Here is a 124,873-nt window from a genome sequence, read left to right on the forward strand (position 1 = left end):
AACCTCAAAACTTGCTCTAAATACATAGGACAAAAGTAGGAATTTGTAATACATTAATAACTTTTTGTTTATACAGACCTTAATTATTATCTCTCTGCAATACCCTTCCTTGCTATGGTTGATTCTGGCATAATGGGAATATCATCAGACAATGTCACCTTTCTGCCACCATCCAAGGATCAGATGAATTTTTGTTATAATGTTTCTAGCTGTTATTCATCCTTTCCAGATACAATGAAAAAATGGAATAAATTTTACCAGGTTTTGGCGGGGTTTTTTTTAGGGTTTTAAGTAATACTCTTCGAGAGTAGTCAAGTAAATTTTGAATAATATTTAATGTAAGATTTTTTATGCATCGAACAGTATGTTCCTAAGGAATAAAGTTCTAGTATCTAAATCTTTATTAGGATGACAACAATATTCATATGAGCAGATTACTGCATGACATCATATCTCATTAGCACCCACATTAATATGAAGACTGCCCTATCCATTCTTTTCACACCAAACAAATTATATTCAAAACCTGTAGAAATTACGTCTTCATAGTGCATGTTCATCACATTTTCAGGTCAAGTGAGCAGTAAACTCTATAAATACTACTAGGGAATAGATTGCGGTGAATTTGATCAGCTTATTTCAACTCACTTTATAAACCATCACCTGCGCTGACTAAAATGATAATCTGACAATCAGAATCAAATGTTGATGTCCAAAGTGAAGTGTCATGGGTGAGAGAGTAAATGACCAAAGATCAGGTTTCCCTTTAGAGAACTTGTTCATTATGCTGCATATGATTAGGTGAAAATACTCTTATACCTCCTCCCATTTCTGACTTTTAAAACTTTGTGGAAAGTTCATTGCACGGCAAAAGAAAAACAAATAAATGAAATACTACATTATAAAATTCTGAGCATTTCAAAACCATATGGTTTATTTCTTTCAAATGGATTCAGTAATACTAGTAATTATTATAGCTAATATTAAGCTCTTTGGGGAGAATTAAGCATTAAGTTTTTTATACTTTAACTCTTAAATGTTCTCCCCTCGTTTAGAATATTGAAAAATTATATTTATCAATAGAATTGATTTTCAGAAAGAGAGATTGTTATAATTGCGTAAATATTAATAACATTTTCCTTCTTGGATAGCAGGTAAAGTCGTATTCTAGAAACTTTGGTGACCTCTTGAAGTACTTATGGGTTGCACATGTCTCATCCCTGAAGGTTGTTCATGAAAAATTTCACAGTAGGTAAGAATGGATCTAAAGTTATTTTTTTAATCTTACACTATCTTTCTATCTTACACTATCTTTTTCACTGAAATGTTTTTCAATTTACCTATATGTCAACCATCGGGAAGTATTATGATAAAGATAAAACTGATAAGAAAAAATTTTACTGGATAAAACTTGAAAGTATTTTATAAGTAGGTATATTTCCAGACCAGGTGATACAGATAATACAGATATAACATTATTCATTACAAATTAAAAATGAAAATTTCTTTGTCAATAAGAAGAGAAAATGGAACGTAAATTGAAAACAGTATGGAGAGTCCTCAAAATATTAAAAATAGAACTACCATATGATCCAGCAATTTCACTGCTGGGTATTTTTCTGAAAAAAAAAATGAAAACACTAATTTGAAAAAAATATATGCACCCCTCATGTTCATTGCAGCATTATTTACACTAGCCAAGACATGGAAACAAGTGTCCACCGACAGATGAATGGATAAAGAAAATGTGGTATATATACACGGTGGGATATTATTCAGCCATAAAGATGAAGGAAATTTTGCCATTTGCAATAACATGGATGGACTTTGAGGGCATTACTCTAAGTGAAATAAGTCAGACAGAGAAAGACAAATACTGTGTGACCTCACTTATATGTAGAATCGTTAAAACAAAACAAAACAAAAACAAAACCCCCAAAAAACAAAAACCAAGCTCATAGACACAAAGAACAGATTGGTGGTTGCCAGAGGTGGGAGGTAGGTGAAATGCGGGAAAGGGGTCAAAATGTACAAATTCTAGTTATAAAATAAATGTCATGAAGACATAATGTACAGCATGGTGACTATAGTTAATGGTATTGTATTGCATATATGAAAGTTTCTAGGAGAGTAGATATTAAAAGTTCTCATCACAAGAAAAAATTTGTAACTGTGTAGGGTGACTAATGTTAACTAGACTTGTGGTGATCATCTTGCAATATACACAAATATCAAATCATTATGTTGTACAACTAAAAAAAAGAGAAAAATTGTCTGTCTAGTATATATCATTAGGAAAAAATATCAAACTACCTGAAAATCAGGAAAAATTCTCTATAGGTTATTTCATTTTTCAGTGGTTACCTGAAATGAAAATCATGTGTTCTTAAAGAGATATCCAAATCCAGCAGAAATTGAAATTGCTAATCCTCTTTGATTTATATCTTTACATTTTGAAACAATGAGAGTTGGTCACATTCCAGAGTTTATGCAAGTAGAGCATGTTTTATGAAGAAGGCAAAACATTTGACTAAAAGTACATATTTTCTGGGATGATAATTTCTAGATTTAAATTCTAAGAACATCTCTTCAAAGTTTCAAATCTAGGGGCTAAATCAATACCATGTTTTTACAGTCTGTAATCTAAAAAGTAGAATAATGTAGTTTTGAAGAAATTAGCTGTTTTGTAAGTTCAGTTGGCAAAGTTCTGAGTTCACTAATTCTAAATGCATACTCCCCCTCACTTGTCTATTAGGTTACAACATTACTCTAAACAAGAAGCAGAGTTTGAAAGCAGCAGGGCTTTGTTTGTGGATTATTTAGCTCCACCCCTCTTCCCTTCAGCTTTGATTAGAACATATGGACTCCAGAAGGGCCTGCCAACACAAATGCTTGTTAGTGGGAATAAAGCCCCCTTCATCAGTGACTTTACAGGCTTTCAGAACACAGTCCTGCTTGGTGTAAATTTTCTCTACAAAGTGTATAAGTATACAGAGAAGTGACACAAAGACTTTATTTTTTTGTAAGTTCTATATGTTGTGTTGATTTCATAGGTAATGAAATATCATTAGAATCATAATTATGAATCACTACAACAGATCGTCTAAAGAAAGAAATGTTGACTTCCTGTACGTATCTGTTTCAAAGTTTTCACAATAACCTTTGTAGGCTTTTTTTTTTTTAATTTATTCTTGGCTGTGTTGGGTCTTCGTTGCTGCTTGCAGACTTTCTCTAGTTGTGGCGAGAAGGGGCTACTCTTCGTTGCGGTGCACAGGCTTCTCAGTGCGTTGGCTTCTCTTGTTGTGTAGCACGGGCTCTAGGCGCATGGGCTTCAGTAGTTACAGCACGCAGGCTCAGTAGTTGCAGCGCACGGGCTCTAGGGCATGCGGACTTCAGTAGTTGTGGCACGTGGGCTCAGTAGTTGTGGTGCACAGACTTAGTTGCTCCATGGCATGTGGGATCGTCCTGGACCAGGGATCGAACCTGGGTCCCCTGCATTGGCAGGCAGATTCTTAACCACTGAGCCACCAGGGAAGTCCTCTTTGTGGGCTTATGATGGGTTTCATTTAATGGGACATATTATAGGCCCTCCCTTACTTAGCATGTCCTCTCTTCTGGGGTCTTCGCACAAAAACAGCAGATCAGTACCACCACATTTTAGTTTGACAAGGAGATAAGAGAAACCTCTATTTATTTCTTGGATAAGTTTTGCTATTTTATTTTATTTTACTTTGTTTTAAAATGAAAAATATAATAATGATACTTGCCATGACTAACAGAACCATGAAATAATTTTATGTGAACTTTCTTCAGCCAGTTCTACAGATTATAGACATAAAGAAAAAAATCTGATCCCCTAAATTTCTGGTTTTGGAGGAAGTATATTTCTCCAAAATTTCCAAATCCTAGGCTTACTAATAGTGGAAAACAGAAGAAATCACATAATGGTAAATTTGAAAATTACTATATCATTCAATTTCCCAGATACTATTTACCCTTGTTCTGTTGAGGAAAAAAAAATATATTTTTTTATATATTTTTATATATATATATATATATATATATATAATTTCTATTCCCTAAAGCCAAATTCAGAAATAAGATATGAGTCAAAATAAAAATGAATGCATTGTAAATTTAAAATTGTGTATGCCTTACTTAGGGTAACACGATATTTGAATAAATAAACTTTGAATTATAATGGCAAAACTCAATAGGATTCTATTTCTCCCTCGCATAATGATTCAGGATGTTTACTCAATTGAAAGGAGGCTTTCTTCCATGGTAATTCAGGGACTTAGGATCCTTCAATCTGTGGCTCCAGTCAATCTTTACAGCTTCACCATTGTATGCTCAGTACAAAAATCAAAAGAATTAGAGAGCTTAAACAGAGACCCCCTTTTAAAGGCCTAGGAATAGAAGAGATAAGCATAACTTTATCTCACATAACTTTGGCAAAAATACAGCCCCACTGGATGGAGGATGGGAGGGACTTGGGAAAGTTCATTCTTATCTGAGCCCCACTGATAGGGGAATCACAAAATCTGTTGAATTGCCAGTCATCTTTGTCACATTGTCAGATACAGAAAGTAAAATCTAGGCCAAGATGATTTAACAAACTTGAACTTCCCAGTATGTAAAGAATGAGGGATGAGATGAATGGTTAGAGTTTATTTCATTTAAAAATTATAAAATTTCTAAATTTTTGTAAGCTCTACTTTTACTAAAATTAGCTTTGGATTTAGTAAGGGGTTTTGAATTCACTGTAGGCTACAATAAAAAAGAAAAAGATGCAGAAAAGAAACGGTGAATTGGAACATAGTTAAACGAGTTACCTAGCTTCCTCACTTCCTCTAGTGATTGCGTACCCCCACTGATGCTCAGAATTCAGAAACCGTGCTGAAAACCTTGGCAGGTGTTTTTAGTTAATTCAAGTATAGACAAAATAATAATAATAAACAGAATATTATTAATCAAAATATTTTTACAGTTGAACATGTCTGGTTCATAGTTAACATATATTAAACTTTTTAACGTAATATTCAACTACATTTTTGATATAAAAAAATTTAAGATTTTTCTTTACACTAGCAACTGCACTAAATTTTCTTGTATTTTAGCCTTTATGCCATGATATTTTTGTGACTTCAAGTCTCCATTAATTTGGCATTTAAAAAAATTATTTATTTATCTTAATCAAACTTGGGAAAAGTCATGCAAGGGAAAGTATAGTCTGCAGATTATACCACTTGCTTGTGTGGCTGCCCTGCCTCACTTTTAGTGTGGAAAAATACAGGGAAAAGAGTGATTCCTGACTCCTGAGACTTTGATGTGTAAGTTCTAACCAATCCCAGTCAAGGACCTCCTGTAGAAGAATTAGGGGTAGAGCAAGAGTCCAGGGATGTTAATGGAAATAACTGCTCATAAAATAAAGTAATGGGAAATAAATATGATTTTCCCAGCAGAGAACTAGTAGAAGAAAAAAGGGCAGTAGCTCAAGCCCAAGTCTTCTGTATCCTCTTTCTTGTTCATTAACTGATCAATCCATTCTGACGTATTTGGTCCACCCAAAATTCACAACCGTTACTACTTTTTTTCTATTTCCTAATAACATTTCATTTTATGACTATTATTTTCCTTATTTTTAAAATATATTCAACATGTCTGTTATTTAAAATTCAAACACTACAGAAAGTTATTAAATGCAAATAAAACTTACCTTCTCCATCATCATCACTTAACCTCCATACCATGATTTCTTGCCTGATATATATACTTACATATATTTAAGTTTTGGGCCCACTTCTACAAAAATAATTATATGAACTAGTGAATATAAATAAATGAATAAATTATTTGATAAAAACTCTGTATTTGCATAAAAGAGATTATATGAATGGAACTGTTCTATGCTGTATATTTTTAACTAATCATGTATATTTTAGATATTAGCAAGTTAACAAATATTAACAGACATCATTCTCTTTAAATAATACATAACTTTCCACTGAATGGATTTATATTCTTTCCAGTTTTAAGCAATGCAAAGTGACATTTGATGTCTACTTTCATTAATTTAATTTGTTGGAATGGTGACAGATTAAATTGCTGGGAATGAATGTATGATCAGGTATTGCCAAATGGCAGTGAAAGAGTGTGGTATAGATTATGTTCTTATCAAAATAAAGACACACACACAAAAAAACCCCACACAAACTGTTTATTAAGATTCATAATTCTGCATAGACACCAAAAATGAGTATTAGCAAACTTTAAAATTTGCAATAGTCTAATATGCAAAAAATATCACTTCACTTTTTATGGGTCTTATTCTTTTAATCACTGCTGCATCCACTATTCTCTTCAGTTACTTACGTATCTTATAAATTTGAATATGAAGGCATAACATAATTTTAAAGAGCAAAACATGTTTTATTTTAAAATGTATATGAAAACATGCTAATTTTATACTAATTGAAATTAATTTTGTTAAATTGAATTTTGTTTTAAATAATTTCATCTTTTGGGATCAAAGTTAAAATTTTACCTACAACTTTTAAATGTCTTTAAATTTTCTAGGAAAACTGTCTCTCGTTATATGGGAAAATTTAATGAAGTTACAAGAAAACTGTTTCTAGAGATTTTGGAATTCATTCTTCATTGTTTTAACTAAATACTCCTGGAAATGTATAATAAAATAAAAATCCACAATGATAAATTTTCAAGGAACAGTGTTCTCCAATAATAACTAAAATGTTAACTGTCCAGTATAGATTCAGTTGAATAACTGGCAAATGCTGGTAAGTTAATAAAGGTAATAAAACGCTGATTGGACTTTTGGGATATTATTCTACTTAAATTAATTTCATGAAATTTAGAGGAACAGATTTTCATGGACAGTAGTCAAGAGGCAGAATATTTTAAATGAAAATCTGAATAGTGAATTTGAATTTCTAAAATGCTTAAAAATGAACTATTGGTTTAGAATGTATTACCTGATTTAGCAATGTTCTCTCTGAAAAAATTTAAAAATTATGTTCAGAAATTTTTAGTTCATATTTTATGGGATACTTCATTTTTATGGAATACTTCAGGGTCACAGAGGGCAACATTTCTCTCCTTTAAGAAGAGATAGAGCTTCCCTGGTGGTGCAGTGGTTGAGAGTCCGCCTGCCAATGCAGGGGACACAGGTTCGTGCCCCAGTCCGGGAAGATCCTACATGCTGCGGAGCGGCTAGGCCCGTGAGCTATGGCCGCTGGGCCTGCGTGTCCGGAGCCTGTGCTCCGCAACGGGAGAGGCCACAACAGTGAGAGGCCCGCGTACCGAAAAAAAAAAAAAAAAAAAAAAGAATGAGGAAGAAGGTGGTCTTTTTCCCCTCCCCGCTTTTCCTTTGATTATAGAAGTGTAGCCCACTAAGTTCTCAGGGCACAGCACCCTTTTGCTAGCCTGCGTGAAAGCCTCAGAAGTGTCCTATTCTAATAAATCACTTCTTATTTATCACTTTGCCTCTCACCGAATTCTTTCTTCGCTGAGCCATAAAGAACTGGAGCTCCTTGGAGCCCCCTGAAACTGACCTAGTTTGTTCCTTTACTCTGTCCCTATCACTGGGAAAACCTTTATATGAAAGCTTCATGGGGCTCTACAAGTCACCACCTCCTAGCCAGTGGATACTGTCTTATGAGAGCAACCTTGAGAAATTTGATCCTTAAGCATTCATTATCAATTGTGGACCAAAGGAGGGGAAACTTACCTAATTGCTGTACACTTGTTGTCAGTGAAAACACACACAAAAAAACCCTGACAAACTAATTATATATTCTATTTGCCAGGTCAGTTTTATGAGTTTTAAAACTTTAATTGAATGTCAGTACTTCATTTTAAAATGTTCTGGACTTTGGTTATAAATCAGCAAGACATTGCTCTAAATTTCATGAAATCGGGTTACATAGGATAACAACAGAAGAGCCATACAAGTTTATTGTCTGTTTATTAATTTCTTAGTGATTTGTGATAGCTTAATACAATTTTCTTTAGATCCTAAACATTTTAAGCATTAATGAATTCAAAAATCAAGAATTATTAATTGAGCAAAATAATCATTGCATTAAGTTGAATTTAAAGTTAGGAATGCATGGACAAAATCCTAACAAATGAGCATAAGTCAAAAACACCAAAAACAAGAAAACTGTATGATTATGATTGTGTTAAATTTTGAAATTACTGTTGTTCAATTTGTTAGAATTGTTCATTTTAATTCATTAATCATTTCCAGAAACGTTGGATTAAAGATTGCAAGGATTGCTTCAGAAATCTCTTGAGCTAGCTTCTTTGCAACCTGTGTCTTCATTAAAATTTTCCATATAGTCAAAGATAGTGAATCTGGGAAAAATATAAAATAATTACATGTAAATTTAAATGTATATGCATTTGCTAAAATGTTTATTTTTTTTTAATTCTATGTATTTTGGATACAAATATATATGTACATTACATGATAATTATACAGATAAAGTTTTTTAATTTAAAATTAATTGACCAGATCGTCATACAAAAATCAGTAAGAAATATAAGCAATTAACCAGAAAACTGGGAAAAGCACACAAACACAGTCAAAGAATTGTAAATTCATATGAGTGAAGTAGCACTTTCTACATTACACACAAATTATAGAAATTGCTATATGATAGTAGGTTGGAGAAAATAAGAACCTTAATTCATAGTTTTATAACAAAAATGTAAACTCCTGAAAATTTTTTTGAATACCATTTGGCAATACATGACCCATCAACTTGAATAGTTCCTTTCTACACATTTATTGGTAAAATAATAAATTATGACAAGAAATGTATACATAAAATGCCATTGTTACATTATTGCTACCAGCTTATAACAGAAAATAATGTCCACAGTTATGGTATATTCATTAAATGAAACACTACATATCATTTAAACAGAGTGGGTTGGATCAATATGTCCTGATACAGAAAAAGCTCCATGAAGATTTTTTAGTAAAAAGTATAGTGCAGAGCAGTGAGTATAATTTCACTTGTACAGACAACATAGGTTTTATTTATTCATTTATTTGCACTGTTTTAAGTATTTTTTAAAATTCAATAAATTTGCACCAAGGACTGATTTTTTAAAATTAGGTGGAAGACCAAGAGATACAAGTGAAGAAAGATGGTAAAGAAGACTTTGTTTTCATTTGATGTGTCACTTAGACTTTTTAAGTTTTAATATATTACATATACTTAAAAATAAATCAGTAAAATGTACAGCAATTAAAGTGCATTTTAACTAAAGAGAAAATAAGTTAGAGTTTTAAAAACAGTTTTTGAAAAGAAGAAATATTTTAGGTTAGATCTGTTACTGTATAAGAGGTAACAGTTTGGCAGTATCCAGAATACTTGGTCCCAGGTATACTTCTTTTTTTTCCTAGGCTCTTTGGGGATAGGAGGATAATGCTTAATTTCCATTAAGAGCTATTTTCATGAACATCCTTTGCTCCTTTCCATGGAGATAAAGCATGTTACCTGATTAATGGGTGTGAGCCTTCAGTTCATGCTTTTCGATTGGCTAGAGCTAATCTACTAAAGTCCTAAGATCCAGGAATAGCTCTTTTTCTCTTTTTCCTATCTAGACTAGTGAGGAAGTGATACTAGGATACTGACCTATTCTGCAAACTTTCCTTTGGGTGTCCTTTCCCAGGTCTAGATTAAGGGTATGTAGTAGGAAGAACATTGTTGCTGCATGCCTAAATCATATTCTTCAATTGTTTTCCAGCATTAAAGCTGAGGTTCCATTCACTCATTCCTTTGCTTGTCTCAACCGGTTTTGATTTTGCATAGGGGCAAAAAAAATGTGATCTATTGATACTGCACAATTACCAGTACTCATTCCTTGAGGGATTTAACTCATATATATAACACTAGTCATTACTTATATTGGAGGCTGCAAAAGCTAATGTCCACAGAGACTAGGAAGGTAACATAAATGTTTGAGATTAGATAAATATAGAAAATTAGTAGTGGGAGTTGTGCACCGTGCAACTGTGCACCCAAGGATTGCAGTGTCCATGTTCACTGGGGCCAGATGTTTGCAGACCTAGCCATGTGAAAACCCATGGAGGGAATTCAGGGATCCTGGAATTTCACCTTAAGATAAATCTGGGGTGGAAATAAAGAGGGAGAATAATAAAGAGAAAATAATAAAGAAAATTAGTAGTGATGGTAGCTATAAAAACTATTTCAAGGAGAGGCAGTTCCTACTCAACTTCAGGAACTTGGTGACATGCAGAAATATGGGCCCACCATACCCTGCATTATAATGTTTTTAGGAGAGTCTCAGAAATTTAGATTCTTTTCATGAAATTTATCATTATTATATTTTCACAAATAATTTGATATTTTAAATATTTATATTTGTAGACCAAACGAAAATGCCTTGATCCATTATTGGGCCAGTGGTTTGCAAACTCTAATAATCGCCAAAATACTCTTCAATCCTAGATGTTTCCTTATTTATTTTCTCCCTGGATGATCTATCTATTGATATGTTGAAGTCCCCTAGTATTATTTTTTTGCTATTTATTTCTCCCTTCAGATCTGTTAATACGTGCTTTATATATTTAGGTCCTCCTATGTTGGGTGCATAAATATTTACAAATGTTGTTATCCTCCTGTGGAATTGAACCTTTATTATTATATACTGATCCTCTTTGTCTCTTCTTACAATGTTTTTCTTAAAGTCTATTTTTTCTGATATAAGTATAGCTACCTGAGCTTTCTTTTGGTTTCCATTTGCATGGGATATCTTTTTCCAACCCTTCACTTTCAGTCTGAGTTTCCTTAAAGCTGAGGTGAGTCTCTTGTAGGCAGCATGCAGTTGGGTCTTACCTTTTATCCACTCAGCCATTCTATGTCTTTTGATTGGAGAATTTAGTCCATTGACAGTTAAAGTAATTATTGATAGGTATGGACTTATTGCCATTTTGTTCGTTGTTTCTGGTTGTTTTATAATTCCTTTGTGCTTTTCTTCTTTTCTTGCTCTCTTTCTATGTGACTGATGACTTTCTGTAGGATATGCTTAGATTCCTTTCTCTTTACCTTTTTTTGTATCTACTATAGAGTTTTGCTTTGTGGTTACCATGAGACTTAACATAAAATATGTTATATTTATAACAGTCTACTTTAAGCCTACAACTTAAGTTTGAAGACATTCTAAAGTTCTGCATTTTTACTCTCACGCCCCATCCCCCAAGTTTTATGTTCTCAGTGTCACAATTGACATCTCTTGTCTTATGTACCCATTAACAAGTAATTGTAGTTATAGTTATTTTTACTCTTTAGTCTTTTAATTTTCATACTAGATTCATAAATGATTAACCCACCACCATTACAACATTAGATTATTCTGAATTTAACTGTATTTTACCTTTATCAATAAAGTCAATTTTATATGTTTTCCTGCTACTAATTAGCACCCTTTTGTTTCAGCTTTAAAAAGTCCCTTTAACATTTCTTATAAGGCTGCTTCATGGTGATGAACTCCAGCTTTTGCTTTTCTTCAAAAAGCTACCTTCAATTCTGACAAACAGCTTTGCCAGGTAGAGCACTCTTGTTTGGCAGGGTTTTCTTTTAAGTGCTTTGAATATATTGTGCCACTCCCTCTGGCCTGCAAAGCTCCTGCTGAAAAACCTGCTGACAGTCTTATGGATGTTCCCTTCTACATAATAAGTTGTTTTTCTTCTGTTATTTTTAAGAGTCTCTCCTTGTCTTTAACTTTTGAATAATTTAATTATAATGTGTCTTGGTGTGGGTCTCCTTAGGTTCATTTTATTTGGAACTTAAGCTATCTTTACTCTGTTTAATTTTTTTTTTTTTTTTCTGTGCTTTTTTGGTCACACTGGGATCTTAGTTCTCCGACCAGGCGTCGAATCCATGCCCCCAGCAGTTCAGTGGAAGCACAGAGTCCTAACCACTGGACCACCAGGGAATTCCATGCTTCTTTAGTTGGATGAATTTCACGGCCTTGTCTTTGAGTTCGTTGATCCTTTCTTCCACTTCAACAGTCTGTGGTTGAGCCCCTCTATTGAATTTTTTAGTTCAGCTATTGTATTCTTCAGCTCTGCGATTTCTATCTGGTATCTTCTCTGCGTCAAATTTTTTTACTTTTACTTTTTTACTTTACAATGTTCATGCATTGTTCTCTTGACCCCAGTGAGCATTTCATGACCCATATTTTGAACTCTTTATCAGGTAATCACTTATCTCTGTTTCATTAGGGTTTTCTTCTGAGGTGTTATCTTGTTCTTTCATTTGGAACATATTCCTTTTTTCTTCACATTTCTTGACTTTCTGTTTTGATTTCTATGCATTGTATCAAACAGCCATCCCTCCCTGTCTTGAAGGAGTGGCCTTGTATAGGACATGAAATTTATCATTTAACCCTGACCCAGTTCTTGGTTGTTTCTCAATCTTTGTGATTGTCTAAGCAGTTTTTTTTTGTGTGCTTAGTGTCTTCCAGTAATTGAGGGTGTGCCAAGACCTGTCAGTGTCCCAAAGGGGAGGATCTCAGGGAGCACCTAGATGTAGGCTGATTGTAAGCTGGATCCTCAGGCAATAGCTTTTGTTTGTTACAGTCCTGTGGAACCCATGAACTTAAACTCTGCTGGAGACTGCAGCCAGGCACTCAAGGGGTATCTCCTAGCATGGCAGCTGTAAAAAAAGTGGGGCACCAAATGTGTGCACAATTTCCTTTCCAGGATATATCAGCAATCTGGAGAGAGACAGAGGAAGAGCGTGAATATGGCACCAATGGGATTCCAGTCTCTGGAGAATATTGTAGCCAGCCCCTTGATGTGCATTAAATTACAAGACTGCCGTTCAGTCTGCAGCTATTAAGATAAGCAAATAGGCCTCTTTCATGGAAAGACTGGGCCCATTTCAGTCTGCTGCCTCTGCTTTGGGCTCTGAGGGGCTTGCCACAGTGAGTTTGCACAAGCCCTTTGAGAAGTATCTCTCATTTACTTTAGCCTCCTGGGTCTCATGGATGCCATCCCTGTTGCCTTTCAAAGCTAGATGTTTTGGCGGCCCGTCTCTCAGGTGGAAGTCTTAAAAGCTGAGATGGCAGATCCAAACCCTTCACTACTCAGGGAGAATCTGGGAGTTGTAAGATCCCTCCGAGGCATGTGTCACTGTGCCGGGGTGGGGGTGGGGGGTTTATAGCACAGATCCTCCTTCCTGTTTCAATGTGGGATTTTTTTTCTCATTCGCCTGATGTGTAGGAGTCACTCAGCTAGTTTCTGGATTCTTTCCAGAAGGAATTGTTTTGTATGTAGCCCTAGATTAGGTGTGTCTATTGAAAGAGGTAAGCTCAGGAGCCTCCTATGTTGCTATCTGAATCGAAGCTTTTGAGATGCCCAAGCTCATTTTCTCCCACTTCTTCACGCATCACACTTCAGCAAACAGTTGTCCCCATTCAAAGAAAGGAGGATGAGGCAATGACCTTCTTGGTCAGGATGGGGGCAGTGAAGGGGTCAGCTGGCCTCAGCCTTGAAACGTAAAGTTTAATACGTTTTTAAAGCACTTTGAATTTCATTACCTTGAATCTAGCTTCTGACAGTTTTGAACCTTCACTCAGTCTTCATTGTTTATTTTCAATATCACCCATGAAAAAAACAAAAAACCTATGCAAGCTTTCTTTTCTTACTACTTATTTATTACCTAATATTATTTCTTAGCTTTAATATGAGTTCTCTAGTGTTAGAATATGTGTAGTCAAGGATTAAAAGCTGTTGCCACTGAAGATGGAGAGGTTGTTGAGAATTTTACATAATTAGAAATAAAAAAACTCCTCCATGCCAATTCTTATCATCAGTGAAAATGTTAAAGAGCTAACTTGAGGCCTGAAAGTTTGATTTTACTTATTTATTCAAATGAATTTAACTCAGGTTCCTTGTGAAGAACATCATAAAATACTTCTGGAGACTAAAAAGTGTTAAATGATACTTTGAAAGTATTTTTGTGAATGTAAATGTGTATTTCTATTGAATTAATTTAAAATGTTCATTTTTAAATGGCACTATTTGTATTTTAATTATGCTTTGCTTTTAATATATGTTTTCCCTATCCTCTGCTTATTTGGAAATTCCAAGGCCTTTGGCACTGTTCCTGAAGTCTGAGTGTCAGTGGGAATGTGGAGAGTGGTTGGCCATGAGAATAATGGATAGATAATAGTAAATGCCTTATTATGTGATATCTAAACAATTATGCTATCAAGTTTTTTTTTAAATCATTAGTTTTCAATATTTAATCACCAATTTTTTTCTTGTGAGAGTAACTCAAAACCACATATTAAATCCAAAGCTAAATTTCAATAAAATTGAATCTTGTAATAAAATATTGTAGTATGGGCCTTCCAAGCTTTCAAGGACTTTCAACTCTTGACTTATTTCTTTACCCTTTACATGTTAACAGGTAAGAGCCAGCTTATACCATCCAGGCCTAGAATGCAATTATACTATGTAATAATTTGGCAGAGATGGCTAGGCGACTCCTAAAATTCATGCATCTCCTTTCATGGTGTAGATTTGTCACACAACAGTGGTTCCTGGGCAACAATTTAATTCCTTAGCCCCCTCTGTGTCCAGATATGGGACAATGTGACTATTTCATACCAATAGTGTATGAGATGATGTGAGAGAAATATCCAGGCTTTCTCCAACACTATAGTGTCTTTCTGCTGGTGAAATGTGAATAATGTAGAGGCCAGGGGCTGGAAGAACCACAGATGTAAGGATGTTCAGTCTGCTACTCATTGTGTGAAGGAAAGCTGCCACGGACTGAGAACACTGCCCTGGAACCATTACTGGAGCAAGAAAAGACTTCAGTTGTGTGAAGCCCCTAAGACATTTGGGTTTTTTACTCTACTTAATGCAAATAAGAGTTCAAAAACGTATAGTTTAATGTTTTCTTTGCTTTTATGTCTTTTAAATCTTTCAGATTCATTTTTTTGTTTTGAAAATACTAATATTTTAATTATGTTTTAAGTTTGGTTCACTGCATAAGAGCATGTCTGGAAAATTAGGATGATGTAGTGAGTCAAACTTGCAATTAAAGATTTCTTCTGGTTTTCACTCTGCGAGGAAACCCTACAATTGAGGGGCTGAAGCAGAATACTTCTGCCATGACTAGTAAGGCTGGATGGAGGGAACTCATGTAAGTCAGTTTGCTAGTTTTCTCATTAATCACGGCAGGTTTTCTTTTTTTTTTTTTTTCTAAATCTGAGAGTGATATTAAGGATTTTCTTTAAAAAAAATACTATAACAACAACAACAAAAAAGAATATATCTGTGTTTGTAGATGAATAAAGTACACGAAGTAGTCTGGTAGCTTCATGGGTAAATAAGGACCTGTATGGTCAGGCCCCATAAGATGGCTGCTCTCTTGCTGTCTGTATATGCCTTACTCCACCCGGCACTGCCTTACCCTTAATTTATGTGCATGATTGCCTCCCCCTCCTAAGCTGAAACTTTAATCAGTAGCTACCTTCGTGATCAGCTCAACCCTCAGCTAATGACTGTTCTAGTTCTCGGACCAGAACGGCTCCAGTATGTTGGGTACTCAACAGGAAACAGTGGCCCATGCAAGTTTCTAACCCAAAGAGCTGAGGGCAGGCATATTCCAACAATCCCCCTGGAAACCAAGGAGCCCTTCTGATGTCACGTCCCTTATAACTGATAGCCTCCTCCTCCCCTGTGTAGCGAAGGTTGTTACTGTGTCCTGCCGGCTATTGGCTGTACCACCGTGGGGTGTCGCTCCAGGCCCTTTGCCTCTGACTTTGTAAGATTTCCTGTCCGGTAAATGGCTGAAGTCTCTGTAGCTGACATGGCTGGGCTGTTGCAAGGATTGCAGGACTGTGGGGTGCAGTCTAACAGGACCAATAAGAAAGGACAAGCCATGAATGCAAGGACCAAAATGTGTGTAATGGATACCCTTAAGAAACCATGACTTTCTTTCAGAGTATGTGCTTTAACAACATATATCTCTGATAATCATTATTTCTTCCTTTATCTATTCAACACAATATTGATTTTCTTTAAGGTATTGTTTATAAGGCCTTTACCTGTAGCGTTATCCACTTGGTGAAGAAGATTTAGAACAAGCAGGACTGTGTTCTGAAAGTCAGTAAAGTCACTGATGAAGGGGGCTTTATCCCCATCAACGAGCACTCGTGGTGGCAGGCCCTTCTGGAACCCAGATACTTGAATAAAGGTTGTAGGAAAGCTGGCTGCAGCTAAATAGTCCAAAGCCACACACCAATCTCTTCCAAAATCTGCTTCTGGTTTAGAATAATATTCTAACCTAAAAGACAAGTGGAAACATGTACAATTATAATTACTCCACTCAGAATTTCAGCCTCGTCATTTTCTAGGAAAGATCACCTTCTGCCAACAAACTAAGAATATAGTTTTTGGTTTTAGAATTGATGGCTTGAGTGCCTGCCTTTGAAGATATAACTAGTTAAAATTTTAAATTTGGAAAGGACCATCCCATCAGTTGTTTATATTTTATTTTGAGTTTTTTATCTCTATTAACCAGATAGCTTATACCTTGGGAATCATATAACCAGGTGTTAGACTATGACTAAATAGTAGAAATGTGCAGATAAAAATAAAAGTTTCCAAGGTAAAATCTCTGCTAGACTCAGACAGCCTTAGTAAAACTGTTGATTTCCTAGCGTCAGGAGACCCCTAAAACACTGAGCACCCTAGAGAGACAGATGTCTGATTTTCTGGTCTGATTCTCTGAATACATGGGTTTTATTCTAGTGGAGGAAATCTTCTGGGAAACCAAACTCTCACCTATTTGGGGAACAAGTTATTACAGTGGAAAGGTTAGGGTGTAGTAATTAGTTTTATAACTATATAATTCATGGCTCCTGTCCCCACCCACTGCTGAACAACTTGCAGGTTTTGAACGAAGTTGGTCCCCCTGAAACACTGTCTACTCCCTGCTTTGCTCACCAGCTACATTCTCTTTTAAGTCTCATCATAGGTGTCCCCTCCTTCACAAAGTTTGCCATCCCACCTGAGGTGGAATCAACTATTTCCTACTCCACTATATTCCCAAAGCACTATACTACTCATATATTTAAAAGTTTGTTTTCTCGTTAGATTATATTCAGTTTTCTAGTAATTAGGTTATATCCTAATTTTTCTGTTTCCAAAGTACATATGTAGGGTCTATTAAACAGAAAACATTTGCATCATGTTTGTCCATGTTAAGCAAATCATGACATAGCCCAGAGAAGAAACCTTGCTGTGTTTCATTCACATGCACACAGGCTCCTCCCTGCCTCTAACACCCAGAAGTGGAAGACTGCATACAGTGGACTCTTAATGAGAGAAGAGTTTGGTTTGGATTCACAGTTGACTATTTTTAGTCACATCACAGCTGATTATGAAGTAAGGATTAAAGGAAATGTGAATTCATACGGATTTTGACCAATAGCCACATGTCCCTAGTAACAATGGGTTAAACAAATTGCAGGGGAGTCAGCAACACTAGGAAAGGGGGAAAGGGATGTGGGCACCAGATCAAGACACAGAGGCCATAGGAGCACAAGTGAAATTCAATGGAAGCCTTTCACATTATTCTATTGAATGTGCTATTGAACAACTGAACCAATAAGTCAGTTAAAATATGTCCAAGCAAAAAGAAAAATACACCTTAAAAGGCTCATTTTAATTTAAAATATATTTTAAAACATAAAATATATACATGTACCAGCCAATCTGCGGATCCAGGACCACCGTTTTATTTAAGTATATGTAGACTACACAGGGTTCAGTATTGTCTCATGTAAAGAAACAACTAGTATTTATTTTTACCTAAAGAAAGTAACTCATGAGGTTTTAAGGAAGTTCCCAGGCTGTACAGATTGTAAACATGGCCTCAATTCTTCAATACTCTCTATGTCCCTGTTTTTTGGCTTGTCATTTTCCAGTGCCCCTTCCCCAGATACACACTACCATGTATAAAATAGATAAATAAGGATTTACTGTATAGCACAGGGGACTATATTCAATATCTTGTAATAAACTATAATGGAAAAGAATAAAAAATATTATAGATACATATGTATGTATATGTACATATACATGTATATAAATATATATTTATGTACATATACATGTATATAAATATATATATTTATATACATATATTATAAAACCAAATTACCTTGCTGTATACCTAAAACTAACGCAATATTGTCAATCAACTATACTTCAATTAAAAATTAAATATTAGCCCACTTGACACAGCATAAGCTTAAAATGCATTTTCACACTTGGTTTCTCTCTCTTGCTATTCTGTCATCACAGTGAAGAACACCCAGGCTTGCCTGATGGAGAACGAGAGACAAGTGGAGCAGAGCTGAGCTTTCCCACTCGCCCCTGTGGGGCCGGTAAAAATCAGCCAACATGACATGAGCCCAGGAAAGATCCGCAGAGCTGCCCGGCTAAACCTCAGGCACGTGAGCAATCAACACTTACTGTCATGTGACGCTGAGAGTTAATGGCTGTTGATTGTGCCTCACATTCGTGTGAGAAAAACTGGACGCAATACAGGGCCTCACATCTAATTAATTGCAGAGTCAGGACTGAAACCCTAGCAACTTGGCTTTAAAGTTCATGTTCTTTACAACTGCCCTCTACTGCCTCTTGTGATGATGATAGTTAAGCATGATGCATAGATAGATTTAATCCCCAAAATTACCCTGTGTAGTATGTACTGTTATTATTACAAGTTCAAAGTTGAGAAAACTGAGTTTATCACTGTTTGGATTGCCCAATTTAATACCTAGTTGTTGAAACCAATAGGTAAAGAAGGACATATGCTGTGAATCTGCTAATCGGGTGATTTATTTACCTTACTGGATGATGGAGTTCATGAGACAGACAACAACCAGTGGAATATGAGGTACCCAACATTCTTGCGTGGATTTACAAATTTGCTTGTATAATGCCAATGAGCCCTGATTTTGGTTGTTGTTGTTGTTCCTGTTTTATACTATACCCAGATTTCTAGCCCATACTTCACTCTTGGGGATTGACTCCACCCCCTAAGTAGTGTCTGTAATCATTGATTTCATGCACCAACTTGACTGGGCCACAGGGTGCCCAGATATTTGGTCAAACATTATTTTGGGTATTTCTGTGAGGGGAGTTTTGGAAGATATTACCATATAAATCTGTAGACAGAGTAAAGCAACTTGCCCTCTATAATGTGGATAAGCTTCCTCCAGTTGAAAGCCTGACTAGAACAAAAATTAATCTTTCAGTGAGTAAGAGAGAATTCTCTTGGCTGATGGCCTTCAAACTGAGACATAGGCTCTTCCTGGTTCTATAGCAGCTGCAGCCTTTTTACTTGAACTGGACGTTGGCTTTGCAAATTATAGATTTGCCGCCCTCCATAGTCATAGGAGCCAGTTCCTTACAAAAAATCTATATCTATCTATCATCTATCTATAAATCTATCATCTCCTATTGGGTCTGTCTCTGTGGAAAACACTAACTAATACAGTGCTATTCACATCTTAACACAAATCATTCTTATGCTCTCAAATCTAGGTGTATAATACTTCTAAGTGTACCTGTGGAGTGGCTTGATAATCTTCTAGGCTATTTAGTATGCAAACCCTGATGCTGCTGAATTTTCTTCCCCAAGTATGTAGCTACCATATTATGTGCCTATGATTAAAAAAAACAGTGATAATTTCTTTTCTTTTTTTTTTAATAGAGAGAAATTTGTTGTATGTTTTTTTGGTTGGTTGGTTGGTTAGCTGGTGGTTGGTTGGTTGGTTGGTACAAGATTTTTTTTCTCAAATTTTTGCCCCTTCTTCATAAAACAATTTTTAAGCCTGATCATAGTAAAATAATCACACATCATCATTAAAATCCCCAATGATTAAATATAACATTTCATAGGAAGATTTATATTAGAAAATGAATAAAAAGGCATAAATAAGACAAAAAATTATTTGCCGTATTAAGTAGAAATAACTTGGGATCCATTCTTACCTATCTTCAAAAATTTTGTAAGCATCTTTCAAGGATGAGAGATGTGCATCCCACAAGTACTTCAACAAGTCATCAAAGCTACTAGAAGGTGACTGCAAACGCTATAGTAAAGAGAAGAAATTTATTCATATTTGAGCAACTATAACAATTCTCTACAATTTAATTTTGTTCACATTTACAATTTAGCAATATTCTACATGACAGGAAAATTTTGTTTCTATGGATTAATTTGTGTAAGCCATTAGTGACTAACACTCTGTAAAGACTATAATAATTATCTATTATTAGTAGTAATATTGAGTGATGAACTGCATGTGTTTCCCTGAAAGTCAGCATTTTATACTGACCTAGAGAACTTTACTTTTTGATTAGCAGTTGTTTTTCTGCTACCATAGTTGAAATCACCACAAAAGTTTAACATTAAGAAAAGGGGGAAGTTACCAGAATATTTAATTTAATCACATCTTTAAAAATGAACTAATAATCTATAGAACTAGTAAATCTATCTTTTAGCATTGATTTTGGTTCATGAGTGTGCTTAACCAACGTATTTTATTTTGGTCACTGAATATTTGGTTTTGATTGCCACGTAATTGTTTAGATATACCTATTTGTGACCGCTGATCAAATCACTTGAAATAAGTTAATTGACTATTCTAAAACCAACTCCATAATCATATTTCTCCCAAGTGTTATTGCTCAGTTGACTTGAAGGTTCAATTTACCAGAATAATCCTTTCATTCAGTGAGATATCCTATGTACTCTCACATTTATGTATGGCTTATTTAGTGTGAGAAAGTGGATAGATTTTCTGTTAATGCTGCATTGGTTCAGAGGGTGTAAATGACATGTAATGACCTGCTGTAATGTAATGACATTAATATAGCTGGCATAAAATTTTACATTTTTATAGCATATAAGGCACACAAAAACCTAAACAGAAAGCATTATACAAAAAAAAAGAAAAGAAATTACCTTACCACCTCCTAAGAGAATAAATTATAAAACTTAATAAAGGCACCTTGTAAAGGGCATTCCACTTCTTCATCGTCTTAGGAAAGGATGACTGACAACTAGAAATATTAAGACAAAACTTTGTCTGGTCCTTGGGTGGTGGCAAAAGCAGGACTTGATCTGATGATATCCCCATTATGCCAGAATCAACCGCAGCAAGGAAGGGTAGTGCACATAGAAAGTAATTTATATCTGTAATTGCAAAGTACTTGTTATTACCACAAGCACTAATAAATGTGATAGAGGATATTTTAAAGTAATCTGTAAACCATTAAGCAAAAACTCACAGATCCAGGAACATGAAAAAAAGTCACTGCAAAATATTGAAAATCTCCCTCAGGATCCTATACATAACTTTAACATGTTTCTGTTAATAACCCTACAATTAGAAATGAATATGGGTTAAAATAGTTGACTACAATATTTTAAAACAAAAAGTAATTTTCATGAATTTGGTACCATTCATTTTTCAAAGCATTATGTAAAAATGAAAGAAAGATATCTACTTGTGCAAAGAATGATACAACACCTCTAGCTGGGGTTTTACCATGAAATGTGACTTTTTTCTAAATTATCTTAATATGGTTATAGTATTGATATTTTGTATTTTATTTAACCAAGTTTAATGTGCAGCCATGACATCACAAAGTCTTTGTCTTACATTAGGTCTTTAAAGCAAAAATGTTGGGTAAGTGTTGGCAATAGATCTTTGGATAATTAAATTAACACTGAATTAAGATTTTTTAAATTTCTCTCTAAATGGAACCTATTCCAGCAAATTTAGACATCATGATATAGTTGACTGTAAAGCTTGTTGTACTGATTCCCACTGGTGATGCAGAACATTTTTCATCATAGACATGTATTTTGAATGCAGTTCTACGCCCCAGGGTAGCAGGCTTATACTCCAAACTATGGAGTCCATGTGAGACAAAAGAAGCCTGAATTCTAGATCTCTAGTCATGACTATTTGTGAATCTTTGAAAAGACTCCATTGGTATCCTATGAGAAAAATAGGTAAAGGTGTATATGATGTGTGTCACTGCAAGAAAGTGAAATTTAATGTGACCTTGTTTCTAATTATTGGGAAATATCTCTAAGAAAGTGAGTGTAAATTAATTTCACTACTAAAATACAAAATAAAGCTAAAGAATTAGAAACTACCTTCTAATTATTTTAGTATTAAATATCCGACAGAGGCCTTAGATTACTGATTGATAGAACAATTTGTGGTAGATTAATCTCTGACATTTTTATGAGTTTCAAAGTTAAACACAGTTTATCTGAGCAAAATGAGAAGAAAGCATTATTTTCTTGTCCTCTCCTTTCTCATCCTTCCTCGTCCTTGGAGACCCTCTGGCTAGTGGGACCTCCCATCTAATTGCCAATGCTGGTCGTTCAAAGGCCATCGTCCTTTGCTGTTCCTCAGTTCAGTCCCCATGTGAAATATGTCCTAAGGAATCATTATTAAAATTGTGGCCATAAATCCTAGAATGTGACATAAAGGCCACAAGGGACATGATGAAGTAAATTCCTTTTTACAGAGGAATAGTGCTGTTTTTGTTTTGTCTCTGTCCCTCAGATTTTAGGTTGAATATTTTCTTTGCGGGAAGGTTATTACCTATTTTTCTATTAAATGAACATACCAGCCCACCAGCTGTCCACAGAGATGCACAAACGATCTCCATATTCATAGCCACAGTCTGTCCTTCGGCTGGGATCAACTAATCTTCCTAGAAGAGAGAGGATGCACGGATTATTTATTATGCACATTTTGAAGCTGGTAATAATTGTTTCTTACCTAGGCGCAGTTTGTTTGCAAAGATGCACAAACATTTCTCTTTTGATGACTTGTGTTTATCTTCCTATCACTCTTTACCCTTCATTTCCCATCTCAGAACCAATTTCTATTCCTTGATCTAACATCACCACAGTATTCCACTTTTGGATTATCTGTTTTGAATATTATTTGCTTTTGTAATTATTCTCCTTTTCCTAACGTAATCCTTCTCAAAGCAATGATTGATAAAGAACTTGTTAATGCTGTTAACCTGCATGAATATTACAAGTGTGAGTTTTCCTAATTGATTATTCCTCAGACTGCACACGCACGTGAGCGTGCACACACACCTGCACTCAGTCATGTATACCTATGCCATGCTATTTCCAGGCTCTGTTCTGTAGCTTAATTTTCCATATTATTAAATCAGAATAGAATTTCTGGTGGTGGACCTAGGCATTGATATTTTTAAAAACTACGTATTTGTTTTCAACGTGCAGCTACACACGAGAACCTCTGCTTTTGTTCATTCTTTTATTCCCTCGTAGATTTTGTTTCTTTTTCCACAGTGAAATTCTGTCCACATTTCAAATCTCAGTTCAAATGCATTTTTTTCTTCTGATTACTCCAGCTGACTCCACTGTGTCCCTTGTTTTGCACTTTAATTTTTAACAAAGAGTTGTTGTTTATTGTTCTCTGTTTAATTTCTAATACCTTTCCTGTTTCAATTGTGTTGTAAGGTCTTTGACGGCAGGGAAACTGTCTGCAATACTTACTTACCTGCACCCCACAGCTGCTTTTAGAAAATGCTGGAGACATATAAGCCCATCATTGGATGAGTTTAGTCAGGCTTGATCATAATATGTGAATGTAATGAAAGAATAAGAAAAGCACTCAGCCTCCATCTACCGCTGGCCCCCAAGGCCCCGGAGTCTGGCATGCCTCCCATGGTGGACTACGTGCTAATAATTTCTCCTGGATCTCTATCTTTTGGACTCTGAGGAAAGCCAGATAAATAGGAGTTGGTTTGAGTCTCAAGACATCACCTGACAAAGGTGCATGAATTGCCAGCTTCGGTAGCTCCTGTATGTGACTCCTCCTCAGATCTTAGATAAACCTTAATCTTCTCTCTATATTTTTTCCATCAGAACAGAACAAATTTCCTTATTGGTGGTGTTATCAGTATGGAGTGAAGGAAGCACCCACTCTGTTTCATGAGCTTCTCCGTCAGCCAAAATATCTTATCATTTGTGAGTCTTTGGCCCAAACATATCTTCTAACTAAACACTAGAATGTATTTTATGTTTGAAAGGAATCAATCTTTTGCAGAGAAACATCCTCATGAACAAGGTGCCACTCCTGTTCTCTCCATCTCCATATATAGGTTATCATAGTTAGAACTTTACGAAATTCAAACTAATTTGACATCACCTTCTGCTTTTAGTCCATATCTCCTTGACTGTTTTGTTCATCCCAGTGCTTAGAATAGAGTCTGGCACCTAGTAGGACTTCAATAAATATTTGTAGAATGGCCAATAGGTTGGATATGAAGTCTTTTTGTGTTTGGCAACTACGCCATATGCCCCATTGCAGTTTCTAGTCAAATCAGGCAACACAGAAAGATTGATGGAGGAGAAGGAGAAGCAGTAGAAAAATAATGGTTATGAGGGGAAAAGAGGAAAAAGAAAAGAATCAATTTTCAAAGACATGCTTTGGTGTATACAGAGTTCCACTTCCCAATTACAACATGGTTAGATTGGTAGATCATTAGAATAAAAACAAGGGTCATTCTTACCTGTAGTATATTGCCAGCCATGCTGTAAAGGCAATCCCCATAAAAAATTTTGTTCATTATCTGGTGCAAATTTTTCAAAATAACTGGCTGTTTTGTTCATGAGGATTTTATACATCCCCATTCTCTTAGAGTAAACCCAGGGATCAATAACATACTTTCCATTCTCCACCCTGTAGTCACTGAACTGACCAGGACTCTCATTCCACAGGGGGGGATACAGATCTGAGAGACTGAAAGCTCCTGCTAAAGAAACAGAAATGCAACCAACTAGTGCACAGGCCCAAGGAGGAAGGAAAGCCATCACTCCCGAGCTGGGGGTGGAGATTGTGGCAGAGCTTTTATTGGGAAGTGGAGGAAGGAGTCATGGTATTTGCTTACATCCTAGCATATCAAATCTCTGTTCTTTTTCCCAGAGATCACAGTCCTTCCCTGGGAAAGTCTTACCAGTGAAAACAGGTTGCTTCCCCAGGTAAAGAGAACAAACTAGATGATACCAGAAGAGAGAGGGAAGGGAAGGGGGGCAGTTGGAGGTAGGGAATTAAGAGATACTATGTATAAAATAAATAATCAACAAGATCATATTATACAACACAATATACATATAACTATTATTTTGTAATAAATTTAAATTGAGTATAATGTATAAAAATGTTGAATCACTATGGTGTATACCTGAAACTAATATAACATTGTACATCAACTATACTTCAATTTAAAAAAAGGAAATGAAACAAATCGGGGGCTTCCCTTGTTTAATAACATCATCAATATATTATTCACATGACAGTTGAAAAAAGCTGTTGAAAATTTTAATGTTGAATGAGTCAATATTTTAAACACTTTTAGGAAACTGCTACTATATTTACATTGCCCTTTAACGCCTATGAAGTTAAGCACACTCCTACACATCTGTCTTGACCTTATTCATCTGGAAATATAAAGACATGGAATTTACTTATCTTTGCAGAAAAGAGTTTACATAGCAAACCTGAGATTGCTATTATAAGAAAAACCTGCTGGCAAGGTTGACCTTGGCTGGCATTTGTGTACTTAGCTCTCAATGTTCCCAATCTACAGCTAAGTGACAAGCTGATTAACTCTACCTAGACTGTGCAAACAATAAGGTATGTGTGAAACACCTGCTTCCTAGTAGAGTCTGGAATTTTCATATGTGACCAGCCCCCTAGTAAACCAGAGGATGCCTATGTGACTAGCCCCCCATAAACATCTTGGGCACTGAGCTTTTAATGGGCATCCCTGGGTGGAAACATCACACATATGTTGCTGCACGTTTGTTGCTGTGGGGAAAGTGTGCCCTGTGTGACTTCTCACGGGAGGGAGAGAGCATATCTGGAAACCTACACATGCATTCCTCTAGACTCTGCCTGCGTCTTTTCCCTTAGGGTTCAGCTGCATATCCTACTACATCACTGTAGAGAATCTTATCTATGAGTATAACTACATGCTGAGTCCTGTGAGTACTTCTAGAGAATGTTTGATTATAGGTCCCTGATGGAAAACCTTCAGATGCCCATTAGTTTATCTCTCACCAAAGACTAAGAAAAAACTTTTTATACATTTAGTTAGTATATTTATTGAATATGAAAACTACTAGCTCCCATACTGAATCACATATCTCTAGATTCCAGAGGGAAAGAAAAAGTCTGACCAATTCTAATTTCAGGTGTAATTTTCAACTAATATAAAAAAAAATTCCTGGTGACTACAATTTCATTATAAAGGAATGGAATCCTCTAAAAGGGCTGAGTTTTCTCCATGCAAAAGCTATTCAACTAGTGTTTGCCGGGGGCGGGAGCGGGGGTAAAGTACGTGAAATTGATATATTGGCTAACATATAAAATAGTTGAATTTTGGAACTCCTGCATCAGAACCTAAAGAATAGCTTAGGTTAGGATGGCCTATAATATTATAGATAAAGCTACAGACACCTTCCAGGAGTTCCCAAGCCTAAATTATGATTTAAAAATATATCACATATGATATTAGAGTACTTCCTTCTCAAAAAAAAAAGCTTTAATATATTGCACAGTAAATATGAATGTTGATATATTAGAATTTATGAAAAATATATGAAAGATCCACTTAATAGAAGTTTCTGTTGCAAGGGAGAAGCTGGAAGTGTGCCTGTGTATCCAACAGACCAAGCCAGTTTGTTGGTAAAAATTCCTAGTTAATTTCCAATTTTCCTCTTCCTTAGAATTTTAGTTAGGAACATGGACAACCAGAATTAAGACTACATTTCCAGTATCCCTGGCCCAAGCAACCACGTTACTAATTGCTGGCCACTGGAACATAAATGGAAATGGTGCCCATATGTCCCTTACAAGAAGAGGACATGCCACTTCCTTATCCCTTCATCTGTGTTGTGGTTTGGATTGTGAAAGTGATGGCTAAAATTCCATCTCGACGCTTAAGGACAATGATACTATCTTGGGAATGGTAGAATGCAAAGCTAGATGCCAGAGAACTATGGAGCCATACTTTCATCCTTCTTCTATTCCCCACCCTTGGTCGAAGAGTAAAAAGATTTAGAGATTTTTGTATGCAAAGCACATAGCTTTATGCTCACAAATGAAGAGTCCTAGTAATCAATAAAATTTTTTGAGCTGTCAGAAACAGAAGGTATAGTCAAGGTTTCTAAAATAAACTATCCCTACTCCAATAAAAATTAATTTTAAAAAACAAATAAAATAAGGTATCCCTAAATATTTAACTGGTTTATACTTAAGAGCATGTAAAATACTTTTATAGTTAATATTTTAATTACAGGTGATATATTTATACAAGTGTAATAGTATAGCAGATAGGCTATATTTTTCCTGATTAAATATTCCTTGGTTATACTTTTTGTCTGAAATGGATTATTATTAACTCCTTTGTAAAATTATCTTTATTCCCTCTACTATGGAATGAAATATAAAGGGAAAAAAGCAAAAACCAAAACCAAAATAAAAAAAAAAAAAAACACCAAAACTGCATCTTCATTGGAACAAGGACATGGATATACTTGAAAATTATACACTAGAAACATATTTAAAACAAAGATGTACCCTGAACTCCTTGACCTGGTATGCAGGTTAAACATTAACTTCTTGTGAGATCTAGAGCCACAAGAGGAGAATGTCACTAGACACCCTGTTTGAAACCCCAGAAGAGAAGAAAGTGCGAGATAAATCACATCTACACATGATTTTGATTACCTAACTCAATCATCTCAAGTTCTATTCTCACAAATCTTCCATGATTCAGCAACTTGCTTTGCATGCAATAGATACACTTTCAGTGGACTTAATTTCATTTGCCTTTAAGAAATGAGATGTATTCTGAATATATTCTGAATAGGCCAATGTAAAAAGAGTTCAGTTACTCTGAAGAGTACAGTACGAAATGTTTCTTTTTTTCCTCTGGATACTTTCAGGAGTTTTCTTTGTTTTCAGCTGTTTGCATATAATATGCTAATTATTTTTTTAAATTTATGCATCCTGTTTGGTGTTTTCTGTACTTCATGGGTTTGTAGTTTTATGTGTGTCATTAATTTTGGAAAATTCTGAGTCATTAATATTTCAAATATTTCTTCTGCCCATTCTCTTTTTTCTTTTCTATTTTTCCCTATCTTTTATTCATTTATGTTTTGGTAATTTCTATTCACCTATTTTCAAGTTCACCAATATTTTTTTGCCTCAGCAAGGTATATTAATGAGATATTGATATACCTTTCATAGACATTCCTCATCTCTGTTAACATTTCCATTTCTTATTTCTTAAGGTTTCTATCCCTTTGCTGAAATTAGCTGTATGATCTTGTATGTTGACCACCTCTTCCATTAGGGACTTTAACATATCAGTCTTCGATATCTGAGTCTGGTGCTAATTTCTTTCCAGCTTGGAAGTACATTCATTTCTTTGACTTCATATGCTTCAAAAAAATTTTTGAACATGGCAACGTACCAAAGAGGAATAATAAATATTAATTTATTTTTGTACAAAGACAGGCTACATTGAATTCTGAGCTATTGGAACTTAGGTCATCTAGGTGGAAAAGTGCTATTCACCCTTCTCTCGTTCTAGTTTTAGGCCTTCTGCCATGTATTCCCCTTTCCCCATGTTTACACAGTTTATATCTTACCTTCTCCCAGTGTTCTTAGAGTGACAGTTTGTTGACATATTATTCCCACACACAGAGATTAGGGCTTTTGTTCCATGAAATAATAAGAGAGAAGGGGCCAAAAGGAGTTTTTTTGTCCCTTCTCCAGAAGCAGCTACTCCCCCTCTCTGTTTGCACATGGAGGAACCTTTCTCAAGACTCTCTGTGGTCTTCCTTGTAAGAAATAATATTGTTTTTTGCTGAAGTGCATGGGATGTGAAAGGAAAGAGGAATCTGAAAGGTGACTCCCAGATATTTGGCTTGGCCCGAGACACATATGGGTAGAATCCCCAAGGCCACTGTATATCCATCCAGTCTTAGGCGAGAGGTTTAACTCTTTCCAGACTCACCCTTGGAATGGAATACTTGAATTTAAGTCTTTTTCCAGCTTCAGTGTGTTCTTGCCTTGAGATTACCTAAACCACAATAATTCAGAATTCAATGCAACTCATCTTTGTACAAAGATAGATTAATATTTATTATTCCTTTTTGATATGTTGCCAGTTCTAAGTTGCCAGGTCATTGAGTTGATTTATTTATGTACAGTGAGGCTTTCACTGTCCTTTCTTTATTATCCAAATAAAAATTTTTCCCAAGGCCTTCACATCCTTTGTTGATCACAATCAACAGCTAGAGACATGTCATTCTGTCAGAAAAATGAGATTTTGGGGGGATAGCTGTAGCAAATATTCTCAAGCACAAATAGTTTCCTTCAAAATACTTGAACCTAGGCTCACCTTTCTTTTGCTACACTGAATCCTCTTTGAGCTTTTTCCATTGTGTCCTCTGCTCCATTTTATTTTATTTTATTTATTTATTTTTTAATATCTTTATTGGAGTATAATTGCTTTACATTGTTGTATTAGTTTCTGCTGTATAACAAAGTGAACCAGCTATAGGTATACAAATGTCCCCATATCCCCTCCCTCTTGCATCTCCCTCCCACCCTCCCTATCCCACCCCTCTAGGTGGTCACAAAGCACCAAGCTGATCTCCCTGTGCTATGCAGCTGCTTCCCACTAGCTATCTATTTTACATTTGGTAGTTGCTCCATTTTAAATAATTGACAAATATAATCCTCACTCCCTTCATAGACATTCCCTCCATTTCCATTGCTTTGTCTTTACTGGCACTTGTCTTTCCTTCAACACTTGTCTTCCATGGAGAATAGTTCCTGGGCATCCTTATTCACTTACAGCTTGTAACTACCAGGCAGACTCACCAAGATGGAAACTACCCTACTGAACACCATACGGACACATTCCTATAACATCATCATTTCATTTACTTTCACTTCCATTTCTCCATTCTTTTGGTGATTGCTGTGGACTTTTAACAATAATTCTTCCTTGTTTAAATGTTCTATTTAAAACCTTACCTGTTGTGTTTCTCCTTATTTTCTATCATTCATTATGTCAAAATGAATTCTCAGAGTTAGACACTCCAGTAGAAACAGGAATATATTCCTTGATAGTTTTGACACTCACCCTCTTGTGATAAAGTAGGCCCATAATCCTGTATGGATAGTATCACTGTGTTAGATATAATGGCCACAAAATCTGTGCAGTTCCACCCATGAAGGGATAGAGTGTATTTCTCCACTTCAACTGAGATGATTGGTGATTTGCTTTGCCCATAGAATGCAGTGAAAGTGATGCTGAGCAACTTGCCAGCCTAGACGTTAAGATGCCTTGCTGTTTCTGCTCTTGCCCTTTTGGTAATTTTTTTTTTTCGGTACGCGGGCCTCTCACTGCTGTGGCCCCTCCCGCCGCGGAGCCAGGCTCCGGACGCGCAGGCTCAGCGGCCATGACACGCGCCCAGCCGCTCCGCGGCATGTGGGATCTTCCCGGACCGGGGCACGAACCCGTGTCCCCCGCATCGGCAGGTGGACTCTCAACCACTGCGCCACCAGGGAAGCCCTTGCCCTTTTAGAAAGCACACACCATGTGAACAAGCTCCATCTAGCTTGCTGAAGAGGTACATGGTGGAGAATCAGATGACAGGAAGCCAATCACCAAAGTTGAGGTTGTTCTATATCATACAGCTTCAATCCAGCCCCGAGATTACTAAAAAATCACATTAGTGAGCCAAGGCAAGAGCAACAGAAAATCTGCCAGCAGAGCCTAACCCAAATTGCTGACCCACAGACGGTGAGTTCATGCATGAATGTTGTTATAAGCTGCTAAGTTTGGGGGTGATTTGTAGCATAGCAAATAGACAACTGATACAAATACACTAGTAATTTAGAATGCAAAAGTTTTTCAGGTTTTAGAAAGGTAAGTAAGTTTGAGAATATAAAAAATCATGATACATTCTAAAAACTTGCAGAGAGAAACATAATAATCAAATGACTTAGATATTCCACCAGTAACTGCAAAAAGACAATGGAGTAGAATTTTCAAAGCATTGAAGGAAAAAAACCTTAGATCCGAGGATTTTATATCCTATCAAACTGTCATTTACGTTTCAGGACATAAGAAAATATATGCATTAAATAACCTCAAGTAGAGTCTGAACCAAATCCCATAATCAAACACATTAAAGTTTATTCACTGCAACCTGAGGCCTTAGATTTCAGAAGACTGAATGAGTTTTGAATGAAGTATTCTAAACAAGAGAAAGAAGTCTACGAGATCTTGCAAGAGATCTATGAAGTTTATGCAGTCAAATGAATAAAACTAAACACCTTGATAAAATTTCTTTTCGTCTTAGAAAAATACCAAATGTAAAGTACATGTATTGTAAAATCGAGGGTAGTCATCAGTTAGATCCATTCAACTATGACTTGCTTAATAGATAATGAACTGTAACTTGCTTTCATTGATCAAGCTCACTCTTATTGTTTTTACAAAAACTTAGATGTCCTCCAAGCATCACACAGCCTAAACAATAAGATGTTTATCTGAGCTGTTTTTCAGGAACTTGGAATCAGCTGTGTCCAGTTTGAGCTTGAGTAGGTTAAGACTGGTTGGGACACCAACCTTCCAAATGGGCAATTGTAGTTCATCAACCCTGGTAGTTTGGAAGAGGAAAGGTGAGGATGTGACTTCCAGAAGTTAATTCATCTCCTGTTTTCCTTAGCTACTTCTAAACAGGGGTCTTTTATACTGCCCTGATTTTCTTCCTTTAAAAGCAGCAGGAAATGCGGTCGTTTTATTTATTTATTTTTTTCTCACTGCCTGGCTGCATCCTGTTCCAGGTGAAAGCCACCACCATCTTCACACAGTCACTTCAGGGATTTCTGTAATTTTCTGTTTTTTTTCTTGGTACTTTTCCTATGGGCTAATCTTGGAGGAGGGAATCAGGAATTATTCTAAATTGGCATTTTGATAGAAAGAGGAAACAAAACTGAAATCCAATTGGAATTTTCTCCAGTTTTCCTCCATGTCCTTCTATATTACCACTCTTGCTCAATTATGTTTCTTAAATATATTTTTATAATTGGGATTTCTGAACCCAAGGATATGAACATTTTTAAGACTTTTGATACATACTGCCAAATTGCGATGAAAAATTTACAATAATTTATGATATAGCTGCTAATGAGAGTCTATTTTCCGTCCAGGGCTAACACTGGACTGATAGTATCTACATTTTTTTTTTCTGATTTGATAAGTCATAGTTTTAATTTTAAGCTTTATCTTTGTGATGATAAATATTTTTATAAATTTATTAGCCATCTGTATTTCTTTATTATTGCATTTTCCCATCACATCTTTTGCCCACTTTTTCTTTGGGTGTATTACCTTTTTCTTATTGAATTAATAGTATTAATTTATGAATTAATTAATATTAATTTCTAATTAATAAATTTAAAAGTAGTAATATTACTTGATAATTTCTCTGCTTCTTCAGATTTATCTCTACAACTCTCTAGCAGCAAAATACATATGGCAACATCGAGAATGTCTAATACTTTGAAATGTCCTTCATCTTAAATAGAAACATATTTTTTAATGTTTTTTTAATATTTTCTCTTTTTAAAACATTTGTTTATGTTCTATAAATAGATTTTACCAGATACCCTATTAAGTCTTAATTTATAAAAAATATATGAATTGACCCGTTGGAAATATTCTCTGCTTGACTTTGAAATTGAGCATAGATTTTTTTTCTCTTGCTTAAGTTAATTGTAACTTTACCTTACATTATTATGTTCTATCATTTTCTATACACCCTACTGCCCAGGCAACAGTGCCTCATTGTATTTTGCCCTATTTTCCTTGTGTCACAGGAAATGCTTCCATGGCCTGTTGTAGTGTTCACAGTTTCATAGCCTGCACTACCTGAAATATCTTGTTGATGTGAGGAACTATTATATGGAGAACAATTTATTCTGCTTGTTTACTGATGCCTCAAGCATGGGGTAGTGATGGTACATTTTCAGACCAGGACTATTTAAATGTTATGACAAACTTTTCAGATCTTTCACTGATTACACCCAGGCTGCTATGTTACTCTGAGTCCTTATCCTTTGTGCATCCTCAGACCCCCACTTTGTATCACCTCTGATTATCAGCTGTCCTCTCTCAGCTGTACTGTATTTATTATTTTTAATTTTTTTCTCACTTCTACTATAAGCTGGCACTACACTTAAACTCTCATTTTAAAATATACCACTCTATGTTTGTTTCTTTATTGTATTGATGGTTTCCTTTTTTAAAGTCATCCCACCTGTTCTTCAGCTTCAGTGGGGCTCAGTTTTTATATAAAATCTGGCAAAAAGAGCCATCTTTGTTTCTGGTTCAGTAACTTCTCTACAGCCTTTGGTTTATTTTCTCATTTTTCCTACTGTCATTACTGCTCAAACTCAGAAGACTATATTGTGGGTCATAAATAATATTGAGAGCACAATGTCATTGATATCTGGTAGAGGTCTGAATATGTGCCTGAGCTTATTTTAGAAGTGATTATTTTTCAGCTTATGCATCAGTAAAAGAGTGTGCTATTTGCTCTGAATTACCCAAGATCTCAAAATAGTTTCAAATTACTCCATCTGTAGAGGGTACTTATTTCAACTAAATCCTGCCCAAAATGCCTTTTTCATGCATAAGGCCTAAGTAAGAATGCCTTTATTTTAAAATTATTACAGCTGTGAGACATTTTTTTGGACCTTACTACACCTACCTATGAGTCAGAAAATAAAGTATTTTGTAGAGAAATAAGCTGTTAGCATCTATTTGAAATTACACTTTTCTTTCTTGAAAGAAGTAGGATGGCAAAGGGTCCTCACCTCCCTACTTGCCCAGAGATAGTCATTGGTTCTGCCAGAGTAGCCAGCAGGCCTTCCTTTCCATATCAGTGAATGCCAGGAAGCTGTCTGACCTTTAGGAGTTACGTAATTCCATACTATGGATGATTTATCTTATTGCTGGATGTCTCCTCATCCAGTAATCGTTCTTTCTGTTCCCAGTGGGAAGCATGACTGCTGCCTCAGGCTCATGTCTTTAGCCTCGTTCACACCACACCATGTTGGAAGGGCCCTTGATGAGGTTTCCTCCAGAACTTGCAGTCAGTTTTCCTGAAGTGTTAGAGAGGGCTCTCCTTCTGAGTTTCTTTGGTTGCCCAGGTCTACTGAATATTTCAATAGACCTTAAAAACATAAAAGTTAGGGAAAACAAGAATTAGGGCATATGACTTCCTATTGCTATGCTTTTCTTTTCCAAACACACATTGGGGTAAGTTAAAAAAAAGCCTACGGGATTTTTACTTTTTCTACATTGTGTGCTGTTATATCCTAGATAACATGGCAAAAGAGGTGTCCTTTCTACACTACTTAGCAACTCAATGAACAGAGGTGATCAAGGCACTTCGTATATAAAAATGAAGGAGTTCTGCTTAAGCAGAAGCCGTGGGAGAATATCACTCTCATACTGAGAAAAAAAAAGTCATGTAATATTCAAAATCATAAATTTATTTCAGCCCGTGGAGAAATGCAATCAAAGGCAAAAAGGTGAGCTGAATTCTAGAGAACATCAAGCCCTTCCAAGAGAGATGAGCCCTAAGAAGTTTTGCTTCTGGCAAAGCACAGGGAAAGAGGTGGCAGCCATAATATGGGTAAGAGGAAAGCAACTGAAATTCTAACAAATTCTTAAAAGCTGTGTGTGGGCTAATATGACAGTTTAGAATCCCTGGGATCCCAAGACATAATAGGAATACAGATTTACTTAGCAGCTCTTCTTCCTGAGCTGCATCATACGGCTCATGAAAAAGATTTGGTACAGGTCAGGAGACCTGCAGGAGTTCCCTCCATAGATGATTGCTGCTAAGAGACAGGTGCAATATTTGGACCATTCTCTCATATGAAACAAAAAGCTCTCTGATGCTTCAGGAGGACAGAAAACCCTGTTGTTTCCTGGTCCCAGGAAAAGGTTACTTGCTGCTGAGGGAGAAACAGAAGTAAAGGACATCTGCTACTGCAAGGGGCAGAAGCCTCCTCATATCCAAGATGCTGTACTGATACCAAGGAAAGGACCACTGCTGCTGGAGAGAGGCAGTAAACTCACTCCCATATGAGACACCCACCAGAATGTAAGTGGTGCAGCCACTATGGAAAACGATATGGAGTTTCTTCAAAATGTTACAATAGACTTACCATATGATCCAGGCAATGGAGGCAAGAATACGGAATGGAGAAAAAGTATTCTCTTCAACAAGTGGTGTTGGGAAAACTGGACACATGTAAAAGAATGAAATTAGAACATTCTCTAACACCATATACAAAAATAAATTCAAAATGGATTGCAGACCTAAATGTAAGACCAGATACTATTAAACTCCTAGAGGAAAACATAGGCAGAACACTCTTGGACATAAATTGCAGCAGAAATGTTTTAGATCTGTCTCCTAGAGTAATGGAAATAAAAATAAACAAATGGGACCTAATTAAACTTAAAAGCTTTTGCACAGCAAAGGAAACCATAAACAAAATGAAAAGACAGCCTACAGAATGGGAGAAAATATTTGCAAACAATGCTACCAACAAGGGATTAATTTCCAAAATATACAAACAGCACATACAGCTCAACATCAAAAAAACAAACAACAAATTTAAAACAAAATGGGCAGAAGATCTAAATAGACATTTCTCCAAAGAAGCATACAGATGGCCAACGGGCACATGAAAAGATGCTCAACATTGCTAATTATTAGAGAAATGCAAATCAAAGCTACATTGAGGTATCACCTCATACCAGTCAGAATGGCCATCTTCAAAAAGTCTACAAGTAATAAATGCTGGAAAGGGTGTGGAGAAAAAGGAACCCTCCTACACTCTTGGTGGGAGTGTAAATTGGTACAACCATTATGGAGAACAGTATGGAGGGTCCTTAAAAAGCTAAAAATAGAGTACCATATGGTCCAGCGATCCCACTTCTGGGTATATATCCAGAGAAAACTATAATTCAAAAAGGTACATGCACCTCAATGTTTATGGAAGCATACTTACAATAGTCAAGACATGGAAGCAACCTAAGTGTCCATCAACAGGTGAATGAATAAAGAAGATGTGGTGTATATACACAATGGAATATTACTCAGCCATAAAAAAGAATGGAATAATGACGTTTGCAGCAACATGGATGGACCTAGAGATTATCATACTAAGAGAAGTAAGTCAGACAAAGACAAATATTATATGATGTCACTTATATGTGGAATCTAAAAAAATGATATAAATGAACTTATTTAAAAAACAGAAATAGACTCACAGACATAGGAAACAAACTTATGGTTACCAAAGGGGAAAGGGAATGGGGGAGGGATAAATTAGGAGTTTGGGATTAATATATACACACTACTATATATAAAATAGATAACCAACAAGGACCTACTGTATAGCACAGGAAACTATACTTACAATATCTTGTAATAACCTATAATGGAAAAGACTCTAAAAAACTATATATATATGTATATGTACAGCTGAATCACTTTGCTGTACACCTGAAACTAACACAACATTGTAAATCAACTATATTTCAATAAAAAAATATTTTTAAAGTATACCTGCAGTAGGAAACCTTTTCCTGTAGGTCAAAATATACATAAATTTAAATTTTGAAAGATGTTATCATATGGAACTTCAGGAAGGATATATAATATTGATTTACACTATTAATCTTATTAATGTGCACATCCCAACAACTCTCAGCAATGCTATTATAAATTGCTGTAATTTTTGCCAATATAACTGATAAAATAAAATTTTAATTCTTTTCTTTTTCTTTTTGTAAGATCAAGAACCTTTGCAAATAATTTTTAACCAGTTCCTCCTTCTTGAATTAATTGCCTCATCACTTTCTTATCTGTTTTTGTGTTGGGATATTTCTTTTTCTTAATGATTTATATAATCTAATTATATAATATGGACTGGATATTAATTTTTTTTCTGTAATGTGAGGCATATATTCCAACTCTGATTATGTTGGCTTAAATAAATACAAAGATTATTAATTTTTCTGAAACAATTATGTCTTTATTGGATCTAATATATGAGTTGAGTGTGTAAAGAGTTTCTTTTAGAATTAAGATGGTCAGAAAATAACAGAATAATTGCTATTTTTAACATATTAAAAAAGAATTACAAGAATCAACCCCAGCTATTACAATTCAATTTCCTTGAACATATATGTTTATATGTTTGTAATCCTAAGATTTTGCTGAAGTAATGTTAGCCTTTGATGGTCAGCTGTCTATAAAAATATAACTTTATGTCTGTAAAACTGTAACCTAAAAACAATAACATTATGTTAGCATTATTGTAAAACTCTGATAAAATCCAGAAGATAGTATCAACCCAGTCTAAGGTTCTAAGTATTTATCAAATTTTAGGATATTACTTGAACTATTTTTACATTTTATCTCATTTACTTTTACATTGTTTAAAAACCTATAGTTCTGTTATATATCAATTTGTGTTATAAATTCTTATATAGTAACATTGTAAGCATGGCCATTAACTTGATTCAAAGTTAAAGTCCTTTTATTTGTATGATAAATTATAGCAGTAAAGCTTTTTCTTAAGGAATCGACATTTTAAAATTGGGAATAATATTTTCTCTAGAAATCCTTCAATTGCCCTTTTTTTCAAAATGATTTTAGCAATGCCTTAGTCATTATGTATCAATCAGCACAGAAATTAAAATTACAATACATATTGCTCTTAGGAACTGGGATTTCCTTCAAGGGATTGTTGACTCTCAAACTCAGGGAACCCCTGTTTAACAGAATCAAGAGGAGAGTAGCAAAATATAACAAAGGTAATATACAAGGAATGACACAGGGCAACAGAGTTTTGGTCGATGTTTTGGCTAATGATGGTCTATATGGTGAAGGAGATAGGGAGAAGATACAAAGAGCAAATAGACGAGGCACTAATGATGTATTCCAAATCCTGGTGACAAACACTTCTCTTTGTAGAAATTTAATGGACAAACAGACCATAAACCAACGATGGGTGTTCCATCAACAAACTCTAAAGTCACAACATAGTGACATTATGTGCCACTCACAGAAGATTGCTGGCCAGGACACAAACCAAAAATCAGTAAGAGCATTAAATACTGTGCTGTCATAGTTACTCTCCACTGTGTTCCCCAGGAACATAGACTCAAGAGATCCGATCACGAGCGCTTCAGGCCCTGTGTTGATCTAAACCAGTGGTTCTCAACTGGGTGCGATTTTGCCAACTGGGGGACATTTGGCACTGTCTGGAAACATTTTTGGTTGTCATACCTGGAAGAGAGCATGCTACTGACATCTAGTGGGCAGAGGCCAGACATGCTGCTACGAATCCCACAACGCACATGCCAGCCACTTCAATAATTATGTGGCCAGAAATGTAAATTAATGCCAAGGTTGAGAAACCCTGATCTAGATGAAGGAAAGCCAACAGGTTCACTGGTAACTCCAGGCCTTGTTCCCATGCAGGATCAATAAGAAGACGATGGTCCTACGGTTCAAACGTGCTAACCACCGTCCAGAATCTGATGTTAGGAAACACGCATAGATCGTGTATCATTTCTCTTAGGGAAATTTATCATTTGGGTTTGATTAATAAAATCCTCTTGAAGGAAGGATGGATCTCTATTTTAACTTTTAACTACGATGTGGCGATAAATTATAAGGTCTATAGAAGAGAAAAATAAAACACATGTATGGGCTAGGATTTAATTTCCTAGCAGTTTTGAGTTAACAGTTACCATACCTGCCTCATTCTCCCTCTCAGGAGCCAGTGGACCGTGATAGTAAGTAATAAATAAGTAGGGGTGGCACCTTGAGATGAGTGAGAGTTTTAAACTTTAGAACAGGAAGAAACATGAAAAATCATATAATCCAAAACACTCATTTTATGTCCTAAGGAACTGAGGTCCAGTCCAGAGACATTGATTTGTCCCAAATCACGTATTGCATCAGGAATAGAAACAGGCCTACAACGCAGCTATTACGATTCTTCCATCTGGCACATTTATTTGCAAGAGGTGTGCCCTACATTTCGAAGGTTGTAACAATGGACCAGTCAAGAGAGCGAGCTGGAGATGATTCTGGCCACATGGAAGAACAAACAGTTCTTGGGAACAGGGGAGCGTTTCCGCAGGGTTGCCATACCAATGAGACAGCTTGCCAGCAAGGGGCACACGGCCACCTTCTTGAAAAAAATTTCAATCCTCCTAAGACGTTACCAAGAAGATAAATCTTACCATCCACAGTTTGTGTCATTGAAGACAACTTGTTTCGGGACTTTGTAGAATTTTGAGATGTTAACTTACGTCAATCTGACAGCTATGGAAGAGCGAGATGACATTTTTTTTAAGGACACCTTAGTTGTGGATCAGCTTCAGTATGATTGAGAGCATGGGAATTATTGTAAATATCCAGGCTGAGGGCAGAGAGTTGTCAAGCCAAGTATTCAGTCCCTGAAAAAAATAACACAAGCCATTGGTCCTATGGTATCTTTAATAGAGTCACAATAATGAGTTAATATGAGATTACATCTTAGAGAAAATGAAGACAACTACGGCTAGATTTAGAATTAGTTTGACAGATCAGCCAGCGAACTGGATTATAGACGTCAGAGATCTAGTTGAGTTAAATTAAGAAACAGAAGAGATCCCAAGCATGGAGTGCGGACAGAGAGAACAGGTTTGATTTGGGACCAAAGTGCTGTTTTCCACTGAAGAAATAAAATGAGGATGTAAATTGTCTGAAGATGTCTGGGTATGAGAATGAAGGTGAGGTACAGTGGCATAGACTGGAGGCGGCACTAACACTCATTCTGAATTGTGAACTAAGTTTAAAAGCATACAAACAACTGAGAAAAGAGCTTTGTCGTTAAGTGGCATCCCTTTGTTGCAAGAAACTAATTTTTTAAATCAAGCATCACAGAAGTTTTTTTTTTTAATTGAAGTATAGGTGATTTACAATGTTGTGTTAATTTCTGCTGTACAGCAAAGTGGTTCAGTTACACATGTATACTCTTTATCATATTTTTTTCCATTGTGGTTTAGCCCAGGATATTGAATATAGTTCCCTGTGCTATACAGTAGGACTTTGTTTTCTATCCATTCTCTATATAATAGTTTGCATCTGTTAATCCCAAACTTCCAGTCTTTCCCTACCCCACCCCCCTCCCCCTTGACAACCACAATTCTGTTCTCTACGTCTGTGAGTCCGTTTTCGTTTTGTAGATAGGTTCATTTGTGTTGTAGTTTAGATTCCACACATAAGTGATATCCTATGGTATTTGTCTTTCTCCTTCTGACTTACTTCCCTTAGTATGATAATCTCTAGGTCCATCAATGTTGCTGCAAATGGCATTCTTTCATTCTTTTTTTATGGCTGAATTATCTTCCATTGTGTATATATATATACCACAGAAGGTTTTTTTCCCCATGGACTGTAACAGAACACCATCCTGCCAAAAAGTGTGATTCAAACAATGACAACATTTCACTGTGAAAGACGCAATAAAACCTACCACTGCAAAAAACATCGATCAACTGATTGGAGTAGTAAGTCTTTTGAAAAATCAGGCATTGATATGCTCAAACCTATAGTGGCCCCACTGGAAAAATACTTGTTATTCAGAGAGAATAATAAGAGAGTAGTTTTTTTTTCCCCTGATTAGTACACAGTGTTGATCTAAAATTCAGCCTTATTTCCTATGAAGGTTCTTTGCCAATATAAAAAAGGAAAATATTTCATAGAATAATTTAAATAAAAAACATGTTTTCAACACATGTGCTTAGTTTTCACTTCTTTTGGAAAGAGACACCTATTTATATTCATATTTTCACTTTGGAACCACAGTTCTTAATGCAGTGTTAATTAAGTTAATCAGGATAACACTTTTTATTTTATTATTATTATTATTATTTTGCGGTACACAGGCTTCTCACTGTTGTGGCCTCTCCCGTTGCGGAGCACAGGCTCCAGACGCGCAGGCTCAGCGGCCATGGCTCACGGGCCCAGCCGCTCCGCGGCATGTGGGATCTTCCCGGATCGGGGCACGAACCTGTGTTCCCTGCCTCGGCAGGCGGACTCTCAACCACTGCGCCACCAGGGAAGCCCAGGATAACAATTTTTAGACAGCTACCACCACTGGTGTATGGTTGGAGCTGAGTTTTAATATATTATTTCCATCCGTCTTTAATACTTAAAGGAAGATTCACTTACATTTTGACACTTAAGAATTGAAAATAGTAGATTTTATTTTTGAAAGAGCCATTTACCATTTCAAGTTTGTTGGCTGAGCTGATTTATTTACATTATACCCATTGACATTGTAAAGAAATTTTTTTTTTAATTAACAGCAATCAGAGTAAAATAACTTCCAGCAATTTCTGGAAGACATGATGACAGTGAGATTGAACTTGGTGAAGACAAACCACCCAGCAGTTCTCTAGCTTACCTGGAGAGTCGATGGACAGTTTTCAGAAAGATCTGAAAACACAATCAGGAAGGAAGGAGGAAGGGAGAAAGAAAGGAAGGACAGAAAAGAAGGAAGAAGGAAATAAAAGAAGGAAAAAGGGAGGAGGGGGGATCCTTTTGCTCTCACCTAGGTTCATGCCTCTTCTCTTCATCCTGCCCTGGTACAGGTTGTCACGTGCTCCGTTTCATCCATTTCTAAGGACCTGGAGTAATGAGTGGAGCAGTGGGAAGCATTTAAGAACCAAGAAGGGCCCCTTCCTTGCATGTCTCCTTAGGATTATTTTGCTGAATTTGTCTCTCCCCCTTCCCTTACTTTACATTGCATTTGCAAAAAGTGACTTTGTATCCAAGATTTGCCTCATACTTTGTCCTGGAAAGAAGGGTAGGTATAGGAACCATGGTCGCCAACTGTTGCAAAAGCCCCAATCTCAGGCTCAGGGAGTGAGAACAACAGTCTAATAGAGGGCTGGTCTCTCTATTGCACACCCCCTGGGTGAGGAAAAGTTTCCCACCCCTTGGTAAATGGTACGCTTAGAAAGGCAACCAGGTGCCTAATATGAGGGAAGAGGGGAAATGAGTAGTGAGGTGGGATAGAAAATTGTGGGCCTGCAGGAATCATGGCGGATGTAGGCAAAAGAATATTTGCAAGTTCTCCTGGGGGTTTTGGACCTGTGAGTTTCCAGCAGGAAACTGAGAACTGAGGAAAATGTGGGAAATATTTGTAGAGAACATAGCAATTTGGAGTTGATTCTCATTCAAGGCCCACGGAAGGAAGGGGAAGGATTTCATCAATATTAGGGCCCTCATCGGAAGGGACCCATTTTGAGAATCAGCTCGCTTGGGATGGTCCTACCTGGAGAGGCTAAAAAGACCACATGGAACCAGAGACTTGGTCACAAAATCAATTAAAGCACACCTTCTTTGGAGCCCCGTTCCCCCTCTTTGAATTATCCTTCAGAGGCTCCAGGGAAGAGACTTCTTTTTTCATCTGGTTTCCATCATAAACCAACTCAGCTAAAGCCTGAAGTCCTGTCAGCATTAGTGATGGGCCCAACGAACCTCTCCTTTTAAAGATTGACCTTAGGGGCTTCCCTGGTGGCGCAGTGGTTGAGAGTCTGCCTGCTAATGCAGGGGACACGGGTTCGAGCCCTGGTCTGGGAAGATCCCACATGCCGTGGAGCAACTAGGCCTGTGAGCCACAACTATCGAGCCTGCGCGTCTGGAGCCTGTGCCCCACAAGAGAGGCCGCGATAGTGAGAGGCCCGCGCACCGCGATGAAGAGTGGCCCCCACTTGCCATAACTAGAGAAAGCCGTCACACAGAAACGAAGACCCAACACAGCAAAATAAATAAATTAATTAATTAATAAACTCCTACCCCCAACATCTTCTTAAAAAAAAAAAAAAGATTGACCTTAGGAAGAGTCATGGAGGCAGTTGTGCTTCTAAATCCTTAGGTCAGGTTAGAGGCAAGGCCAGGCACAGCTGACCCAGGCAAGGACAAGTCCACTGCACTAGGCCTTGGAGAAGGACCTCCGACAGTGTGCTGAAGATGCGCAGACACTCCCTAGCCCTTAAACACACCTGCCTGGATCCCATTCTAGCCACACCTGAGCTGACTTGTCTCTTAGTGTCACTGAATAATTTGCAAAACTGTTCCTGGTCACTGCCAAGAACAGGCTAAGTTATGTCTTATCATGGAGAATTGGTGATTAATAGCGTTCGCTTCGTTTTAATGTGCAGGGCTGTGGACCATGCCTAGAGGATGGCCAGGAATCCTGCATCCTGCTTGGATACAGAAATGCTCTCCAGTACACTTTACCAGTCTGGGGAACATGACCGAATGCCGATCCCCGAGGTTCTGAGCCCTGAGTGTGTATACCAGTGTTGATTCCGGAGGAATCCCAGGCAATTCCTATGTCACCTCCAAATTTCTCTACAAGGAAGGAATGAGGTAGAGGGGGAGCTACTGCAGGACATGCTGCTTTCTATAGCTTTGTAAAACATTTTTTTTAAATTGTGGTTAACATGATACTTAAAATAACTACTAGGAATCCAGATGGTTTCAATAAATATTCCAGATATACTTAGTAAAATATATTATCCCCGGGCTTCCCTGGTGGCGCAGTGGTTGAGAGTCCGCCTGCCGATGCAGGGGACACGGGTTCGTGCCCCGGTCCCGGAAGGTCCCACATGCCGCGGAGTGGCTGGGCCCGTGAGCCATGGCCGCTGAGCCTGCGCGTCCGGAGCCTGTGCTCCGCAACGGGAGAGGCCACAACAGTGAGAGGCCCGCGTACAGCAAAAAAAAAAAAAAAAAAAAAAAAAAATTACCCACTCATTAATTCCAAATAAAATATAGTAATGACTACAGATATATTTTTTATTATTTTAAGACTCCGTTAAAAAGGAAAGACAACTTTGCTTCTACATAAAAGAGATCTATATGCAAAACGTATTTAGTTTTATATCTTACTCCTCAATTCCTTGCATTTGCCCAAACCTTAGTATACCAGGGCCCTGGAAACTGCTCCCATGATGGCAGTAGATACAGAAATTGAAAATTAGACTAATTAACAAGCTGGAATGGCAGCTCTTTTTTTACCTAAGGGAAGGGTGGAGTGATGTTTCCACACATCATGAAATCTAGTTGCCTCAAGGGAAGAAAATATCACGTTCAAGTTACCTCTTACTCATGACTTTTTCTTTTCCCTTTATGGATCATATCATAATTTGAACGACCTCATCAAATAACTGGGGGGTTATAAACATTAGCCTGATTCCAGTCTTATAGAGCATGGTATGGTGAATCTTCTAAAGATATATAAAATCTCTTATTACACATCTAGTGCTCCAGGAACAAATTTATTGATCACATGTACTATTGTTGCAGCAAAAATAGAAATGAAGTTTTCCATCCCCTGAGAACAAGGAAAATAAAGGGAACAGTGAACAGGCTAGAGAAGAAACATAACCTGGCCTGAAAGAGTTAATCACTCCTTGTTTTACTTTAACTGTCACTAATTTGTAGTAACTAGATTTGTACTTTACAAAGCTAACCTTACTATGTAAATTATTCCGTAAATTACACTATGTAATTTACATTCGGCACCTATCACCCCTAACTCTGTGTGAGTTATGTCCGGTGTCTCTCACTCCGGAAACCTTATTATGTCCCGGCACTTACATTCTATATGCCCCTCCTAACAAATCACCCCCTATAGCTTTTGCATTTCAGAAACAAATAAACCAGAGGCAAACGGATGCAATTACCAGACTGCAGGACCCCAACTACCAGGTGGCCTGACGCCAGCGATGACTGTTTTGAAATAATGCAAAGGAAAGGAAGAATGCAAGACCTTCACTGCTTTGATCATTATCATATAGCCCACCCGGACTGCGGTCCCCACATATAAAATCTTCTGTGATTTCCAAGGTGGGAGGGCACAGTTCTTGAGGTGCTAGCCTGCTGTGTCTTCCCTTCTGCCTAGCAGAAAAATAAAGCCATCTCTCTCTTCCTCCAAAATCCCTGTCTCCGTATTTCTGTTTGGCCTTGGTGCACAGGAAAGCTGGTATTTCGGCAACACTATGAAATATCATTTCTGCAATAGAAATGTGAGTTTATACTAAAAAATTATCAAATGATGTTGAATTAAATGTAACCTTAAAAATATTCGGTCAAGTTGTCAGTTTTTTTGTGTAAGGAAATCACTTTTCCCTTACCTGAAAATTGTGCTGTACTATGTAGAAATGATAAATGCTAGAATCCTGCTCTTGTAAATCACACGTTTGGTTGCACCAGAGTGGATACATGGATTCAGAACCTGGCTGACTGGCCAGCTCAGCACCCTGCAGCTCCTTCTCTCCTATCCTAGCAGCAAACTGTAGAGCAGGGCCAGTGCTCGCTTCTAGGATAAGCAGGCACATCTCCGGAAAGGCCTCTAGCACTTACTTTTTAACTTCATTCATAGTAGCAACTGTTTGTTTCCCAGAAAGAAGACTATCTGTTTTACTAGACTGTTGGTTGCCAGCCTTTAAATCTGACTCATTTTAGACTGCATTTGATAACAAATGACTATTTTCTGAAAGAGAATTCATTCTAATTTTTTTTCAATTCAAAGTTATTGTTAACATCAGCATTACAAGACTGGTTTCTTAAATATCAATTGGAATGATCCTTTAACTGTGCACTGTTTTATGACTAGGCCCATAAAGTATGTAAAGTTGTGAATGTAAATATATTTCTAATTTATTATCCCTTTTTAAAGATGACAGTAAACAAAACTTCCTCAGTTATTACAGTGAAATGTGAATGAAATTCTCTGGATAACCACTAGATGGTGCTATATAACCTATTAAATGTAGCCTACCACCTTGTTTTCACCGTTCTCTGTTTTAGGCTCCTTCCAGATGGCTTTTTAATGATTGCAAGTCCAATTTTAACTAATATTTATTTAACGACTTCTATAGATAGTGATCAAATGGCATTGTACTAGTTGAATGACCTTGGACAAGTCAGTTATCCTCCCTGTGCCTCAGTTTCCTCATCCATGAAATGGGCAGAAGAGTCTTTCCACGTGCAGGACCCCACGTCATGGACTCTTGGTCGTGGCAGAATACACCAAGGGTGAGCCTATGACCTAAAAAGAGTGATTCAGAATCCTTCCCTGGGTTTTTTTCAAACTAGAATTAGGAAAAGCCAGCCAGTGCCTCCTTGGAAGTTTGATTTGGGTTATCATCACTTTAGCCAGAGGAATTCTTACTAATCCAGGTGGTCACTCATTCTGTTCATTAAAAAGTATAGCGAGGGCTTCCCTGGTGGCGCAGTGGTTGAGAGTCCGCCTGCCGATGCAGGGGACACGGGTTCGTGCCCCGGTCCGGGAAGATCCCACATGCCGCGGAGCGGCTGGGCCCGTGAGCCATGGCCGCTGAGCCTACGCGTCCGGACCCTGTGCTCTGCAACGGGAGAGGCCACAGCAGTGAGAGGCCCGCGTACCGCAGGAAAAAAAAAAAAAAGTATAGCGAGCAGTTTAAGTCCTTAAGAACCCCATAATCTGTTCAAGTCTAACTCCCATCGTATTTAATAATACCAAAAGAGAAAAAGTGCAAAGACGTCAAAAGGCAAAATAAGGAGAATAAGTTCCAAGCTTGTGACCCATTAGATATGAGTAGAACCTTGAAAGGAAGTGCCTCCCCAGAAATACCAAGCACTTTGCAAATGGATGTTAACTCTTACAACCATCACTTCAGTCCTAAAAGCCTGGATGGCTCAGCTTTCCCAAATATTCTGCTACTGGGAGGATCAATAGTTTTGGAGGGTAGGTAAGTGGCATAACTTTATTCTGTTAACTTATAGTGGTCCTGATTCTACTCTTAAAAACTAATGGAATAAATATATATTTCGCAGTACTTACATTCTCAGACATTCAAGACTAAAGGAAATAGTAAAAGATACTAGGGTTCTGGTGCATAACCTCAAAGCAATAAACCAATGTAGATCTCTCTCTCTTTCTCTTTCTCTCTTTCCTCTCCCTCTCCCTTTTTCTCCAGCTCTCTCTGTCTCGGCAGAAGAATGTAGTATCTTGCGATCTATTAATGTCTTTGAAAGCAGAGTCTTAAGATGGGGACACTGCTGGGGGACAGGATCAGAAAGAACCTGGGGACTCATCTATTGTTTCATGCCTTTTTCAGACCCAGCAGGAACATACCCTAAATTAACTTGGAGCAGTACAGAATCACTCCTCTGTTGATTAGTATGCAGGTCAAATACAGCTGTCTGATGTATGGAGGAGCAATGTAAAACATAAAAAGTAAAAGCATGCTTTTAAAAAAGTGTTTTATGACTTTAAAAAGTTTGTTTTCATTCATCCTCTACATCATTGCAATAAAGAACACTGTGGGTTCAAAACGATTTAAAAAAAAAACTCAATAAACCATCACTCTTCCTCTGTAACAGCAGTGTCATTCTTCCAAACCTTCCCACCTTCTTTCTTGTTGAAAGTGGCCCAACAGTTTCCAGCTCTTGAAGATCGCAGTATTATTAAGAATATCTGTGAAATGCCACTTCCCTCCACCCACTGTAGTTATTTCAACCAGTTCACTTCTTGTCCCTTTTGAATTCATTACTTTTGCTCCAGTTCTATAACCATTCCTAAACCACATTCCAGCGATCTCAGATTGGATTACAGTAATCTCTTCCTTACTCTCTTTGTCTTCCTGAGATTTATTCTCTCTCTGACTGCAAGTAATCTTTAATCTTTTCTTCTAGTATCCATAGTATATCTCTGTTTCTTTGTATATCAAAGCAAAACTCTGTTTTGACATTTGAAACCTCCATGAATTCTTATTTACTTACGCACTGACTTTGTATTTATTCGTTCATTTGTTCAAATAAATAAAAACATTTTTGAGTGCTTACTAATGTCCTGTGTTTGGGGTCCTAGAGATAGAGCAGTGAAAGAAACCAAAGCTCTACCATCTTGTAGCTCCCGTTTTAGACAGGAAAAATCAATTACTATAGAGTATGTTAAATGCAGATAAGTGCTATGAAGGGGGAAAAAAGCATGGTAAGAAAGATAGAGATTGTTGAATGGGCACAAGTTTGTACAAAGAAATTACGATATTGGGACAGTCAGAGAAGGCGACATTTGAAAAGAGACCAGAGGAGGTGTGGAGGTGAGGCAAGTGACTATTTTAGAGAAGAACATTCTTAACGGAAGGGAAACAATGCTTCAAAAATCCTGAGTCATGAGTGTGCATGTAGTGTTTGAGGAAAAAGCAAGGAGTCCAGTGTGAAAGGGGAGAGTGGGACAGGACCAGGGCAGAGAGAGTGAGGGAGCCAGACCCCCTGGCCTCCGTGAACAATACGTGTACCGTAGGTTTTGCCCTGGGAGAGATGGCAAGTCGTTTTAAGGTTTGAGCAGAAGAGCAACATGTTCTGACATGCAGTTGAAAATATCATTCTGGTCACCCTGTGGACATTACTTACATAGGAAAGAGAGCAAGTGTAGAAGCAGGGAGATGCTCTTAGGGAAGTGATCATTTTCCTTTGGACCGTGGTGGTAGCAGTGAGAATAGTGAGAAATGAGACTATATGGAAATTATTTTGTATTTACAGCTGACGAGACTACCTGATTGCTTAAGGGGTTGTGTAGGGAAGAAGAAAGGAGTCAAGAATTTTGAATTAAATAACTGGAAAGGTGGAGTTATTACTGTTGTTGGAAAACTGCTGAAGATACCTGAGTAGTCATTAACAGAAAGATTCTACGTCTTTCACTTTGGCCTCCTTCCTTGCCTTAGTCTATATGTTTCATTTCCTTTGCTTAGATTCCTCTTCCCTTTCGCAACATTCCCATTCAATTGAGAATATTTATGAAGCACTCATAATTGGCAAAACCCTGGTCTAAAAGCTGGGAAGGGTATAAAATATGTAAGATGTGGCTTCACACATCCCAATCTATATGAGAGGAATATTACATGCATTTGTGATAATACAGCAATATCATTCAAATATTCACATTTTTATGGATAAATAAACTTTTGTGAGCAAAGAACAGTGAATAGGTACATATGCAGTAGGGATGTAACTATGAGCAAGACATGGCCCCCGTTTTCAAGAAGCTTATAACATATGCTGAAAGTTCAGTGAAAGTTCAATGAAAAATATGGAAAGAATGAAACAGAATTAAGGCAGAAATAGATCACTGTCAGCCAGGGGAATTCAGTAAATGGGTCAAACCTGCAGTTCTCTCAAGGCCAGCTTGAGTTTTATCCTTCCATGAGGTTTTCCCTAACTAAATGTCTCTCCAATAAGTTTCCTGAACACCTACATAAAATCAGCACTCATCGATTTTCACTTAGGTTTATATTTTCTTAGAAGCATCCATAAGTTATACTCTTGAATGTAAACATGAAAGCAGGAACTTCATCTTATTTAGTTTCCTTTGAAATTTGTGAACACTAAATATTGTAAAAACATTACAAAATATACCTGAATATTATAAAATGTCTTATATTGCTTTAAAATGCTTTTGGAAAAGGAATGTGGAAGGGTAGGAGAGTCTTCCCAAAAGTCCAGAAAACTTCCACCTTTTGAATATGTATATATATATATTTGCCTATATATACAAATATATATATATCATCCCAAACAGGAATCCACTAAATGTTGAAAGACTTAGTACAATACTTGTTCCCTAATTTTAGTTCTTAGACTTTAAATCAAGCAACTGCACTATTTCCACATATTCCGTACAATTGCTATCAATCATGAGATGTGTGATTTAAAGGTACTTTTCATCAGGCATTGCATGTTACTTTAACTTCCTATGAAATATTTCTGATTTAAAGCACTATTACTTTGTGATAAAGATTAAAAGAAATAATGTATGGAAACACTATAGAGTTTGAAGCATTCTGTAAAGGTAGCATATTTTTCTAAACTACTAAAACCTGCTATTATGCTAGTTCTGTCCATCTTTGGCAAGATGCTTTTGGTCAAAATGGGGAGTTTCATCTAGAATGGTTGACACTAGTTTGTTGCGTTGATGATTTTTTTTACACTTCAGAGGTGTATACTTTTATGTGGTGTGTGTGTGTGTGTTTGTTCTTTAAACAAATTTTCTTCAGGTTGTCTCAGACCATCAATGACCTTCATAGTATGAAGTTTTTGCCTTTTAAAAGTGCTGAGATTGACAAAACGTAGTGAAAGAAATCACTGCACAATACTGACCTTTTCACTTTGTCAGGCACTCTGTAGTTGGTTAAGCAAGATTTGAGATTATCTTAATAATGTAAACAGGCATATCATTTTTTCTTAGACTTCTTTATGCAAAAGAAAAACCAAAAGTGAAAAAAAAAGACAGCAAAGAAAAAATCATTCAAGTGAAGAAAATTTGTTCACACGCACATCGACTAGCTCAAAATCCATAAAATTTACTGACTTTTAGTGGGTAGATTCAGGGAATGTTTATTCGTTTGTGTAACGATTTTACATTCTTCATTTCTAAAGGCAATTCAAAAGGATTTCATATTCTTCATTTCTACAAAACATTTAAAATAGTGAATGAAAAACGAAATTTACAACATCATTCAGCTACATGGCAGAGACAAAAATCAACTAATTATAGTTTTCATACATAGCAACAAATAATTGGAAAATATAGTTGAGAAATATCCTGTTTACAATTGAAACAGATATTTTGGAATACCTGAAAATAAGGCCAATACATAAGTGCAAGACTATATAACAGCGACAAAAAAGAAACATTATTAAGGACCACTTAAAATAATCAAAATCAACAGGTAGATTATGTTCCTAGCAAAAATACTCTAATATTATACAGACATGAATTTTCCCAAGTAAATGTATAAAGCTAGATAATCACAGCAGGATTTCCATAAAACTTGATAAGCTAATTCTAAAGTTCACATGAGAGAGAAAATGGAAATAAGGAAACAAGAAAAGATTTAAACGAATAAGAGGGGACAAGCCCCACCAGAAAGCAACATGGTTTATGAATTTATTATAATTAAAGTAGCATATATCAGCATAGGAATAGATCAATGAACAGACTGGGTATGCAGAAAAGACAACATTATTATCGGAATATAGAATATTATAAAAATAGTATGATAATTAACAGCATGCATTCTGGATCTAGCATGGCTGGTTTCAAGTCTGAGTCTGACACTAAACTGTGACCTTGGGAAAATTATTTAATCTCACTGAACCTTGATATCCTAATGTATAAAATGGGGGTAGTATCAGTACCTATGTATTTTTAAGATTAAATTGATAAATCATATAAAATACTTGAAAGGTTGGACTACCCTCATCAGCAATCAAAAGATGTTATTTATAACATTCATCATCACAGTAAGACAAAGAACAACAACAACTAGTACGATTATCAGTGGAGAAAGGATAACTGATTATTCGTTTACTTAAACCAGACTTAAATTACTATATCACATCATTCACAAAAATAATTTCCAGATTTATTTGAAACAACTAATTTTTAAAATTTTTAAAATGATATCTGAATTAAAGCTATGCATAAAATATAATTATAATTTTGTAATGGGAAGACCTTTCTAAGCTAGATATAAAGACTAACAGCTATAAATATAATGATTGAAAAATGTATCCACATATTAATTAAGAATTTTGTGCAAAACACCATAAAGTCAAAAGACAAAAGACATTCTGGAGACAATATTTACAAATAGAATATAGAAAAAGTTGTACTCAGATTTCCCAGTGAAGTATAGAGTAACTTAGGATGGCTACTATACTCATATTAGGGAAATTTAATTATTGATGAAGGAGGATTTAGGGTAAGAAGATAAAAATTTATTAAAGCACTGCTATATGAAATTTGACAGTTCTGAGCTATTAAACTAGTAGAATTAGGGGAAATTTAATAACAAACTTAAATGTGTATAACATTTACATAATAACTACTAGACTTGTTAAAAATCTCCAGTAAGATTAAGACTGAATATGGAATGGGATTGAAATCAGATGCCTGATAATATTTTGGCTATAATGACATTAAATTGAATTAGCAAGCGTTGATATTCATGAGCATTTATAGAAGTAATGCAACAGAACGTTGGCTATGCAATACCCAACTGCAAACTTCCACAACAGCAAAAGCAAGAGTGAATAAAACATCTGTGGTAGAGTAGCAATTTCTGCCATTCACAAGTAGCAATCTTAATCCAGTATACGAATTAAACCATAGGTTTTTGGTCCTAATGTTAAATTAAAATATGTGTACATTTAGTCCAAGAGATTGTAGAACAGACTTTATTGAGAGGGCTGAAATTAGGCTAAACCCAAAGTATTATATGGTGTGGGTAGCCTGCTTAGAGATAAAAAGATAAATCATGGTGTTTACAACCCAAAGAGTCTATGATTCTTAAATTATTATCTAAAATGTAATCCAGATAACAAATGTGGTAGGTGGCTGCATACCTATGTCAGTAAAGGTCAAGACAATGGCACATATCCAAGCTAAATTACTCTCCAAAAACAGAGGATGGATCTGAAAATATCAGCTTTTCTCCGTCACTAGAAATTTACCAACCAATCCAATCTCTATACTAACCAGCCTCAATGTGCCCAGCTCTCTGCTGAAGACAATGAGGGAAACAAGAGTATAATTTTAAGATATTTACTATCTGAGTGGACAATTATAAAATAATCCAAGATTAACCAAGCGTTTCTAACAGTGTCACACTGTTTATTAGTTCTGTGGAAATTCAAGAATAGTAGAATTTGGTATAATATAATTATATTCCTAAAGTATTAATTGACAATAATAGCTAACATTTATTGATAGCTTACAGTGCCAGGCACATAGTAATTATCACTGATCATTAGCTATAATTAGTGCATGTTTCATGCACTGCGATATGAATTACTTTCACCATTGTATTAATTATCACATAAATTAGGTCTATTAAAATAAATTCAATAATATATGTTAAATTTATAAATAGATGAATGAATGAGTTAGTGTGAAAAAAACTGAGGTTCAGAAATTTTAAATAACTTGCCTAAATTCATATGAAAGAAGGATTTGAAACTTAAACTAAACCTTAAAACATGGGTAACTTTTGGACAGGAAAGGAAGACAGACATACCAAGTATGGAAAATGACAAGAGGAAAAGTACACAAGCAAAACAAGACCACATACTTATGGGGAAAAGAGACTATAAGTCTAAGAAGACAGAGAATATGTATTAGGGAATACATTTTGGCATAGGATGGGGACAGTGCAGCCCCTTAAAGTCTAAGAAGAAGAGTTTGAACATGACGCAGTGACTATAAGAGTGACATGAGGAAAATTTTGTTTAATAAAGGTGTAAACTGGCAGCATTGGACAGTGTGGATTTAGCAGAAAGAATCTATCTAGGGCTTCCCTGGTGGCGCAGAGGTTGAGAGTCCGCCTGCCGATACAGGGGACACGGGTTCGTGCCCCGGTCCGGGAAGATCCCACATGCCGCGGAGCAGCTGGGCCCGTGAGCCGTGGCCGCAGAGCCTGCGCGTCCGGAGCCTGTGCTCCGCAACGGGAGAGGCCACAACAGTGAGAGGCCCGCGTACCGGAAAAAAAAAAAAAAAAAAAAGAATCTATCTAATATAGAAAGTATTTGCAGTAGTTTAGGATCTGGGTTTTGATAGTGATTGCACAGGAAGTTTAATTAAAAAGATAAGCCTAGGAAATAGTTTGAAAGAAAAAAATGGATATAGAAGCAAAGGAAAAATATTAAGCAATGAAGAACTCAGTGTTTAGTGGGAAAGTATATAAAATGATGATTTCACTAAAAGAAAAAAGATATAGAATACAGTTTTTCTCAACTAAAAGAAAAATAGAATAGAAATCGATGCTAGTTAGGGGAAAGAGGAAAAATTCACATGACATTTGAGGTGATAGTATTATTTCCACATGTAGAGAGCCTGTGCATATGTGAAAAGATCAGACTAGGATACCGGTGAAAAATCAGGCTTAGAGATTAAGATTTTTAAGTTATGGTATGAAAAACATGTGGGAAAAATATGAAAAAGGAGACAATGGAAGAGGACCTAAGTTCAAGTTCTGATTGTGAAACTGAACTTGAGTAAGTCACTTAACATCACTGAAACTCAGTTACTCCACATTTTAAATGGAGAAAATAGTATTTACTTCACAGTATTTTGAGCATACAAAGTGAAATGCCCTTGCAAACTGTAAAGCTATGTAGGTAAAGAGCTGTTACATAGTTAAAGTCATGAGAATCAAAAGGTAGATATTTTAAGCTACGTATTTCTTAAGGGCTTCGAAGTTGAGACCTTGGCCTTCCCTTGATCAAAGATCCACATTACTGTGCTACAGAGTGGATGATTTATTATTACACACATTAAAAGGTCAGTTGGCCAGCCTGCTTCTGAAACACAGTAAAAATAATACCTAAGCCTTTCTAAATTCTGACAAAATCTTTGAATAATCATCTTTGGTGCTTACTTAATTGGAGAAATATAATTTTAACTAGAAAATAAAATAAATCAGAGAAATTTCCAATTCAAAAGTTCTTCTTATGGCATATTTACATGAGTAAAGAAGCATCCTAAATATTGCTCATACTTAATCTTTATTATTAAAAAGTTTTAAACCTTGAAATTGCATAATATTATATTATAAAATGACACACTTAAGCACATGATAATGTGCTTAAGAATGTGCTTAAGAATGCATGATAATGAATTCTTGATTTTTATTAGACTTAAAGTTACTAATTGCATTGAAATAAATAATACTGCCTTAGGAAAAATTGAAACATAGATGCCTGAACAGAGTACAAGTTCTTAAAGAAGCAGGACCAGGTAGGTTTTCTGTCCACAGACTATGTTTATAATATTATTTGATTTGTAAAGATTAACCTGAAAAATTTTTTATCCATTTTGGTTAAATGAATCTTAGTATTTCTTAAGGAAATCGCAACTCAAATTTGAGTACATAATGACAATTTATTATTTAGCGTAAATTGTGATTACATTTTACTTTGCCTTTTTCTCTGTATTTTTGGTATGCTAGCCAAAGTCTGAGCTATTCATTATAGAGTCACAGACATCACATTTCCACCTTCCAAAAGTATTTAAAGGATTATATGGAAATTATCCCAATTCTCATCAATATGCTTAAGCCTTCCCAGACAGGAACTATTTCTTATCTTTGCATACCCAGGACCTTGGACAGTGCCAGGCATAAACTAGGCATTTATCTATTTGGGAGCATATGAGTACGTGAATGATTTTGTCCTGCTGCTATATTTGTCTTATATATTGCTGGAGATACTAATCACCAGGGCTTGAACATCTTTTTATTTTGCTGTAATGATATTGTTTGAATGCAAAACACTCCTAAATTGTGTTATTTCATTTTTAATGCAAGATATTACACTTGGAAAATAAAATCTGTTACACTAAAATTCATATTAATATAAAAAATTATTCAAGATATTGACCTCATTTTACATACAAAACCACAATATTAATGTAAGAGAAATTTAAAATAAATAAAATGCCCTTTCTAAAACAGTGTTTATTTTCATTCTTGTCTTCAAGTTCACCAAGGAATTCTTAAAGGTAAGAAGAACTTCATGCTTTCCTCCACACCACTCCCCCTCCCATCACCACCAAAAAATAAAAATAAACAAAACTAGAAGGGAAAAGAGAATTTTCCGGTCATTTAAAAATACTATTACTGGGAAGTATTATGGATTCTTGTACATCGTAAAGGCACATATTCTGAATTCCCTTTTCCCCCTGAATTTCCTTTAAATGCCTATCTTATAATAAATATATTAGATGATTCCTGTTACCCGCATGCACTACTATAAAGATTATGGATCCTGGTAATTGTTCCTTGTATTCACAGTGGAAACTGGAACTTAATAAAGGAGAGAAGAAAATGTACCGAAGGCAAACCCATCTGTAAAGGATCGCTGTAAACCGGTATTTATTCGGTTTGTACTAAATTAGTCGTGGCATGACAAGAACCCTTTGTCTGTGGGACCGTTGGTCTGGCAACCATCATCTACCCGTGGAAAAGACGTCTGAAGACTCCGCCCGGGCTGGGGGTGGGGAAGGCGCGCCGCGTGGAGAGCTCGACTGAGAATTAAAGGGAGCGAACAAAGAGAACTCCCAGCAGCCGCCCGCCAGCGCCTTGCCGCTGCATCAGGAGACGTCAGTCAAGCCCGGAAGGCTGTTGGAATCCGCCTCCCTGCGAAAAGCTCAAGTAAATAATTGATGGCGATTGACGCGGTCCAGGACAAAGCTTTGAGGAAAGCCAGTGCATCCGATTTCGAGCGGTTTGGGAATCTTCCGCCGAGTAAGGGGTATGCGAGTGCAGCGAGGACTGTGAGCTTGGCTACCGGTCTTCCATCGCGGGCGTGGCTCTGGCCTTTTTGTCTTCTTGCCGCCCGCCCCTCCGCCTCCGCACTCCGCCTTCTTCTCTTCCCTTTTGAAAGTAGCCTCTCTTTGGTTACTTCTACGCAGTCCTCCCTTGCAATCCCGCCCCCTCCCCTGCCCAGTCCGGTGAGGCCAGCTCACGAATATCAGTGCACTTCCCGGGGAGCGTCTGGCACGGCTTGGTACCTTGCGTGTTCGCCTGCTCAGAGCCGCATCTCCAGCCCAGCCGCGGGCCGCCAAGGAGTAATCCGTTCTTCCGGCCGTTGAGCCTCCACGTTAACGCCATTGTTTGGAGAAACAGAGTGGGTGTGGAACTGGGGCGAACCGGTCCAAAGTCAAAAGTGCTCAGCCAGATAGTCGCATATATAAAACTACGAAGTTAAACTCTCCTCGTCTCCGAAAAGACACAGTAAGAACCCTGAGGTCCCCGGAAGATCAGAAGGAAAGCGCTGTTGATTTGCTCCAGCCTCAAAACATCGCCTCTGCCAAGAAGTGAGCAGTTCTGGATTTTCTAAAGGGATGGGGAGGGTGAGTGGGCAGATAAAACTTGAGATTAAAATTGTTGGTTTACGCCGTGCTGGGGTTGCTGGGTTGGCGAATTTCATAGGAGAAGCCTCAAAGAGACACAGCATCCTGGTACTTTGTGAGAACCACGTGACAGCAGCCAGGTACCTTTGATTGTGGGAGCCGAGTTCCTGGAACTCGAGCTTTCTCTTGCGATAGAGCTGTATGGGGGCCGAATTAAGTGTTCTCTGGTGGCTCTCAGCTTCAGAGTGGTTCTGCCTAATTCGAAACAAAAATAAGTTTGCATTGGCAATATAACTTATTTGGGTGATCCCGGTTAGTGTGATCTGCTAGTGAACTAGACCAGATATTCTAGGAGCATGTTGCTCTGGGAGAACACGTAGAAAATAAGTTGATGGATGACTCCTCCCTCTCCCTCCCCATGTCTTCTTTGTTCACTGTTATTTTCCAAATTGAGTTGGAAGGAGATCCCAGAAAGAGAAAGGGAGATGGAGGAGCCTTCCAGTAATATTTCTTTATAAAATGAGGGGTTACTACACATTGACTAAGCTATGATACTTAGACAATAACAGGACTAATGCTAGTAAAGTAACTAGCAAGTATCTCCTCCCCTAATAGGAGGATTTTTTTTTTTAAGCAGAACTTTCTGCCTAGTCATGCCCTTTTCAGTCATGCCCTTTAGAGAGAAATTATATTTCTAAGGAAAACGCACCTAACTGACTAGCTAAGCAGCTGGATCACTAGGGAGAAAAAACCAGGAGGCAGTGGGTTTTGAGTTGCTATTTTCCAGATTTTAAAAGCCAGTGATGGATTTATCTTGGAAAAAATACAAAACAGAAGTTGATCTTACCACCGTGAGTGAGGATGCACCAGCCTTCTTGGGTGCAGGGTCATTCTGTTTTAGCATTTGGCTTCATGGAAAGGACTGGGCACTTTAAAAGTACACCTTTGCCTGTTATGTAGCATCTGAGAAGGTGCTTAATAAATGAAAATACTTTGTTTAGCAATTACACTTAAAACTAAAGCAATTCACAAGAACATTGAAATTTAGATAAGTGTAGAAAAAGTTATCACCTGTAATTTAAGAAATTGTGCAGAGCCACCAATAAATTTTTCCAAATGATTTTTAATTTATTTCTCAAAACTAAAAAATAAATAAATTAAAAGAAAAATCCCTTCAGCGCTGCTAATGACTAAACCACATAGATGATTTTTAATGCCATATTTTCTTGAAACTGAAGTTGGCTTAAAGTCATTCATTATTTATATTTTCTTTTAATTCTAGTCTAAAGGAAATTGGGTGTATTTCTCTCACAAAATGCAACGTTAAGGGCTAGAGCTGTTTGAGAAAAATATCATTTATCCATAACACGTGTTCTCTAAGAAAAACCCTTTCATAACTCTTTTCATCTAATTGACACTTGGGAATATCAATTAAAACTTTCTCCATGAAATTAGGCTTTGAAACGCAGATTTGATAGTGAGGAAACCAAAGCTGAAAAATCAGGGTATTGACAGTTCTAGCCTTTGGACTTCTTTTCCTTCTGAAGCTTCTTGCCCTTATCTTCTTAAACAAACAAACAAACAAAAAACTCCCTTCCCATCAGTTCCTTTCTGATTCCATCCTTGCCATAACCTGCTACCGTGAGAATGGGAGGTTCAGCGGCTTTCAGATCTTCATTTTACTGAGGTGGCGTGAGATGGAGATAGCGCCTCCCTGGGCAAAACGAGAATTGACAATTCTACATCCTAGTTCTAAAGTCTAGTCTTCTATTAAGCGCCGTCCAAATCTCATTTTCTAGGGCTTCTCTTGTTACGGAAAATCACTCTTTGCTCTGTAACAATGCAGACACGCTGTGTGCTTTCCTTCTTTTGTTTCTGTCCCAGATTAGAAAGGAAGGTTGCTGGCAGTGAGGAGGGAAGAGAGTGATCTGGTGATAGACTATTGTAAATCGCCTCTGATAGATTCTTCCTAGACCGCAATGAGTCAGCCACCGACGGGGGGCGCTGCCCCTGCCACAGCCGCAGCTTCTGCCGCCACAGCTGCCACTGAGGCTCGCTTGCACCCGGAGGGCAGCAGCAGAAAGCAGCAGCGTGCTCAGTCACCCGCTAGACCGAGAGACAATTCGGTCCGACAGACCACCGCGGCCACCCGGTCCCCGGTAGGGGCTGGCACTAAACTCAATTCTATTCGACAGCAGCAGCTGCAGCAGCAGCAGGGCAACAAGACCGGGAGCCGCACGGCGCCTCCGGCCAGCGCCCGAGGAAGCGGAGGAGGGGCGGAGAAGGCCGCGCCCCTGGCGCCCAAGGGGGCCGCGCCGGGAGCTGTCCAGTCCTTGGCTGGTGCTGAAGTGGCCCCCGTGGCGACCCTGGCCCCGGTGGGTGTCAGGAGGCCTGGCGCGTCGGAGGAGCCGCCCCGGGAGCTAGAACCCGCGTCCTCTAAACTCGGGGAACCCCCTCCTCTCGGAGAAGGAGGAGGAGGGGGTGGGGAAGGAGGAGGAGCCGGCAGCGGCTCTGGGGAAAGGGAGGGGGGCGCTCCGCAGCCGCCGCCGCCGCCCAGGGGCTGGCGAGGGAAAAGCGTACGCGCTCAGCCGAGGGGCGGCAGCGGCGCGGAGGGGGCCTCCCCCTCGCCATCCACCTCCTCTGCGGGCAAAACCCCAGGCTCCGGCAGCAGAAACTCTGGGATTGGCGTTGTGGGGCCTGGCAGCGGTGGCGGAGGGAGCTACTGGAAGGAAGGATGTCTGCAGTCTGAGCTCATCCAGTTCCATCTCAAGAAAGAGCGGGCGGCGGCGGCGGCGGCCGCGGCTCAGATGCACAGTAAGAACGGCGGCGGCGGCAGCAACCGCAGCTCTCCGGTCGCTGGCGCCCCTGCCATTTGTGAGCCCCTCGCAGTCCCTCCCACCTCCCCAATGGCGGCGGCAGCAGAGGGCCCCCAACAGGGCGCAGAGGGCAGCGCGAGCGGCGGCGGCGGCATGCAGGCAGCGGCGCCTCCTTCGTCGCAGCCGCACCCGCAGCAGCTCCAGGAGCAGGAGGAAATGCAGGAGGAGATGGAGAAGCTGCGGGAGGAAAACGAGACTCTCAAGGTGAGGAGAGTGTGGGGGACGGGTTGGAGGAGGGGAGGTGTGGGCCTCGGAGCATTAGGGCGTGTCCTGGCGGGAGTGAGAGGCTGCTAACCTGTTAGGGAGCCTTCAAGAGGGAGGGGAACAGGAAATGAGGGGAGGGGGTCCCTAGGCCCTTTCCGGATCTAAAAGGGCTTTGCGATCAGCAGCGTTAGGTTTTTATTTAGATCCAAATCTGGGCCTTCGTTTCTCCGATTATTATGGTTTGGCTCACTTTTTCACGGACAGAGCTGGAGTAGGAGAGCGAGGGAAGGCCTAAAGAGGGCCCGTTTTTTCTAGTTTCTTCTTGTTCATTCAGCTCCGGGTCATTCCTGTCTCATGGAGAGGGAGCAGTAAAGCTGAGAATTTGGAGCTGGGATGGGGTGTAGACGGTGTATGTCCGAGGGGTGGGAGGCGAAGCTAATTTTGACCCGCGGCCTGTCACCGCCTCAGAACGAGATCGATGAACTGAGGACCGAGATGGACGAGATGAGGGACACTTTCTTCGAGGAGGATGCCTGCCAACTGCAGGAAATGCGCCACGAGTTGGAGAGAGCCAACAAAAACTGCCGGATCCTGCAGTACCGCCTCCGCAAAGCCGAGCGCAAAAGGCTCCGCTACGCGCAGACCGGGGAGATCGACGGGGAGCTGTTGCGCAGCCTGGAGCAGGACCTCAAGGTCTGCGGCGCCGGGGCCTGGGGGGCGCGCGGCAGGGGCGGTGGGTGGGGACTCAGGTCACGGGCGCTTTGCGTTGAAAGGCCTTCAGTGGTGATTGGCAAAGAGCTCTAGGGACACGGAGTTTCGCAGCGCCAACCACAGAATGTCAAGGTCCCGGAAAGGGAAGAGGAAAAACGGACAGGTGGGTCTGAAGAGTCCTGTGTGGGGGGAGGGTCTTGCAGAGAGCGAGCTCTGCGGGCTGCCCTGGGAGCCACGGTGACGATTACAAAGGTGGTGGGAGGAGGGCGCCTCCTTCCGCGGCGGAAACGGCGTGGCCGAGCGCAGGCCTTGATCTGACTTCCAGAGACTGTCCTCCAAGCGCAGGCCAGATGGAGTCAGGCCCTCTGGAGCAGCGCGGTGAAGACTCCTTCAGTGGAGTTGAAGCCCAGAATAGGAACAGCACTGGAAAGATATTAGAGTTAAGATTTCTCTCTGAAAGCCGCCCCCGTCCCCAACGCCTTCTTCCAGAACTCCTTCCTTTCTGTAATTACCACTTAGATAACTCCCAGAAAGGAAAACTGTCCAGCTTGTGGTCCCTTTTGGAAAAGTAAAGGGAGAGTGCGCTAAATGAAAGAACCATGTTCTTAGGGAGGTTGCTTCTTCAGAGTCTCCCCCAGTGGAGAAATTTCAACTTTGAAGTGCGTTTTTTAGATAGGTGTGGTCTGTTCGTTCGGTTTTACTGTAGGCAGATTCACTGACAACGCAAATCAGATGTTATCTTCATGGTCTGGGACAGCAAACGAAATATAATTTAATTGTATTAATTTCATGAAGATTTAAAAGCCGAGTGTAATTATCTTGTATTTTTTTAAAAAGAAAGCCATGGGAAAACATTTTATGAAAGCCGTTGTATCATTTCTCTTTTTTTCCTTTTTCTGACATTTGTCAAGTGTTGACTAGGCACCAGGCACTGTGGCAACCATTGTTACTCATGTTATTATTTCATTTAGGTCTCAAGGAGAAAAACCTGTAAGGAAGGGATTATGAATAGCATCATTTTACAGGTGCCCACAATGAACCTTTTATGAAAGTTAAGTGCCCAGCCCCTAGCCCTAGAACTTGGCTAGTAGTTGGTCAGGCTGGCTCCCCACTCAGTCCAAAACCACAGCCTGTGTCCTGAGATACAGCACCAGACTGCCCCACTTTTCTTCCAAACCCTAAAATTTCTGAGGTAATCTTAAAACAGGAGGCAAAAATGCACACACTAATTTAAACAAACAAACAACATTCTCAAAGACTAAAATATTTCTTAAAACTAAGCACCTGGAATGTTAGGATCAAAATTCAAGCCCCAGACCCTACCTGGGAATATTTTATTTTCTAGTCTTTAAAATAAGTGATAATGGAGGCATCTACCTCATAGTTTTGTTGTGGAATTAGAGACTTGTGAAATCTCTACACATGATAAAACACAATTGAACATTTATAACCATGATGTCATGTAGACATTAAGGGAACAGAGTGGAGAGCCAGACTACCTGGCCACCTTGTTAGCTGTGTCACCTTGAGCATATTACTTTACCTCCATGAGACTCAGTTTTCCTCATCTATAAAACAGGAATAATAATAGGATCTATTTCATGGGATTGTTGAGAGAGTTAAATGGTTTATGTATGTGAAATGGCTTATATGTAATGCATCTGGAATGATGTCTGGCATATGGTAGACACTATATACATATTGGTTCTAGTACTTTTAATATAACTTTAGCCCATTTGTTGTATTGTCTTTAATTACATTTTATTGTTAAAAACACTTTAATTTAGGTAGCAAAGGATGTATCTGTGAGACTTCACCATGAATTGGAAAATGTGGAAGAAAAGCGAACAACAACAGAAGATGAAAATGAGAAACTGAGGCAACAGCTTATAGAAGTTGAGATAGCAAAGCAAGCTCTGCAGAATGAACTGGAAAAAATGAAGGAGGTTAGTAATCAGTTATCTCATGGCGTGCTGTATATATTTAGCTCTTCATAGAGCGTACCAAAGACTAATATGACTGTTAAAATAATTAAATTTTTTATGATTATAGGACAGTTTGTTGTTCTCACCCAATATAGTAACAGATACATGATTTCATAGTAATAAATAAGTAGCAAAGAAGAAATTCTGACCTCTACCCTGCCTCTGACTTGACATATATGAGCTGTGACGGATGCTTCGTGTGTGATATCTAAATGGATGTTAATTAAATAAATTACACAGCTATACCAAACACAAAGGATATCAAGAATATGAAGGAATAAGCCTTCTGTTAGTTGAGGGGAAGTGCTAATCCTGTGAGATTACTACTGAGTTCATAGAAGCACAGACTTTTAGGATGAAAAAGACCATAAAGGCCATTCAATCTAATCTAATCATTGCTTGATTCCTTCTTATAACAAAGCCCCCCCAAATGGTCTAATACTTAGAACTTCACCAGTGACTAGCCCTTAAGATCGTCTCCAGTAGCCAATTTTATCACAGCATAGCTCTGTTTAAGGTTTTCTTTGTTTTGAGTTGAAATCTATCTACTTGTAACTTTAATAAATTCATCTCAGTCCTACCCTTTCGGGTACAAGAGTCAGAGTTCTCTTCCACATTAGCTATTAGAAAATTCCTACCATGTTTCCCCTGAATCTTCTCAAAGCACAAAATCAGTATCAAAGAAAATAACGAGAATAAAAGAAACAGAAAGATGTATCAAGAAATAATTAGAACTAACACACCATTGTAGAGCAATTATACTCCAATAAAGACGTTTAAAAAAAAAAAAGAAATAGTTTTGTGATAAGTAACAGTTTGAATTGAAATAATATTCTTCCTTGAAAACTGCCTGAAAATGTACAGAGCAACTTGTGAAAACCATTATTGAGAATTAGCAAATACACACGTGGTCCTCTGAACACTTCCTCTGCTTAAATATGCAGAATTTAAATGAAAATCCTAATCTTCCCGTAGACTAACTGAGATATTGGCACGTTCCACTGCTGTGTTTATCTCGAAATGGTAAAAAAATATAACTACCGTGTAACAGTGATCAGTTGTCAATTAAGAATGTGTGGCAGGAATTTGTAGAACACTGTTTCAGTGGGGTAACCTGTTTTGTGATCTAAGTTTCTGCTTATATTATCCTGAATTTAAACATTTTTAACATGACAAATTAGGGCAGAATCATTGTACTGGGGCTTCCCTGGTGGTGCAGTGGTTGGGAGTCCGCCTGCCTATGCTGGGGACACGGGTTCGTGCCCCGGTCTGGGAAGATCCCACATGCCGCGGAGCGGCTGGGCCCACGAGCCATGGCCGCTGGGCCTTCGCGTCCGGAGCCTGTGCTCTGCAACAGGAGAGGGCCACAGCAGTGAGAGGCCCGCGTACCACCAAAAAAAAAAAAAAAAAAAAATCATTGTACTGATATGTGACTCTTAGCTAATACCTAAGGGTGGCTGTGTGCTACAGCAGAAAAACATGGCGACTGGGAGCCGTGGGACTATCTTCACCAGTAACTAATCGGCTGACTTAAAAGTCCTCTAACTTCTGCTTGCCTCAGTGTATTCAGTTATAAAATGTTATTTTCAATGAAACTCTGTACGTCTTGCAGCTATCATGACTTTTATCATGAAGTCCAGGACACTACCATTAAAGAACAGCATAGATTTTATTCTAAAGTTGAGAGATCAAATATTAAATTAATATCAATATAAGGATAGGTTTCTTCGATAATAATGTACAGTTGAAGTTTGTGAAAAATTGGAAGTTTGAAAAAATTAAGTAGGTAGCTGTTATTTGATGGGGCTGTCATAAGAAAGTACTACAAACTGAGTGGCTTAAACAATAGAAGTTTATTTTCTCACAGTTCTGGAGGCTAAAAGTCCAAAATCAAGGTGTTGGCAGGGTTGGTTTCTTCTGAGGGCTGTGAAGGAAGGATCTATTCCAGGCCTCTCTCCTTGGCTTATATGTATATGCATCTTCACACTCACATGGCGTTCTCCCCATAGCTGTCTATGACCAAATTTCCCCTTCTTGTAAGACACCAGTCAAATTAGATTAGGACCTGCTGTAATGGCTTTATTGTAGCTTGATTGTCTCAGTAAAGACCCTCTCTCCAAATAAGGTCACATTCTGAGGTACTTGCTTGGTGTTAGGACTTCAACATGTAAATTGGGGCAGGGGCACAATTCAACCTATAAGAATAGCTCTTAAATACCTTCTTATGGACAAGCAAAAAGAAAGCTCATTGTCAGTTCCATAAGGCTCCATTCCATATTCAGACCTCACTTGCCTTCTTCCATACTCTTTGTTTATCCAATTAAAAATATTCAGGGTTTCCCTGGTGGCGCGGTGGTTGAGAGTCCGCCTGCCGATGCAGGGGACGCGGGTTCGTGCCCCAGTCTGGGAAGATCCCACATGCCGCGGAGCGGCTGGACCCGTGAACCATGGCCGCTGAGCCTGCACGTCCGGAGCTTGTACTCCGCAACTGGGGAGGCCACAGCGGTGAGAGGCCCGCGCACCGCAAAAAAAAAAAAAAAAAAATTCAAGTAAAAACAAACTTCACTGATTATAAGGGATAAAAAAATGCCTCGTGATTTGGCATTATATCAATGTTTTTCAAGTGGATATCTGGAAAGTTGGATTGGCATAAGAGCTTTCTGATTTTCATCCTGTGTCCAGGAAAGGGGGAAATTCCTATAGACCGCTGTCCATTAGCCAGAGAGATGAGACTTTTCCCATCTTAAAATAAAAGCCAAGATAATCTGGCTACTAGAAAAAAATGACTGGAATCTGGGGATGTCCTCAGGAGAATCATTGTAAAAATGCTTTTCCATTTGTTTTCCACAATTTTTCTTATAACTGTTTCCCCCATCAGGGTTCTAACTCTGAATTAGGAAGATACTCTTGCTGCATTAGGCAGTGTGGGTATGTGTTCATGCCAAAGAAGAAATTCTCATCCTCCTTGGACTTACAAAAGCCAAACTCCAATCCCTAATTAGAGACTACAACAATAAAAGTGTAAAAAATTTAGGAGCAGGTATGCAGGACATTGGCTTTTAAAGTGACCTTTTATTTTTAAAATGGACTCTAAAATAGCATTCACAGTTTGAGTAGGTGAGTGGTGATAGGGAAAAGAAATGGAAATAGAGAAGAAGGGAGAGAAAGCAGAAGTTAAATATCTGAAGGATTCTAAATGGTACAATAAAAAGAAAATGAAATATATTCTGGGAGAAAAGTTCCATAATCATTCACTAGAGGTTGACCTTCATAGTGTTCAGAAGAGTGTCAGAAATAGAAAAAGTAGTTTAAAAGTAGTTTAGAAATCAGAAATGTTTCATTAAAATTAAGATTTTTGTAATGGTGATTTTGTTATTCTCCAAAAAAATAAATATAAAAACTGAATTGCAATCATAACTGGCTTACTTTGTGCAGTAGAGGTTGTGAGTTTGAAGCCTGACTTGTCCCCATCTAACTTCAACAACTTCAGTTAATCATCTGCTTTCTTGTTTGTAAAATGAAAATATATTCAAGTCCTTGGTGAGTGTTAACCACACAACTTTTATCACTTTGAGGCGTTCCACCAGTGGAGAAAACATAACCAGGCCAAGCTTTCCATTATGAAGAAAATGCACTAGTTATGGAGTCAAGTCATAAAATGCCCAATAGAATACACTACAGAGAAGCAATCCTCCAACTCGCAGATTTTAGTTTCCTATATGGAGTCATATAGATGTAGAACAGCACAGCTGGGAACAGTAGGCCATCTGCTGGAGTTTGGAAACATTTTCTAAGAGTTTAACTGGCTTCAAGGGTGTTGCCCAATTGCTCTCAGGGCTGGTGGCTGCACAAGGTCCTGTGCACCTGCTCACATCCATCTGCTTATCTTCTCCCCCTGAGAGTAGGGGGTCGGTACTGGGGGAAAGAAGAGTTGAGCAGAGGCAGGATGGAGGTAATTAGTTGACTCTACTACTACTCATTGCTTGTGTTGAACAGCTGATGTTCTGCCACCTGTAAACAAGAGGGATCTCTTAGGATGCTTCCTTAGAATCTTAATGGCATTCTCATCCCACTTATAAAACATTGATTACTACTGGCATTACGCTTTCTTGCAGTAGAAAAATGCCTTTACCTTTATGTAACCTGGGAAAAATGCTTTTCTATCTTTCAGCATCACAAACAGTGAGACAGAGGTTTTTGTAAAAGTTATTTTATGGAAACTACAACTAGTTCTTTGAATGCCAGGATGGGTTAATGCACACATAGTGAGAATATAGAGTAGGCTATATACAGTATGGAGGAGGTTCTATGAGGGGTGAGTCTCTGCTACAGTTAATTGAGGATCACTGCCCTTTCTGAAGTCCTACTGCTGTGGGAACAACCTTTATTTTCAAAGCTTTGAAAGCCCTGTGCTCTTCAGGAGGAAGGTGTCTTCTCATGTCACCTTTAAAGTCTGGTACTTGGAGAAGCACTGCTGACAGATATTTGAGAAAAGAATGAACCAACAGAGGGTCTTTAAAGATGGAAAAGGAAAAAAGAGTAACAGTAACTGAGATGATGATGATGAGAACTCTTTGTTAGATCTTTTTCAGTTCAGAATCTCTTTGTGTCGTCTCATCCCTCACCCCGACCCAAGAATCTTAAAAGAAAATAATTTTCTTAGCTTTTACTGGCCTCTGCTCTAGGGGGCTGTTAACTGGCCTACTGCAATAGCACCATCTATCTTGGGACTTCTATTTTCTGTGCACTTGGTTAATATATCCTATCTATTACAATGAACTTTCATTCTAGAACACAAAAATAATTAGTACTATAAATTTCAACAGTAGTGCCTCTGTTTTTTAAAAAAAATTTATCGAGTACATAGAGAATATATCTGTTTACTCAGACTCTGTACAGGCAGAACACTTTAATAAACAAATGCTTGTCCTGACTGTTTACAACTACCTACTTATTTTCTTTTCTTTTTTTTTTTTAACATCTTTATTGGGGTATAATTGCTTTACAATGGTGTGTTAGTTTCTGCTTTATAACAAAGTGAATCAGTTACACATATACATATGTTCCCATATCTCTTCCCTCTTACGTCTCCCTCCCTCCCACCCTACTTATTTTCTTATATAAAATAAAGAACTGATTGTAACCATACTTGGTTTTTTTTTTTTTTTTTTTTTTTTTTTCTGTACGTGGGCCTCTCACTGTTGTGGCCTCCCCGGTTGCGGAGCACAGGCTCCGGACGTGCAGGCTCTGCGGCCATGGCTCACGGGCCCAGCCGCTCCGCGGCACGCGGGATCCTCCCGGACCGGGGCACGAACCCGCGTCCCCTGCATCGGCAGGCAGACTCTCAACCACTGCGCCACCAGGGAAGCCCCATACTTGGTTTTGATAGGGCATGTTTAAGTTATAAAGTGCAAAAAGAAATACTGAGTGATAAATCAGCAAAGAAGCAGCCCAAAAGACAGTTTAAATGGGGAATTTCTTTGGCATTCAAGTATTTTCCCCTGGTTCTGGTAGTTAACTTATAATTTGAAAAAATGGAACAGTAATCATTGATATTTTTGATGAAATTACTGTAAATATTCTGAAATGCATCAATTAAACACTATGACTTTAGTCACATCTTCTCAGAGGCAGTAGTTTGTTGAATAACATAGGCAGGAATAAAAGAAACTAAATTAAAAGCAAAGAATAATGTGCCAGGTAAGCATAGAAAAGCTTGTCTTCCAGGTTTTACCGATTGTTGCATTTTTAAAGATATATTGATTTTGGAATTATAAACCTTATTGGATTTTTTAAACGAAATTACATATGCAATTATATGCACTTTGAAGTGAGTCCCAAGACTCATTTGGGTAAATGGCACTTTTCTTTTACCCTGATGCCGAGTTCTCAGTAAAAGTGAAGTAGTGCACAGACCAGAAAATCCCTGTTGGTGGCTTATTTTGTGAAAAATATTGATTTTTTTATTATAAACCTCAAATTTCTGGGTTTTGTTTTACATAAAAGTACACATCAGCATTACACACCCTGTACAATGGATCAGATTTCAGTTCTTTTCTTGGCTGGAATTTCAAACTTTACATTCTTGAAATAGTAAGGCGCTGTACAAATGATGAACTCTTACAATAATGGACTAAGCACTTCCCATTGAGTACACATGCAGTTCCCATGGCTTCATAGAAATTGTTTAATAAATGATAAATGTATTTTGAAATGGTTGTTGCACTTGCTGATAAACCATATCCATGGGCGCTAAGTCTCTCACCCTGGACTCTGCTGGTTTAACAGAGGACCTGGGGCTTTAGGCCGAACTTTGAGTGATCTGCCTCTGAAAACTGAGCAGCTGACCTGTGTTTCGGTATCTTCGTGGAAGCATGTTGCCACATAGTTATTGAAGAGTTGTTTACTTCTCTGACTTCTCTATCCAACCTACTTTATTTATTTATTTATTTTTGCGGTACGCGGGCCTCTCCCTGTTGTGGCTTGCGGTATGCGGGACTCTCCCTGTTGTGGCCTCTCCCGTTGCGGAGCACAGCCTCCGGACGCGCAGGCTCAGCGGCCATGGCTCACGGGCCCAGCCGCTCCGCGGCATGTGGGATCTTCCCGGACCGGGGCACGAACCCGTGTCCTCTGCATCGGCAGGTGGACTCTCACTGTGCCACCAGGGAAGCCCTCCAACCTACTTTAAAAAGGGGTTTGAAATGGTTCTTAGTAAATCATAACCATTGAAATAAGGGTTTAAAACTTTGGTCACAGAAGAATTCTGGGAACATGAAGGAAAACTTAGTCCAGGGGATGTACACTGTTAATCCAAGTTTAGTAGCAGTCAAGTCAGGGAGAGAAATATTGAATGAAATTCTTACCTAGCTGTGACCTAATATGGAGGTAACACCAGGTTTCATGAGAGGTCTCCAGAATAACCGTGAAGAAAATCAATTACAGTACAGCAGAATGTTGACAATTATAAACAGACTTTATGTGATGATGGATGGCAACCAATGGATGGATGAGCCTTTGTAAAAATTGTCAGTTCTCACCTATACACTTAATAAATTAGGAATTCAAATTTTGCAGAAAATAAAGTTAAGACATTTTGTCATTAGCTGTGAATTGAGGGTGACATTAAAAATCACATATGTCATGGAGTCTAGAAACTGGCTTTGAAGTCTCACCTCTCATTCCCTGTTATGTTGAGCAATTTGAAATTTTTAGGCCTCAGTTTCTTTATCCATAAATGCAGAAGTTAAACTGAATGCTCTCAAAGGTCTCTATGAAAATGTCATTTTTGACATTATCAGTTATCCATCTCTGTGCTTCCTGAAAGTTCTGTTCATAGTCAGGATGCCACTTCATATCACTACTATTATTTTATTACTGTAATTTTTTGTATATTCAATCAACAGGTATTTATTGAACAGTAATTTATTATCTGCTAGAATGTGGCCATATGGATACCATGGAGGCTACAAATATACAGATATCAGGGGATTTCCTTGGTGGTCCAGTGGTTAAGACTCTGTGCTTCCACTGCAGTGGAATATATACACTGGGCAGAATACATACACTGGGCAGTATATAGACACATACACACACACACACACACACACACACACACAGATATCAGAATGTTGCATTAAACTGAGAGTTTGCACTCACTGAGGGCTCTGCTGAAGGGTTTTCAACCACAGAGACCAAGACCTACAACACTCTCTCTGGTTGTTGCTACTATTCAGCATTCAAGGACCTGGTTTAGTGTCGAAATCAGAACTGAAGACCCGATGTACAGGGCTGAGAAGAAGTGAAGCTTTCTGAATAATCTGAGCCCCACTTTGTATGTAGTCTTAGTTCTCCAACCCAGGAGGCCAATAAGACATCATGATGACCAAAGAATTCACCATCTTTTCCAATAAGAAATAAACCAGAGTATTGAATGATGGTACCTAGACATTCTAAGTTGTGCGGAAAGTCTCTGAGGTGAGTTCTTTAAACGTATAATTCTCTGCAGTGAAATCTGCCACCGGAAGGCTGCCAGGTTCTCACCCTATGGTGTGTGGCACGAGTTAATGAGTGCTGGTCATCAGTTAAACATACAAACATTTGTCTTTAGCTATTATTAAAATAATATGAGACTTCTCTGATGTTTTTTGAAGGTGAAAGTCTTTATGTTTCCAAGAGCATAATAAGAATCTTTTTGAGGTCCTTTGGCCTTTGTTGTGTGTATGACAGACAAAAACCTCATGTAGAACCAGCCCCCATTAAACAACCTAGTCCCTTCCTTACTCAGGGGTGTAGTTGTGACCTAACTTGTCCCTGTGGTGCTTTTAGGCTTTGGGACAGTAATTATCAACACTGTTCTCTACCACTGCCCTCTACCCACGGCCACCCTTGGCTGCCTGAGAACGGCCCTGCCTCTAGCAGTGGCAGAAAATAGCATCTACTCTCTGTCTCAGCCTTTTCCATGAGGCTAAAATCCCAAGACTTTGATCTGACTTTAGTTTAGCAAATATTTTTAAACAAACATTTACTGAGTATGTGTATAGTGTGTATAAGGGAATAACAGTTAATGTCGCCATGAGAGTAGTAGTCTTTCCTATCAGAAATTTAATTACTTTCTGATAGAAAAGACAACCTTGTAGAGATTGTATTTGACAGCAAAGTATTTGCTGAATACTGAGTACTGAATACTTTGATGTTCATTGTCTCAGTGTGGTGAACACTATGAAGACAGGGCCCTACCTATTTTGATCACTGTGGCACCTTCAGCGTCCAGTTCAGTGCCTGGCTTGTAGTCAGTTAGACCATATATTCTGTAATATTATAACAACTTCTATTTCATATTGAATTTGTCTAGAACTTTTTCCTGCACTAGAGTGTAAATTCCCTGAGGTTAAGGACTAAATCTGTCTTATTCATCATTGTATCCACAACAACCAGAAGTTCTTGACAAAATTTGACAAACAATAAATAATTCTGAATGAGAGAGTGAGTGGAAATTAGGAGAGGTGTTTCAGGCCCTATTTTGCAGAGAGAACAAAAAATGTGACTCAGAATCAGGGTTCTTTCCATGGTGCTGAGGCTATACAATAAGATGAGAAGGAAGCAGATGACTAACTCCAGCCTCACCCCACTTCCAGAATTAGAGGTCTCTTGAGATTTTTGCTACCTCCTAGAAATTTCCAGGCTTCTACCTTGCTTCTCGCAAACCCCAGTTATTCTCCAGAAGCAGCAACTCTTCCCTGAAACAAGATCTCATAGGCTTCTTGGGAGGGGGAATGAAGACGGGAGTTCAAAAACAAGAGGACGACTCTGATATCTGGGGTATCAGTTCTGCAGTTTAACTTCTGTGTTCTCTGGTGAGAAAGTGTGAACTGCATGTTTAGAGAATGGGAGAAGGCTGCAGATCCTTTCACTCCCAAAAACTGTCTAAATTTGCTTTCAATTTTCAATGTTTGGGACAGTCAATTCAGCAGTTAATTTGGCTGGGGAGATGTGGAAAATTACCCCAGGGCTGCAGTTGTTCAATAGCTACCAGTGTTGAGTACTAATTATAAGCCAGTCACTTTATGTATCATTGTGTTGTTAATAGTTTCATTTTAGAGCTGAACACTCAATGCTCAGAAAGCAGGCCAGGTCCACACTAGTCCATCTGCCTCCAAGCCCATGGTCTCCACTAGCCAGCTTGGCCTCACTGCAGGGAGTCAGGCTGCCCCTTCCGTCTTCTTCCTGACCCACACATGACCTGCCCTCGGTAGGGACCTCAGTACTCCTAGAATCTTTAAGTTCTGTACCCGTAGCACACATTTAGGGATTGCTCTGGGCAGGCTTTGAGAGAATACTTCCAAGGTGTGTCTATAGGAAAAATCTATTTTATCTCACAAAAAGGGAGTCTTTGGAGGAAAAAAAAACAAAAACAAATAACTAAGAACATAAAGCTAGAAAAATGTTTTCAGGTCTGTTGATCCTGGCTCTTCTTTTTACAGATTGAATACCTGTGTTACTTCAGATAGGTTATTTAATGGCTGATTCTCAATTTAATCACCTCTTAAAGGAAAATAAATATTTTCCCTATCCAGTCTATTCACAAGGATAACAGGAGGTAACATGGGTGAAAGTGCTTGAAAAACTGTAAGGTATGATATAGACATTAGATTGTGTTGTTGTTAGTATAAGAATATAATATGTGTTAATAATGTTATTATTATCACACAGCTCTAGATTAGCTGATTAAGACAGCTCCTAGAAAGAAATTTTAAGTCCATGACGTTGAAACTTTAGATCTATCTAGGGTGCTTATTCTTTTATACAGGCCTTTGAAACACTTTTGCTTTCTCTTTTCCCGTGAATGTCTGCTACTTTCTGAAGTTCCCCCTTACATCTAGCTTCACTATGGAACCATTCTAACTTCTGTCTGTCCTGAGGTATGAGGCATGGGGCATGTCCTGAGTCCTTGCTGCTTCACCATCCATTAGCTCACATTTGCAATGGTTTTGGGGACATGCTTACAACAAGGCTGCACTGTCTGCCCCTGCATCCATCAAAGGGGCTCACAGCACTAATTTGTCTGGATAAATGTTTCTCTCCTACCTTTGCTGCCCTATAAACATTCTTCTTAAAAAGAAACATCTTAGCAGGGAGTAGAGGGCTCTTGTATTCAAGCACAAGATACTTTAGATTGTTTTGTAGCTTTTGTTGACTCCACAGCTAAATTCTATGCTCTCTGAATTTAAGAACCATATTTCATTTAATTCACACACACACACACCGTTAAACATACAAAAGCTATCAATAAATGCACAGGCAAGAGAAGCAGTGTTTCAGAAGACATGATTGCTGTCAGAAGAGCCCAGCTTTAGCTCCTAAAGTTAGAATTTACTTGGTTCCTCTGTTTTCCAATACTTGTGTTACGTTTGAGTAAATATAACATGCAATTTCACTGTATATTAGGAAGTATTTTCCAAATTTAAAATTCAGTCATGTATTGAGTATTTTATACTTGATTGCATTTTAATGGAAATACAGTCACTTATTTGATGTCTGTTCTGATTCTGATTTTTACATTTCAGGGTCAGTTAAAGTGATCTTTATCCAGATGGTAAATGACATTTGAAGATGACATTTAAAGATGTCATTTAGCTGCTCTCCTGACATTTTCCATTTTATACTTATATATTTTACTTAATGGAGCCATCCATATTCAGCATGACAACTCAGAAGCGCTTAAAATTAAAAATTCAAAGTGTTCTATATTCATCTTCTGGCTAGCTCAGTTATTTCTAATTTGTCTAGCCCATCAATCATAGTGGTAAATAAAATTAAGTACATTATTTTTTCTTTCCTTCACAAAGTAAGCATTCTTACATTGGCCAAGAGCCTTGAATAATAGTAGAAATAATTAGACAACCCAACTGATTATTGCATTCAAGTGCATAATGAGTGACTAATATGTTGGTATGTGATTATATCCACTGCCTCCTTGCACATGGAAAAAGGGTTTTCATAGAACTTTATGAAACGGTAGCCATCTGTTTGTATTTAGGAGGATCTGTTATATGGAAAGTATTGTCCTTCAAGGATAAAATGCAATTATCAAATTCATTGACTTAGAGATAAGGCTAAATTAGAATAATTATGTTCTACAGTGATTCAGAAGATAAATTTTTAAAAAGTTTTAAAGACATTTTTAATTCTACTAGTGTTAACTTTGAGTTTTGTTTTTTGTTTTTTAATACATAGCAAACAGCTTTAATACAACCAGTTAGCATTTGGTTGACTTCACATAGGAACGCAGAATGAAATTTTTGAGTCAAAGTTTTTTCTTCTCATATTATATGTATTTTTTCCATTAGCTTCTGGCATTTGTTTTGCAGTGGAGAAGCGTGTGATTGGTCTGACTTTGAGTCCTTTGTATATCAAATTATTTTCTCTCTGCATGTTTATTTTTCTTTACCCTTTGTATAAATCAGTGTCCTTCAGTAGGAAGTAAAATTCACCCTAGATGGCTCAAATGAATAGGATTATTCACAGTGGTGTAGGTAGGATTAAGGGAACAAACTCTTAATTTGAGCTGATGAGGCATTCAGAGAAGACTAGCAACAACACTTGGAAGCCATCAGTACCTCTAGAGATGAGGACATTGCTGAGGAAATAGTGTTACAGGGGCCAGTGAAAGCTGGAACTGTGGAGAGGATCCACCTAGTGGGAGCTGTCATCTGGAGGGGTCTTATCTACCACTAAGATGTGGTGTTGAAAAAAGTGAGGGAGCAAGGAGAATCCCCCTGAACTCTCTCTCTTCCTGCCCTCTATCCCTCAGCATTTCTGCCAGTGCCTTCAATTGGCCAAACCCAAATAGAAGGTAATTGATAGGGGAGGGAGCCTGAGTAAAATGGTCTGCAAAGGTCAACTTCTCAAAGTACAGAGCAGGGCAGAGAAGGGGCAAGAATGAATCTGGACAGCTGAAGGAGAATAACCAGTTTAAAAACACTGCCAGGGCATATATCTAGGTGATGGTCTTTGTAATATACCCAAAATGTATAGACCCTTTAATTGGAAAATTAACATCTACTTATTAATTATTTCAGAGGAACTTTCTTGTAGTCTAGGCTTGATAATCACATATGCTCTATTTTTTCCCTAGGATTTTCTTCACTTTGTACTTCTTATACCTATTTTTCTCATCCTTTCACCTTTTTTATCCTTTTCACCTGTGTTGGATGATTTCTCAAGTTTGTTCTTAATATCACTGAGTTAATTGCTGTGTTCGTCACGTCATGCTCTTTAAAGATTCCAGTGCAAAATTTAATTTTTGCATTGAATTTTAGTGTCCTTTGTGAATTTTCTTATTCCCAACAGTTCCCTATTTCAGAGATTAATCTCTTCTATGACGTTCTATTTTTGGTTCATAGAGGCCATATTTATTATCTTATTAAGAGTAAGATTATTAAGAATTTATTATCATATTAAGCAGTTTTCAAAGCTGCTTTCTGTACTTTGAAAATTATTTCAAAATAATATTCAGACCTTTTTTTTGTTTTTTTCCTTTCTTTTTACCTGAACTTTTTTCTTTTCTTTTCTTTTCTTTCTTTCTTTCTTTCTTTTTGGCCATGCCGCATGGCTTCCAGGATCTTAGTTCCCCACCAGGGATGGAACCCAGGCCCATAGCAGTGAAAGCACTGAGTCTTAACCACTGGACTGCCAGGGAATTCCCTGAATAGTTGTTTAAAATTGACCCAATACATTTTATTTTAACAGCTTTATTAAGGTGTAATTTACATATCATAAATTCGCTTGTTTTAAGTGTACAATTTAATGTTTTTTAGTAAATGTGCAGAATTGTGCAACCATCTCCTTAATCAATTTTTGAATATTTCTATCACTGCACAGAGATTCCTAGTGGCCATTTGCAGTCACCTTCTCTTCTCACCCCTGACCTCAGTCGAGCACTAATACGTTTTCTACATCTATAGCTTTGTATTTTCTGAATATTTCATATAATTGTAATCATACCATATGTGGCCTTTTGCATCTGGCTCCTTTCACTTAGCCTAATGTTTTGATTTGTTTTATTTTTTATTAAAGTATAGTTTATTTACAATGTGTTAGTTTCTGCTGTACAGCAAAGTGGTTCAGTTATACATATATATACATATTCTTTTCCATTGTGGTTTATTACAGGATATTGAATATAGTTCCCTGTGCAATACAGTAGGACCTTGTTTATCTATAGTAGTTTGTATCTGCTAATCCCAAACTCCTAATTTATCCCTCCTCCACCCCTTTTCTCTTTGGTAACCCTAAGTCTGTTTCTGTTTCTTAAATAGTTCATTTGTGTCATATCTTATATTCCACATATAAGTGATATCATATGGCATTTGTCTTTGTCTTTCTGACTGACTTCACATAGTATGCTAATCTCTAGGTCCATCCATGTTGCTGCAAATTAGCCTAATGTTTTTGAGCTTGATTCTTGTTGTAGCGTGTATCAATACTTCATTCCTTTTTATTTCCAAATAATACTCAATTTTGTGTGTGTGTGTATATACATATATATATATATATATATGTATATACACATCACATTGTTTACCCATTCATTAGTTGATGGACATTGGATTTTTTTCCATTTTTATTAATAACGCTGCTATGAGCCTTCACATATAAGTTTTTGTGTGGACCTGCGTTTCAATATCTTTAAATAGATATCTAAGAGTAGAATTTATGGGTCATATGATGTATTTATGTTTAACTTTTTAGAGAAGCTGCCAAACTTCTTTTCAAAGTGTCTGTACCAACCACTTTACATTCTCACCGGCAATGGAGAGGAGGGTTCCAATTTATCAACATCCTTGTCAACACTTATTACCCACCTTTTTTTTTTTTTTTTTTTTTTTTTTTTTTGCGGTGTGCGGGCCTCTCACTGTTGTGGCCTCTCCCGTTGCGGGGCACAGGCTCCAGACGCGCAGGCTCAGCGGCCATGGCTCACGTGCCCAGCCGCTCCGCGGCATGTGGGATCCTCCCGGACCGGGGCACGAACCTGCGTCCCCTGCATCGGCAGGCAGACTCTCAACCACTGCGCCACCAGGGAAGCCCTACCTACCTTTTTTATTATAGCTATTTTATTGAACGTTGAGCGGGATACCTTTGTGGTTTAAATTTGTGTTTCCCCAATGATGCTGAACATCTTTTCATGTGCTTATTTTCCATTCATATATCTTTTGTGCAATGTCTATTCAGTTTTCTGCTTATTTTGAATTGGATTATTAGTCTACATATTCTTCAGTTCGAATTTAAGCTCTTTATATATTCTGGATACAAGCCTTTTATCAGATGTATGATTTGCAATGTTTTCTTCTGTGGATTGTCTTCACTTTTTTAATGGTGCTTTTTAAAATGCAAAAGTTTTACATTTTGATGAAGTCCGATTTATAAAAGTATTTTCTTTTATCACTTGTGCTTTTGGTGTCACATCTAAGACATCTTCACCTAACCCACCGGAAAATCATTCTGGTTTTGTTTTTTTTTTTCTAAGAGTTTCCTAGTTTTAGAAATTACACTCAGGTCTACGATCAGTTTTGAATTAACTTATGTGTATGGTGTGAGTTAGGTTTCTAAATTCATCTTTTTCCATGTGGAGTTCCAGTTGCCCCAGCACCATTTGGGGAAAAGACTATCCTTTCCCTATTGAAGTGTCTTTGTCCAATGCACTTTCGTCTCTTTTTCTAATTTTTGTTTCTTTTTAGAAACTGTTATCATTGAATGTCAGATTTTCTTTTTAAATTCAGTCTTGGCTCAAGACACTCACTGTGTAACTTTTTCTTAGTCCCCCTTGGTGCCTGTTCTCAGATCCAAAGCTGTGGTGCAACTTGATATGCACAACTCCAACCCAATTTCTGTTGGCTAGTAGACATTCATCTTTTTGGCCTATTCTGAAAGAACATAGGAAAGTCTACTACTGCAGCACTCAGGCACACTGACCATGAGGAAAATTTGAATCTTAGAAACATTTGAAGCAGCTCGTAGTTGTTCTTTGCCTACTTTAGTATAAGAAAAACAATAAACCCCAATATAGGTGCCCCCAAGGCTTTTCTGTCTATGCATCTACCAATGATGCCCTGGATAAGGAAAGAGTATATCTCTTGATTCATTGCACAATTAATTATCTAACTCCTTCCCTACTTGGTTCCTACTTGTTTTGGAGTTTTAATAACCAGAGAGCTGCTGATCGCAAAGGGGCCAGGCCATTTCTCCAGATACGTGGTAAAGTAGAGCTTGTGCAATATTTTTGCATGTATTGGGGAAAGTAGGGATGTAGAAGTGTTGGCTGCCTAGTTGTTTGGGATTTTTTAATAACTTTATTGAGGTATGTTTTATATATCGTATAGTTCAGTGGTCCCCAACCTTTTTGGCACCAGGGACCGGTTTCGTGGAAGACAATTTTTCCATGGACCAGGGTAGGGGGGGGATGGTTTTGGGATGATTCAAGCACATTACATTTATTGTGCACTTTATTTCTATTATTATTACCTTGTAATATATAATGAAATAATTATATAACTCATCATAATGCAGAATCAGTGGGAGCCCTGAGCTTGTTTTCCTGCAACTAGATGGTCCCATCTGGGGGTGATGCGAGACAGTGACATCCAAAGCATGTTGCTTATGTCCAGTCTACTCCGTAAGATGCAGCTTCATTGTCACTTGCCACTCACTGTTAGGGCTTTGATATGATTCTGCAAACAGCTGATTTATTATGGTCTCTGTGCAGTCAAACCTCTCTGCTAATGATAACCTGTATTTGCATCTGCTCCCCAGTGCTAGCGTCACTGCCTCAGCTCCACCTCAGATCATCAGGCATTAGAGTCTCTTAAGGAGCGTGCAACCTAGATCCCTCGCATGCACAGTTTGCAGTAGGGTTCGCGCCCCTATGAGAATCTAATGCCCCCACTGTTCTGACAGGAGGTGGAGCTCAGGCGGTAATGAGAGCGATGGGGAGCGGCTGTAAATACAGATGAAGCTTTGCTTGCTCGTCTGCTGCCCACCTCCTGCTGTGCAGCCCGGTTCCTAACAGGCTACAGACTTGTATCAGTCTGTGGCCCGGGTATTGGGGACCCCAATATAATTAACCCATTACAGCTGTACAATTCAATGTTTTTTTCTTTAGCAAATTTTTCAAGTTGTACAATTATTACAATAAATCGGTGTTAGAACAGTTTTATCACCTCGGTAAGATCCCACATGCCCATTTACTGTTAATCCCCAACCACTAAACTACTTTCTATATCTATTGATTTCCCTTTTCTAGACATTTCAGATAAACAAAATCATACAGTGTATGATTTCTGCCTGGCTTCTTTCACTTAACATAATGTTTTTGAGGCTCATCTGTGTCATATCATGTATCAGTAGTTCATTTTTTATTGCTGAATAGTATTCTATTACATGGATACTACACTTTATGTATCTACTCATCAGTAGGTGGACATCTAGGTTGTCCCCATTTGAGCTATTATGAATAATGCTTAACAATATTCTTGTGCAAGTCCTTGGTGAATATAAGTTTTCATTTTTCTTGGATATATACTTAAGAGTGGAATTGCTGAGCCATCTGGCAAATTTGTGTTTAACTTTTAAGAAACAGGGATGTCTAGTCCTGATTCATTTGCAGCTCCAATTCTTTTGTTTCAGACCATAAAGGCTACATATAAGATACAGTATTTCTTTGTTGAATTCCACTGATGCTATCACTGAAGGAAAATTTTCTCAGATTCTGACAAATGCTTGACCATTAATCTTAGTTTCCAGTCTTACTGCATGTACATTTTAATCTTTGCCTTCAAGTATATTTTAATAGGAAGAAAGAGATAGCTTCGTGTCATGTTATCCCAAATTCTTTTAATTAGAGTAACAGTGTGAACAGGGTAGATTTTCTTTAAAAAATAATAAGTTAGGAAATGAATCTGGTTCATCTGTGATTACTTTCCATAACTTCCTTAATATATGGAATATTTTCTTCCTATTCCGGTGATAGCTCGTGCTCTATGTTCATGCATGTATCTTCCAGGTACTTATTTATTATTTATAAAGGGACTAATGTATGTGTAGCTGTTAAGTTGCTCTCATGTCTAAAGAAGATGTGTGTGAATATGTGTGCATTCTTTAACGTTGTATTAAGGAATTAAGTAAATTTATTTAGCCTAAAATATGGTACTTGTTTTTGTTCAAATTAAAATTTCAGAAATTTAGTGATTTTCCATTTATTCCAAAGTAACTTTGAAATGAGCTGATTTGATCAAAAACAGTACACTTCCAAAGGATATCAAGATATCCCTTAATATAAAGTAAAATAAGATTATAACTTATTTCAGTGAGCGTGTGTTCTCATATCTCTAATAGACTTCAAACTATGTGTTTGGTATATGGATAGAGGTTACAGAGATTCTGACTATCTTTGTGTTTTAGAATTCACTGAGCAATTTTTAAGATGTGTAGAAATTCTTTCCAGGACCTAAAACACATACATGTGTACACATGCACATACTCTCACATGATCCGATGCATACACACACATATTTACATATGCATGTATGCACGTAGACATACACTCATACTCACTTGCTCTATGAATGTGCATATATACATGCAAACAAAACACAGTCTGTGGATGTATTATTTGCTTTTAAAAGTTTGGATTTAGTTCTTTGTGCTTTTAAATATACTCTGTGAATTTTTTTAAAACCAATTACTTCTGCCTTTACTTTCTCTATCTTTAAAAATGGTAAAAGGCCAGTTTCCCAGGAATAAGTTGATTATCATTGAATTAAACCATGGAAACAAGATTTTTTTCCAATCCATTTAAGAGTTGTGGAGAAAACATTCTATGATTATACTTTATTCATGATTTCTACTTGATGCATGTATTGAGGTTACAGAGATTTTGATTGGCATGCTGTATTTATAAATGTTTTCATGTTATTTCAACTACATGTCTAGTACATACCTATTATACTCTAATAAAAGAATATGTAGGCAGAATCTTCTTGTAGCAATCAAGAAAAATACAGGCAAGGACAGAACAAAAAAAATTGTTAGCATACTAGACCAGTAAACCCAAATTAATAATGAAATTTAATATGAATAAATGTGATGTCTTACAATTTAATTTTTTAAAATTTACAGAAATACAAAAAGGAGAGAAATATATTCATAGCTATTTACACAAAATAGGCTTAGGGAGTTAAGCTGACTGTAAGCTAGACATGAAACCATGTCACATGATGAATGCTTAAAAGTACTGGGTATTATATACAGTACTGGGTATTATATACAGATGTGATCACTCCCTTCTAAATGAAAGGATTTAATATAGAAGATAAAGTAGATTTATTCTTTGAATCACTTTAAGTGATTTCTACTTTAAGTGGATTTGAGATGAAAATAAAGACATCTTATCCATTAGAGCCATTTGTAAAGGGATTGTATTGCCTGCCTCCTATTGAAGCAAGCTCCTGGAAGAGCACGGGCAGGGTCTAGGTGGTATAGAAAGCATTCCTGTAAGGTACTGAATGGAAGATTGAGTTTCCTGGGCTCCTTCCACATATGTGACCTTAGCAGTCCAGAGCAGAGTTTGATCATTCTGCTGTCACTCAGGGGTCAAACAGGTTATATGAATGAGTGAGGCTATCTGTGTTGAGTGATGGGGCTAAGTGGATATGGTGTATGTCTCAGTAGTCAGTTCCAATCTAAGGTTGCCACGCCATAATCAGGACCCAACTTTACCAGGTCTTCCAGTTTTTCAACTGAAACTAGAAATCTTAATTTTTAAAATGTAAACTGTCCACATTTTAAAATTTAGCAACTAGTTCCAAAATTTTTAAAGCACAATTATGGGCTATCACTTTTTAACTTAGTTTAAGAATTATCCCAGAAACTTGCTTCTACTCCCCCGCCTCCGAAGTGCATTTTGGGAATTACTGAATACTCTGACCTTTGAAATTTTATCATGAAATATCTAAATGTGTGACTGTGTAAAGAATAATTTTAAAGCACCTGTAATACCCACCCCTTAGCATCCTGTCATCTTTAATGGCACTTCAAACCTATTTCTTACAAGATTCTAAAGTTGATACAAAAATGATGTTAATATCACTGCATTAATTAAGTAGAAGCTGGTCGATACACAATATAAAAACTGGACAAATCATTATTTTAACGTACAAATGCTGGCCGCGATTGTTTTCTTTGCCTTATTATAGAGAAAAGCCATAAGAAACTGCTTTCACTGCCCAGCCATAATTTTCTAAATGCATTTTAATTTCTAAATGCATTTTAATTACTAAATGCAGTGGTGCTTAGAACTCAATTCATTAACTAGAGCAAATTAGAAGGGAATGTAAATCTCCGCATTTGCCGATGACATTCATCGCTTAGTAAGCATACATTTACTGTGGATCAAGTATCTAAGACATAAAATAATTTTTTAATGATTATTACTTCAAAAGTCATTAACCAGGCTCTCAGGTTTAAAAAAAATAGTCTCAACTGAGAAAGCTTCCAGTCCTGTATCTATTCATTTGTGTGGGACTTTCTGAGGCCTTTTCAGGATATACCTATCCAAGTGTAATATGTGATATGAATATCAGAGAAGCACTCTTATCATGTTGCCTTTGGTTTTTTAAAGCAAGGTGGTCTTTTTGGGGATCAGTTTATTATTGATAATTTGGAAGACCTTCTAACAACCTACACCCTACTCCAATAGAGGATTTCTAAAATGATGTAAGAGATTCTTGTATCAGAAACTCTCTCACCAGTAGCCTTGAACCCTTTGAATATCTTCAAGTAGCTTAGAGAATACAGAGACTAATTCTGTCTAAGGAACAGGAGGTGTTTGGTCGTATAGTATAAGGCACACAATGGAAGGCAGGGAATTATTGGGTCCAAACCTAACTTTTAAAAGGGATGTTTTTTACAAAGATTTTATAAGCCCCAACTATTATAGTATTATCTCCAGTTTCCTCCCAATTTCATTTCCTCTAGTTCTATAGCAACCACATCCCATTAATGGGAGAAACCTTCATTTTTTTCCCTTCTGACATCACATGGTCCTTCAGACCTTTTGGATTTTCTGGAGTTAAGTTCAGTATTTTGCTTTTCAAGTTTCTGGCTTACCTAAATTTCACTGTACTAATTATGGAAAATGAGTTCCAATCTAACAACATTTAAGCACTAGTAACAAGTAATATTCTAGGAAGAGAGCAGAAGAGATCTAAAATAATGACTGGCACCAAAGAATGACTTTTAAAAAGGAAAGACACTATGCAACTCTAGAGCCATTCAAAGCCATGTGGCCCTGAGGAGATAATCCTGACTCCCACATAGGCAAAAGTTCTAATGTTTTCTCTTTCATTGGTGGTTTGGTTTGATAGCATGCTCTACAGAATCCACACATTAATATTCTTTAGCAATAAAGAATTTATACAACTCTATATTCAGTCTGACCTCTGCTGTGGATATCTACATCAGCACAAAGGGAGAAGGATGAAGGAACCAAGAAAAGGAAAATTCATAGGATTCTTTTATTTTAAAAAAACCCTTTAAATAACAAAGAATATGATCCCAGCTATTTCAATTTGGCATTGGTTCGAAGTAGAGCAGAAATCTAGCTTTTCCAGCTTTTAAAAGTGTTTACTTAGGCATTCACTGTAGGTAAGAAAAAATAAGTTTTGAAGCCTCATAACTCAGAAGGGGCCTGGGCTTATGGGACAGAAGGAGAAGATAACCTTCTGGCAGAAGAGGGTTGATTTATTCTTGCAGATGTGGGTCTCCACCTCCATGACACACACTCTGTATGCCAGATACACCTCTCCGTGTGTGACATGTACCTCCGTGATAATATTCAGAAGGGGATCCCCATCCTCCCCAAGAGTGAAAAATGCAGTTTTTAAAATAAATACTAGTACTAATAAATATTAGTATTTTCTGGGAACAAATCCCAGATTTAAATTGTTGATTAATTTTCTTCCCCAAATCTTCCAAAGTTGTTTCTTGGAATAGATTTATTAATGACAACTTTCTTTTCCTCTCTTCTCTATAATATCCTTTTCTAAATTCTGGCCTTTTAAACTAACAATCAGTAGGAGTTTGGGAAATCTAGTCCTTAAAATGCAATTGAGAATTTTCTCAATACAGCTTTCTTTGAATTTTTTATGTTTCAACTCTGTAAATTGACTTAATTAGGAAGTTTTGTAAAATTATTTTTCTTCCCTTCCCTAAGAAAACTATAGAAACAAAAGGACAAATAAAATGGACAGATATAAATTAGAAACCTAGATCGAGGGAAGCACTGTAAAGATGTATACATCACTTCTTCTGAAAAGGGAAGAATAAAAGCTAAGTTCAAATAGTAGTACTTCAAAAATGTGCTGAGCCAGACCCTGTATTAAGCTTGACTGTTAGGATGAACTTTATTAGCATTTAACTTGTATCACGCCTTCGGTGCTAATTAAACACCTTCTTCTATTAAAAGAAGTATCTTAAGAGAAGCATCTACCTTTTAGAACTGAAAGGTAAGCTTTTGTGATAACTTATTTAAAGCTCAGTTTTATTAAAAAAATATTTTATGGAATCAAAATATTGACAAAAGTAGGGGAAAAATAAAAACAAAGAAAGTACATTGATTTTCTTTTTTTCCTATGTTTTTTGATCCTCCCTTCAGCTCTTCTACTAGCCTTTTATGTATGTCTTTTGTTTTTCTGGGATTTGAATAAAGGATTTTTTTAAATAAATATCAACTGAATATTTTTCAAACTCAATGATGAAAAATATTTGGTAAATGTAATAGCTGTTTATGTGCAACAAACTATCACAAAACTTAGTGGCATTAAACTATCATTTATTTGCCTAATTCTTTTGCCCTCTGTATGGATTATTCTGGTCTCAGTTGGGTCCCCGAATATATTTGTGGTCAGCTGACAGTCAGTTGGGAAGCTCTACTTCTGGGAGTTGGCTGGCTGTTGGCTAGGACAATGGGAATAACTAGGCCATGTGACTCTTTTCATCAAGCAGGCTATCCCAGACTTGTCACACGGGGCAGCATGTTTCCAAGAGGGAATGAGCAGAAATCTGCACAATCTCTTGAGGATAGAGTCAGAACTAGCATGTCATCTTTCCTACCACATTTTACTCCTACTGTATTTTATTGGTCAAAGCGGGTCAGAAGGCCAGCCCAGTTTGAAGAGGTGCAGAAAAAGACTCTGCCTCTTAATGGGGCACATTGTAAATGGACTATTTACTGGGGGGGGGGGGGAATACAGCCAGTTTTGTAAACAGTTTTACTGTGGAAAGCCTTTATCACTAATAAAGTCTTAAGTCTAATGTATAAGAGACACTGGACTAATTCTGTCTAAGGAACAGGAGGTGTTTGGTCATATAGTATATGGTTATGGTTAGGTTCCTTTATGCCCATAATTTCCAGATTATGTTTTGTTCCTTTATGCCCATAATTTCCAGATTATGTTAGGTTCCTTTATGCCCATAATTTCCAGATTATGTTTTGTAAATCCTTGGTGAATTATATTACATGGAAAGTAACTTAGTTCACATAAGAATTATCACATTGATGTTTCTTCAAGGCTAGGGAAAGTGAAAGAGTATGGAGAGTCATTGACTTGGTTCCTTCCACGACTGAGAGCTAAGAAGAGGTCACTTAAGAATGCACTTTGGTGTAGAGTGTCTTGATCCGGGCTTGAGGGCAGGAAGAGAAGCAGAGACTCTGTAGACTTCCAGGGCCAGGGGCAGAAGAGAAACTGTTGTAGAGGTGCTGATGAGAAGAAGCCACAAAGGCAGATAGGCCATCAAAGAGTGTTGGTACCAAATATCCTTTACAAAATGATTTTGAGACCTAGAATCTTATCACACTGGGAAAGTGAATTTGTAAAAATCAAAAAAAGTATTAGAACAGAACAAAGGTGTATCATATGTCCCATTTTAAATACTTTTCAGCTCATACATTTTTTACTCTTTAGTCTTTTTGTTGAAAAGGTTGAGACACTTTGTTTTTCTAAGCTTTAAATGGAACTTTTAAAATGGACTTATTTGTTTGTTTTAACCTACCAATTTCTTGGATTAGGATGCTTCAAAAACAAAGCTACGTAAAAAATAAGGTCGAAGTAGCTATTTTCTCATTCAACTGACATTGTCTGAGCAACTACTTTGTGCCAGGTATATTTCTAAGAGCCAGAGCTATCACAGAACATTACAAAGGCCCTGCATGGGTAGAACTCACATCCCAGAATGAGACAGACATGAAACAGATACACACGTCAGAGGGTGAGAGGAGGTCTGGAGAAAAATAAAGCGGAGTTAGGAAGACAAGGAATGTGTGGAGAAGAGAGTAGAGGAGGTATTTTATAGGGGCTTCCCTGTTTTTTTATACCAAGTGGTCTGGGAAGGCCTCTCTAATTAGGGACCCTGAATGAGCTATGGGAGTGGGTGGTGAGAGTGTATGAAGGAAGAGTGTTGCAGGCAGAGGAAAGGCCCGACCTGGAGCATGCTTGGCATGTTTGAGGAACCACAGGGATGTTGGTGACACTGGAGCCGGGAAAGCAGAGGAGGAGTGAGGTGGGGTTGAGGTTGGAGAGCTTGTTTGGGGTGGGGGGCAGGGCTGACCACATAGCGCAGGGTTGTGGTTCAGAGCCAGCTGTACATTTTACTCACTGTGGGAGCTTGAAAGAAATTCCTGAGCCCAACCCCAGAATCTGTTGAAATTTGTCTGGGTTGAAGCCTGGTCATGTCTTTTAAAAATGTTACCAGGACAAATCCAGTGTGTAGTCAAGGTCTCCTGTGCCTTAGTAAAGCATGGCTCTGACTGAGCGAGCTGGAAAACCACTGGAAGATTTGCCAGAGAAGAGTAACAAGACCTGATCATCCTAGCATGCCTCCTTCACCCACATTCCCTTTGCTTCTCAAGATCATGTCTTGTATAAAGCTTGGGACCCCGCCTCATACGTTGAGGGGAGAAAGTGGAGAATGTGGTTGTGGCAAGATCTCTGGGTGCTCTTACCTGCCCCTCCTCTGCCAGGTGTCAAGGATATAACACACAAGGCAAGGAGGAGGACTTCTAGGGACAAGAGCCTCTCCTGTTCCCTTTCAAACTCGGTTGCTATAACAAAATCCCACCGACTGGTTGGCTTATAAACAACAGAAATTTATTTCTCACAGTTTGGGAAGTCCCAGCTCAGCATGCCAGCATGGCCAAGTGAGAGCCCTCTTCCAGGTCACGAACTTGTATACTTATATGGCAGAAGAGGCTCAAGAGCTCCGTGGGGTCTCTTTTAAAAGGACGCTAATCCCATTGTTGAGGGCTCCACTCTCATGATCTCAGCACCTCCCAAAGGTCCTACCTCCTGTTACCACCATCTTAGGCATTAGGATTTCAACATATGAACTTTGAGGAGACACAAACATTCAGACAGTAGCAGAGCCAGAGTTCCTGGCTCTTTCAGTTTTCCTCCAGCCTTCAGTCAGAAATCCCCATGCGTCACTTCCGATGTCACCCTGAAGTCACAAGCATTCACAGGATGACTGTGAGAACCAGTGAGTGTATATGTCACTTCTGCTGACTTCTCTGTTGACAATAGAAAAATACATTGCTCATGTGTAATATATGTAAACTAGTGCCTCAAACCCATGCAGCTATGAGGTAATAGCATACAGAAGGATATGCCCAGAAATAATATAACCCTCTACTTTACTTCATTTGGAGTAGCAGTGGGATGTAATTGTTCAGAGCAAAAGCTGTGAAGCTGGATGACTTACATCCTGACTCTAACACTTGCTAGCTAAGTGGTTTATCCTTTGTGTGCTTTGGATAATGGTGGCAAACTCCTAAGACTGGTAAGATGAAATGAATGGATACATATTAAGTACTTAGGGAAGTACATGGCACACATTTAGTGCTCCATAAATCCTATATTAATACAGTTATAGTTTCCTACTTGACTTAATCACCGTACAAATGGATCCCTCTTTAATTTTATTAAAAACATAGGAGATTTTTGTACAAATAATATGTATAAAAATAACATTTTAGACAGGTTCTTCTCTGTTGTTTAATTGCTAAAAACACAAAGAGATCACATATTAAGAAGTGTACCAAATTTTAATCGAGGAAGAAAGTCAGTCTCAAAACATTTTAGAACACAAATCCAATTTATATAATTGCTGTGCAAACAATTTTTGGTAAAACTTTCTAATTCCTGGCCTTCACGTGGATAAAAAGAGCAGCAGTCTCTTTTGGATAGCTGAGGATGGAAATGCAAAGGATTAAGATGTGGACAAGACAGGTTTTCAACATATTTATCTAGAGAGCCACCTGAAGCGCCTACTTTGAGAACAAAGATGAAAATGTGAGACTTAGTTCTAGCCTCCTAAACTGGTCCCCTTATAGAGGTTCTTAGATTTAGTGCATGAATGTGGGATGGTATGATTGGGGGGGCGGTGACAAAATGTTATCCTCATGGGAAAGAGAGACTGTTTAGACTTACCTTATTTCTCCAGCTTTCTCTTCCCAAATGAATCTCTCATCTTTGTTTCATTGGGGTCAGAAAGTTAATAAAAACTTACAGGAATACGAAAAGATGATTAAATATTTATTGAAAATTTAAATGTGATACCTAAAGGTACAGGTAGTCCTGGGGGTTCCTTAAAGGCAATATATTTTTATTTAGGGGGAAACCTTCTCTCAGAGCTTTATTTGAGTTTGACCCACCACTTAAGTGATGTTTAAATAAAAGTAAAATAGAAAATACCTCTTAAGAAAGGATGGCCTAGTTTCAGCATTTCTCCTGTATTAATTTAGAGGACTCATTTTTACATTGCCCACAGGATAAAATCTAAATTTCTCATCTCCACAAGCTGACCTCAGTCCCTGAAGCATCTTCTTCTATCTCGTCTCTATAGTGTCTCTGTCTCCATTCATCTGTAAGCCATGCTTCTTCCTCCACACCTTTGCCCTTGCTGTTGACTTGGTTTTATTTCTGTTGAAATGTTGCACGTCCTTCAAAGGTCAGCGCTCTTGGGTGATTTTCTCTGATTTCCCCACATCTGGAACCATAGCTGTTTCTTTGCTCTCTCAATCGTTTGTTTGTTCTTTATTCATAAATGCAGTTAATTCTGTCTACTCTTTTAACTAATTATCTGCATTCTTTTTACCATCATAAACAGTTATCTCTTTGGGAGGAGAGTAAAATATTTCTCATATTTGTATAACCATACTGTACCGTATATATGCCAGAACTCAACAAATATATGTGGAATGAATGAAAAACAACCCCCCCCAAAAAGTTCTCAGAACCAGAGCACACTTTCCCTCATTTCACTTGCATGTCATCCCTTTACCTCATGGTCATTTGGACTGCAACCTTTGTGTCTTTGTATTTCTTCTATGGCAATCTGATTATGGATACTCCTTTAATAATAACTTAATAATTAAATTTAACTAATCTAATAATGTAATTTAATCATTATGATTTAATTATTTAATTCTAATTAATTGGATAATTAAATTTAGTAAATTAATAATTTAGTAATTAAACCTCTTAATACTTCTAATTGACCTTAGGACAATAATTTGACTTGATGAGGTAAAAATCCAAACTTTATTCAATGTCCTTCAAGATCTGATAGTAAATCCCATGTCACCCTCTCCTCACACTTTGTTACAGCCATCCCAAATTTCTTTGTGTTCCAGAAATGGTCTTTCTACATGGAATGCTTTGTTCTTCCCTTCGCCCTCCTCTCCATCTTTAGCTGGGTTAGTCCTCGTCTACCAGATTCAAGATAAGCTGTTACTTCTTTCTGGAAATCATCTCTAGTTCCCCATACCATCTCCAGCCCTAGACTGGATTAAGCCTTTCTTCTTTGTGATCTAGTAAATAATAAAGATCAGAAAGCCTTGGGTCAAGATCTGACTTTGCTACTTACCAAGCAGTGACTTTAGACCAGTGCTTCTCACAGTTTATCATGCATCAGAATCACCTGGAGAGCTGGTTAAATTGTGGCTCACTAGGCCCCATCTCCAGAGTTTCTGATTCAGTAGTTCTGGGATGGGTCCCGAGAATTTGCATGTATCACAAGTTACCAAGTGACACTGATGATGTTGTTCTGGGGATCATACTTTGAGAACCACTGATTTAAATAATCTAGTTAACCTCTCTAAGCTTTAGTGTTACCATCTGCAAAAGGAGCCTAAAGGGGTGTTTTAAGAATTAGTTGGGGTAATGTATATAAAGTGTTTGACATGAATTAGTCCTCAATCAATGCCAGTTAGTATTGCTTCTGCATTATCATTGCTTTCATCGCACTGTATTAAATTGCCCACTGAAGTGACCATTTGCCAAGTAAATCAGGAACCTCATAATGAGCAGAGACTGCGCTGTTTTTATTATGGTACCTTATGAAGTGCATTAGTAGGTGCTAAATAAACATATAATGGAGTAAATTCAAAGTAAGAGCATTCCATAAATATTTAACAAAATAAACTTAGGTGATTCTTTGTAGGTAGCCCCTATACAGAATGTTCCAGGATTCCCTAGTTCAGCTCTCACTATATTCTTGGTTTTCTTGAGACTGTTTTTGCTGCTTGGTTCCTAAATCACTTTTGGTTATGGTGAATCAGTCCCCACAGCTTCTGTTTCTAAGAAAATTATACAAGCAACATGGAGAATGTCTGTGAACTAGAAATAAATAACCACGTAGACTATTCATTTGGCTCTGTAGTTTCCTTTTTATGCTGAATGAAAGCAGTTGCAGCACGAACGTATGCCAGCCTTTAACACTGGAACTGGGTTAGAAATTAACATGTGAAGAATTTAATTTGCAGTTCTTGGCAAATTCATGAAGCCTGCTCTTCAGAGAAACCGTGCCTCCTTTTCCTGTCAGCCTGTACCGCCGTCCTCCTCTTTGACCTCAGAATCTCATATTTCATATTCACTCATTAGTTCAGCAAATATTGTTTTCAACGTCTGCTGTGTGGCAGCTCTTACTCTCATGGTGGTGATGCAACACTAGGACAAAGTCGCTTCTTTACAGAACCTAAAGCACAGCATTTGCCAACTTGTACTTTGTTTGCATCCCTGTCTCCCACGCTAAATTGTGAGCTTACTAATGGTAGGTACATTATTTAATTGTGTATCCAGCTCAGTATTTGGTACATGGTAGATACTCATACATACAGTTACTGTTCATACAGAGGAACTTTATTTTAACGGTGGTGAGAAATGGAACTGAGCACCAGAGATCAATACTGCTGGTCCATGAAAGGATTTGACACTAGATGTGTATTTTTTGACCTACAAAGTGTTATTTGTTTGAATTTCAATTAGAGCCAGCCAATAAAATGGGGGAGATTTTACATAAAAATCCAGATCTCCGGCTTCTTTTGAAAAAGCCTACATTCCTAATTCCCTCTCAGCCGGCTCCTTTAGATGGAGCATGCCATCTCCATTTTACTATAACCCCTACTATTCCCTACTGTATTACATGTGTGTGGAAGAGTGTATATGAACATGTGTATCATGTTTGTCTACATGCATATGTGGTGAGGAAATTCTTCGAATTCTACATAAATCCACTGAAAGTTTGTCTTTATAAGCTTATAACAACCTAAGTCCAACTGCAAATAATACCGTATTCCTTTCTTTTCTTTAATGATGTAGAATGCTAACAAGGATTTCTTTCATTTGAATAATATAATATATTGAGTTATCGATCTAAATTTTCTCCAAATTGCTTTTCTGCGTTTTTATAGTAGGTTTCCTGTATTTCTCAAATCACCTTGACAATTGCCAGCTACTCTTCTATTGTGATATGTATCCCCATCCAAAGTAAAATATATCTAAATCTATCTGGTTTGGTTTTTTTTTTCCCTCCCTTATGGCTATTAAACTAACACTTTTCATTTGGCTTGGTTTTATCGTAGGAAATTAGGATACTTAAAAATATAAAATTGAATTAAAATTGTAGTTTACCAAACTAAATCTATTCATGCTTTATTTCAGCTATCTTTAAAGAGAAGAGGAAGCAAAGATTTGCCAAAATCTGAAAAGAAGGCTCAACAGACTCCCACAGAGGTATGTGAAAATAAAATTTCAGCTAGTACATCAAACATCTCTAAATGTATATAATAATAAGCTACATCTATAAGTAGACATAGTAACCAGATACACTCATGTAAAACAGAGTTAAATTATGCATATCAATTATGTAGCTGTAGATGCAGGAGACAATATAAAGCATTCAGTATCTTTTCTTTAAAAGCTAGCGCTAACATCCCTGTTGTTATTGCTTTTGCATTGTAAGCACACAGCAGAATGTCATTAGTACTTTATGTGTTGCTACATTTAAGAACTGTACCCATGGTGCTGATCTTGTTCACTCATAATTAATAAGGACAATAGAATAGCTATTCCTATAGTATCAGGAGAGAGTAAAGAAAGGAATGTTGTAGGAAGGGTGGCAGAGGGGAGAGAGAGACTCCTGATGGCTTTGGAGAGTCCTAGAATGAAGTAGTTCTCTCTACCAATGACTGGGGAAGCAAAAGAAAGGAAATTAAGGAATAAAAATAAAACTTAAAACATGTCTTCAACATGGGCTTGTTAAGAGACTTAGAAACACAGCCACAGTAAAGACTAGGTCTACTTTTAGGGTGAGCAGAGGTGCTGGTGGATGTAATAAAGGAGATTTTAAAACAGAAGAGGAAATATTTAGGGACAGCTATGATATCATGGCTCGTTAAAAATACTTGGCTAGGGCTTCCCTGGTGGCACAGTGGTTGAGAGTCCGCCTGCCGATGCAGGGGACACGGGTTCGTGCCCCGGTCCGGGAAGATCCCACATGCTGTGGAGCGGCTGGGCCCGTGAGCCATGGCCGCTGAGCCTGCGCGTCCGGAGCCTGTGTTCCGCAACGGGAGAGGCCACAACAGTGAGAGGCCCACGTACCACAAAAAAAAAAAAAAATACTTGGCTAGATATTGATTTTTAAATGTGTAAGTTGGGATCTATAGGACTGTAGCATATGTACTTTTTTTTATTCTTACAAGGGGTTTTCTCATTAGATAATAATTTTAACTAAAGCAATACTTAAATATTCAAAATTTGAAAAAGTTGATCTCACTCATTTTTTTAAAAGCATAACATATTAATTGTTCATTTTCCTTTTCCTCCTCTCCCTGCTCTGTCCTTGGTTAATTTTTCCCCTGGTGCTGGACATGAACATTTATAGGCCTCAGCAGTTCTAGAATCCCAGAGTCTCCTACCAAAATCATCTCCTTTTTGCACCTTTCCCATCATCCCCTTAATAAGTTCATATATGCTCTGTCACCACAACTCTCCCACTGTGTCTTTGCCATAATGTTATGCATCAGTTCTCTTCCCCACCTCACTGAGGGAGAGGTGCTATATGCTCCCTGTTCTAAAAATCTTAAGTCAGCTTTAATCAACAGTTTATTTTTTTTAACTCATGTTTGTCCTATTCTTATACTTCCCATGGTAAAGCTTATTTATTTTTTTCAACAACATTCTCTAATCCAGGAATTCTTAACTGTTTGTTCCTGGCTCTGTGGACCCCCACTCCGTGTGTACAGGGGCACTTTTCTGCAAAAGACATATGCAGCTTTCATCAACTTCTCAGTGGGACCTGGGGCCTTAAAACAGTCAAGACATGTTGCAATCCACCAGTTTTTATTTCATGCACATAAATGTCCTGGGAAATTTACAAGGACGCTGTTATGGCCTTTGAAGTCCCTGCTATCATTTTCAATTCATTTATTTTCAGAGGTTATTAGCTGTCTTTTTTCAAAAACCCACCCCAGAAGATTGATTGGACTGTCTCAGATGGGAGATCTCAATTATAAAATAGTCCATAGTTGATTCTATTGCTCAGTCAAGGTTGAGGACCGTTGAGTCACATACTTACGTTAGGGCAAGCATCCTATATTGCTGTAATTCATATTTACATATTCATCTCCCGTGCTTAGCCAGGGCATATTGTAGGCAGGGGCCATCTTATCCAGCTTGCACTCATCAGTGTCTAGTGTCTGGCAGTCTGCAGCGGGATTAATATGCACTTTCGAATACTCCCATGTCCCCCTTTTCTAGATGAGCCACATGAAATTGCCAACATGCTGTTGTTCTGACCTGCACGAATGGCAATTTCATATGGTTCAACCTGCTATTATTTATATAGCTTTTTATTTCATGTTGTTCAGTTTCTTCTATGTATTCCTCACATGTTCCTCCAGCAGCACAGTGACTTTATATACTGAGAAATGGTATTGCATAGCAGTTAAAAACAGTAACTTTAGGGTCAGGTTGCCTACATGGAAATCTCTGCCACATGCCAGCTGCATGGCCTTAGACAAGCTGTTTCCTCATCCTTAAAATGGGGTCATAATAGAGAGTTGTACAGATTAAATGAGTTAGTATATGTAATTTATCAGAGTGCAACTTAGCTTCCAGTAGTGGCTAGGTTAAAGCCAAGCTCAGTTCACTTCTTTGGGCCCTCATCATCTTTATGTTCCCCTTCCTCTTACGTCATCTGTATCTTCTCAAGACTGAGTCTTTAACATACACAAAAATAAGAGACAGCTTGCTTCACATCTCAAAGCTTTGTTATGTTTCTTGACTGGCATTCACTGTGAAAACAGGAGCAAGCGTTTCTGATCAGTTACATTTCAACCAGGCACTTTCCATACAATCTCTGATTTTAATGATTTCACATTTATATATGGGATTTCCCTGCCCAGTTCCAAACGGAACCTACAATAGTTAGGTTATAGGATGAGGATGCAAGGCACATTGGCATACAGGATTCTTAAACCTTGGTCATTGCAGAAACTACCATATGTGGTACCTTGAAAAGACTTCTCTTAAAATAAATAAAATAATCATCATGCCCATCATTCTCCTTCCTTCTTTATCATGACTTTGTTACATGCAATATAGGTCCAACTCTTAAAATACTTTTCATGTTTTCATCCCTTTGGGCAGGAGAGCTTACACATACACAAATCAAATATCCTCCTCTTTTATATTTGCTTCACATAGTCCAGCGAAGTGTTATTCTGTTCCAGTCTGTGATTTATATCACATCCATTGCCGTTTGGGTTAGATTCAAAGTGCAGTATTATAACATTTTTTCTTCTTACTAGCAAATAAAGGCCTTGCCTTGCGATCAAGGACTTTGATAGAACATGCAGCCCAGCTAGCTTCCCAGTCTCACCTGCTCTTACTTCCCAACAGAGCCTAGTCTAGATAAAAGCATATTTGATATGCATATTGTTGGTCAACTTTCTATTCAAGCATTATTTCTAATTCTGGCTTTAGTGACCTTTGACTCTCCTGCTCTGTGCTCCAACTTTTAATCATTTCTTCTCAGTCTCCCTTTCTTTTTTTCTCCTCTTTGATTGCCTCTGAAGCCATTGCAATAGCTTCAATCATCACCTCTATGCATCTCATCCTCATGTCCTCCCCTCTGGGCCTGAGCTGTCCTCTAGGTCCAGCGCTGTAATCTTGGTAATCTTGGGCAATCTTGGGCCTGAGATTCCACATGCCTGTTGATAGATGTTTCCACTGGGTATCCCTCCACCGACACACCTCAAAGGCAGCATTTTAATGTACTTAAATCCATATTCTTCCCATAAAACTTGATCCTCTTTGTTCGGTCTCTGTCCCTGTTATTGGCAACACATCCATCAAGACACCCAAGCTCAAAACATTGGGGTTATCTTTGACTCTTCTGCTGATGTGATATTAGACATTGTAATACGTCCTTGGTTTCATCCTCACAGAATTAGTTCAGGCACCCGAACACATAGTCTCTTGCAGGGCAGCTTCTTTCTTTGCTTGTGAAACGGATTCTCACATCGAATCTATCTGTGACATATATTCTTATCCTTTTTCACTATGCTCCTGGAGTTCTCTCAGTTCTCTGTGCTTCTCTCTTTTCTTCTAAACCCCTTCTAAAGGGAAGCATACAAGCCAGCACATCTGATTTTGTTACTTTACCTCATTGCCCTACTTTTTTCCTCTCATGCATCTTTTCATGCAACATGTGCAGTGGAAAAAATATGATTTTTGGAATCAGTCTGAATACAGATGTGCTCTGTCACATTAATTTGCGCTCTACCATGTAGCTGCCTTATCTGCAAAGTAGACATAGTATATCATCTTCCTCGTGGGGCTCATGTGAGGATATAATGATATAAGGAATGTGATATTCAGGCTCTGCACACTCAGCAACTCTCATACTAATTCTTATTAGTGGATGGGAGCATAGGAGCCCAGTGCCCTGCTCTCCATCTCTTCTCTCGCAAAAGCTCTGGGCCACATTTATTGAGCATCTCTGGCAGGAGCTCATTATTCTCCTCACCTTCACCATCAGTGGTTGCTACTTTTTTACCAGAATTCATCTCAAACACAGCTGACTCAGTGCTGGAAAAGAAAGGCATTTTTATTCCTTCCCATTTTTTAAAATGAGGAAACCAAAGTCCACAGAAGTTACATGGTGTGCCCAAAGTGCATACTTAAAAGAGAGTTTTGGGAAATTGTCTTTGGGAAATATGTCCTTGGATATAATAATGTGTTTTTATATTAGCTCTCTGAGAAAGAGTTGATTTCCATTTTTCTGTTTGTAGTTTTCCATTTAGTTAATGATTAGGGTTTGAAGGTTGTCCTAAGAATGTGTGAGAAGAACTCCTACAGGGTCTACGCCATCATCATTTTACCAGGCAGAACCAGTTCTATCCATTTCAGACTGATGGAAATAAATCCAATTTTAAAAGTGATCTAGATGGAACACTTACCAATTTCTTCTTGGATGGACCATTCCAGTGTTAAACTTTCCCTACTTTAAAGCCCTTTAAAAACAATTCTCCCTTGAATAAAGATGGGGGACAGATTACTTGCTGCATGGCCGAGTGATCATGTACCAAACTAAGCTTTAGTGTCAGAACCGAATTCCAGTTTCATCTTTGTCCTTTGCCACTTATGAGCTATGTAACCTTGAACAAGCTATCGAACATCTTTAAACCAGGAATTTTAATACCTACTCATAAGCTTACTCTGCACGTTAAATTAGGTCATACATGTGAAGAACTTTACAGTATCTGGCTGAGAGTCAGAGCTCAATAAATGGCAGTGAGTACATATTAAGCCACATGCTCCTTCCAGGGAAGAGGTTTCATATTTACTATAGTCAGGGGAACTCAAACCATGAGAAAAACAAAACAAACAAAATGCACATTGTTGAAAATGACAGCCAAACAGTTGTATGCAGTGAGAACGTATAATTCTCTGAATAGTGATGACCACAGTTTTTCTTTTTATATTCCCTTCTCTTTTGGTTTCCAGGATGTAATATTGTCCTAGTCTTTTCTCTGCCAAAGAATTTAAATGATTTGGGAAAAATGTACAGCATCTACTTCTCTGTCTCATTAAATCTTATTTACAAGAAAAAGGAGTTATTTTTGCAGGTGTCCCTTTTTGGTTGTTTTATTTACATAAAAATGATCTCCTGTCCGCTTCCTTTTTTTTTTTCCCCAAATGAGGAGGACAATGAAGATCTGAAATGCCAGCTGCAGTTCGTGAAGGAAGAAGCTGCTTTGATGAGAAAGAAAATGGCCAAGATTGATAAAGAAAAGGACAGATTTGAACATGAGCTCCAGAAGTACAGATCCTTTTATGGGGATCTGGACAGTCCTTTGCCTAAAGGAGAAGCCGGGGGGCCTCCCAGCACCAGAGAGGCTGAGCTCAAGCTGCGGCTGAGGCTGGTGGAGGAAGAAGCCAACATCCTCGGCAGAAAAATCGTCGAACTGGAGGTGGAGAACAGAGGCCTGAAGGCGGAACTGGATGACCTGAAGGGTGACGACTTTAACGGCTCGGCCAACCCCCTCCTGCGGGAGCAGAGCGAATCCCTGTCGGAGCTGCGGCAGCACCTGCAGCTGGTGGAAGACGAGACGGAGCTGCTGCGGAGGAACGTGGCCGACCTGGAGGAGCAGAACAAGCGCATCACGGCGGAGCTCAACAAGTACAAGTACAAGTCGGGCGGCCACGAGAGCGCGCGGCACCACGACAGCGCCAAGACCGAGGCCCTGCAGGAGGAGCTGAAGGCGGCTCGCCTGCAGATCAACGAGCTCAGCGGCAAGGTCATGCAGCTGCAGTACGAGAACCGCGTGCTCATGTCCAACATGCAGCGCTACGACCTGGCCTCGCACCTGGGTATCCGCGGCAGCCCCCGCGACAGCGACGCCGAGAGCGATGCGGGCAAGAAGGAGAGCGACGACGACTCGCGGCCGCCACACCGCAAGCGCGAAGGGCCCATCGGCGGCGAGAGCGACTCGGAGGAGGTGCGCAACATCCGCTGCCTCACGCCCACCCGCTCCTTCTACCCCGCGCCAGGGCCCTGGCCCAAGAGCTTCTCAGACCGGCAGCAGATGAAGGACATCCGCTCGGAGGCCGAGCGCCTGGGCAAGACCATCGACCGACTTATCGCTGACACCAGCACCATCATCACCGAGGCGCGCATCTACGTGGCCAATGGGGACCTGTTCGGACTGATGGACGAGGAGGACGATGGCAGCCGCATCCGCGAGCACGAGCTGCTCTACCGCATCAACGCGCAGATGAAGGCCTTCCGCAAGGAGCTGCAGACCTTCATCGACCGCCTCGAGGTGCCCAAGTCCACGGACGACGCCGGCGCCGAGGAGCCCATATCCGTGAGTCAGGTACAGTTCTGCCTATTGCGAGCCACGGCGATGGCGAGGCTGGTCCGCGGAGCCGCGGTCCCTGGAGGGGCGACTCCGCGCACCGACCTCCAAGCCCCGCTTTAGGGAGGTCCCAGCTCAGAGCCTCTCTGGGCTTGGAAGCCCCATGGCGCACTTGTTCTTTCACACTGTCCTTCTTCAGGCCTGAGGTTTTCGTAATCCAATCACTTAGCAACTATTCTCCCTGTGTTTTGCTTAAAAGGGAAATTTACCCGTCTCCCCCTCTCTCCACCCCCCACCCCCAGTTTCTGTGTAAAGATGAAAGGATTTCTAAAATATGTGATTATTGAAGGTCGACATTTTCAATATTACTCTACTGATTCTAATAGATTGAGCTGCAAGAAGATTCCGAATAGAAATCTTCAATTGCTCAAGTGTGGTTTTCGAGCCGAGATTCAAATTAAGCTTAAAATATTTTCAAATCACTAAATGATCAGGATTGATGCATAACTCCTGGAAAGAATGTAGGAACCAGAGGTAAAGAGAGATGATATTGTGTCTGGATCCCTACCAAGAGGAGCAGATAGAAGCCGCTGATGTACCTACCACACGTCGAAGTAACATGATCTTTATTTCTAGAGAAAATCACTGTCGGCTCTATAACGGAGAATCTCAGGACTGGGGAAGGAGTGTTATACCTTAGCTTTAAGGCAACACTAATTCAGAGAAATAGTAATAACTATTCCCGAACAGGGAAAACCAGCATTTTTCCTTCATCCTAATTGTAGAGGCACACCCGATGAGTTGGACTGATCTGCTCTAGCCAGGTATGGTGGCCAAAGACTGATGCATTTTGTCAGGGTTAAGCACGGAAGGGAGTTTATAAAACAAACAGGCAGTGCTACTCCTCTAGCAAGGCTGGTATCTTGTATCCGTTGGAGAACCCACGGAAGAACAACAGCATGCATGGCTTTTAAGACACGCAAGAGGGTTACACTTAAAAATCAGTTTATACACAGAAGCATGATATTAGATTAACTGCCTGTTAGTCACAACTAGAAAAATTGCAACCCTATCACTTATTTATCTCGCATGCTGCTTTGCTTTGCTATTTAAAAAAAAAAAAACAAACTTTTATAATAAAACTTGTTGAATTTCAAAATATTAAAGATTTTTTTCCTCTATGTATTATATCACATAGCTGGTTTTTAATTTCCTAGTTTCAGATTTTTGAATACTTTGAGTATGTGGCTTTTCAATTATACTCTCAGGGTGAAGAGATAGAGATCAGAGTGAGAGAAAGTACTGTACATAATAGTAGGTTTTCAGACTTTGTAAATGTATATAAGGGAGGGTTTTCTATTGTAAGTTGAATGAATGCTTAGATTAGTTGATATAAACTTAAGTTTTAAAAATTATTATTAATGAATTCTTCTTTTTGTCTTTGCATTTACCTTCCCAGATGTTCCAGCCTATCATTTTACTTATTCTCATTCTTGTATTATTTTCATCACTTTCTTACACAACAATATTTAAACTTGTCTTCCTTTTTACACTGTTTTTTGTACTGTAAATCTCTCATCATTTACCATTCATTGTAGTATTTTCAGTTTGTTTGTTTTGTTCACCCTTCAAGACAAGAAGTAAAAGAAGTATAATTTCTGTAGTAACCAATGCTGTAAAAACACTGAAGACTGCTTATTTCTTTAAAAAGACACATCTTACCACTACTAAATTCAATAAGAAGCCTGAGCATTAAATGTTTCAGGTAAGGGAGTAAGTATGACTTCTCTTTTTATAAATCATTTTAATTTTTACTTCTTTCTTTTACATCTTGATTTGCACTCTTCTTAAATCACTGTAAGAATGACTGTAAAAATTGCCTAGGTCTCTCAATTATTTCTCAGTATTTGACTACTATGATAATTCAAAAGCTGGACATTCACAAGTTGGTCACATCTTAGAAAATATATAGACTTATAAAGTACTTTTGCTAGGTTGCAACAGACTAACAACATAATTTTGATAACCAATAAATACCAATGAAAATTATGGTGAACAAATGAAATGTGACCATCATGGGAACTAAACTATTTATTGTGATACTGATGGTGTTCTGTCTAAAAAGATGTGTTTGGAAGCATGAGAGTGGATTAGGCCTTAGTCCATTGAGAAAGTAATTATCTTTATCCTGCTACATTTGACCAGCTTCAACCATTCCAACCAAAGCAACCACTTCTGCGTTTACCTGTTATACCTGGAGCCATATATCACCAATCAAGTTTTTGCCTGGAGTCCTGTCCTCTATAATAGGTTACCACACAGAACTGCTTCTGGGGCAGGAAATATGCTAGAAATACAGTATATTAAATATTTTGAGTAGGGAAAAGAATAGTCATTCTGTAGAATTTCATTAAATCACAGTCCAAAGCCAGTAGCATAGTTCCAGTGGGAGTTGCTCTCTAGACAAACTTACTTTGGTGAACCTCAACATTACCCTTTCTCCTCCTACCTAAAGTGGCCTGGATAGGTTTCCTGTACCCAGAAGGTCCTATTCTGTCAACTCATTGGCAATTTACAGAGTGGAAAGCTGGACTGCACTACTGTCACCAAGATTCAGAAATACTAGCACTCGTTGACGTCACAGACGTAGAGATACTTGTATGTTGGTTGGTGGATATGAAAATCTGTAGTAAAGTGAAGTATCTTGCCCTCAGCATAAAAAATAATATATGGAAAATCTTTGCTCTAATACAAAATTTGGTACTGGCAACAGTCTTTTGAGTCCTCATCCCCCAGCACGTCAGTTTCCCTTTGAGTATTAATTTAATGAAAAGAAAAACTACGTAATAGTTTAAAATTTAGTTTATAATACCTGCTCTTAATCTCCATGGTTTTCAGTTTAATTTTGGTTTTCATTTTGTTTTGTTTTGAGGGGAGGAGAGACCAGGAGTGAGGAGTGGTTGACCAACAGTTCAAATCTGTCACTACATACTTGCAGCTTTTTGTCTTAGAGATTCAAATGGCTAGATAGAACGTCATGACAAGAACAAATGAAATAACATAAATGCTATACTTAATTATCCAAGCGTTACATTTTAAAAATTTTCATCTTAGGAAAAGCAACCACTTTAAAAATCAAAATTTGTCTGGTAGATCCTTGGTCAACCCCTAGACCACCATCTCAGAGGAACCATTTTGGCAATGGAAGTGGAACTGAAGGTAAATGTTTGAGGCTGAAATTTATCTGAAGTATTGATTGCCTTGGGAGCCAGATACAGCTAGCTAAGCGATGACTCTCAGCTACCTATGGAGCATTTGGTAGCTTATGGAGGTGTTGCCAGTTCCAGTCACAATGACTGGAATCTCATTGGCATTTAGAGGAAAGGGGTCAGAATTTCAAATAATTGTCCTGCCCAGATTCCTAACATTACCCCTGTGGGGAAGCATGGCATGCGGTGTGCTTGTTCACTTCAGAAGGATCGTGGCTATTCAGTACCCTGTGTGGCTTTAAGAAACTGGCTTTAGAATTGAAACTTTCTTTACCACAAGGAGAATCAAGAACTAAATATCTAGATCAGTGGTTTTCAACCTTAGCCATGCATCAGAATTCCTGGCATGCTTTTAGAATTGAGACCCTACTTCACACTCATTGAAACTGAATGTATGAGGCCAAGCATTTATATATATATATTTTTTAACTCCCAAGAACTAATTCTTAAGATGTTTGAATTATCAAAAATGTGTAGATACAGCTTATACCAAGGTTATATAGTAAACCATGTGATAATAGCTGTATAGAATCATCAGTCGTCTAGGTTTTAGTAGACCTTAAAGTTCCAGGCATTCATTGGATATCCACATCCTCTCTAGGGCATTTCCACCTTTGTCATATGGCCTTTGCCACAAATCCTCTAATGACAAAGCAGTTCTCTTTCCACACTGGTGACAGTGTTAGAAAACTCCCCTTTAATTCATACAGGTGTTTAAAGCAAACAATATCAGAGAAGACGAATAGGAATAATACATGACAGAAAGGAGAACCGAGGTCAGTATTGTGTATGTGCAGGGTCACACACACACTTGGAGATACTGACACATGTGAATGCTGAATTAAAGCCTCAAGATGATCTCACACACACCCTAACAAACCACCACTTTGTCATTATACAGTCATCTCTGCTACAAAGCTTCCCCATGTGATCCACAGAGAGGATATGGTGTCCCAGCAAGAATGATGGATGCCAACTGATTCTGCCCTCCAAACCCAGACGAGAAAGCATACACAAAGAGATGTGAGAACGGAGCAAAAAGATAGAGCATGGATCCTTTGTCTACTTAACAAACATTTTTTTTTTTTTTGCGGTATGCGGGCCCCTCACTGTTATGGCCTCTCCCCTTGCAGAACACAGGCTCTGGATGCGCAGGCTCAGCGGCCATGGCTCACGGGCCCAGCCGCTCCGCAGCATGTGGGATCTTCCTGGACCGGGGCACGAACCCACGTCCCCTGCATCGGCAGGCGGACTCTCAACCACTGCGCCACCAGGAAAGCCCCTACTTAACAAACATTTTGAAGTGTCCCTATGTTAGGTATAGAGGAAATTGAGGTTCAGTTTCTACTTTTTCACAGCTTTCAATTGATTGATTGACCAGGACAGACATGTAAACAGCTAACTCTGACAGGTACTATTATTGAAGTGCAAGAAAAGGTTTGTGGTTGCAATTTATTGTTCATTGCATACCTGAGAGCATGTTAGATTTCCCTAAGAGAGCACAATAAAATCCCTAGGCATTCTTGGATGGAATAATACCATAAATCAATGCAGGGCTGGTACATATACCTCAACAATATCTTGTGACCTGGACAAGAAAGGAGATGCTAACCGAGGGATGGCTGGGCTAACCAAAACACCAGCCTTGCCCTCAGATCTCTTGTGAGGAACTAAAGTCATCCTGGCAACAAGGGTATTAATCTTACCTATGGCTTCCTAAGGCATTGACTTTATAGAAGAATTTCATGACAATTTTGAATTCCATCCAGGCTCTTCATATATGCAACCCCAGTAAGATAATGATGAGGGGAAACAGGACAGACTTGGAGGCTCTTTCCAACTGTGCTCTACCCACTGCATAGCCGGCTTCTCAGTTTGTGCCTGTGTGTGTGCGCACACCTCTACACACGGTGATGTACAATAGGAAATGCACCTAGTGTCAGAGAATTCAGACCTGCATCTATCTTAGGGGCCTGCTGGGGGCCGGTAGTTGGAAGGTGGTCTCAGCAGACTGCCAGCGGGCACAAGGTGACCTTGTCCCTTGCTTTCTTCTCCCTGGCACTTCAGGCTGTTGTGTGAGCACCAAGGATCTAGGGTGCATCTCTCCCTTACACCACAGGGCATAGTCACGGGAAGAAAAGTTAACAAAGATGGCACCCAAGAACTCAGAAAGAGAGTCCCCAATATCTCCTTCCCCTCCCCTTTGATCCTGTTCCTTGCATTATCTTTGTTGTATACAGCTAGCTCTAAAAGAGGAACACCCAGGCTTCTTTGTTCATGAAGAAAACAAAATCCTCCAATTATTGAGACAAGGAATCTTCTCATATTTGCAGCTTTGAATCTGTGCTATTTAAACATCACACTGAAAATAAGTTCAAACAAACAAAAAATTCCTTTGTGTGCACATTCTTGGGTGTAGGAAGGAGTGTCTTTGGTAATTTGGCCTAGATTTAAGAAAAAAAAATTCAGTTGGCTACTTTTAAGCAGAACAGGCTCAAACTCATAAAACAAGGGAAAATCCAGTGCTCAGCCTGGAATGTGTATTGGCTTGCATTCTCCAGCCTTCATTTCAATCTGTGTGGTAGAGTGGGATGCGGTTATTTCATCAGTTGCCGTTGAAGTTTGGAATGTCAGTTTGGTAGCTAAGCCTTAACTCTAAATATTCATGCAGTGTTGGTAGCTATGTTCTTATAGAACCACAGCCCACTTTCCTCTGGTAGAGTCATGCTTTGGGTGAGGTGCTCTAATTGAATATAAGGGTTGAAGAGAAAGTGGTAGAGGGTAATATCAGAAAGTGGGAAAAGTTGACAGCACTTTTAGGAACAATTTTCAAGTAGAGTGCTGTTATCATCTCGCTTGATCAGAGAACAGGAGCAGCAAAGGCAACACTTGCCTGTTAAAAATAAGGAAAAATCTCCACCTTTCACTTTCCACTGTCAGACCAGGCTGTGATGTCTCAAAGAACCTCATCTTATCTTATGACTCAGATGTTTATGTTTACTAAGCTTAAATGTGACATTTCTTGATTATTCAATTTCATTGTTACAATTATAAAAGGTTTTTTTAGTTCATAGTTATCTGAGTTTTCCTATAGCTAAATCAAATACCATGAAAATCCAACATCTGAAGATAAAATTGTAAGATTTTATAAATTCATAAAATTTACTATAAGAGTATATAATCAGTGGTGTTCAGCAGTTTTTCAGCCTTTCAAAAAATATTCATGTAACTGTTTTGACTTGTGGACGAGAATATTTCTTTGAATGTTGTCTAAACCAAAATTTCTGTTTAGGGTATTTCAAATTCAGTTCATAATATTTTGCTTTTGTTTTGATTCTTTTTCTTTTAAATTATCAGAACATTTTTAGGCATATTAGGTAAATAATTTAAAAGTTTTATCTTGTACCAAGATAGATATTAAATAAACAGTATGTTGGAGGATTGCACTAATTGAAAAACTAGAGCCTTTCAGAAACGTTTAGAAGAGTTACTCATTTCACAAAATGGGAAGGGACCCTGAAGTATTGAGGAATTATATGACTATTTCAGGAGCTTTGTTATACTGCCGACTCCAAAGATGGAACTCTGGAAATCATTGATTCTGAAAAAGTGTCTTTACATGTTTTTTTTCTGTAGTCTCTTCTGAGTGTTTTGGGTTGAGCTGCTTATAAAATCTGTGTTAACAAGCAAGAGGCATGAGTGATCATTGAAGGCTGACAAACATTTGTTCCTTTCTGAGATTCTTCATAATGTACCTGTGAAGTCAGCAAGTCAGCTCTTTGAGTCCATGTTGAAAGTTCCTGCCTTAACCTACGTGTTTGAAAATTTAAAGAGACTGAGGGGCAGAGAGAAGCTCATCAGTTTGTCCACTTGCCTCAAATGGCTTAGTAAGGAAAGAGAATTTAAGAGCTTTTTAAAAAAAAATAGTGTCTTTTATTTGTTAATGTCAGAAAACTCAGTTTAGCATCTAGTTTGTAATTCCCTTCTTTTTCATGAACATGTGCGATTTTTGTACAATCCATTCCCTTTGTCATTCCCTCTGTATTATTAACTCCAGGACAGATAAAACAGACTTAGACTATTTAAATAGACATCCTATGTGTCAGCCTAGATCAGTTGTTTAGAACTTTGAAGGGGGGAGGGGATGGTGATTAACATAATGAGTCAGCAAAATTAATTTATTCTAGATTTTGGAATCTGAGCTCCTTTACCTGAAAGGAAATGTGTATCTGCAGAAGCACCAGAACCACTGTATGGAAGGTCTTAGCATTATTCTACCTGCTTAGACTCCATGTAGTGGAAAAAGCCCCAGGAAAGCAGCCAGAGGAGGTAGTTGAAGGAAAATGAGGATCCCCCAGCAATGGACCTTCAAATCTTGGAGTGAGAAAGCTCTCCAGGAAGAGAAACTCATGCCTCTGGTCACACTTGTCACTTTCGAGGGAATGTGATTTATTCCCAAGTAGCTATTTGTTTGAAGGACTCATATTTGTGGAAAGTAGATGGATTAAAAACAGTAGGGTAGATGCAAAATAATTGGAAAAGAAAGAATGAAAGAATCTTACTGTGCAAAATATTTCAGTGGCAACGACAACAAAAGAATATAGTGTAAGGGCCAAGCATAGGCGTCAGGGCATTGTTAGAGTTTCTGTGGACTTAACTAAGAGATCTTGGTGTAGAGAGTGGGTCCAGCTGTCTCTGCAGAAGTCCTCTGATTGGAGTGGACCCAAGGCTACACTGAAGTGTGACTGTGGGCCTCCCTTCCTGGACCCTCATCTCCAGATCCTTTACCGTAGCCTTCTCACATCATGATGCCATATTCCTTTGCACCTGGGCACCAAGACCTCTCACATTAGCCCCTCAAAATCTAGCACCACTCATACAGTTCCTCTTTTTGATCTTCCGTCTCTCTCCCTGCTCCACGGCCCACCGGGCTCCGCCGATCAAAGCTTACCTATATTGACTGTTCCTTCCAGCCCTTTTGTGTGTTAGCTGTTCCTTTTTTTCTTTTAGATGGGTTTGTAATCACAGCAACTGAGTTATCTAAACTTTAATTGGTTCCTCTTTAGAGTTTCTAGTTCCTCGTTACACTGCTCTGCACTTCTATCAATCATCTTTCTTACTCCTTTAGCATTTTTATTACCTCCTCTTTGAACTAGGGGTCTAGTAGTCTGGAGAGATGTTTCACTGTTTGTTCTTTCAGGGGATTTCTCTTGTTCTTTTAATTGGGAGTAGCAGCTCTCCTTTTCTGAGCAAAGTTGTGACTAGCCAGTAATCGCTTCCTTTGTCAATGGCATTTGATTAGACAATTACTAAAAATGAAATGCTGTCTCCTATTTCTGGTAGAAGATATAGGTGGGGTAGCAACACCCTGGGATGGGGCAGGATGGGGAGAATACAGATCAGTTCCTTTGTCCTTCAAATTATACTCCCTAAATGGCCTCTCTCAGCCCTGCTTTCCTGCTAGAACTTCCTAACAGAAGTGACTCAGGGTGGCCCTCTTGTGGTGGAAAGGCATTCCCAAGGCCCTTTTCTGGAATGAAATGAGAGGTAGCCCTAGAACAGTTCCTGTATCACTTAGCTTTTGTTGTCATCATTATCAATATCTCCCAAGTAAAGAATCTGGAAATAATATAGTGAGATGCTAAAAACAAATTTGAAAACTGTAAGGAAGATCTGTCTCTAGTCTTAAATAGCTCACGTTTAAAAAATGTTTTATTGTTTTTGTTTCTTCAAAATATAGACCAGTACTTTAAAAAATAAAATAAAACAGATAGTTTGAAACTGTTTCTTTTGAATATTTCTGTCATCTGGAAATGCCTGTACATAATCCCCATGACAGATTTGCTTGGCTAAAAAATCTGTTGACATGTCACCATCCCTCAGAATAGGAGAGACAGCCAGCATCCCGTGATTCTAGGGAAAAACATTCAGCACTGGGAAAATAGCACGTTAGCTGAAACACAACAACCTAAGCATGTAACTTCCATGGATAATAAATACTTTGTGTGTGACTCTCATCATTTTATAATCTAAAACAGATTCTGATAAGTGTCAACCTATTTCTTTTACTAACACAGAGTCCGAACTCTGTCATTCTAGGGCTCAAATAACACAGGACCAAGTTTCACAGACTCAGCTGTAGAACTTTATAAAAATTAAGAAAACTGGGCCTCACCCCTGGATGGTCTAGTTCAGAAAGTGGAGGAAAGTTCCAGCTTTAGGAACTTTTAAATAATTCTTTGAGCGATTGCAGGGTGCAGCAAGGCCTGAGAGTAACACAACACGGAACTGTGGTCCCGTTGGTGGAACGCTATGGAGATGACCAGGAGAAGCACCCCACATTTGCTTATAAATTTGTTTCAAGGAATACTCAGGAAGTGGACAGTCATGCTGCAGGTCACATTTCAGGGATCTTCAGAGTTGATGGAGCTTGTTGAGATCAAAGATTTGTCTTATTCTTCTAACAGTCCTCAGGATCTAACGCTACAGCTGGCCCAGAGCTGGTGCTCACAAATATTTGTTAAGTGGAATGTTAATTGGAATGCCCAAGACCTCTCCCTAAGAATGGAAGATCGTTTAATGTTCAAGAGAGTTCTGCTAAACAACTGAGATGTAGCGTAAAGCGCTTTGAAAATTGTAAATGCCACATGTAATAGCTTCTTTTTTTTGACTGTGTTGGGTCTTCGTTGCTGCACGGGCTTTCTCTAGTTGCAGCGAGCAGGGGCTACCCTTTGTTGCGGTGCGCGGGCTTCTCTGCAGTGGCTTCTCGTTGCGGAGCACGGGCCCTAGAATGCACGGGCGTAGTAGTTGTGGCACACGGACTTAGCTGCTCCGCGGCATGTGGGATCTTCCCGGACCAGGGACCAAACCCGTGTCCCCTGCAGTGGCAGGCGATTCTTAACCACTGCGCCACCAGCGAAGTCCCCTAGCTTCTAAATTATAATATGCTATAAGAATGAGTTCCGTTGTTCAAAGTAATCTCTTTTCCAATTTTTTCCATATCGTTTACAATGAAAATAGAAATACAATACCCCTTTGACTGGTAAATATGTTTAAAGAGTAAAAGAAGAAGGGGCTGAAAAACTATACAAGCAAGAAATCAGAAGCCACCCAGTGTAAAGAGATTAAATAAATAACTGCTTCGTGGTGCTTCAAGATCATCCTTCAGACAGAAAACTGTAAATTAAATGTGCAGTGGGATACTAAAGGCAAAGTTGGTGCATTTATCCCTAGATTTTCTTCCATCACTAATTTAAAATTCTTTTGTCTTCGTATTCTGACCGAGGATTTACATTTTTGAGGGATACAAACCTCTTTAAATAAATGGCCATGAAGATAAATACTCTGTTATATGACTCCTATGTTATACTTGGAAGATGAAGTATTAGCTCCCTCATTTGGGACTTAGAAGAGAACTGAATTTAAGATTTAATAAAGCCAGAAATAAATGTCTCACGCCCCAAACTCTTATCCCTGGGTTCTATTCCCTTCTTTGAGCTCCTTGGAATTTTAAACTTTAAGGCACTCCTCCAAGAATTAGAAGATCTGGATTCTATTCCTGACATTGCTAGTTAGTGCCTTTGTGACCTTGAGCAAATGGCTTAACATCAGGGCCTCTTTCCTCAGCTGTAAAATTAGAAGCGTGGCTAGATGATTTCAGGCGTTCTTTCTGGCTCTAAAATTCTGTAAGTCTGGAAACACCTGCTAGTGACATTTATGCACTCATTGCTCTTTCCCCCTTTCCAAAATGTTTTAGTTTGTGGCTTAATAGCATCATTTATATAGATCTTTTCAAACCCTTTCCAGGATTTTCTTTTTTTGTTTCTTGATAGCAGCTCGTGTTTCTACATTTACTTTACATTAAGAATTGTTACATGCATTTCTTTACATATTTGTTATACACTGAAATAGGATTAGTATGACATCAGATATGAATGATTCCTCCAAATTCTCTCTAATATATAGAGCAATAATTTGAGTCACTTTCATATTTGAAGGTTTGAATATTTAGATGGATTAAAAGTGACCTGGATTGTGCAACAAATTGCATTTTTTTCCATAAAGCTTTCAGCCATTTGACACCTGCTTGAAAATGTCAGGCGCTTCAAGATGTCTGAATATCACTATAGGACTGGGTATACCAGCATCTGTTTTCAAAATCCATTCGTTTTATGTACATAACAGCAGGAACTTTTTAAAACAAAGCTTTCTTAGAAGTTTTTAGTGGAAAGGTTCAGAAATACCTGAGCTGAGTATTTATTGCCTTTGTATGCAGTCATCTAATTGCATTGCTTTATTTCTCTGGGGTATGAAATATAGCATGGAAATTTTAGCTAATATACATAAAAATTATTCAACAGAAAGGGTTGGTAACTACGGTTAATGGTAGACTTGGGAGAAATTCTGTCAAAGTTTTTTGTGCCTAGTTTTTTACTCTATTTTTGATATAATTTGAGGTCAACTTTACCATGACAAGAAGCAGATGAAGCACCTGCAATAAATAATTACTGGGACATCCATGAAAAAGGGCATTGAAACAGGTACTATTGAGGGATAGTATAGAGGATAGCACAGCATAATTCCTCCTGTAATTAGCTACAGATTATCTGAAGTTCTGATGGGGTGTAGAAAACAGTCTTAATTTGATTTACCAATAACACATGGAAATTAAGAGGTCTGGAGCGGAAGAGAGGTCCAGAGTGTCCTGATAAGGGCAAAGGCAGAATGAACTAACATTTCTTAAGTGCCTGGCACTGTAAGTACCCCCTCATACTCTTACAACATCCTTACAAAGTAAATATAACTATCCCCTTACAGAAGTAACAAACCCGAAGTTCACACTGATCAGTAGTGGCAGTAATTTGAAATCAATATCTCTGTGACAAAATTCCAGGGTCTTCAGTTAGAGAAACCGGTTCCAAGACCTACTTCTCTGCGTGGTCAAGTTTCTGTGAATTTTGGCAAGATACTCTGCCTCTTTGAACCTTGGTTTTATCAGTAAACTTGGGTTAATATCTACAGACACATTTTCTGTGAGAGTGAGCTAAGATAAAGATACGTTAGGTATTAGAAGTACTTAGCACAGAGCCTTGCAGAGAGCTGTCTCTCCATGAGTCATCACTAATTATTTAACTATTGTTGTTATTGCTTTTGAGATTTGGGGACGGGGGGGGGGGGGTTTTTTTTTTTTTTTTTTGCTTTTGATGCCAGGCTTTCAAAGCACAGAGTATGATTTCATTCAATTGTCCTACATGTACTAAAGTCCTACTATGAGCAGGTTATTCTTAGTAAACTTTTTAACTCCCCATGAAATATTTATCTGGAATCTGGAAGCAGGCAAAAATAATGTGACAGGGATTATTAAATGCTTTAATGACCACACAGACTTTAGACTTGAGGATAAGCCCTTATTATTTAAACTTTTATGTAGCTTATTTGCTGAATTAGGTTGCAGTACACCTTCATTGAAAACAAGTACATGGGTATCTCATTGGTTTTTTCCTTACCACAATACGTATCATCCTTTCCCACGGGCTCTGATTTCCACTAGCAGAAAGACATCACCATCACTATAGATACAAGCAGCAAACTGCCACAGAATCACAAAGAACTAGAAGGCTGGTCTTCGTATTTGCCATTTCTACTTTATTTCAAGACAGAAGTTTGATACCTTTTCACAAATCTTCTGCGATTATATACGTAAAATTTCTACACATATTCTGCCACATCCAGAGACCAACTTCCAAAGGCACCGCAAAGTACATTTTGAAAAGGGGAAAGAGAGAGGTAGGCAAAGAGATGATTCTTGCCTGTAAAAAAGGAGTTAACTTTTCCAAATAAATGGAATGTAAAATTGGCCATTGTCATTGTGTGATATTAACACCAGCCCTTTTGGCAAGTTTGGAAATACTGGGCTCCCTTATAAAAGTTAAAAATGTCCTGGACCTGGAGTTGTTTACCCAGAGTGGGAGCTGCTCTAAAGTTACAGAGCTCTGGTTGGAAGAGATGGCTTGAAGGCCGCCTCCGAGAAACTGACGTCACAGTAGCCTCAGCTGCTGCTGTGACATTAGCTGAGCAGCTTTTTGATCTGTGAGATGGTGGAGGTTTCAAAGGGACTTGTCAGTATCTCTCTGTTGAATGGTTGGACTCATTTTGCATCCCCATTTTGTGCAAAGAAGCAAGAGTCACCGTGCTGAGACTTTTCTCTTTTAAAACAACCGGCTGTCCTCCCATTGCTAGATTGACCAGTGGTCGGACATCCATAGGATTTCTCCCCGGAGCAAAAAGGTATGTTTCTTTCTGGCAGTTTGAAAGCAAGTGACTAATTGTGGCAAAATATAGAGGGGCCGCTGTTGACATATTTGAAACTGTAGATACTTGTTTAAGTGGAGGATGATTTCAACATCTGCCTGATTCAGTGTCTGTGTCTTGGCTTAAAAACAGTGGGGCAGGGTGTGTAACGGATTTTACTGACTCCCAGGGAAGAGAAGGTCCAGCTGCTGTGAGTGGATTTCCTGACTCCGGACTGATGGTACCATATGCTCTCTGAGACTGTTTTTGAAACACTGCTTCTCAGTACTTTGAACACCACTTTCCCTACCATAAGATTTCACTGAATTTATTTTTTAGAACACTATTTTCATTAGGATGAAGACTTTTTAACATTTGCAAAGTAAAGTTCACAACCCTTGAAATTGCTGGTATTTGAAAATTGCAGTGAAAAATAAGTCAGTGAAATTTCATCCAAGTTGATGGTTTGCTTACTGCATGATAAGTGTTTCTGTGGTTTGAGTTGAAGTGCATGCCATTCATAATGGGTTAATCTGCAATTAGGAGGGAACCTTAGCACTACAGCTTCTACTCTTTAAGCTGGTTAAGTTTAGGTGTTTTGTTTATCCAAGCCAAATGCGTCTTTCAAAGCTTTTATGAGCTAAGAGAAGTAAAATCGGTGCCCCTGTATGTTGGATATTTTCTAGTTTGAATATATAACTGGAGAGAAAACAAGGAGAAGATAATAAAATGAAAAGGCAAAATTGATTTCTTCAGAATTGCACGAGGTAGTATTCCTTTGACCTTATTGGAGCATGAGGAACGATGCTGAAGTAGCAAGAAATAGCAATTTCTCAAAATTCCCTTTTGCATTGTAACAAAATCAAGTCATAGTTTTCTTTGCAAAAATGCATTCGCCAGTGAACAGTAGGGGAGGAATAAGGTCTTATAATCAGTTGAAATGATGCAAGTGATTCATAATAGCCTAGAGAAAGGGCTAGAGAATCTTGGAGGCAAATGGTGCATAACTTTGATGGGTATAGACCTGGGAATTCCTAATTCTTCAAAGTTAAGAGGAAGCAAAGCATCTCCAAGGCAAATGATGGTTCTAGGAATTGTGAGATTGGCAGTACCTACTGTGTGTGGCATTCCTATTGGAATATGTAACCTCCTACAAGTGAAAATTTTTCAATTATATGAAAAGCAGTATGTTTGTAAAAAGGAAAGCAGAGAGCAAGAAACAAACACTTTGAACAAAACTCTCAGAAGAGAGAAGTTGCAATCGCGTCAACTCCCCTAACGCTGTTTCATTTGTTTGGCTAAAGTCCAGTTTTCAATGGGGGAGATGAAGGTTGAAATGGTAACAACCAAGGTGTAGTAAGAAGGGAGCACCCCTCAGATGAAGAAGTGTTACCGTGACCTACTTGAGGCTAACATGGGAAATAGAAATGATTTATTGTGAAACTGCTGTGTTAATCTTAAATTTTGCTTCCTAGTAGGGCCGGAAGGTTAGCAGAACTGTTTTCCTCCCATCACCATACTTATGCAACCCACTCACAACCCTCTACAATTCTGGCTTCCGGCCTTGGGGAGGGGGAAGTAGGTTAAAATGGATTATGTAATGCTCACTTAGAGTTGTTGGGGGAAGAACGTGTGCATGACTAAGTAGTGCAGCTCCCTCTGTCCTTTTATATTTGCTCTAATCAAATTTTATTCTGAATGAAATTCTGGAGGGAGTGAAATGAAATGGAGAGTGAAGGGTGCAGATTGCAGAAATTCTTCCTTATCTCCCACAGAGATACCAATATCTGTGGGCGAAAACAAGTGACAACTAGGAACAAAGAGAACTTTTATATTTGCCTCAGCAGAAAGCACTGAAATTGAGTTTTTGAACGGCTGAGCCATTTTACCCCATAACTTTTCATTACAGAACGTTATGTCCCTATAAGATTGCTCTATTAGTTGGATTTTTTTTTAACATTTAGGGAGAATTATAACAAAAGCAGTTTTATATAAGATTTGTCTATTCAAATTTTTGCTAACAATAAAAACATTTCCTAAATATTTAACCTGCCTTGTATTCTTAAAATACTTGAAAAATACTGAGGGCAAAGGAAAACTGTTAAAAATATGAGTTCACACAATTACACTTGCTTCTCTGAATCTTCTAATGAAATCAAAATCAGTTTTATTCTAGAGGAAGATAAATAAAAGGAAGGAGGGTAGGGGGAACACAAAACGGGAGGGAGACAAGGACAGAAGGAAGAAGCCAAGAAACAGGCATTTACTGAGCATTATGATCCAAAACAGTGTTAGTCGCTTTGATTAAGCATTCTCTTTCGTGCACATTTAATTCTCCCAAAACTCTATGGACCCCACTTTATTTTTAGAGGAGAAAGCAATATATTCAACCGTATTACATTTGACATTTATGACAAGACATAGATACTAGAAAGGTGAAATAAACCCTCCCACAGAAATTGGCACAGATACTGCCCTATAGGAATTTTCTTTCCAAGGCTTGTTTTTTATCCATAACCATTACATTTTAAGGCACTAGATATTGCTCTGGTCCTGGAAAGGGGAAGCCCTGTAGATTGGCCCTTCTCCGTATTAAGTGATGAATTTGGCGCTTTGCAATTAAGTGCAGGATTCTGTCTGCTTCGGGAACACTATCTGGGTTCATGTATAGTCCTGTTACCAGGAGCAAGCCTGATTGAGGGTTTTCCTGAATGATATTCTTCAGGTAGGTAAAAAAGAAAAGGGTCTGGTGCCCTTTCACCCTGACCTGGAAGTGGTTCAAGAAGAGTTAGAAATAAAAAGAAAAATTGGAGCCCTTTGCTACATAATTGTAGGAGAAACTTCATGATGATTTCTGAACATTTACAGTGTTTAAAGACAGAATGAGACATGGAGTATCATAACACCTCTTCTCCAGGTAGCTTGAAATTAGCCTGCTCTCTTTCTGTAACGCCCTTTGTTATCTGCAACTACCTCCTGATGTCTTAAACCACTTCACTCTTCCTAAGAAGTTTCAATGTTAAATACCTGCTAGTCAGCAAGATAGTTTCAGCTCACAGTTAATTACATATAGTTTAAAGCAGTCTGCAGTCTCTGAAAATTAGCACCGTCTGCATTTCCTGTGAATAGTTATTAGATGAACCTAGAAATTAATAGGTAATCAAGATCAATAACAGATTCACCAAAACACAAAATTCTGTACTTTCTTTACAATCTTCATTTTGTTATGTCTCCATCGACACATTTATTTGGGGGCAACTTGCATTTGCTGTGGCAGGTACTTGTGGTCACTGTCTCACAGGATTGGAGGGTAGCAAAAGGAAGGAAGGATGACAGAGGATGGAAAATGAGATTAGAAAAAAGACATGGCTGAGTGGATAAAATGAGACGTGATAGTGTTTTTAATGGCTAAATCTGAAATGACTTGTTTTTCTTGGCTGAATTAGTCATAGTTTTGTGAGTGCCAGAGAAATAGGTAAGGATGATCAAAGTATCTGTAGCAAAATTTTTGAGAGAAGAGTAACCATATAGATCCCAATATTAGGGTGTTTTTGAGGGTGGAGGCCTGCATATAGCACTGACATTTTAAAATCCTTATTAGTCTATTATAATTCATTAATAGATTGCAACTCAAAAATACATGTTTGGAATAGTTTACCACTTGGATATGCATGTTCAGAGCAGTCTGACAAAAATCGAATGTCTTCTATGTTTATCTTATATTTGGGATATAAAATACGCGGCCGTCTTCTATGACTGCAGAATGGGGCTTGCTTCCTGGTTATGTGGGCTTCATTAGACAATCCCAGAACCCAGGCAGCTACTGAGTCTCGAGAACTTTGCTCAAAATTAGCATCAGCTACCACCTGGTAAGTTAAGGCATTTTGGTCATGGCCAAATTGGCTTTTTTTTGGCCAACTCTTCAGCTTTTTAAAAGCTAAAGAGTTAAGACTTCTTATAGGCGTGATTATCTTAGAAGGCGATTCAAACATTTTAAATGTGCTTTTCTACCCATTAAAAAAATGTATCTAACTTTAGTAATAAAAATATTTTCAGTGGATGTCAGCACAAGATTTTTTAAAGCAAAAAATAGGGGAAATTTTATATTTCTCAAACCAATTTGCAGTCCATATGTCATTTAATCTTCGTAATAACCCTGTGGATATCCCCCATTTTAATATAAATAAATCTCAGAAATTTTAGGTGATTTATAACAGAGTTACCAATGAGGTATTTTAAAGTGCATCTTCAGATCCTGAATGAACACATGCCCTAAATGCTAGAAATCTTATTATTTCAGTCACTCCTTAATATGATCAAGAATTTCCCTGCAAACTGATGAAAACATTTTTTTCATTTCTCTGTATTCAGTATCAGATGATAGGTTCTGATATATAGTCTATTAGAAGGAAAAAAGAGCATGGATAAGTGTTATCATATGGCTTTCAGGATAATTTTGCTGCTTTTACATTTTACTTGATGAAATAAAATAATGACAATTTTTTTTTATGCTTTAGTTTGGTTTCTTACTGATACATCAGTCCCAGACTTACTACCAACATTGGGGTCTTATTGATACAGTAATCATGTTTGCCACAAGCTTGAACTCTATGAGTGTAAAATTGAGATTGTAGCCCAACACCACCTCAGGACTTTAAGTCACAGAAATGTATAATCTGGTTGCATCAGAACAGAAGGAGTAATTCCATTGCAGCAGAATCTACCACAGTTGTGTAGACGTGACTAAACAGTTGAATTTCATACTTCCACTCTTAGATATTCATGAAAAATTCTATGTTTAGATTAGGTGGTTAGTTAAAGGAATACTTATATCTCACACATGCATTTAACCATCCTGTCCACTGTAATTTTACTGTCTGGTCTCAGAAAGGGGCAGAAAAAAAGTTTGGATGATACTTTTTTCTTTGACTGTTAGTTTCTCCTTAGGCAGATATTTTTGTCATCTCTTCTTTTGAGTCCAATTTTCCTAAAGTTTGTTTATGTCAATGGCTCTTGACAAACTGATAAAATGTTTCCAGAAAGCACATGGATTTGGAACTCTCTCTTGTTATGTTTATATTAGGCTTTGTTTTAAAGGCAAGTGAGACTGCTTCAAATAAAACAACTCCAAGCTTCCAAGAAACAGTTAAGAGAAGGCAGAGACGGGCAGAAACACCCCTTCACTAACACTCACACGGTTGCCATGGACCTACATAAGCAGTGGGAGAACACAGAGACTAACTGGCGCAAGGAAAAGATGGAATTACTGGACCAGTTTGACAATGAAAGAAAGGAATGGGAAAGTCAATGGAAGATCATGCAGAAGAAGATAGAAGAGGTACAGGTTGATTTGTTTTGAATGCACTGGAAACTTAAAACTCAGAATGAAAATTCTGTTGGTTTGTTTTGTATTGGAAACTATTTTTACTTGCCAATTTCACCTAAAAGATGCATGTCTCAGTGATATTTACTAGACCAAAAATAGCATAACCTAACCCAATGTTACCGTAGAGACTATGCTAATTTATAGCTTTGCATGCAAATTGGAACTTGAAATGTCTTTCTAAAGTGTATCAATTTATTATTTTCTGACTAGAGTGCTGTGGTATCAAAAGTGAGGTATGTATTTTGCATAAGTTTTCAAATTCCGGGCCCAGGATGAAAACAGAAGAACAACATAATTGGTAGAACATATTTTAGTAAAATTATAACTGGGCATTAAAACACAGATCTTTTCAGAGATGACTTATGAATAATGTCTACTAAAGGCAGTTATGTATTAGATAATTCAGTATAATCAAAAAGAGCATCATATATCAAAAAGAAAATGGAGGTGGACATGGTATTTATCCTGGCAAGGTGTGACACATTTATTGGCACATTTATTTGGAAAGAATTTATAAAAAATGACATGCCAAGACTCTGATACAAATAATAATTTTATTCCTTCACGCTGTTTGGCCCAGAATATTTCCTTTAAGGATCTGCATTGATGTATATTCAAGCTTGTTCCAACTGAAAATTATTTATACTTATCTTGCTTTCTTGTAACATTCCCTGCTGTTGACTTATATGGTTTTGTGCACATTGCCAAGACAGTTATTTTAACAGACTCCTTGGCCTTTATTCACAGACAATCAAAGCTGGTGCTTTATGTGTTTATAGTGCAAATATTTTTCTTATTAACAGCCCTATAATTGGTTATAAATAAAATACAAATTGGCATGCTAAAAGGAAAAACAAAAAAGAATAGCCATGTGACTATTCTAAAATAGAGCTGAGAAGGCAGGCATGTAGCAGATGATTACAGATTGAAAGGAGAATTTACTTCTCATCCTTCTATCGTTTGGAAAGTGCGTTTTGCTTGCTCTCTTAACTTCTCCATCCAGAGGCTCAGATTGGATCAACAGGGAGATGGCTAGGTCAAATCAAAATCCACAACTCCAATTCGAAACCTGAACTCATTGGCTTCCAAAGGTTTGGAAGGTCCAGTTAGTAACAATCTCAGATAATTCTAGCATCCAAGCAAAATAATTAAGGGAGTCAGGATTAGTCTAGCCAGTTGTTTAAGCCATGTAGCTAAGATGTTCTGCTGTCTGGTTAAATTTGTTATTGTCAAATAATTATTCTGACAGCTCTGTAGATTCCATCTATGGAAAATATTAGCCTTATCAATTAGCAGGCGTTAAACATAGGTGATAGTCCATAGAAATACTGACAGAAGGGCTGGAATATTTTTTTCTTTATCTTGGATAGTAGCTGTGCTGCTGTTTATGTCATTCTGCCTGCAGTATACAACACCATACCTGGGAATATGTTTAGATAATGTGCTTACCCAAACTACCCACCCAGAGATGATGCTGTTCAATACCTGAATACTAGCATTGTGCTCCCCTTATCATACTAATATAGTTGTCGCTCAGTATACATGGGAGATTGGTTCCAGGAGCCCCCGTAGATACCAAAATTCATGGATGCTCTCAAGTTTTTATATAAAATGGCATAGTATGTATGTATTTTTTCCCACTCCCAGCTTTGTACCTGTAAGAATGTACCTTCTTAGAGGCTACAAAGCTGGGAGTAGAGAACAGGAGGAAATCGTCTTCACATATCACAGAAAATCAAGACAATATTTTTAACTAAAATTAAAAATCAACACTTGGAAAAAATGTAACATGCCACAAGCATAATAGACTGTATTTCTTTCGTATTTATCACTAAGCTCTGTGTATTAAATCAGACACAACTTATTCAGCCATATATTAGAAAATTATACATTTCCCGGTGCATGCATGTAACTTCTGTGATTCCAAGTAAAAATGTCCTTAGTGAGAGGATCAGTGTTGGGTATTAAGATGCTAATGATTCTTTGTTCAGCGACTATCCACAATCATTGCATTTGCTATTACAAAACAAAGATGTACGTACTTGGATCTTTGAAACCTAGACTAATCCAGATAGATACCCTTAATAGAGTTAATAGATGCCTGGCAATTTTTTTTTTATCACATTGCCATCTTTCCTGATTGTCTCCTTTGATCAGATAACCATTGAAAACAGCTAGGTACCAAGTAACACAGATTTCCTTTTACAAAATAAATGGTTTTCCATCAATAATATAATGATATTTGTTTATTCATACTTCACCTAAGTCCCCAAGAGAATTTAGGATGTCAAATAAAATTCTATGTAAGGTAAAGTATTCCAAAACTAGAAGAGAAAGATGAGATGAAGACAAGAGGAAGGATCCTTTGTGAAATGCATGCAGCAAATCTGTCTTTCTAGTAAGTAACAAAAAATGATCAAATGCATATTTCTCAGTATTCAGAAAACAAAAGCAAACCTATTTCCCAGAAATAGCACTTTCGTCCCTGATTTTGCAACTAAAGCAATTTTGTTTCCACCCATGACTCCTCTAAAAGAGGACAGTGCTACCAATAGCATCCTTAGATTTAGCATGGTGTTTTGAGGGTTGCTTCTTATAATGTCCCTCAAATTCAGCCAAAATTATAATGGCCACAACTGTTCAGTACAGATGATTTTACAGAGGCCAAAGCAGTTGATTCATGGCTGCAATTTGATGCTATCCTGACTTCATCCAACTACAGATTTATAAGTATTTAGGGCATAAATGCATGGCATATCCTTCAGGCATTAACTATGTTATAGTTCTTCACTCATCTGAGATTTGGGTAAGTATTGAGCAGCAGTAAATCTGTTATTCTTTTTTTTTCCTTTAACATCTTTATTGGAGTATAATTGCTTCACAATGGTGTGTTAGTTTCTCCTGTATAACAAAGTGAATCAGCTATACGTATACATATATCCCCATATCTCCTCCCTCTTGTGTCTCCCTCCCACCTTCCCTATCCCACCCCTCTAGGTGGACACAAAGCACTGAGCTGATCTCCCTGTGCTATGCGGCTGCTTCCCACTAGCTATCTATTTTACATTTGGTATTGTATATATGTCCATGCCACTCTCTCACTTCATCCCAGCTTACCCTTCCCCCTCCCTGTGTCCTCAAGTCCATTCTCTATGTCTGTGTCTTTATTCTGGTCCTGCCCCTAGGTTTTTCAGAACTCTCTCTCTCTCTCTCTCTCTCTCTCTCTCTCTCTCTATATATATATATATATATATATATATATTTTTTTTTTAGATTCCATATATATCTGTTAGCATACAGTACTTGTTTTTCTCTTTCTGACTTACTTCACTCTGTATGACAGTCTCTACGTCCATCCACCTCACTACAAATGACTCAATTTCATTTCTTTTTATGGCTGAGTAATATTCCATTGTATATATGTGCCACACCTTCTTTATCCATTCACCTGTTGATGGACACTTAGGTTGCTTCCATGTCCTGGCTATTGTAAATAGAGCTGCAATGAACATTGTGGGGCACGACTCTTTTTGAATTATGGTTTTCTCAGGGTATATGCCCAGTAGTGAGATTGCTGGGTCGTATGATACTTCTATTTTTAGTTTTTTAAGGAGACTCCATACTGTTCTCCATAGTGGCTGAATTAATTTACATTCCCACCAACAGTGCAAGAGGGTTCCCTTTTCTCCACACCCTCTCCAGCATTGTTTGTAGATTTTTTGATGATGGCCATTCTGACTGGTGTGAGTTGATAACCTCATTGTAGTTTTGATTTGCATTTCTCTAATGGTTAGTGATTTTGAGCATCCTTTCATGTGTTGGTTGGCAATCTGTATATCTTCTTTGGAGAACTGTCTATTTAGGTCTTCTGCCCATTTGTGGATTGGGTTGTTTGTCTTTCTGATATTGAGCTGCATGAGCTGCTTGTAAATTTTGGAGATTAATCCTTTGCTAGTTGCTTTGTTTGTAAATATTTTCTCCCATTCTGAGGGTTGTCTTCTGTATCTCTTATGGTTTCCTTTGCTGTGCAAAAGCAAAGTTTCATTAGGTCCCATTTGTTTATTTTTGTTTTTATTTCCATTTCTCTAGGAGGTGGGTCAAAAAGGATCTTGCTTTTGATTTATGTCATAGAGTGTTCTGCCTATGTTTTCCTCTAACAGTTTTATAGTGTCTGGCCTTACATTTAGGTCTTTAATCCATTTTGAGTTTATTTTTGTGTATGGTGTTAGGGAGTGTTCTAATTTCATTCTTATACATGTAGCTGTCCAGTTTTCCCAGCACCACTTATTGAAGAGGCTGTCTTTTCTCCATTGTACATTCTTGCTTCCTTTATCAAAGATAAGGTGACCATATGTGCGTAGGTTTATCTCTGGGCTTTCTATCCTGTTCCGTTGATCTATCTTTCTGTTTTTGTGCCAGTACCATACTGTCTTGATTACTGTAGCTTTGTAGTATAGTGTGAAGTCCCAGAGCCTGATTCCTCCACCATCAGTTTTTCTTTCTCAAGATTGCTTTGGCTATTCGGGGTCTTTTGTGTTTCCATACAAATTGTGAAATTTTTTGTTCTAGTTCTGTGAAAAATGCCATTGGCAGTTTGAGAGTAGTTTGCATGGAATCTGTAGATTGCTTTGGGTAGTATAGTCATTTTCACAATATTGATTGTTCCAATGCAAGTACATGGTATATCTCTCCATCTGTTTGCATCATCTTTAATTTCTTTCATCAGTATCTTATAGTTTTCTGCATACAGGTCTTTTGTCTCCTTAGGTCGGTTTATTTCTAGGTATTTTATTCTTTTTGTTGCAATCGTAAATGGGAGTGTTTCCTTAATTTCTCTTTCAGATTTTTCATCATTAGTGTATAGGAATGCAAGAGATTTCTGTGCATTAAGTTTGTATCCTGCTACACTACCAAATTCATTGATTAGCTCTGATAGTTTTCTGGTAGCATCTTTAGGATTCCCTATGTATAGTATCATGTCATCTGCAAACAGTGACAGTTTTACTCTTCTTTTCCAATTTGGATTCCTTTTTTTTTTTTTCTTCTCTGATTGCTGTGGCTAAAAGTTCCAAAACTATGTTGAATAACAGTGGTGAGAGTGGGCAACCTTGTTTTGTTCCTGATCTTAGTGGAAATGGTTTCAGTTTTTCACCATTGAGAACAATGTTGGCTGTGGATTTGTCATCTATGGCCTTTATTATGTTGAGGTTAGTTCCCTCTATGCCTACTTTCTGGAGGGTTTTTATCAAAATGGGTGATGAATTTTGTCAAAAGCTTTTTCTACATCTATTGAGATGATCATATGATTTTTATCCTTCAATTTGTTAATGTGTATCACGTTGATTGATTTGCATATATTGAAGAATCCTTGCATTCCTGGGATAAAACCCACTTGATCATGGTGTATGTTCCCTTTTTTTTTTATTTCGTGGTACGTGGACCTCTCACTGTTGTGGCCTCTCCCATTGCGGAGCACAGGCTCTGGACGCGCAGGCTCAATGGCCATGGCTCACAGGCCCAGCCCGTCTGCGGCATATGGGATCTTCCTGGACTGGGGCATGAACCCGTGTCTCCTGCATCGGCAGGCGGACTCTCAACCACTGTGCCACCAGGGAAGCCCCATATGTTCCTTTTAATGTGCTGTTGGATTCTGTTTGCTAGTATTTTGTTGAGGATTTTTGCATCTATGTTCATCAGTGATATCGACCTGTAGTTTTCTTTCTTTGTGATATCTTTGTCTGATTTTGGTATCAGGGTGATGGTGGCCTCGTAGAATGAGTTTGGGAGTGTTCCTCCCTCTGCCATAGTTTGGAAGAGTTTCGGAAGGATAGGTGCTAGCTCTTCTCTAGATGTTTGATAGAATTCACCTGTGAAGCCATCTGATCCTGAGCTTTTGTTTGTTGGAAGATTTTTAATCACAGTTTCAATTTCAGTGCTTGTGATTGGTCTGTTTATATTTTCTATTTCTTCCTGGTTCAGTCTTGGAAGGTTGTGCTTTTCTAAGAATTTGCCCATTTCTTCCAGATTGTCCATTTTATTGCCATATAGTTGCTTGTAGTAATCTCTCATGATCCTTCGTATGTCTGCAGTGTCAGTTGTTACTTCTCCTTTTTCATTTCTAATTCAAGTGATTTGAGTCTTCCCCTTTTTTTCTTGATGAGCCTGGCTAATGGTTTATCAATTTTGTTTATCTTCTCAAAGAACCAGCTTTTCTATCATTTCCTTCATTTCTTTTTCATCTATTTCTGATCTGATCTTTATGATTTCTGCTAACTTTGTTAGCAGTTCCTTCTGCTAACTTTGGGGTTATTTTGTTCTTCTTTCTCTAATTGCTTTAGGTGTAAGGTTAGGTTGTTTATTTGAGATTTCTCTTGTTTCTTGAGGTAGGATTATATTGCTATAAACGTCGTCATGTTTTCATTGTCATTTGTTTCTAGGTATTTTTTGATTTCCTCTTTGATTTCTTCAGTGATCTCTTGGTTATTTAGTAGTGTATTGTTTAGCCTCCCTGTGTTTGTATTTTTTACAAATTTTTTCCTATAATTGATATCTAGGCTCATAGCATTGTCAGAAAAGATACTTGATATGATTTCAATTTTCTTAAATTTACGAAGGCTTGATTTGTGACCCAAGATATGATCTATCCT

General features: G+C 38.1%; 3 protein-coding genes across 8 annotated transcripts in view; 2 read left to right on the plus strand and 1 right to left on the minus strand.

The window, feature by feature from the left end:
• The window catches only part of LOC113606401 (protein LEG1 homolog), a 3,418-nt gene extending 416 nt beyond the window's left edge, over window positions 1-3,002 (plus strand). The window contains exons 2-4 of the mRNA XM_027080556.1: window positions 77-261; window positions 1,152-1,252; window positions 2,756-3,002. Of these exons, the coding sequence (XP_026936357.1) occupies window positions 77-261; window positions 1,152-1,252; window positions 2,756-3,002 (533 nt within the window). The remainder of the gene's footprint in view (window positions 1-76; window positions 262-1,151; window positions 1,253-2,755) is intronic.
• A 12,770-nt stretch (window positions 3,003-15,772) lies between these two features.
• Window positions 15,773-24,977, minus strand: LOC113606408 (protein LEG1 homolog). The gene is made up of 6 exons (XM_027080566.1): window positions 24,677-24,977; window positions 22,748-22,834; window positions 21,109-21,293; window positions 20,087-20,187; window positions 16,126-16,364; window positions 15,773-15,930 (listed from the first exon to the last, which is right to left on the minus strand). Exons 1-6 carry the CDS (start codon window positions 24,975-24,977, stop codon window positions 15,773-15,775), a joined length of 1,071 nt encoding a protein of 356 aa, XP_026936367.1.
• Window positions 24,978-56,541: 31,564 nt separating this feature from the next.
• Window positions 56,542-118,468, plus strand: MTCL3 (MTCL family member 3). Of its 6 annotated transcripts, none has more exons than XR_003428665.1 (9): window positions 56,545-57,216; window positions 59,137-60,332; window positions 60,801-61,025; window positions 62,831-62,989; window positions 92,578-92,649; window positions 98,124-99,299; window positions 100,915-101,046; window positions 102,396-102,500; window positions 117,924-118,468. XR_003428665.1 is itself a non-coding variant. In XM_027086873.1 (8 exons), the coding sequence occupies exons 2-7, from the start codon at window positions 59,232-59,234 to the stop codon at window positions 101,035-101,037; spliced, it is 2,853 nt and encodes a 950-aa protein (XP_026942674.1). In that variant the 5' UTR covers window positions 56,542-57,216; window positions 59,137-59,231; the 3' UTR covers window positions 101,038-101,046; window positions 117,924-118,468. The 6 variants fall into 6 exon arrangements, 4 of the variants coding, with proteins under 4 accessions (XP_026942674.1, XP_026942685.1, XP_026942649.1 ...); XR_003428664.1 differs by lacking the exon at window positions 117,924-118,468 and adding an exon at window positions 103,452-103,706; XM_027086873.1 differs by lacking the exon at window positions 102,396-102,500 and having other exon boundaries at window positions 56,542-57,216; window positions 98,127-99,299.
• The last annotated feature ends 6,405 nt before the right edge of the window (window positions 118,469-124,873 follow it).

Source organism: Aethalodelphis obliquidens, unplaced genomic scaffold (assembly GCF_003676395.1).
Source record: "Aethalodelphis obliquidens isolate GAN/ISIS:26980383/991018 unplaced genomic scaffold, ASM367639v1 scaffold3, whole genome shotgun sequence".
Lineage (NCBI taxonomy): Eukaryota > Metazoa > Chordata > Mammalia > Artiodactyla > Delphinidae > Aethalodelphis > Aethalodelphis obliquidens.

Excerpts from the sequence above, each read along its gene's own strand:
- MTCL3 (XM_027086848.1), top strand. The coding sequence starts at position 59,232 with ATGAGTCAGCCACCGACGGGGGGCGCTGCCCCTGCCACAGCCGCAGCT. Across the intron at positions 60,333-60,800 it reads AGGAAAACGAGACTCTCAAG|AACGAGATCGATGAACTGAG; the intron begins GTGAGGAGAGTG and ends TCACCGCCTCAG. Across the intron at positions 92,650-98,123 it reads CTCAACAGACTCCCACAGAG|GAGGACAATGAAGATCTGAA; the intron begins GTATGTGAAAAT and ends TCCCCAAATGAG.
- LOC113606408 (XM_027080566.1), bottom strand. The coding sequence starts at position 24,977 with ATGGCTTTCCTTCCTCCTTGGGCCTGTGCACTAGTTGGTTGCATTTCT. Across the intron at positions 22,835-24,676 it reads TGGCTGGCAATATACTACAG|GAAGATTAGTTGATCCCAGC; the intron begins GTAAGAATGACC and ends TCTCTCTTCTAG. Across the intron at positions 21,294-22,747 it reads TGTGGACAGCTGGTGGGCTG|ATATAAATTACTTTCTATGT; the intron begins GTATGTTCATTT and ends TTGCAATTACAG.